Source organism: Xyrauchen texanus, chromosome 9 (genome assembly GCF_025860055.1).
Source record: "Xyrauchen texanus isolate HMW12.3.18 chromosome 9, RBS_HiC_50CHRs, whole genome shotgun sequence".
NCBI classification, from domain to species: domain Eukaryota; kingdom Metazoa; phylum Chordata; class Actinopteri; order Cypriniformes; family Catostomidae; genus Xyrauchen; species Xyrauchen texanus.
In genome coordinates, this window is record NC_068284.1 from 13,434,193 (window position 1) to 13,578,371 (window position 144,179).

Consider the following 144,179-nt stretch of genomic DNA (forward strand, 5'->3'; position numbering starts at 1 on the left):
AGCTAACTCGTCTTGAAGATACATGAAATCAAAGGTTTATTGATCATTCATAGGTCATTATTTTAGATGTCTGTTTTTGCCTTAAAGATTTGACAAAATGTAACAAAAATACTGTGTGCTCTTGTTCTCTCAGTTTTATGTTCTCAGCCAGTTGCTTGATGATCTGATGTAATATCTTATTTTAGCCTGAGATTTTCCTCTTCTGTACTGAAATCTTAGTTGTTTTTACTGCGATCTGATCGAGCCGATCTCCAGCTGGTATGTCCCAGTCCTGAGAGTTACTATTAGCAGCACAACTACCTTGACATGCTCTAACTTGCCACACTATTCTCATTCCTCCTTCAGCCACTGGCATTTCTCCAGGGTCTTCTGCTCCTTCTTCTGGACGTTACTGTTATTTGGCACAGACACTATTGCACCATTGCAGTTTCCTGAACCTAATCTATGATAAGTGTTGAGTTGGTTGGGGTTGAAACTTGCTTGTCTTGCATCCTGCTGTTGGGTGCTGGACTGTCTCATTGCTTATGAATCTAGAGAGCTATTTGTTCTTTTTCTCAGCATTGCCTTATGACCAGTTTTGGGGAAGCTACCTTGAAACTGTAGTTTGACAAGCTACTTGTAATTTTAAGTAGTTAAGCTCTTTTCAAAATGTAGTTAGCTACACTACAATTTACTATCAAAAAGTACCTAGCTACATTTAAGCTAATTAATGAGGCAATATTTTTTAATGTTGATATTTTGATCACATTTTTATGACAAACTCTCCTTGGGCTGGCATTTTTGTTCTTGTCACATGATATTTAGAGTGGATAACATGTGAATAAAGACTCAGGGCTTGTTTCTCCCCTCACCTGGGTGGACATGCAAGTGCCAGCTTTACAGGTCACATACAGATGTTGCTCTACAAATATTTGTTTGCTTTTTTCAGGTTCCAAAAAAGTGGACGGATGGTCATCCTATATCAGGGGAGGGAACCTATGGGTCACGAGCCACAAGTGGCTCTTTCTTAAAAATCAAGTGGCTCGCTGGGTGTCTCACCATTCACCAACACATGCTCATTTAGAGATAATTTTCCTGCAGAAAGTGTGGGTGCGATTGCAGAGCTTAAAATCAATTACACTGTTTTGTCGTACATTTGTCGTACAGCCCCTTCCTGGTGAACAAGGTTTGAAATGAACACCCGCCAAATGCAGATTTTTCATGCAGAGTATTTTGCTGATGTACCAGCCACTGTGGAAGGCGACCTGTAAGACTTCTCAGAGTGATATATTACAAGAGATGCAAAGACACGTGTTTGATGAAATATGATTATATTTTGAAGAGCAGATGAAAGAAAAGCCGCCGATGTGCATCTGATTTGATGTGTGCGCAGTGAGCTCTGAGTGCAATGATAGCGCTTCTCCAAGACACGCACATTCACAGACTTCTGGGCCTCATTTCACAATAAATATTGATCTTAGCTGTTAAGAGCATTTTTTATAAATGATTATATGAATGTTCGTTATTTTTTTATGTGCGCCCAGGGTGTGAAACTTGCACCCGCCACCCGCAAAATGTGACGAGGCTCAATCCAGTTTGCGAGCTCCTCGTTCAAATGAATTTCATGCTGAGTAATTTTGCTCATCTACCCGCAACAGGCGGGCGACCTGTAAGATGTCTCGGAGTGACACATGACAAGAAATGCTGTTAGTCAAAAATGTGCTCGAAAAAACACAATTTATTATATTACAATTTAAGAACAGACAGAAGAAAAGCCGTCTGTGCTCTTGTCTGATTTGCTGTTTGGTGTGCAACAGGACACTATCTTGTGGAACAAGAGCATGTAAAGAGTTATCACTCATGTTTGTAAGAATAATGTCATCTATGAGAATGCTGCAAATGATCTCATATCGTGAGGTACTGCGAGTTTAGTTCGCTCTTACACATTGTGAACGTAACTCTGCGGGTTCAGTAATATATACAGGTATCTTTGTATTAAAGAAACAAAGACAAAAGTGATTAAATCATAAAGTTCACATTGAATCATAATAAATCACACGTTCACATTGACCCTAAAATTGAGTTCTATTTTCTTTAGGCAGCTTTAACTGTATTACAAAAAAAACACAAACACATTCGATAAGAACAAATTTGGCAGCATTTTTTGGGAACACAAGGGAATTTATTAGGCTTATTTATTATGAAGATTATTATAATTATCTTTACATTTATAAATATTTTTAGTTCTTAATTTGCACCTGTTGCCACTTAATGATACTTGCATGATGGCAAATGGGGTCGTTGGAGATGGTAAATGTTTGGATTTAGGGATTTATGCTATATATTAATTTTTGCATATTTGTTTTTGAGTAGTCTATGGGCAATAGAAACATTTTATTTTATTGTAGATTCTTGTAGATTCTTGTATGTGTTTCTGCCTGAGCCTGTCGTGGATGTTTTCTCTTGTTTATATCTTTTGTTTCCCCTCGTGGATGTCTTGTTTGTCTTGTTATTTTCAATAAAGCTGCACATAGATCCTCACACCTCGTCTGCCCTCGTCTGAACCATAACACCTTTGTTGTTGTTGTTGTTATTGTAACTAATGTACATATGTCCTTTACTGCCTTTAATACTTGGTATATATACAGTACTGTGCAAAGGTCTTAGGCACATAAGATATTTCACAAAAGTATTTGTCTTAAGATGGTTATTTATATCTTCAGCTTTAGTGTGTCAATAGGAAATATAAATGTTAGACTCACAAACATTACTTTGCAAACAGAAAAGATTAGAATAGAAGAACAGGGAGCCCTGCAACAGATGTCATGTCCCCCACAGAGCCCCCCACTGAACATCGTGTCAGTCTGAGATTACATATAGAGACAGAAGCAGTTGAGACAGCCAAAATAGATTGAAGAACTGTGGTGAATTCTCCAAGAAGCTTGGAACATCCTATCTGCCAATAACCAAGAAAAACTGTGTCCAAGTGTACCTAGGAGAATTGGGGATGTTTTTAAGGCAAAGGTGATCACACCGAATACTGAATTTAGCTTTTTTTTTTTAATGTTTAGTGGACTTTGTATGACATTAAGTGATAAATAAAAACTATTTATGTCATTATTTTTGAAGACATCCTCCCAATGCAACATTTTTAACTAGTGCCTAAAACTTTTGCACAGTACTGTATATTTTAAGTACTTGTTTAATTTCCTGTGACATGCGTGGTAAAATATGCAATGAAAGAAACAAACACTTGTTGCAACAAAGTAGAGTTATGGACCAAACATAAGCTTATAATAAGAGCTAAAAAGTAAAGTGTAGAGTATAACTGAAGCCTGTTATGTGATACATAATGGTGGTACAGAACAAGACAGAACACTGTGAAAGAGTTTGAAACCGAGGCTCATTTGGAGGAGAGGGGCACTTAGCTATAATTGAAATCTCTTGATAATAGACTCAATCTACAGGCAACAAAGCAACTACAGCACACTTTATGCACTTATTTAAATGGTGTGCAATTTAGCTGTCGTCAGTGCTCAATCCTTGTGTACGGGGTTGATTTCCAAAAATCCTTTCTTCTTTGTGAGCTCTAATGTTTAAACATTGGATGTGGAATGAGCTGCATGAATATCTCTACAAAAAATGCTGACTGTATATTGAATTTTTCTACCCCTGTGCCTGATTCATTAAAAAGTTAATGAATTCATAACTTTAGTTTTATAGTTTTCCCTTTCCATCAACTAGCCTGAGGAAAGATACTTCTCAATAAGCAAATGCACTCCTTTTTCTGTTGTTTGTCTTTTCTTGAAAAGTTCTTTGTGTTACAGCCTATTTTGAGTAACATCGAGCATTTGCCTCAAAGATCCTCCAGGTAAAAATCTAAATACAATTCTTCAGAGTGCTGTGTGTTGTGGTGGCGTGCCAGCAGTCTCTTTAATATACTCCTCCAAGCAGGGTCATTGAACTCTGGTTGAGTGACTGGGAACTACATGTCCTACAATAGATATCGGTCGTGACCTCTTTATATTTGTGTGCCTCTAGTGTTCTGAGAGGAAAAAATGCAACACGATAGTGGCAAGACCACCGACTTTAATTAACTCACTTGGGAGGTGTTAAAGTATCCTCCTATGGTGATCACTGAAGTTGGGACAGTTTGTCACTTTCAAAAGTCATCGTGATCTCATGAGAACTCATATGTACTCTTAGGTAAAGTTTGGTTCTAGCAAACGTACATTCTCTTACATTTGCATAGACACCGAAACATAAAAATTCTAAAATTACCGCCACAAGAAGCATTATGACCAGCAGTTTTACCGCAGTGATGTCAAATGCTCATTGCTTGTCAATCGTCTCGTGACCATTTGCAACATGCCATATTCTGCGATGTATATGTTTGAATGAGATATGACAGTGTTGTTACGGTGTGCATCATGTGATTAACAATTCAAATTCCGCAATCTACATCACACAGAGCAAATGTATGCCATCAGGATGTGATATATGCTCAGTTGACTTTTGTTTGTGTACTTTTATTTTGAAATGTCTTGTTAAAGTTCCTGTTCCCCAGTCGTGTTCATATGTCCTGTTTTCCCTTCATGGTTATGTGTCTAGTTTTCATTGGTTTTCATTGTTTGATTACTTTGATTCAGTTCTAGTTTGTCATTTGTCTTATTTAATAGTCTTGTTATCTTGTTTTAGAGTTCTGTTTGTTCATTGGCCTTTGTTACCCACGTCTTGTGTATTTAAACCCTCATGTTTGCCTTTGTCGGTTATCAGGTATTGTACATGTCATGTCATGTCATGTCATGTCATGTCATGTCATGTCATGTCATGTCATGTTTAGTTAGGTCCTTGGTTTCTTGTTTTTGTTTCACACTCACATTTATAGTTAGGGATACTGGTTTCCACGCTCTAAGAATAAACTGCACTTGGGTTCATCTCAACTTCATCGTCTTCGTCTTCGTCTTCGTCTTCGTCTCTGCCTGTTTGTCAACATCGTTACACAGGGAGCACATCGGATTGCCCTTTGGACTACTTTTGTAATGAATTTTGCTATTTTTCTGAATAAATTGTGGAAAAAAAGTATCCGCATGTTATGTTTTATATGCTTAATAAATTGTTATGGTTTGGAGTACGGGTGGGATTAGCGGCTGTAGTGTGTATATATAAAACCGTAAAAATGTACTAATATATTAATAATCGTTTTGCGTATATCACGTATCAAATATGGATGTAATAGAAACGTCAAATATTGACAAATCCAACGCTGTAAATTCCTTAAATTACGTTTTAGATGCTTTCAAACAAATATTGTACGTTTTAGTGTGTAAAAACGTACTTTAATGGTAGGCTACAAAGATGAATGTACATATAGCTACGTATATTAATGAGATCAGGCTGCAAACGCAGTAGGGCGGTGAACAGTCAAGCACTTGGGTCTAGTTTTGAGCAATGTTAATTATAGTTGTTTTATATTAAGAACAGTATATTAAGTTGTTTTATCTGGGTTCAATACAAGTTAAGCTGAATCTAAAGCATTTGTGGCATAAATTTGATTACCATAGAAAATGTATTTTGACTTGCCCCTACTTTTCTTTAAAAACACAGCAAAAACGTGGGTTCCAGTGAGGCACTTACAATGGAAGTGAATGGGGCTAATCCATAAACGTTCAAATACTCACTGTTTTAAAAGTATAGCCACGACATAATATGTGTGCTAACATGATTTTAGCGTGATAAAATCACTTACTAACCGCATCTGTGTAAAGTTATATAATATTTTGCAACTTTGTTCCCATGACAATGTAATGACCATAAAATCTAAGATTTATACAACTTTCCAGCTCAAATAATACGCAAGTTTTAACAGAAGAATTAATGTAAGTGCTTTTATAAAATTATAAGCTTCACATTCCTGTCTTTAAATTCTGAGCAGAACCAGAAAATATGAACATATCACACCAGTCCTCAGGTCTTTACACTGGCTCCCAGTTACATTTAGGATTGATTTTAAAGTATTATTACTGGTATATAAATCACTCAATGGGCTAGGACCTCAATATATTGCAGATATGCTCACTGAATATAAACCCAACAGATCACTCAGATCATTAGGATCACATCAGCTAGACATACCAAGGGTTCACTCTAAGCAAGGAGAGTCTGCTTTTAGCTATTATGCCAGCCGCAGCTGGAACCAGCTTCCAGAAGAGATCAGATGTGCTCCTACACACATTCAAATACAGACTCAAAACACATCTGTTTAGCTGTGCATTTACTGAATGAGCACTGTGCCACTGTGTGTCCGACTGTTTGTACTGTATTTTATTTTATTTTATATTCTAAACTGTTTCAATTATTCTTATTTTTTTATATTCTTATTTTAATCTCTTCTATGTAAAGCACTTTGAATTACCATTGTGTATGAAATGTGCTATATAAATAAACTTGCCTATTAATCCTCTAAAAATTGGAAAAAGAGGTACGAGTCAAAATATATTTCTGTGGTAATCAACGTTATGCAACAAACGCTCGATTGAGCTTAACTTGTATTGAACCCAGAATATTCCTTTAAAACTTTTATTTTGTAATTCAACAGATGTTCTCACAAACCTCTATTATATGTCTTTCAAAGTTGACTTGAGGACACGTATTTTTAAACAACATAAATAACTTGAACGAGATTCAGGAAGATGCAAGCTGATGCAAGTCACCATGGCCCAACTTTGGCAATGTAGCGCCATCTAGTGCACATTGTACGTGCGTTTGATTGCGATACATTAACACAAGAGGGAGAAAGCAGAAAAACTTCGTTGCTGTAGTGCAGTAACTCATAAAAACTCTTTGCCCATCACACAAGACACACAAGAAAAACCCAAATCTTGCAAATAGGCTACTCACGTCCAAATGCCCAGCACTAGTTGAGTTTTAAAGATCAAGCAACCACTACTCTTTCTACACAAAACACTTTTTCAATGAATAGGCCTATAAGGAAACATAATGGCAGACAGAAACTTGAGCATGCTATCATGTTATCTAAAGCAAGCAAGGATGTAGCTAGTTGGGTGAAAGGTGCTAACGATTCTAGGGGCCCACAGGTCCAGGGGGGCTCCGCAACAAATTATAAACTGATTTTGTTTTTAATAGGAAAAAAGGAACGCAAGTCATGTTGCAGTGTCAACCCCATATTTGGGGCAAAAACTAAATATTTTTTAAAAAAATGTGGTCATGCCATTTTTAACAAAACTTAAACTTAGTTATGGTAATATGGTATTGATCCAGTCATACAAAACTATTTGCAAATTGGCTTTGGGACCATCTGCAAAACAATACTAATCCAAAAAGCAAAGATCATGTTATAATAGCCTAAGGTCATCAAATAAAACACAAGGGAGCTTCTGCACAGACAATGTCATCTGTGTATTAAGTTGAGCTCTGTGCATGTCTGCTTGTTACTTCAAATGTGTGGTTTGTCTCATCTGTTATCTAATTATCTTTGCAAGCAGGCAGTGAATGAAATTTGACTGCAGATGGTGTGGATCAGCTCCCTCTGGCTCTCGTAATGGACTCGGTAATGGGATGATATTCTTATCATTCTATTCTCTGCTCATCTGGAACATCAGGCTAATGATTTTGATTGGGTCAAGGCTGCACATATTCACCAAATGGCTGCAGTGCTCCATGGTGCTCAGAGATGTTTTCTTTTTATTTTGTTATGAAATGTTTATTGTAAAGATTAGGTAATATTACCTATATGGGGCAGTATATGTCAAGTCAGCACCACTGGCGGACTTTATATGTAATCTGTTTTGATAAATTGATATTCAGGCATCCATCCATCCATCCATCCATCCATCCATCCATCCATCCATCCAACAAATTAGAAAATCAGCTTGTCTGTTGATGTCAAAGGTAAGTCAAACAAAACAAAAAAATTCTGGTAAGTTGTTCCTATTTGTCTTTTTAGACAAAAAGCCATTAAAATGGCATGCCTTTTTTGTATTAATTTAATGTTCCTAGGGGTTCACTTAAAATATTAGTAAAGTTTTTTTGTCATATATTTGTAAAACATGATCATTTTCCACCCTCATTCAGAAACATTCGGTTTTTGTGCAGCCTCTCCTATAAGACTTAACAAGACACGCCCACTGTTCTGATTGGCTCTCAGCTCTTGAATGACCTGCTCTTTTCTTGCCATCTCACTGCTCACCGCTAGGCGGGCTACCGAAGTGATTAAAGGTAAAATAGGAGTCGATGTGTTGTTGTGGAGATGGAGTTAAGTCTCCAAATGCCGCTAGAGGTCATCAGAGTACTGAAATCTGCTTCAGAGCTCTTTATTTTATGACGAGGAGGATTCGTTGGTTTGTTTGTACATTGTCATTTCTCATTAGTCTCAAAAACACTTATTCCTAATATGTTTTTAAACTATTATTTATGTTAAAGATTCTGGTACATTTGATGCGAGATTAACTGGAGCCAAATGTAACCAAGGTTAATTTGGCACAGACTCCTTAAATAATAATGGGCTTATTGGTGTGATAATAAAATGTGTTTTGATAATGAGATTGACAAATTACAATGACGATTTATGTGGCATAAATAACAAGTGACACATTCGCATTTTCTCACATTAACTCAAAATAACTGTGTGGGCAAAAGTGAGAGAAGTGGCTTTTGCTTTTTTGCTTCATACTCAACATTTGCATTTTCAAGTGTAGGTGTAACTGCATGTTCAATGTTCCTGATACTTGTATAAGTCTAATATCGACATTGAACTAAATCGAGAGTCTTTAATGCATTAAATTACTTTGCTCTCGTTATATATTGGAAGATGGCCCTAAAATAAATATAAATTTCTCATAAGAGTTGTGCAGCTTTTATACAGTGTCCTGTTGGACAATAGTCTACCTCAGGTTTAGGAGCACAGAGGAGCGCTCTAGAGATTTGGGGAGGAGTTAAACCCCATTACCTAGTAACCAGTAACGTAAACTGACCAGAAGGGTCGTAAATGCGAAAACCAATCCGCGAAGTCGGATCTTTTGTGCAGCTCCGCCAATGCTCGCTGACTTGTCTCGAGATCTGAGAAGGAACGGTGTTTCGGCAACCCGAGCGAATTTTAAAGGAATAAAGAAAAAGGAGTTGCAATGTGCACACAACATATGGACTACGTGGGAATGCATCGATCTGCGAGGCTGATATTAAAGAGTTCATAAATAGACAACGAATGCTCTTCACGCGAGTGGAATAAATCCGTAGTTTTCACTCACTGCTTACTATTGGGTAGGTTTTGGAATTTGCATATCATAATTTCATGAAATCAAATTTATTTTACCGATGTTTTAGTTTTGGAATTATAATTTACACACATAACTTTTGCATCCAAGACGGCGAAAGTGTATTGAGTTGATTGCTGTTTTATAGTAAAACGAATGAATCGAGAAACTTTTCTATTTGAGTTGTTGATAATGGAGCATTAACAGCATATGGTGTCGGGCTGTTCGTTTAGATAGGCAAAGGTACTGATTATTAGCTTTATCATCTGAGGAGGATTAGAAGTAACATTTTGTTTAACTGGCCTCGTGATTGTGTATTTTAAATTGCATCACATTAAAACCCTCAAGTTTGTAATTTATGATAACGACTACGCTAACGAACAAAGTCAAACAAACTTCCCGACGGCATTGCTGAATCGCCTCGTTGCTTTGAGGAAAAGAGAAGCAGGATTCACTGTGCTGTGATCCTCGCGAACAAAGCGCGCGTGCCTGACTGACGTGGCGGGTTGACCATTGACTGCAACGGTCAGAGGTTGAGCCGTCAGTACAGCTTATGACATTTTGTTAAAGTTAACATTTGTTTATATTTTTGACGGTACCGTGAAGTCGTTTTTATGTAAGAAAACTTAAAATAGTGTATGTTCACACGTCTTCGGTCAGTTTCACAATGGTGTTTCCTAGATGAACACTTGTATTGAAAACCCTAATAAGTTGACTACTCAATTGATGGCGTAAACTCGCCATCAACTGAATTGAGTAACGGTGTCTCCAAAACTTGCGTAATTAAGTTCACTTAAGTTTGTGTAAATGTATAATTAATTTAGTCAAGGTAACGAAGCAAGTAGACTTAACTCAGATTGGCTATTTAAATGTTGTTGTTTCTACTTAATAATTTAAACTTAATGGACTTAAATGTCGGTCATTCAATAACACAACTTAAATAAAGGAGATTATAATTGATTGCCAATCATTAAATAAATGTATTTCTCTACAGAAATGCATAGACACCTGCTCTTCAGTTGCATACGCACAAGGAGAGATGGTGTTAACAGGGTCCCACTTGACCACCTCACCTTAAAAAACTATATGGAACAAAATATATAATACTAGAAAAGAGCTAAAACCTCTATAATTTCTCAATAACAAATATTTAAAGGCCCCCATATGTTCCCTTTGTCCAAGGAAACATAATTCAATAATTCAAGTGCAAGGCATTATGGATAGCATAACATAAATTTTGTACTCAATAGTTGGAGCTATTAACACTTAAAATCTTAAGTCTAATGGATTTATTTAATATAGAACATAGATATTTGAGTTGTAAGCCCAAATGTTTAAAAGAACTTGATTTTTCTGTAATGACAACATTAGGGTTTACAGTGTCATGCTATACTCGGCACAAAATAACATATTTCTATTGATTATTTTAAATGGAGACCTCAAACTTTGATTTGCTTTAAGCTAGGAATGGGCATAAGTACTTGGGTACTCAGACGTGGCAGCAATTTTCGATCATGAAAACGATGATCGATGGTGGTCATGCATGATGTGACTTCTCACTTAATTTTGAGATTTATTTATGTTGTGATTTTGAAGGGTACATTGATTGTCAGAGATGTCTCATTGCAGCCAAACTGATATACAATGCTGCAAAGCTATAGTTACAATAATCAAAAAGAGAGTATAATTAACCATGTTTTGAACACCTGTCTGCACAACATTTGCTAAACAAATTTTTTTTTATCATTGAATTAATTAGAACTTAGACTTATTTTGCGTGGTGTAAAACACACCTGCATCTCGACTAACTGGAGTTGAAGGTTTCTGCACGAGTTTCCAATTAAAAGTCTGCCAGAAAATGTCATGCCATTGCACTTTCCCTAGTTGAAAGTTGGAATTTCCAACTCTCTGAGTTGAATGGAACGCTTCATGAATCATCACAGCGACAACAATACTGAGCATCACAGCTTTCCCCACAGGAGCAAACAGTTGGGGAGACACTCACACCAGGTGTATGGCAGTGGACTCAATGTGCTAACACGACGCATATACGGCAAGCGAGTGTTTCAAACAGCTAGACAGAGCGGAGCTAAATGGAACAACATGCAGCATCTTCAAAACTGAACTTCAGCTTAACATGCATATAAAAAGCACAATGCTTTTGGCATCACCTGTTAAGCCAAACACGATTTGAAAATAGACTGTTCAGACAGTAACAAACTGTTGACGTGTGAAGGAAGAATAGATGCACATTGTGCACATTCTTTCTAGTTGGGCAGTGAATCTTCACATAAAATTATGCAATATATTTTTATTATGCCCATCCCTACTTTAAGCTATGTGTGGTCGAATATGCTTGTGGTCAAAGAATAGTATAAGTATATCACCTAAAACAGTATATCAGGCTAAAACACTACTCGCATAGATGACACCTTTTTGCTTCACACCATCTGTTTCTGGTTGTTCAGAGAGCCTAAAGAAATAGTTCACCCAAAAATGAAAATTTGCTAATAATTTACTCATTGTTTATAAAAGAAACTTGCACAGACTACAGGCCAAGTGCCATTCACAAACCAAAACAGTCCAAAACAATTTCAAAACAATATAAAATAATTTCCAAAAATAACCATTACTGCAGTAAATAACCATCCATTATTTCGGAGCAATGCCGTTGCTTTATTTACTTGTGCTTTTTCTTTAGCAGAAATATATAGGTTATATGACCGTCAGGAATTCAAGCCACACAAGTTGTTGTTAGTGAAACCAAGTGCGAGAGCATTTACTGAGATTCACAGGTTTTACACGGTGAGATCAATGGTACAGGTGATATCACTCAGAAGAGAAGCATCACAAACTGAAGAAGAGGTAACAGGCAAAACAGCAGAGTAAGCACTAAACCGATATCGACGAAGATCAAGAGCAAATACAGACAGGTAAATAAACACTGCGTGACAGCAGCATGGTCAAACTAGAGTCCTTTGTGTGAGAATTGACAGTGAAGTGGCAGGAAGGTGAGCTATTTATGCAGGCAGAGATGAGCGAGTGAGTTGAGTGCATGTGCAGTGAATTCGAAATCGGGTGATGAGGAGCGGAGCGCTGAGGGAGGTGCAGAGCCCGAGGGAGATGTGACAATGACAAAGTTTTCACATATACCTGAGTTCATTGGAAAAACAGCACGGGCACAGCCAATGAATTTAGATATCGACCCTTTGTTTCTTTCGATGGTCTGAAATCATCAGGGGAAAAATGTTCACTGCACACCCTCCAATGTTTGAGAGACTGTAGGGGTGTACTGATATCCAGATTCAGCGCGATAAGCCAGAGCTTCAATCGCTCATGATCATGTACAGGCAATCGATGAAATGTTGAAACATCCAGGATTCACACGCCAAATGACCATTTTGAACAATACACTTCTACAAATCTACAGCAAAGACAATTAAACTTTTGTACAGCACTCCTTCTCTTGTAAACAATGACGCGCTTCCTGCCTCCTCCTCCACGTGATGCGTGACCTTACCAACGAGCTTACGTCATCCCTCTCATGAGCATGCGTCACAGAGATGTATGGAAGCGAACATTTGTAGTTAAAAATTATAGAAGTATTGTTTTGTTTCTAAAAATAATCAATCGTTTGGGTTCAGAAGAACTTTATTTGTCGACTGGAGTCATGTGGATTATTTTGATGCACCCTAAATATGCATTTTGGACTGTCAAATAATGGAGTACATTCACTTGCATTGGTTAAAGGAGGCCTGAAATTAAATCCTAAATTTAGTTTTGATGAAGAAAGAAACTTATCAGCAAATTGTAACTTTTGTGTGAACTATTCCTTTAATGCTGTTTTTGCATGCTATGTATCTCTGGAACAGAGTAGTGTTGCGTGTAGCTGATATAGGTCACACTTGCCATCACACAGTACAAACGTCAATCATAAATGTGTAAGTGCAGGCTGACATTTCCTCCTCACACTTGTGGTTGCTGACTGTTCTGCATAGCTTCAGAGATGCCCAGCATAGATAATTTATAGCTCTTTAACTGGCTGGGTTGGTAACCATTTTGCTTGCAGCATAATGGCTCAGCCAAATGCTTTTGTGATCAAGTATTATTGACTTGAGCAGTCAATAACCGTGGCAACTGTGGTTTTTAATTTTCAGTACTACAGAGCAGTGCAACTTGTGACACATTGTATGGCCATTCACTCACCGTTTAAGCATTTATAGAGAAGAATCAGAGACATGACACGTATTCATTTCTGTTATTGCTTATTTTTTTAAGACATCCTCATCATTCAGATTAAACCTTTGTTTGGCTTCTTTAAAGGAGTACTCCAGGTTTAATACAAGTTAAGCTCAATCAACAGCATTTGTGACTTTTGTTTACCACCAAAAAATTATTTAAATTCATCCAGCATTTTCTTTTAAAAAACAAAAATCTGGGATAAAGTGAGGCACTTATGATAGAAGTCAAGGGGGGCAATTTTTGGAGGGTTTATAGACAGAAATGTGACGCTTATAATTTTATAAAAGCACTTGCATTAATTCTTCTGTTGAAACTTGTGTATTGTATGAGTGGTAAAGTAAAACACACTGAAATTTAAGTCGTAGCCTATATGTTATTGTGTACTTGAATATGGCAAGTCAAGGCGTGTTGCTGCAGGCTTGAGGTCAGTCATGCCATTAGACACTGGTTCTCGCTTGTCTCATAATAACTGAATGCAACATAACAGGCATGCGCAAATCCCAATACTCTTAAAGTACTCATGGTGGTGCAGTAACTCCACAATCCAGGGGGCGAGGACAAATCTCAGTTGCCTCCATTTCCGATATAGTCTTATCACGCGTGTTGACCTAGCGCGTGTGGAGGCTCACGCTTTTCACCGTGGCATCCACTCACAACTCGGCATGCATCCCACAGAGAGCCAGAACGATCATATAGTGACCATGGGGTAGGTAACCCATGTGACTACCCTCCCTAGGAACTGGGCCAATTGGTTGCTTGGGAACCTGGATGAAGTCATCTTTTATGGTGTTTCAACAACATCCATCCCCTTTCACTGTTGTTGTAAGGAAAAGAGCAGCATCAACATTCTACTAAAAGGCAGTTGCAAATTTATGGACATGACATTTGCAGTGAAAAATGTGTAAATTAACTTAATATAAATTTCTCATTGCAAGTATATCGAACTAGGGGTGGGCGATATAGAGTTAAACTTTATTTTAAATATTAAAGTTGTAATCAGCAGTCAATAGATAACACAACCATTAAATAACACAAGATTTTTCAAGTACTCAGAAATAAACATTCAGTTTCAACTTCAAGTTGTAATCAGCAGCTAATATAGAATATAAAATAACAGACTTCTAAAGCTATTGTGCGTTACTCACCTATGGCTAGATGCAGTCTGTGGCCAATGCACGGCAGGCGAGTTCAGTTGTTGAACTGCAAGGCCTTCACCATATTTGCTCTGCTGTCTGTTGTCATGCAAACCATTTGTTTTTCACTTAGACTCCAAGATTCTAGTGCTTCCTTCAGGTTGTGGGCAATTAGTTCCCCAGTGTGGTCTTCAGGGCAATAGTTTGTTTGAAGACATGCGCTCTAGCTTCTAGTCATCAATAAAACGGATGGTTAGACTCCGGTATGGCTCAGATGTATGACTGGACAGTGATAACTGTTTATGTTTCGGGACCTCTTGAGAAACAGACTAGTGGGGTTGTTGTACCGACCTGAGTGAAACACTCTCGGCATGCTCCTTCGGATGCTTCCTTTTAAGGTGTTTGAAAAGATTTGTCGTATTACCTCCAGAAGTGCCGACCGTTGCCTGACAAAATTTACAGATAACTTTGCTTTGAGAAATATCTGACTGTGCATAGCCAAACCACAGCCACACTACTAACGTTGAGTCCTTTTTTGGCACCAGATCCTCATCCACCATGCTGCTAGCACATTTTGAATTGTTTTTCAAATACGCCATGCATGAAAGACATGTAAGCCAATCAGCCCAGCCATCTAGTAGGCAATCATTCTGTTGTAGCTTTAACATTATTATGAGGACATAAAAGGTCACTATCTCTATGATTCTCTTGAAAAGTAGATTGTGGACATCTTCAAGATCGATCACGATACAAAATTGTCAGATTGTCCAACCCTGTATCGAACCATTTCAGAGACCCCTGTAAAATTGAAGTTTTTGGGAGACTGCACACTTTGTAAAAACTCTATGAATTGAAATGCACAATCCAAAAATAAAAATAGCCAAAGAATGTAGAAGGGTTGGCATTCCTAAGAAAAGTTTTATTCATTGTTGTTTTTACATAAATTGGTAAAAATACAGTATTACGGAAGTAACATCTCTTCATTACAGAGATGACAGTTGTGAAAGCAACACTAACATGACAAGGGGAAAACCATCCAAAATGCTTTGAATCCTGCAGACTTTGACCTCTGAGACATCAGCTGCATGATAGATTGAAATAATGCCCTAGGCATGCTTACAGTTTGATGCAAACCCTCAGAGTCTATGTACAGTTGAACGACAGTCTGTCAAAGTATACTTCATACAACTGTGCGTGCAGACAAAGGCGGTTGGCACATGTGCACTACGACTGCTATGAGACACTGGACATTATCTTCAGGAGTTTAGGCCCATAAAGATATCTTTATATTACTTCATACTCGAGATAAACAAATTCAGGTATCTCCAGACCTCTTAACAAGCGCTCATCCATCCATGACTTGCACATCCACTGTTGTGGTTTTCTTCATCTCCTGATGTTCAGCTGCAATTAAATCTTCTAGTGCTTCTTTGTCACAGCAAAAGCTCAAATTTAAGTGTTGCCACTTGTGGACCCAAGAAATTGCCTTGTACACCATCTTGTGGCTGTGTGCAGGACACAATGAGTATGATGTTTATCATATTCAATTTCAAATTGCAATTTTTTTTTTTTAATCAAAAATGATCCCTTCCCAAATGTTGGCTATAGATGCTGAAAGCTCGAAATATGTCACAGATAAAAGCAATAGACAGCAAGCAATCTATCAGAATCATCATGGTATAAGAACATATGATTTGAAATGAAGCCTCCATAACACATTAATATAGGTGTTTAAACAAAAAAATGGAGACCATTTGTTCATCATACTTGACATCAACATAAGTTTACTTTGTACATAAAGTATGAACTTATTTGAATGAATATTGTTTCAGTGATCTTATCTTAACCTCTAAAACCTTTCAGCAGTGACAGCACTGAAATGTGGCGACCTCATAATTGCGGCTCCTATCCTTTAAAAAAGAAGTGCTGTTATGAAAAAGTAACTGTATATATTTATCATATATTTCCTTTTCTTTCTGGGGAATGATAATTAAAATAAAGTGAAAATAAAGAGTCGTTTGATCCCTCTTTTGCAACCATAAAATATGGCTTTTTGAAAATGTTATTTTAGAAATGGTGCAACCATCAAAAGAGATTGATAAACCTAAAAAAAAAATATATATATATATATCACTATTATACAGTAAAATATAGGTTAGAGCTAAATTAATCATTTAAATTGTGTTTTGTTCCTTAAAACGTAAACTTTATTTTTCCATGGTATGTTTGACCTTTTTGTGGAATTTACGTTTGTGTTAGAAAATTGTGTCAATTTGTTTGTCAAATTGGTTTGGACATGAGGGTGAGTAAATTGTCTTCTTTTTTGGGTGAACTATTCTTATAACAATGTAGCTTGTGATACTAAAGTAATCCCTTTGACACATTTTGCTGAGGACTTGTTTTTTTTCTTGGCTTTTGTTTTCAGTTTTTGGAGTCACATAGAGAAGTTTATAATAAAGTTTCCATGCACTCCTTGGTATTCTTAGGCATCAATGTTTTAACTCATTCATGATACATTTACAGTAGACGTTTTGCACTAGAAACTGAATATTTGTTTTTGTTGTGTTGGCACCCAGGTTTTATGTGGTGTTTTGAAATTGGGTTTGATGAATCATTCTGAAAGTTGTCACATCTGCCAGTTGTTTTACAAGTCTGTTTACCCCTAACTGAGGGTGGCTTATCCCTTCAGTGGAAGTTTTGCGCTGTGTTCTCGTAGCACATTACACAAAGTCTTAAAAGTTGTGAGCAGTAAGAGCTGCGTGGAAAAGCTGTCCAGCGAGAGGGCTGTTGAGTTATCTAAGCTCTCTCTATCCTTGAGCGGTGATGAGGTGTGGTTTTTATTGGATCCAATCCCCTACTCGTAAAGTGCTTAAGGAAAGGCAGAAAATGATTACAGCATTACTCGCATGGGCCTCACAGATCCATAAGCATGAGGTTTCCAGGCTTATTGAACAAAGTTTGAATGTGCTTTTAATTACATTATTGTGACAACTTACTCAAATATTCTTATTTCTGCTGTTACACATTTTATTCTTGCTCATGCAGTTTAAAAAAAAACAAACAAAAAATTACCTCATGCAAAAATGGCCACTTTTCAACACAACAGTCTCAGGAAGTATACTCATGAACCAACCAGAGTCCGCTAACAAGGTCTGGCTAAAATCACCAGTTCAGTCTAATTCTGAGGCTGAATGCAACTTTTGGGAGTCGGAGAATGGACCAGACTAGAAACATTTACAAGCACTGTGCGCGAATCGTACCGGCATGTGGAAAACCTAAGTATACTTTGGCCTTAACTGTGCAAAACAGACTTTAACGTGTTTAAACATGCAAATAAAAGGCCTTATTTACTGAGAGCATGATCTACATGTCATAGGTTTTGCCCTGAGTGTTTATCACAAAAGCTAACTCTTCCCTCCCACATTTAGTCAAATACTTTATTCAAATTATGCCTGCTGAAGCCTTGTTTGAAACACTAAATTGTTGTTTGAAACATGACATTGATGTAATCACTTAGTCGCATCTCATTTGACTAGTTTGATCATGCCCTTATCATCTGCTCCACCTGCAAATTCACTTATCCCTGCAGTAAATTGATGGTACTATTCCATTTATTTCCCCTTTAGCACACACTAGGCCCTTTTCCACTGGCAGTACTAAAGCACATTTTAGGTTCTTTCCCCTGGGACTAATAATTTTCATCGCTTTCGCACCTAAGTAACTATAGTTCCTCTTAGCCGTTTTTGGGGGATTTTTAGCTCCTACACGGGAGTAGGTATTTTGGGGGCATATAGGGATTGTGGGAGGTGCTACAGCCTGTGATTGGTCATAAATCTATGATGTACAAAGCATTGTGAAACGATCGAGTCCACAGCCACCATTTTAAACAACTAGCTGCTAGCATGCAACTTAGAGGATTGTGCTAATTTTACAATTCCCTCAACGGAAATAAAATAAAACCAACAAAGTATACAAAGAGGATCACCCGTTTCACACACACACGCGTGTGTGTGTGTGTGTACATGACCTCATTGGGAGATACGCATGGACTTTATCATATCTGTACTATTTTTTTCTGTGTGAATATATAGAAAAAGTGATTTCTGGATTACTACTTTGAATTTTTCATGAGATGATGTATATAAATAATCAGATGTTTATCGAGAGTGGGTGATTGAATTCTGTTGTACACTAAACCGTCATGAATTCTAATTTACATGAGGGAAGTATTGCGTGCCTGTTAATGTGTGGTAACTTACATGTATTTTTATGTCAATGAGTGAGCATTTCAGTACAGTAATATATGTTGAGTCATAAAAGCTTTTATTGTATAAGATTGTGTTGATAAATGGGTTTATATATCGCATTTTCAACATGTTGTCCCCGGAGTTCAGCGTGTGCTACGTGGTAGTCTGATCGCTCGTCTCTTCTTTCACTCCAGCTGCAGCACGCACAGCTCTCACATTCAGATAAAACTGTAATTACAGACAAAGACTGGGGGAAAATGCTGCCTTCGGGAGGCTGAGGTAGGATGAAATAAGTTGCTTTTTAAACTGTTCAGAGACCAGTTTCCTTTTTTAAGTTTTATTCATCCAAAAATGCTGTCGTTGAACAGGGTTTTTCCTGGCTCAAAATGAGGCTGAGGTGGTACAATCCTGATCATGTGCAAACATACACTTGTACCATGCCTTCCACTGGCTAACGCAAACACTTACAAGCAACATATTTTAGGTGTTCTAATAATTTAGATGATTGAAGAAAATGACAATTATCAACTTGTAGCATATTTAATTAAAAAAGCCAACCTGTTCAACATTAATTAAATGCAACATAACAGCTAATTTGTTCATTTATTGTTTACAAACCGCAAACTTGATTATCTTCTTATCGGTTTAAGAGGTTAATCTCTGATCTCGTGTATGTGGGTGGGAAGGGACGATGTGTAGAGACCAATCGGCCACAGTTTTACAGATTGGGTTGGACTGATCGCTTAGATTGACAGCTCTTGATTTACCACAGCTGAAATAGTATTGGATCTTACTTGTTACTTATTCTGTGTAATCATGCTTCTTGTTTATTTTGGCATTTAAGTAAGTAGTTCTTAGGTTCAGTTCAGTAAAACTCTCAGATCACTTGTTTGGAGAGTTTATTTTGGACTTTTGTTAAAAAAAGACTACCTTGGTTCCAAATGCCATAACTTGCTTTGAGATAACAATACAACATTTTGCCCAGATACATTTCACATGATTGTAGTCATCATGTCAAGCATGAATAATCAACTAAATTAATAAATAAACCGCATCACTTTCTCAGCAGTGTTGTAACATAAGAGCCTCCAAACATGAGCAAAATCTATTTTCAAATTTTGAAAGGTATTCTGTCAAATAATACCATGCAATTGATCCTTCCTTGCTTTTTGTAGAGTTATAAGCCCTTAGTTTATGTATACCACTTAGACGCAAACTCACTTAAAGTAATCTCTGATTCTACGACAAGCCATATCTGCAAAGATAAAGCATTACAATAATGGGATGTAACATTCATTTAGGGAAACTTTTTAAGAAATTGAACGTACTTGAATACCCACCAGTTCATAAAGACACAATGATCTTTAGCATTCACTATTTCTACATATACTGTATCTGCTATCAGTAACTGTAATGTGATCACTGATTAAATTATACTATAAATATTAACTAAAACAGTTTAGGTGGTGGCAAGCCTTAATGAGTGAGTTATTAAATCATTCATTAAACCGATTTGTTCAAACCGGGTGATTCATTCATGAATTAAGCAAGTGACAGTCTTTATTAATGGGTCATCGAAGGATTGACGCACCCGATTCATTCAAAAATGCTGAATCATTCTGGAACGAAACACCACTGTTCTTCTTTGTTTGGAACTATTTGTGCTTCTACTCATTTCATATTAATGACTAAAGTCTGATTACACTATTCAGCACAAACTGTGCAACTACAATTTGTGAGCGAGATGTACATGTTTGCATTTTTGAGAAAATGAAGATTATGCGTGGTTAATAATTTTTAAGTCACTGAAATAAGGCAATGAAACGCATAATAGATTTTGCAGACTCCAGTTTTCGCTCACAAAATTAGCTTTTGTGAGACACTTTTTGTGTTAGAAAGGCCATATTGATCACACTCTTCTTCTGAGGTAAATTCACAGTGTGAACTTTTTCTTCCAAAAACGATAATGAGCTCAAACGGATGGTTTCATACGGATTACACAATCAGAGAATATTTGTTTTCAATTTAAATTGGTTCATTTAAAAGTAGACACTTCAAGCTTTCTATAGACATATTTTCTCATATTTCTAGGCAAGTATACGCTGAGTTTTGGTTTATTTTCATGACGCGCTCCAGACAGAAGTTCACAGAGAACAAGACGGCAGAAAGCGTATCTTTTATGATTTCTTTATTTTATAAAACCGCAAAGTTTTGCTGTTATTGTGAGTGTACACATATAAAAGTAAGCCCTTTATAGTTTTGATGTCTTAGCATTTTTTGTCATACAGATAATAGTGTTATCAGGGAAAAAGTCTATGTTATGTTATCAATATAAAAAACAACTCAAACAAGAGCAATTCAAATATTGAATTTTGGGGGCATTTCCGACACTGCACAACACTATTTTGAGCCAACGCCTGATTAGCTTGCTTGTTAAGCTTAATGGAGTGCTATTGCCTTAGTTCTGCTGGCTCTATGGAGATATTTTTTAATAGTGGTTTAATTAAATGATTTATATACATATATCCACACCCACACGTGTGTGTATTTTTGTGTTTATATGTATATATACATATATAATGTATGTGTGTATATATTATGGATGGGTACTGGACTTAGCAGCAATGATCGATCATGAAAACGATGATCGATAGTGATCACGCATGATGTGACTTTTCACATAATTCGAAATCCAGTGACAATTACCTGACATCTAAACACAAATGTGTCAAAGCTTATTTAACATTTTGACATTGATTACATTGTGACTTTGAGGGGTAGCCTACCGTAATTTCCGGACTATAAGCCGCAACTTTTTTCCCACTCTTTGAACCTCGCGGCTTATACAGTGACGCGGCTAATATATGGATTTTTCCCGCTTTCAAATTTTATAAAAAATAAAAACATTCTGTGACGTGCTCAGTTTTTTGGCGGCGTGAAGCTTTCATTAGACCAATGAAATTGCTGAACGGGTTAAGGTCAGACAACTTTTTTTGTTTACTGTTTAGGTTAAATCGAGCGCGCTCAAACTTCCCATTATTCTGATTACGGTAGTAATTTTGTCACCCTCAAGACACGGAGAAACGCATATGATGCAGCTTTCAAGTTGAAGGCGATTGATCTGGCTGTTGGAGAAGGAAATAGAGCTGCTGCACGGGAGCTTGGTCTTAATGAGTCTGATAAGACGTTGGAAACAGCAGCGTGAGGAATTGACTCAGTGCAAAAAGACAACTAAATCTGAGGCTATTCAACTCCGACACCGAAGGAGATGACTTCAGTGGTTTCAGTGCACAGGACGAGGAAGATAGTGACCAATGACTTTCTTGGTAGGCTACTGTTTACTGCAAATGTTTTATTACAAGCCGTGTGTGGCAGCGTGTTTCGTTAAAGCCTATTTATTGTTGTTACAAGCCGTGTTTCGTTAAAGCCTGTGTAAAGTTAATTTGTTTCAATGTACCGGTAGGCACCTGCGGCTTATAGACAGGTGCGGCTTATTTATGTTCAAAATCAAATTTTTTTTTTAAATCAGTGGGTGCGGCTTATATTCAGGTGAGCTCAATAGTCCGGAAATTACGGTACATTGATTATCAGAGACTTCTCATGGCAAACAAACTGATACGATGCTGCAATGCTATCGTCACAATAATCAAAACGAAGAGTTTAATTTACTGTGTTTCTGTAAAACATTTGCTAAACACGTTTTATTATAATTTAATGTAATTTGACTCGTTATTGGATATTATTTAATAAAAGTGAATGATTGTCACTGATTAAACCTCCCTGCCCTGCGAAATGTAACAAACACCTGCATTTCGACGAAATTAATGAAGTTCCCTATCGAGAGGTCTCTCCTATTGCGTAAGTAGCTTACGCTATGGGAAAACTCAGTTTCTCGAGAAATATTGAAGTCTTTATGTAAAACGCATTGCAGCTGCACAGCAATGAGCGAGGCAGCTCGGTCATTGGCTGTGCTGCGGCAACTTGCTCGAACCAATGACGGGGCGACTCTGAACGCGCGACCAATGAGCGCACGCCAGCGCCAGCGCCAGAGCCAGCCAAGATTAGCATGGCTAAGGCTATATATTAGGCGTCCCGTCATGAGAGTTCTTTAGATTTAATCTCCTTCAGCGAAGACCTTCTCTTCGCTGGATCCTCCGGATTGTTGGAGTCTTTCGCACACCGTCGAAAAGCCTGCAGCAGGACCGCTAAGAGGACGCCGGCGCCTTCAGCCGCCTTGAAGCCTTCTGCTAACCCATCCGGCGCAGATCGCTATATCCTTTACTGCAAGCGTCGCCTCTGCGACGCTTTTTGATTGAGTAAAAGAGTAATTTTTCAAGGCGTTGTTTCAAATGCCTTCAGCCTGCGCCTCGTGCAGAGGCCCTCTTCCTGACGGGGATCGTCACATCATTTGCACTCGCTGCCTGGGACCTGACCACGCAGAAGCTGCTCTCACTCGAGGCGGATGCCCCGAATGTGACTCCCTGGGCCTCACCGAGCTGCGCGCTCGCTTTGCCGCCTTCGCTGCGAACGAGCCTGCTACCACCGTGCTGCCGTCCCCTCTGTTCGAGCCGCGCAAGAAAAAGCGGCGCTCACGGAGGCCGCCAGAGCACGCGGACTTCAGTGACGTCACGCCGGGCCAGTCCCCCGCGTGCTTCACCACTACCCGAGAACTCCCCCGCCGCCAGTCCATTTCAACGCAGGCGGACCAGCACCCCTCCTACAGAGCGGTGGGTCTCGTCTCGTTCGGCGCCTCAGGGGACGACGGTGAAAAGGATGACAGCCTTTCCATTGACGCTGCATCCGACGACTGGCCGGGCTCGGCCTTCGACCCCGTGCCGTCGACATTAGCGGACACGAGCACGGGCACCAGCATGGACTCAGAGATCGGTAAGAGAGTTCACTGAACGCTTCACTGAAGCTCGGAAGGATTCGCAGGCTATGCGTCACTTCCTGCCCAAGCGCTCCAGCTCGTCACAGAGCCGCCAGAGACCACCTCAGCAGCAGCAGCGAGCCAGGGCGATGCCTCCCGTCTCCAAAACGTGTAAAACATTACCCAGTCCCATTACAGGCGGCTGGAAATGTCTGTACAGCAGTCAATGGGCCAGTCACAGAACTCGCTCACCTGGAATCAAACGGCGTTTTAACGGCAACACACAGAAATCACATTTTCTGCCTGTGTCACTAAGGGGTCACGTGTCTACACTAAAGTGCGCATTCCCACATATCAATACTGTCCAAACAGTGCCGAATACTTCCCCAGCTCAGCTGGACGCTCCATAAATGTAGATTGTGTGCCTATTGTCATGTATGCACCACTACACACAAGCACTGTTCCCACAGTTATAAACACTTCCCCAGTAAAAGCGGGAAATACTATAAAAGTAGCGCGCGTGCCTGCTGCCATGCATGCACCCCTACACACAAACACTGTATGCATAGCCAAAAACCCCGCCATGAGCTGAAGACTTTATGAAAGTGGCGCGTGCCTACTACAGTATATGCACCCCCACCCATAAGCTGCCCATACAGTTTCAAACAGTTCTCTGTCTCATGCCGCAAACATCACAGATGTGATGCGCTGAGCTAAGAGACTCCCGCTAAGAGCGGAAGCTTTATGAATGTGGCGCGCGTGCCTATTACGATGTATGCACCCCCACCCGAATACTCTGTCCATACAGTTTCAAGCATTTCTCCGACTCATGCTGCAAGCATTTCGGGGAGAGCGCGCGTGCCTGTATTCTCACACGCACCCCTGCACTCGGCACTCAACACGGCTGCTCAGCGCGCACCTGCGCCTCTGAGAGCTGTAATCTCAGTGTTAGCACAAGGCAATTTGCCGGTGGGGCCCATACGTCACTGCGACACGCCCCCAGCCAGCATTCAGCCCATATCTGTGCGAGCAAAAGCCTGGGAAAAAATCCCCGACATGCCGAAATGGGTTTTGAACATAATAAAACACGGTTACTCACTTCAATTCGCTCACGAGACCACCCCGCTTTTCAGCGGTGGTCGAGACGAAAGTGAGGAAAGATGTGTCACATGTTCTACGCACCGAGGTGCTCAAACTGATAGAGAAGGGCTTATAGAAACTGTTCCTCCCTCTATGAGCTAGGCGGGTTTTTACAGCCGCTATTTTCTCGTCCCAAAAAGGACGGTGGCCTCCGCCCCATCCTAGATCTCAGACATCTGAACAAAGCTTTAATGATTCGCTCGTTCAGAATGTTAACAACCAAACATATCCTCACGCAAGTTCGCCCGGGGATTGGTTTCTATCAGTGGATTTGAAAGACGCTTACTTTCACATTCGATAGCGCCTCATCACAGGCCTTTTCTGAGATTCAGCTCGAGGGACAGTCATACCAGTACACAGTACTACCATTCGGCCTATCATTGGCCCCCGTACATTCACGAAATGTATGGACGCGGCACTTTCCCCTGAGACAGCGGGAGTGCGAATACTAAATTACCTCGACGATTGGCTAATCATAGCACAATCAGAGGGTCAGTTAACGACGCACAGATCTTGGATTATCAGCCATCTAGAATGCCTGGGTCTGAGAATCAATTTTGCAAAGAGCGTGCTATCCCCCAGCCAGAATATCTCTTTTCTGGGAATAGTGCTAGACTCAGTGCAGATGACAGCGAGCCTCTCATCAGAGCGCGCGCTCTCTATTCGACGCCTTGCAACATCATTCAGAACGGGCACGCGCACCCCCGTCAAACGATTTCAAAGAATGCTCGGTCTCATGGCCTCGGCATCAGCTGTACTCCAGCTAGGATTGTTGCACATGCGTCCTCTCCAGCGCTGGCTCAAGAGCCGTGTCCCCACGCATGGCGCTCGGGCCACTTTTTTGATCAGAGCGAATCACGGCTGTATAAAAGCCCTGACGCCCTGGAAAGCCGTCAACTGGTATCAAACCGGCGTGAGTCTGGGCGTAATTACGCGGAGAAAAATGATCACAATAGATGCCTCCAAAATAGGATGGGGGGCCCTTTACGAGGGCAGGCCTGTCTCAGGCTTTTGGTCAAACCCGGAAAAGCGCCTACATATAAACTGTCTGGAAATGAAAGCGGTCGCCTTGGCTCTCAGAGCCCTGCTTCCGTACCTGAAAAACGAACACGTCCTGGTCTGAACAGACAACATGACGGTAGTTTCGTATATAAATCACCAGGGTGGACTCAGGTCGAGCTCCCTGCACTCTATGGCCAGGGAGCTCATCTTATGGTCACAGCACCACCTGCGCTCGCTGAGAGCAGCGCATGTGCCAGGCGCCCTGAACCAGGGAGCTGACATGTCCAAGGTTCTCCACCCCCTGATGGTTCAGTGGTTATGGCAAACCTTTGGCGAGGCAGAGGTCGACCTCTTCGCCTCCAGGGAAAATGCGCACTGCCCCCTTTTCTTCTCAAAGAGCATGGACGCGCTCGCCCAAGTCTGGCCGAGCCGCCCCTTGTATGCTTTTCCACCGATCGCGATGCTACCTCAGGTCATCAGTCGGATCAGGGAAGTGAAATGTGCAGTGCTCCTGGTAGCCCCACTCTGGAAAAACCAGACATGGTTTCCAGAACTGATGCAGATGATGCAATCTGCCCCATGGCCGATTCCGTTGAGGCTAGACCTCCTCAGGCAGGCCAACGGGATGATTCTTCATCCCCGCCCCGATCTGTGGGCCCTCCATGCATGGCCCCTCAATGGGTTCCCGAGAACCTCCCCAGTGGAGTTTTGAGAACCATCACTGAGGCGCGACGACTCTACGAGGCTTATATGCCCAAAAGTGGAAAGTGTTCAGTGACTGGTGTGATACCAAGAGCTTGAACCCCAAATCGTGCGAGATACCAAGTGTACTCGCCTTTTTTTGCAAGAGCTGCTGGAGGCGGGCTGCACACCCTCCACGCTCAAAGTCTATGTGGCTGCCATAGCGGCGTCACACAATCCTGATAAAGGAGGTTCATTAGGGAAAAACGACCTAATCATTCGTTTCCTAAGAGGCGCTAGGAGGATGAACCCTCCTCGCCCCCCCCCCTCGGTGCCGATCTGGGACCTAGCCACGGTCCTGGATGCACTCAAGAGTGCCCCGTTCGAACCTCTCCGAACCGTGCACCTTAAACAGTTCTCGCTCAAAACTGCGTGCTTGCTGGCGCTCGCCTCAGTCCAGAGAGTGGGCGACCTGCACGCGCTGTCATCAAGCGCTGCTTGCCTGGAATTTGGACCTAACGACTGCAGAGTTGTCCTTAGGCCAAAGCACGGGTATATTCCTAAAGTGCTCTCCACACCCTTCAGAGTACAGGTGATATCTCTGGCAGCGCTATCGCCCCCAGCAGACGAAAGCGACGCTAATTTACTCTGCCCGGTCAGGGCGCTCAGAGTATACTTGGAACGTTCTGCCCCGTTCAGACAGACGGAACAATTATTCTTATGCTTTGGCGGCCGCACTAAAGGTCTCACAGTTTCAAAGCAAAGAATATCGCGCTGGATAGTGGATGCTATAGCGCTGGCTTATGAAGCCAAGGGCCTTCAATGCCCCTTAGGCGTCAGAGCTCACTCTACGAGGAGCATGGCCTCCTCGTGGGCGTGGTTGAGTGGGATACCCATTGAAGATATTTGTGCGGCGGCAGGCTGGGCCTCACCTTCGACATTTATCAGGTTTTAAAACCTACAGGTCCCCTCATTGCATTCCAACATTCTATCAGCCTGACTATAGAATGGACTGGAGTATGTATATGCTGAGCATTATCTCCTCCCTTATAGGTCCGTCTCTGACTGACTTAAAGGATTTTTTATGCATATCAGTACATAGAAAACTCAGTACATAAGATATGTGCTTGTGTTTGTACTATGAGCCCCACCATGGACCACCTTGGAAGGCTCTATACTATCCCATTATGTAGCTCGCCGTTGGTCGGCTCGTGGAATAATCACTTTGCTTTAAGGCTCAGGCATCTGCCTCTGGCTTTATAGAGCGAAGTCAGCATGCACGGCGTTTTGCATGGTGTTCCCATAGCGTAAGCTACTTACGCAATAGGAGAGACCTCTCGATAGGTGAACGACTCGGTTACTAACGTAACCTCGGTTCCCTGAGAGGAGGGAACGAGTATTGCGTAAGCTGCCGTGCTTGTGCTTGGTCAGTTCGCTTCAGTCGATTGAACCTAAAGAACTCTCATGACGGGGCGCCTAATATATAGCCTTAGCCATGCTAATCTTGGCTGGCTCTGAGCGCGCGGGCGCGAAGCTCAAGTTTCCAAGTTAGATATCCGATATAGTGTCATTCTGTTGCACTTTCCTCAGTTGAAAGTTGGAAATTCAGACACTCAGAGTTGAATGGAATGCTTCATGAATCACAGCAACAACAATACAGAATATCGCAGCTTTCCTCAATAGAGTTAACATTTGAACACACACACACCTACCTACACATACACACCAGGCGCGTGTGGCAGTGTACATCAGGCGAGTGTTTCAAACAGCCAGAGAGAGCGCAGTTAAATGGAAAACAGTGCAGCATCTTCAAAACTGAACTTCAATTTAACATGCATATTAAAACGCAATGTTTATGGCATCTCCTGTTATTTGAAAATATACTGTTATTTGAGTATATACTAGGTGTTAAAACATTGATAATTATATTTAATCCTCGTTAATAAATGATACCCTCATGAAAACTACCCATGGATTTAATGTAGTAATATTGGATTAACCATGACCAGTAACCACGACTGTAGTGACCATGTTTTTGTTATTTATTTATTTAGGCAGTTACCAAGGTTTTGATACAATTAACCATGGTTTTACTACAGTATTACTGTAGTATCCATATTGTAACTTGGTTTTAGTAATAGTAGCCATATAATAATATCTATGGTTAATTTTGAGGTTTTCTATGTGGCTCATACAAACTAATTTTTAAAAGGAAAACAAAGCAGCCTAATAATTTTCTGCTTGAGCCTATAAATATATAAACAAATTTAAATAATAATTAAGTTACTAAATTATCCAAAGAATTTGTAAAAATACTGGCCTAAAAGTACTTCGTATCGGATCGAAAAGAAAATAGAGGTATCACCTATCCTTAAGTCGAATAAAAGACCAGTCATATATATAGTGTTAAAATATCATCTCGTTTTAGATAATTTTGTTTCTCATGGTCTTCAGGTGCTTTTTGGCAATCGCCAGGCGGCATGTCATGTACTTTTTACTGAGGAGTGGCTTCCGTCTGGCCACTCTACCATACAGGCCTGATTGGTGGAGTGCTGCAGAGATGGTTGTTCTTCTGGAAGGTTCTCCTCTCTCCACAGAGAAATGCTGGAGCTCTGTCAGAGTGACCATCGGGTTCTTGGTCACCTCACTGACTAAGGCCCTTCTCCCCCGATTACTCAGTTTGGCCAGCTCTAATAAGAGTCCTGGTGGTTCCAAACTTTCCAAAAAAAATTCTGTACTCTTCCCCAGAACTGTGGGACCTTATATAGACAGGTGTGTATCGGATCGAAAAGAAAATAGAGGTATCACCTATCCTTAAGTCGAATGAAAGACCAGTCATATATATAGTGTTAAAATATCATCTCGTTCTAGATAATTTTGTTTCTCATGGTCTTCAGGTGCTTTTTGGCAATCGCCAGGCGGCATGTCATGTACTTTTTACTGAGGAGTGGCTTCCGTCTGGCCACTCTACCATACAGGCCTGATTGGTGGAGTGCTGCAGAGATGGTTGTTCTTCTGGAAGGTTCTCCTCTCTCCACAGAGAAATGCTGGAGCTCTGTCTGAGTGACCATCGGGTTCTTGGTCACCTCACTGACTAAGGCCCTTCTCCCCCGATTACTCAGTTTGGCCAGCTCTAATAAGAGTCCTGGTGGTTCCAAACTTTCCAAAAAAAATTCTGTACTCTTCCCCAGAACTGTGGGACCTTATATAGACAGGTGTGTGCCTTTCCAAATCATGTCCAGTCAACTGAATTTACCACCGGTGGACTCCAATCAAGTTGTAGAAACATCTCAAGGATGATCAGTGGAAACAGGATGCACCTGAGCTCAATTTTGAGTGTCATGGCAAATGCTGTGAATACTAAAGTACATGTGATTTTTTTTATTTATTTATTTTTTTTTATTATTTTAAATTTTTTTTATTTATAAATTTGCAAAGATTTCAAACAAACTTCTTTCACGTTGATATTATGGGGTATTGTTTGTAGAATTTTTAGGAAAATAATTAATTTAATCCATTTTGGAATAAGGCTGTAACATAACAAAAAGTGGAAAAAGTGAAACGCTGTGAATACTTTCCGGATGCACTGTGTGTGTGTATATGTGTGTGTATATATATATATTCAAAGTGGCTTTATTGGCATGACCGTAAACAATACAATATTGCCTGTGTGTGTGTATTAGAGATGTAACGTTCTGAAAATTCAATATCACGATTATTGTGACCAAAACTATCACTGTTATCAGTATTATCACAGTATTGTTAAAATGTGCTGAAAATGTACAAAAAGTACTGATAAACACACTGAAATAATTTAAACAGGGTTTATATATTTTATTGGTGTGGTTACATTATTATTAACTTACACACACACACACATTTTAAATGATTAAAATTTGTTGGTTGGGTGACTAAACTACACAACTTGTTATTACATGGCTCTCTGACATTCTTGATTCAGTTTGCTCATCATGAAACTCTCACGACTGAAACTCAAACTGTCTCACGCTCTCTCCTTTCTTACAAACACAACTTGTGCTATTGTGTGTCTGTTATAGTTTGTATTGAAAATGAAATCGGAGGACTTCAGTATTTGTATTGGATGATTGAATTGTAGCCTGATCATAAAATAATTAAATAGCAGGTCAAATTTTAAAACATTCATCTCAAATCACTATTTTATGTCCCCTTAATTATTGTAAAAGCTGTGTATTACTGGTATGAATGTACATCTCTTAAATGTCACACTTATTTTTTACTGTATTGATTTCTTGTTTGTTTGTCTTTGCTCAAAGCGGTGCACTTGCTATGAACTTTTCCTTTTTTTACAAGTTAGATAAAATTAAATATTGTGTCCAACTATTTACTTTTCCCCAACTTAAGCACTGAGCAAAAATGTAACTTTCCTTGCATGCACTATAAATTGATGGATGGTTGTCATGAAGATAACTCTCCAGATTGGACGCATTGCACCTTTTCGCAGCGACTTTCCTCTGGCAAGCTCTGCAGACAGAGTTACCATCTACTAATTTTCCCTCAGCATCCCACACTTCTGATTTGGTCTTCTTGGAAGGTTGGAAATTGTCTGAGTGCTGTCATTGCCTTCCAGCAGTTTTTTCACGCTAAAAAAACAATAACAAGTTTCTTGCTGGGTGTGTGTTAACAGCATTTACCACAAGCTTTACAAATCACGATAATCTTTCACGGTTTTAATGATAATTAAATGTAACACGGTAATACTAAACATCTGGGAATTTTATCATGGTGTGTGTATGGATGTATATGTATGTGTGTGTGTATATATATATACACACATACATACTACACACACACACACACACACACACACACACACACATACATATATATATATATATGTGTGTGTGTGTGTGTGTTTGTATGTATGTATGTGTGTGTGTATGTGTGTACATATGTATATATATATATATATATATATGTGCGTGCATGCATGCATGCATGTGTTTTTATGCATTTTCTAAAGTTACACATTAAACAGTACTGTAGAGTACACTTTGACATTCATTTCATCACCCACTTCCTGTTGCCCTCTCCACAAGGCTGATAATGGTGGTTTGACTATTATATGTTAGCACATGTAAGCTGACATAACAAAATGTTAACATGAATATTGAGCACTTTTTTTTTTTTTTAAGCTTGAAACGATATGTTCTTCAGATAGCTCTGAAATGCCACTTTGTGTGAAATGTGTGAAAGCATGTAACTGCTTTGTTGACAGTGTTATCATTAACACTTCTCCACTGCATCTCTTGAAAAGTGCACAATGCTCAGGGGCTTTATTAACTTGATTTAATTGATCTGTTTCAGGTAAATGGTCTTTTCGATGTGACAACTTGATGTAGAATCAGAAACCCCTCGTGAAAACATGGTGAGAGAGGCTCTTGAAGCTGTTGGGGTTAACAAGCAACTCTACTGCCAGCATGGACCACCCCAGCTTATGTAAACGATGAAATCAAAGCAATGATGGAAAAGGCACATTGACGAAAGTTTACCACACCCACCCTCCTCAGGCTGCTGACGATCAGCATGCTGCGGATACTGTCACTCAAATTTGGCCGCGTCTACCGATGCGGCAAGTTCCTCTTCATCGTTGCGCTTTTTGTTATCCTGCTGATGAACACTCACAACCTTTTCGCCTCTTTCCAGAGGAACGAGCTCACTGACCGCCGCTTCATTGGCCTCAACAAGTGTCCGGCCTGCTTCGGTACTAGCTGGTGCCGCAAGTTCATGAACGGCCAGGTGACCTTTGAGATGTGGGGTCGTTTGCGCTTTCTAGACATTTTTAATGTAAAGAATGTTTATTTTGCTCAATATGGAGAACCCAGGGAAGGAACCCGCCGGGTGGTGCTCAAACGCTTGGGCTCTAACCAAGAACTGGCAGAGATTGATCAGAAGATATGCAAAAGAGCCACTGGAAGACCTCGCTGTGATCTTATTCAGGGTATGTACAAAACAGAGTTGGCCCGACTTAACGGGGACGTGAGGCTGCTAACTCCTGAGGTGGTGGAGGGCTGGTCGGATCTGGTGCACTGTCCTTCGCAGAGGCTTCTGGATCGAGTGGTCAGGAGGTATGCTGAGACCAAGGACTCTGGAAGCTTCCTATTGAAAAACCTGAAGGACACGGAGCGAATGCAGCTGCTGATGACTTTGGCCTTCAACCCAGAGCCTCTTGTGCTGCAGGTATTCACTCACTAGCCAATAAAAACTCTTTAAATGCTTATTCTGGAAGTAATCTTTATAAGTTGCTAAATCGTTTGATGCAGAACCCCTGTGTCTGGTGCCTGCTTGAAAGTTAAAGGGATCAGCGGTGCATCTTTGCATATTTTAAAGTTCTGCGCAAGGCTTTGTAAATAATAGATACTTTCCTTCTGTCAGCGGTCACTAAGAGATTTCTCTGCTTTGGGCAATAGCCTACTTGTCCTGAAGAATTTCTTAAGACATAAATCATGAGTATTTGTTATTCCAAAAACAAATTCTTCAAATTAAACGAAAACAAGTTGGATGTATTCTCCCAAAACTAGTAGTTTGTTTCTTCTGAATATTTTCCTCTGTTTTTATGTACACCAGTGACCGTTCTTGTCAGCTCTCTCTTTTGCTGCTCTCTATCCAGCATTGATTTTTAGACCTGGCCAGTCTATTCCAATTTATATTGCGATTTGACCCAGCTTGTCGAAGGGCTTTGGCAAACAAAAGGACATCTCTGTGTGAGCAGCCAATATCCATTCTCACCTCCCATCATTCAGTCCATCTGCCACACCTCAAGCATTCTTGGTGATAAAGGCAGTCTGATCTCTCTCTGGATAACGAGCCTCTAAATTTGATTAGCGACATACAGTTTAGCCCCTGTTTGCCATGTAGCCTCTGCACCAACTCTGTCAACATAATCAAATGTCATTAGTTTGCAGTGGGTGCCACTAATGAATTGCCTCCTAATCCATACATGTGATTACATGTGATCTTCACAAGTGTTTGCTGTTCCTTCAACTGTTGAAAACATGATGTTGAAGCTAACAGATGCTTGTCCCTCAGAATGCTTTAAACAATTCATCATAGTTCCTTGGGCTAAGAAAAGCCTAATTTTCTAGTTTTCCAGAAGTTGTTGTAACCATTTCAAATATGGTAGGGCAGGACTCAAAAGTCTGATTCCACTTGTGAATGGTTTAATTAAAAATGTATATGATTGTCAGAATGTCTTAATATTTGGTATGTACCCCTTTTGATTTAACAGCATGCATTTGAACTGGCATGAAGTTCACAAGTATCGATCATGTATACGATGATAGATGGTGATCACGCATGATGTGACTTTTAACTTAATTCGAAAATCAGATTGATTACGTTGTGGTTTTTAGGGGTGCATTTGATTGTCAGAGACGTCTCATTGCAACCAAACTGATTTACAATGCTGCAATGCTATTGTTACAATAATAAAGAGTGTAATTATCCATGTTTTGAACACCTGTCTGCACAACATTTGCTAAACACATTTTATTATAATTTAATGTAAGAACTTTGACTTGTTAATGGATATTATTTAAATAATAGTGAATGTTTGACACCGACTGTAAACCTCCCAGCCCTGGGTGCCGAATCTTTGCGTGACGTAAAACACACCTGTATCTCTACTAAATGGGAGTTGAAGATTTCGGCACGAGTTTCCTAGTTAAGTGTTTCCCAGTTGAAAAGTGGAAATTCTGTCTCTGAGTTGAATGGAACACTTCATGAATCATCTAGGCATGTCACGATAATTACGTTATCGACTTATTGTGCGAAATATGGGGTCCTCGATCATTTTTGCTGACCTCAATATTGCCCATTGTGTTTACATGCGTGTTTGTTTGCATAAGAATGAATGTCACCAACATTTTGGCTAGTGTCAGTGCTCTCCGTGTCAGAGGCGGGGCTCAGGCAGCTCCTCCACACACACAGAGTGGACAGCGACAGGTGAAGATTAAATGTTACTCGAGGCTAATAGGTATTTTAATAGGCGTTTTTCCTGACAACTGCATAATTCCAGCCAAAAAATTTGGAAGAGTAAGTCCAAATAGACTTGGTTTCAAAGCAGCATTCCACAGCTCCAGTGTGGGAACATTTTGGCTTTAAGCCGAATGAGAGAGGAGAGCCCATTAATATGAACGAGCCGATATGTCGACTATTTAAAAATGGTTGCAACGAAAATGGCAATACAAAGGGCTGGCCGATACATACATCGAATACCCACGATATCATCGCAATGATTTTGCTGACTTTTTTTTTTTTATATTCCGATTCCAATGCCTGAATTTCCTTAAGAATTAAAAGTTCATGGCTCTCTGAAAGGGTGTACTTGCATTATTATGCTATTATATTATCATTATATCAGTGGCATAAAGTGGTCTTAAAATTACAATAATATAGTTTACCGCAATTATTTCTGGGACAATATATCGTCCAACAATAGTAGATATTGTGACAGGCCTAGAATCATAACAGCAACAACAATACAGAGTATTGTGGCTTTCCCCACAGGAGCGAACACTAGGGGATACACACACACACACACACACACACACACACACACACACACACACAATTCTCTCACCTGGTTGCCCAGTAAAGCTAAGCAGGGTTGAGCCTGGCCAGTACCTGGATGGGAGACCTCCTGGGGAATACCATGGTTGCTGCTGGAAGTGGTATTAGGGAGGCCAGTAGGGGGTGCTCACCCTATGGTCTGTGTGGGTCCTAATGCCCCAGTATAGTGACGGGGACACTATACTGTAAAAAAGCACCGTCTTTCGGATAGGACATTAAACCGAGGTCCTGACTCTCTGTGGTCATTAAAAATCCCAGGACACTTCTCGTAAAGAGTAGGGGTTTAACCCTGGTGTCCTAGCCAAATTCCCCCCATTGGCCCCTATCTATCATGTCCTCCTAATAATCTCCATCCCTGAATTGGCTACATCACTCTACCATCCCCTCTCCACCAATAGCTGGTGTGTGGCGGGCGTTCTGGCGCACTATGGCTGCCGTCGCATCATCCAGGTGGATGCTGCACACTGGTGGTGGTTGAGGAGATTCCCCCTATACCATGTGGAGCGCTTTGAGTTAAAGCTGGACTTCTAGAAAAAGCGCTATATAAATGTAAGTTGTTGTATCTTGTGTGCTTTAATACAAGCAAAGAAATCTGACCTTTGTTAAAATGGTCAGTGTCACAGCTTATTTCATCAGTGACCGTGATAACGTTATAACATTTCTTTAAAACTTTTAAAAACCTAAAAGTTTTTGATTTCCAGCTTTAAATTAGATACTGAATCCCAGATCAATTTCAATGCTGACTCAGACTTACTATATATGTATGTGTTTGACTCAGTGAAGAGCATTTTGGCACAAAGTCAAATATTGTTGCATGGAAAGTCAAGTTTAGCTTGACTTGTTTACAGTTTTCCCTGTATCATGGATCTGGATTCACTCAAGTTCAGTTTTTGTGGCCTATGTATTTTTAGGTTTGAGTAAATAATAATTTGTGTTGGGAGTTGATGGGAGTGCGGGGGCAATGATTTGCTCGGGGGGAAATAAGAGGCTCTGGAGGCAAGCAAGAGACAAGCAAGACAGTGAGAGGATTACAAAATCAGCATGTGACAGGAATTTAAATGTCCCTTCTAGTTTTTTTTATTTAGCTTTGTCCGCTGGCATTTTTACTGCTATTTATACTTACCCCAAAAAGGTCAGAAAAACAGTTTGTTCCCCTTAGCCTGGTATTGTGTCAGATTGTTGTGAAATATGTGTCCTCTGGAAAAAAGCTGCTGTGCTTGACTTTGTGCGTGCATTACTCGTGCCTCCTTCCTCCATGGAGAACGTGGCCCATCTGCTCGGCAAGGCTTAGAATAGCACAGGCAGAGAGTCCTTAGGGTCACATCCATCAAGGCATTAATCTTGCACACAGCCCAGTGTGCGGTGTGCGCCTCCTTTCCCTTCACCTGACAATGAGGTTATTATGAGGTTGCCATGCCCGGAGCACCTTTCTAAACCGTCCCAGAGCTGGTAGGAGTCAACTTCTGTTTGTGTGCAGGGCTTTCACAAACAAGACCGAGCACAGCAAGGTTGTTATCAAGGACATGCCTATTATTTAGTACTTGTACACTGGTGAACTCGCCTCCCATTGAAGAAATTTGTCCTGATACTGTTCATACAGACAGATTCCATGACCATATTCACAGGCCCCCTGCCTCCCTAAAAAAGTTGTCTGAATGACTGTTCAGCAGTGCATTTTCACTGGAGTGAGAAACATCAGTTTTCGTTGAAATGTTAATTTCTTTAGTTTATTTTAATATTAGGCTACTTTAAATTATTTTAAGTCATCTTGTTAGGACTGGGTATTGATCCAGATTTCCCGATTCAATTCAGATTCACGAGCTTTCAATTGGATTCCAATTTCATTTCTATATCGATACATATGGGTATATTTAGGCTATAATGTCCTTTCTGCTTGCAAATGTAAGACATTCTCTATCAGCTAATGCTGTTAATTATAAAGGGACCTTCTAACCTTCTAATTAACCCTTCTATTTACAATTCGAAAAATATATATATTTTTTTATTCTGTTTATTAGAATTAAATGTTTCCTTTTTGTTGTTTGTAATCAACAACTGACTGTAAAGAACAGAAAGGGTATTAAGAGATATTATTCAATGAAAAATAAATTGTATGGATCTCATCTTTGACATTTTGGAAATTGACCAGCATGTCACTAATCCATTAAGCCTAGAACAAGTGTCGCTTTTAAATGAAAGGAACGTTCCAGGTTTACAACATGCTGTCAGTAACCATATAATTTATTTTGACTCAATTCAGACAAGCAAAGCAAAGATGATTTAAACTGATTTGGTACGTTTAAATGGCAAACGCACACAGAATGTATGACATGTATCTATGCATCACTACAGAGAGCACTTCAATAGGAACAGATAATGTGTTAATCATTGTGTAACATTTGTTAAGATCATTTATAGCTGTTAAAGCTACACTTTGTAACTTGTGGCCCTCTAGCAGTTAAAAATATAACTGCATGTGTCTTGCGGAATGACATTGCTTTGGTTGTGGTTCGGCTCTGCTCCTCAGTGCGGATGAATGTGGTTCGAGGCACCAGTGTACACATTGATACAGGACATGTTGTTTTGACTTATTTGAAACATTGATGTTTTGAAATAAATTACGTCACAAAAGTTAGGCAACGTTTGTTAACATTAGACATAACAAGTGCTAGTTTGATAAGGTCAAACTTTGTAAAGTTTTTATAACTGCAAGATATTCTGCCCTAACAGACCACAGTAGTAACTAATTTATCGACTGTCATTGTTACCAACCAGTGGTCAACAGCATTTCAAGACTCTCATGTCCTTGGCAAGCCTAGTGCTAAAAGATTTATTTATATAAATTATTGCCGTTATAAAGGAAATACACGTTTGCTAGCAAATGTTCTGCACCGATTACAGTATAATTAGGTGCGTGTGTGTGAGATTACACAACTACATAAACCATATCAATGAAATACCTAACCTGCTGAGTAAAAAAAGCCATCTCTGGATCGCTTTTAAATCCTTTCAGATCTCAAACTTGTCGCCACCTCTTAAAAGCCAAGCTGATGTTGATTCGGGTTTCTTTACGGACTCTGTTGCTCTAACCCTAAACCTTTTTGCTTGTAGAGTCTGCTCTGTTCAGGGTTTCTTAGTTGTTACAAAGTGATTCCCCAGAGATTTGTCATTTTGAATTATCAATGGTCAGGTTTTCCCATTCGTTGTGACGACAAACTTTCAGCTTCACGCTACTCCCACACAATACATGCGCTATAGAAGCTGGATCTTATGTTATCTGTGTTTGGAAATGACGTCAACAGGCACGTTCGAATGATGTAGGCAATTTCCTGCGAAATCCATCCCAACTGCTCTAAAATATTTAGAATATAATACCATTATCATAGGTTTATCAAAGTGTATTTGGGTAAAGAAAATACATGGTTTGGAAGAAGGATTTTTGTTGCACACACATTTTTGTTTTATTAGCAAAAAAAAAGTTGCAGAGTGTAGCTTTAAAAAGTGCAAATCCATATAGTAATGAAAGTTTAATAACACTTTATTAATTTTTTATCCCCTTTATTGCCTCGGATTCTGAGACGTCAATTCGCACATCCTATCACGTGGCTTGCTGTGCATGACACTGCGGAGATTCACAGCATGTAGAGGCTCATGCTATTCTAAGCAATCCACAAACAAATTACCACGTGCCCCAATGAGAGTGGGAACCACTTAATCGTGACCATGAGGTGGTTACCCCATGTGAGTCTACCCTAGCAACCGGGCCAATTTGGTTGCTTAGGAGACCTGGTTGGAGTCACTCAGCACACCCTGGAATCGAACTAGCAACTCCAGGGGTGGTAGTCAGCATCAATACTCGCTGAGCTACCCAGGCCCCCAGTTTAATAACATTTGTAAGAATTTTTATTTACATTACATAAAGCATTAGTTAATGTTAGTTAAATACATTACTAAACATGAACAAGCACATCTCATATTTCTATCTAACTATCTGAATATACATGAACTATTGATCTGTTAAACATTATTTAATGTTTATAAAAGGTTTATTAATGAAAGCTATTATAAAGTGTTGCTTTTGTTTCTTATTCTTTTTATATATTATCATGTTGGATAGTGAGTTTGAGACTTTTTTGCATTCCTTATTTTAGTCTTTTGACAAGTTTGAATTAAGTGAAAGGGAATGTATTTATTAAAGTAGCTCAAAATGTTAACTTCATAAATGCATCAATCTGGTGCACTTTGAGAGCAAAATTAAGAGGCTAGATCAGGAGACAATTGTTTAATTTTTGGTTGATGCATTTTTTTAAAAGATCCTTAGCACAAATGAATAATTTACTATTTTCAAAAACAAAGTTTTTCAATAAAATAAAATGTTTATATTGCCCATATACTAATCAAATTGCACTTTAAACAAAACAAAACAATTAAAATAACAAATGATCAAAAATCTTTATATCACCACCTCCTCAAATCCAAACATTTAATGTCTCCATTTGCTATCAAGCAAGCATCTGTCAACAACAAATTGGAAAATTACTAATAGCCTAAAAATTAAGAACTAAAGACAATTAGCAAAAAATACTGCCAAATGTGTGTTCCTATCAAATGTGTTTGTGTTGTTTTTGTAATACAGTTAAAGCTGCCTAAAGAAAATAGAACTCAATTTAAGGTTCAAGGTGAACGTGTCTTGTATTACTTCATGAATGAATAACTTTTGTCTTTTGTTTCTTTAATACAAAGATACCTGTACAGTGAGGAAAATAAGTATTTGAACACCCTGCTATTTTGCAAGTTCTCCCACTTAGAAATCATGGAGGGGTCTGAAATTGCCATCGTAGGTGCATGTCCACTGTGAGAGACATAATCTAAAAAAAATCCAGAAATCACAATGTATGATTTTTTAACTATTTATTTGTATGATACAGCTGCAAATAAGTATTTGAACACCTGTATATCAGCTAGAATTCTGACCCTCAAAGACCTGTTAGTCTGCCTTTAAAATGTCCACCTCCACTCCATTTATTATCCTAAATTAGATGCACCTGTTTGAGGTCGATTAGCTGCATAAAGACACCTGTCCACCCCATACAATCAGTAAGAATCCAACTACTAACATGGCCAAGACCAAAGAGCTGTCCAAAGACACTAGAGACAAAATTGTACACCTCCACAAGGCTGGAAAGGGCTACGGGAAATTGCCAAGCAGCTTGGTGAAAAAGGTCCACTGTTGGAGCAATCATTAGAAAATGGAAGAAGCTAAACATGACTGTCAATCTCCCTCGGACTGGGGCTCCATGCAAGATCTCACCTCGTGGGGTCTCAATGATCCTAAGAAAGGTGAGAAATCAGCCCAGAACTACACAGGAGGAGCTGGTCAATGACCTGAAAAGAGCTGGGACCACCGTTTCCAAGGTTACTGTTGGTAATACACTAAGGCGTCATGGTTTGAAATCATGCATGGCACGGAAGGTTCCTCTGCTTAAACCAGCACATGTCAAGGCCCGTCTTAAGTTTGCCAATGACCATTTGGATGATCCAGAGGAGTCATGGGAGAAAGTCATGTGGTCAGATGAGACCAAAATAGAACCTTTTGGTCATAATTCCACTAACCGTGTTTGGAGGAAGAAGAATGATGAGTACCATCCCAAGAACACCATCCCTACTGTGAAGCATGGGGGTGGTAGCATCATGCTTTGGGGGTGTTTTTCTGCACATGGGACAGGGCGACTGCACTGTATTAAGGAGAGGATGACTGGGGCCATGTATTCGCGAGATTTTGGGGAACAACCTCCTTCCCTCAGTTAGAGCATTGAAGATGGGTCGAGGCTGGGTCTTCCAACATGACAATGACCCGAAGCACACAGCCAGGATAACCAAGGAGTGGCTCTGTAAGAAGCATATCAAGGTTCTGGCGTGGCCTAGCCAGTCTCCAGACCTAAACCCAATAGAGAATCTTTGGAGGGAGCTCAAACTCCGTGTTTCTCAGCGACAGCCCAGAAACCTGACTGATCTATAGAAGATCTGTGTGGAGGAGTGGGCCAAAATCCCTCCTGCAGTGTGTGCAAACCTGGTGAAAAACTACAGGAAACATTTGACCTCTGTAATTGCAAACAAAGGCTACTGTACCAAATATTAACATTGATTTTCTCAGGTGTTCAAATACTTATTTGCAGCTGTATCATACAAATAAATAGTTAAAAAATCATACATTGTGATTTCTGGATTTTTTTTTTTTAGATTATGTCTCTCACAGTGGACATGCACCTACGATGACAGTTTCAGACCCCTCCATGATTTCTAAGTGGGAGAACTTGCAAAATAGCAGGGTGTTCAAATACTTATTTTCCTCACTGTATATATTACTGAACATGGAGAGTTGTGTTCACAATGCGTAAGCGTGAACTGCTCCATGGAAATAAAGTAAACTAAACTAACAGCACCTTCTGAGATGATCGGAGATAATTTACAGCATTCTCATAATGACATTATTCTTGCAAACAGTTTTCAGTCCAATGTAACTGAGAAAAAGGAGTGATAACTTTACATTCACTTGTTCCATGAGAAAGGGTCCTGTTGCACGCCAAACAGCGACTCGTACACGAGCATTGACAGCTTTTCTTTTGTCTTAAAAATATAATAAAGTGTGTTTCTTCAAGCATGTGTCTTTCTGACTAACAGCATGTCTTGTCATGTGTCACTCCAAGACGTTTTACAGGTCACCCACCTTTTGCAGGTAGATGAGCAAAATTACTTGCGTATGAAATACCTGCATTTGAACGAGGAGCTCGTGAGCTGGATTGAACTTCGTCAATTTGGAGTGTGGTGTTTGCTATTTTACACCCTGGGCGTACATAAAAAAATAACGAACGTTCATAAAATTGCTCGTAGAAAATGCTCTGAACAGCTAAGATCAATAGTTATTGGGAAACGAGACCCAGAAGTCTATGCATGTGAGTGTGTTGGAGAATCGCTTTCATTGCACTCGTGAACAGCAGAGCTCACTGTGCAAACATATCAAATCAGATGCGCATCGGCAGCTTTTCTTTTGTCTGTTCGTCAAAAATCACACGTTTCGTGAAACATGCATCTTTGTGTCTAATTTCTTGTTATATATCACTCCAAGAAGTCTTACAGGTCACCTTCCACAGTGGCTGGAACATCAGCAAAATACTCTGAATTTCAAACCTTGTTCACCAGGAGGGGGCTGTACGAGGAATTAAATCAAAACAGTGTCATTGACTTTAAGCTCTGAAATTGCACCCACACTTTCTGCAGGAAAATTATCTCTAGAAAGTTCTAAACGATCATGTGTTGGTGAATGGTGAGACACCCAGCGAGCCACTTGATTTTTAGCAAAGAGCCATTTGTGGCTCGTGAGCCTTAGGTTCCCGACCCCTGGGCTAGATCTGTGAAAAACATTGTGCTCTTGTAATCAATTTCATGCTTTAGTAGTAATTTAATCAAAAACACATTGGTTGTATAGATATGAATGATGATGGCATGGCAAAAAATTCACACCCACAAAGCATGAACGAGTTTAACGCAGTTCACAAATGGTCAAAACTATTATTTGCGGTTCATTACGAAACTGGCTGGACAAATTAAACTGTGGTGGGCCTAGGTAATTAATGGGTAACACTGAACAGTCAGAAGTCATTTAAATATATAATGAATAAAATTAATGCCAAAAGAACATGATATTTCACACATGATATTTGGGAAGTAAAATCATTTTAATATAGATGGGTTAATAAAGTGGCTGGAGTGACCTTTGTCGTTGCGACGCAATGGATGCATCTATATAGACGGCATCATCATTATAATGGGAGCGATTTGCTTCTGATGCGCCTCTCGCAACCAGAGTAGACAGGGTGTAATCATTAAGGTACATTTTTCATTTGACCATATGTTCTTTTTTTTTTTGTTGTTAAGCAGATATAGTAGAATGGGAGTGGGATTGGGAAATGTTGGTGGCTGGCTTTACCTTCAAACCAGCTTTAAATTCATGAGCGTCAGTGTGCTGTGCTATGGCTCCAACATGCCCATATTTTTAAAACATCATTGCTGTATATTTTTGTGACTGTCACTTAGAGTATAGCCATCTGTGCAGAGTTAATATTCCCTCCTCACACTTCAGCACCAGTTTGACAGGCTCTATAATTGCAGAGAGTGTAAGCAAACAGTACTCTTGGGAGTTTCGACACCTAAATGGAAGTTGTATTTATATATTAGTTGTCAAACAGATGCATTCTTTAGCACATATATTACATGGGCAGTCTTTCTGAAGTGTCCTGGTGATGGGCAGTCCCATTAAAGGCCCCCGATATACTTCCGGAGAAGTTCTTCATTCAGTGGTAAAAAAGTTTGAAACGGCTGAGCAAGGGCATACTCTTTGCGAACATTCAGACACCCGCTACACTGCTGTGGGAGGAGATTAGATTACATTTAAAGTAGGGCTGTCGATTTAACTGGCATTGTGATTAATTGCGTTAATTTTTTTAATGCATTATTTTTAGTCAAATTAATCGCACTGAATTAAAAGTTAAAACAGCGAGAAACATAACATCTTCCAGGCACTGAAGGAGGGTGTTGAAAGAGTGAGTGTCTCCTGGTTAAAGATGAATGTACAACTGTGTGTTATCTGCATAGAGATGGTATGAAATATTGTGGTTGCAGAAAATGGAACCTATTGGACACATTTATTGTGAAAAAAAGATAGGCCCAAGGATGGAGCCCTGAGGAACACCACAACTAAGGGGTGCTGATGTAGAACATAAAATTCCAATTATAATGCAAAAGGTTCTGTCAGTTAAATAATACCTGAACCAATTTAAGGCATTACCACAGATACCAACCTCACCCTCCAAACGCCATAACAAAATTTAATGATTGACTGGGTTGAAAGCTGCACTTAGGTCAAGCAGAATCAAAACCACTGCATGACCAGAATCAACAGCCAGCATTATATAAAATGTATGTAAAACATCATCATCTAATAAAAAAGGACCAAGCTGAGACAAAACAACCTTTTCAAGGACTTGAAAGTTTGATATAGGTCAGAAATTACTTAAAACTCTGGATAAAAGAAATATGGGACTTGGTATTTATATTTTATTCAAGAAAAAAATTTAAAAGTCGTTTTGAAATTTACTTCAGAGTTGGGACTACAGGGTTTAGCATGTTGTTTATAGTTTTAAATATAACATTAGGCTTATGAGAATTATTGTGAATAATATCTGAAAAATAGCTTGCTCTTGCTGCCTGCTGAAAATTCTCCAGTGAATCTCTAAAAATCTCTAAAGAAATTTGGAGCTCATCTTTTTTACACTTCCTCTCTGCCTTCCGACATTCTTGACTAAGGACTCCGATTTCACTTTTAAACCACGGCTGAGGGCAATTTTTTTTTGGATGTCTAAGCTTGGATGGAGCAACCACATCAAAAATGTCTGTGCATGTCAAACTAAACAAAGTGGTAAGTTCTTCTGTATTTAGGCCAATGGAAAGGGTATTCAATGATAAGGGAGAATGGAGAAGCAAGAAAAGCCTCAGAAAAGTTCACTTCTGTAGACTCTTTAATACCAGATTAAAATGGCCCATATATTTAGTTATGGGAATTGACAGAGGAAGTGTAGCATTAAAAAGGATAGGAGTATGATCTGATAAATGGATGACATCAGTGACTATTAGTAATAGGAAATCCTAAAGACAGAACAAGATCCAGAGTATGACCGAGCCTATCCCAGAGAAGAGTCAGTGAGTTCTAAGAATTCTCTAACCAGAGGTTTGGATGGCCAACACACATGAATATTAAAATCTCCAAGAATAAGAAAATTATCGACAGTAGGAACAAAGATAGATAAAAAATCTGAAAATTCTAGAATAAATACTTTGTTGTATTTAGGAGGTCCATAAATAAGTGCACAAAGCACAGGCGATGCAAGCTCCACCTTAAACCATTGTAACTCAAAGCTGGTATATTATTCAGTTGAGAGTGGACAACATTTAAAATACTTCCTAAAAACAGTTCCTATACCCCGCCGTCTAGAGGATCTAGGGGAATTTAAAAACTTGCAGTAATTTGGAGAGATTTCAGCAAGAGGGCATAAGTCCACAGTATCCAGCCAAGACTCTGTCACAAATAAAAAGTCCAAATTACGAGATAAAAAGTAATCATTAAGTATAAAAGTTTTATTCACCAGAGATCTTGCGTTCACTAGAGCCATCTTAAATTTGGAAGCAACAATACAAGCGACCCCCAAGAGAGTCCCAGTGGTATAAACGAAAGGATTCCAGGATAGGCAAAGTTCCAACTACCAGGATCCCGGCGGCATCTGGTGAGCTTAGAAGTCTGTATGTTAATGAAAGTTTATAGTACGGTTCGCTTACAGCCTGCAGTTCGGTTCACTAATAACGTGCATTGTGAACACAGCACATTCACTGGCAAGGCTCTGGGGCCAGATGGCCTTGCCACTGTTTTTTTTTTTTAGATATTATGCTAGATCTTATGATGATCATGTTACGCTTAAGAGCGTGACGCGATCATCTGTGTTCCACAACTGCTTTCGGGTCCTTGAATAAAGTATAATATGCGAGTGAGGGCAGCCGGTGGAATTTCTGGTGCCCTCCTAGGGTAAGATGGTGCCCTTCTAGAGAGTAGGTGCCCTACGCAGACTGCGTAATCTGCTTATAGGGAGTGGCGGTACTGTACATGATTGTAATGTCTTGAAATTTGCCTTTACAGTACTATTGATTAAATACAGTATTATTGATAAAAAAAAATACAATACATTCAGTTAAATGCATTGTTTTCCCCTCAATGTATAAGAACAAGTTATAATATATTTACACTATGTAATAGTTCTTTTTTTGATGCAAAAGTTCAATAAAATGTGTTCTTGAACAAAGACAGCTGTACTCATGCTTATTAATTATTTTAAGGGTAATAAACATGTTTAATAATCTCAAGTTAATATGTTGAGCTAATTGTACTCTTAACATTTAATACTGCTATAATAATAATAACAGTTTTCATAATCTTTTAAAAAGGGTCTGGGTTTCACAAAAACAACACTGTGTTGTATGCAAAATGGACTAAGAACCCGTAACTGGTCAAGTACACCAAAAAGAGATCTGGGTCCACTTAAAGAGGTCTGAATTCATGACGCTAACGCACTATATGCGTCCATAATATGTGCAGATTACAAAAATATTGCATCACATGTTCTTGGGCAATGTCTCTGCACGAACGATAGTACAGATTTTGGTCAATTTGCACCAGCTTGCTAATAACTGCACGCTGGTGTGTTTGTGTTGATTGATGTTAACTGAATGAACGGGAATTAGCTGCTGGCCTCAAGTTAGGTGGAGCTCCAGTTTACACCTACCAATGACATTGACCAATGGCAGTAAGATGGTGTTTAGCAGCCGGTAAGGAGAGTTTTCAAGGCAAGCTGTTATTAACCACCAAAACGAACTCAAAAACACCTTTTTGGCTAGATTTTGTTCTAAATGACGTCACACCCTTTTGTTTGCGATTTTCAAATTAAGTATTTTGGGGCCTTAACTCTCCAGGTCTGAATGCCCCCATCAAGGTTTAAAAACAACCTTCAGGTTACTAGCCCTTAGAGCTACCACCATCCTAACAGTAGGTTAGATTAGAAGGGTGTCTCTTGCATATATATGTCCAGCACCTGCCCGCCTGTCATGACATTGTTAACAGTGCTTTAATCTAAACCACTTTTCACCGGCCTTGAACCCACCTACACTGTGAGTCACGCAGCCATTGTTGGGAGTTTATTTAGGGATAGAGTGCAAACACACACAAATACGCTCTTCTATTGTTGATGAGGTAGGATCACTGGGTTGGAAAAACAAACAAGTTACATTTCCAACAATTCTCTCTGCACATTTTGTGCATTGCTTGTGTTTGTGACTTATTCAGAATCAGCGCTATACTCCTCTTACAACAGTCTTTGATTTAATTAGTCTTATTATATCACTCTGGATAGCACGTGTAGCTGTGACTCCCTGAGTCTTGAGGTGACAGTATTTGTCATCTAAACAGTCACCTCTACTGTAATTGGATTTGGCCTTGGATATAGTTGCAGCTTTTCAACATGCCATTAATTTACCTTAAGAAGTTTACACTTGTGTTTGATGATTCACATGCTATAATGTGTTTTTTTTTTATTATTATTTTTTATCGAACATCTTGGATCTGACCTCTTTTTGGTAAAGCGTTGCTCTTCAATGTCTCTTTAGAAATGGTTTAATATGATTTTCAAGGTTATTTATATTGTTAGCTTTTTGAGTCCTTGAGCAATGTCACAGCTTTATGGATAAGGAAACAGTCTTAAGTGTTAGTTGCCAGAGCCTCAATTACAGCAAGAGATGCATTTCACGTTGGAAAAAGGGAGAGGTTGAAGAAAAAGCTTGTTGTTTCTGGACACTGTAAAACAGCCAACCAGAGCTCAACATGTTTGTGGTGTGGGGGCCTGTTTTATTTCACAGAAATTCTACAAGCTGTTTTCAATGTCAAGGCCTGGTTTCAATTAAAGTGAAAAGTATGGAAATGTTGTATTCCTTTACATGTGGTAATGCTTCTTGTGAATGTCTTTAATTTGCTAACAGTAAGTGGTAATGTAAATGGTTGGTTTAGAACACAAGTTAGTGATTTGTTGCATTCGATGCATTATGATTTTCTCAATGCAAACCAGTGGAAATTTTATAGCAGAATGTAACAGAGCAGAGCCCATTTAATTCCATTGTGCTATTTGATAACATCAGTGCAACATGCAAGCAGAGGACATTTAATACAAGTAATAGGGAGTTGGCATGCAACTTCATGAAAGAGGTTTCCAAGGCATTGTCATAAGCCATCTGTATGATCCTATTACAAAACAAGCTTAGAATGTTTTTTTTTTTTTTTTATGTTATGAAGTAGCCTGTAAATGTACTTGATTTGTGGTGGTACTGTAAGCTGGTAATTTGTTTAAATCCTTAAACCTAAGTATTAAATTTGACATAGCTTATCTTGCACCATTTTTACTATGAACATAAATGATACCTCAAATCATGCAGCTTTTTGAGGCAAGGTGTGCACTTTTCTAAACATTCTGACTCAGGATTTCCCCCGGCGGACAATTAACAGGCGAAAAAGTAGGGGCTGAGCCACATCTATGGTCTAGAATGTTCTATATATTTTCAATTTTTAACTTTCACATTGAATATATTAGAGGTCGACCGATTAATCGGCCGGCCGATTAATCGGCCGATTTTTTTGCATTTTTTACATAATCGGCATCGGCCAATATCCACGCATATCAAGCCGATTATTAGGCAGGCGCATCTGTGGGCAGCCTAGTGTTGTTGTGGAACACGTGTTCGACGCACGCTGCCCCTAGAGTCATTTTCCAGCAGAGTGAGCAGACCTCATCCAGTGCCTAAGGAAGGAGCTAAGTTCCTTGGAGAAAACAGTAAGGGTTAAATTTGTATAACTTCTTTATATTTAATTAAAAACTTTTGACATGTTACTGCCAACTTCAAGAAAAAACGTGACAAACGCGATAGTTGACATGACGTTCGGCTACTTTGGATATTGATAGCGTAGTTGAAGTTGCATTATCACAGCAGAAGGGTTGCTATCATGTCACAATAAGGAAGCAAGAATTTTGCAATTACAGACAGTGAATCTGAGATTTTTATTTGTTCTGTTTGTGTTTGTTATATTTGAGAGGGTTGTCACTCAATGCAGAGAAATAAGTAATAAAAATATACCAACGCACTATAGGCTATTGAAGGACTGGCTTTGGTAAGCTCGGACATTATCGGTTCTGCTGTCGGTACTGCAGAAATTAAGAAAATACATTTATTATTGCTATAAAGAGAAAGTTATTTTATCTCGCCAGCCATTTCTATGTATAATAATATGAAACCCTTTGTCTGTGATGCAATTTAGCTATTCGCAGTCGGAGAGAGAGAGAGAGAGAGAGAACTCGCTCACGCGGTGCCACAGCGAGCAAAACACAAGCCCTGCATAATGAGTGACAGAACGAAACATTCAAATGTAGCCTGGTTTAGATCTGTGATTATTAGTCTGATTTTATTTTAGATTTCGCCTTCCAAAGATTATAAAAAGAATATTTATACATCTGTCTAGCACAACTTCCTTCCCTTCACAGCGGTGCACTGACATTTCTCCCTAAAACTCAAACTTAACGTCAGAATCAGCACGATCGGTGATTGTTGTAAAATGCTACTGTTGCTAAATTGCGGGACGCATTTAATAATAAAAAGAGCGCAAGAGATAGCCTACCGTTCCCAAGGCGGCGCGCGCTCCGAAACAGACCGCAAAGAGACAAACAAGCAAAGTATAGGCTACTTTGGGTTTCATGCGTCTAAACGATCAACTATACACAAAAATATGTCAAAACGACCGGCTTGGAGATTCACTTAAACACAGTTTATGTCTTAAATGGACGTAGTTATGGAAATAGTTGGGAGAAAATATGGTGCATCAGGAGTCTATTAGATCTGAACTCGGTCTTAAAGGGGAAGCGGTCTAATAAACATGCTGACGATTGAGCCATTACTGCGAATCAAACAACTAAAGGCAAAGAGAAAATCACTTACAGCTCTTGAATGAATACCTTCTGCATTAATAAGCATTAATCTATCTATGATAAACTATGCAGTGTTATTTTACAATTGATTACTTTATTAGATTTCTTTTTAGACCACACCTGAACAGTAATGTTAGTAGACCTTCCTGAAATTAAATCACTGTGCCTATATAACGTTTATATTTGTGTATATATATATATATATATATATATATATATATAACAAAAGAACGTTAAGAATACAGTTGAAGTACTGGATCGATAAGCAGTATTGGTAAGAGTAGTAATACCATTAAAACCTTAATGATACCATCCCTAGTTATGCCTGTGCTTCTCTTGGATGCTCTGAATATTGGATTACGTGTCTGGATTGCCCCTTAATTAAAGCTGCATTTGGATCTCAACCTTCGTGTCGCGGAGCAGTTCAGTAACACCTGCTTTGTTTATTTAATATATTTGTTATACATTATTTATACAATATGTTTTTACATTATACATTTTTAATTTAAGTGTACAAGTGCAGATTGGTCAAGTGTTCAATAAATGTATTTGTTGAGAAATTTTGCCTATCTTAAGTAATTATTTGTGTTACATTTTATCTTTCAAATAAAAGGTTCAAATAAGAGGTTAAAAACAAGCACATATCGGCCAAATATCGGCCAAAATAAATCGGCAGCATTAATCTGCCATCGACCGACCCGGATTTCAAAAGATCGGCATCGGCCTGAAAAAAACAATATCGGTCGACCTCTAGAATATATACTGTATTGGTGTATATACTGTATAAAATGGCATATTTGCAGTTTACAACATGTTAGGAATAATTCTAGAATTTGACTATTATAAATGTATATTAATAATATTTTAAGGCCATTTTTATTTTTTTATACACCTACTATTGAAGGATGAAAGGAACAATGTTTTACTCATTTTATATATGCCAGTATCTAACTGACAAGAGGTACACATTTGGAAAATTCAATATGCAGATTCAATAAAAAGTTCCCTGAGGCATTCACTGAGTTTCTGCAATACACAATGAGGTTTTTTTTTTTCCCTGGAGTTGGAACAAATTCAACCTCACTCTTACCTAGGACATGGCCTTTTACAGACATTTAACACTCTCTGAGAAAGAAACTTGATGGCAACGTGTTCCCAAAGGAAGTCTAGTATCACCCTGTTCTGTAGTCTTGTGTTGACTGGTTGTCACAGTCCGGGTGATATAACAGTCAGACCTGGAAAACAACTTAATTTGCACTTAATATTCTAAAACTAAAATATTTAGTAGTACTAAAACTTAAATTCTAAATTCAATAACATAACTAATCATTGAAAAGTGCAGTGTGATTTAAAAATATTTTCCAGTCATTCTTAATGGCAAGCCTATTTATAGACATTTTATATATATATATATATATATATATATATATATATATATATATATATATATATATATATATATATATATATATATATTATTATTATTTGTATTATTATTATTTTGTTTTTTTGCTTTTGGAGACATTGATAGCAGAATTGCACGTTTGTTTAAAGCAATTAAAGTATACCTATTTCTGTTTTAAAAAAATGGTAAAGAAAATAATAAAAAATAAAACAAATACACATAACCGTAGCTGATAGTCTGTTCTGTATCTCAACAACTGCTTTGGAGGCAGAAAATAATATTGAATATCAATGTAAATTGGTCATTCACTTGTCCGGACAGAAAAAAGGACATTTAATTTACATGCTCAAGTAACATGTCAAAGTTTATGTTGAATATTTTTTCTAAAATTATGATCGATGCCCAATCTAATAGTGTACTATTAATTAGGATAATTATTTTATGTCATGTATTATAGTCAAATAAAGAAAAGCCTCCATCGCCATCATTTACAGCAGGTGTGCTTCACCATTGTTGTTGCAGTAAGATCATGTACAATAAAGGCTATACTTGATTACAATACCAACATTTCAGTAGTCATTAGTGAAATTTGACTATTCTCAATACCAGTACAAAACCAACAAATAATAACACTAACTTATTTAATTAAGGAAGAATGGTTTCAAGTTCTTAAGCAGGCTTCCCGTGGAGCCTTAACAAGTCTTAATGTCTAAAATTCAGTTTTCCAAAATGTAAGGTCATAAAAAGTCTTAAATATCTCAAATGATTCAACAAAAGTCTTATAATTTAGAGGCCTTAAATTTGGGGACAGAAAGATGGGAATCGTGAAATGACCTAATGTGATTATCAAACTTCAAAAGAATAGGATTTAATTGAATAATTGCATGTGCTGCTTCTCTCAGAGTGAAAACTCGTCACTGTTGTATTTTCTCCAAGCATGCGGGGGCTTGTGAGGTTTTCCAGCTGTTGCTGAGCAGTTCGCAGTCATAAAGACATTGGAGCGATTATTTAAGATCAGCTGATGATGATGACAATGTTTACTTTTAATTGTTTATATTGTAATACCTTGTAGTTTATTGTAGGAGTGCACATTTTATATCCCTTATTTGTTTGAATGAGCAGCTTGAAGAAGTGATGCGCTTCAATAAGAGTTTTTTTTGTTTTTTTTTTGGTTGCACCATAAACCGCATCTAAATTTTACTCAATTTGGACTCTTGTAGCCTCTGTCTGGCTCTCCCCATCACAGGTCAAACAGACTAAGAACATTTAATATAAACTACCAATTTTAAAAACTATTGGCTGATTAATTGACTTTCAACACATAATACAATATTGGTTGACCTCCTAATTTGTGTGTATTTATATAATGGCACATAGACAAATTTAAATGTGAATATCAATGTGGGAAAACATGTGAGTATTTTAAACTTTTTTTAGATTGTGATTTTAGTGGGTTTGTTTTGGTATGGGGATACAGTATTCATTCTATCTGTTCAGGTCTTGAAAAAGGTCTTTTTAAAAGACTTTTGATTTTAAAAACTCTGCAGCAACCCTGTTAAGTAATTATTCAAGACTAGTAAACACAATAAAATAACAATAATAATATAAAAAATATAATAATAATAATAATAATACAAAAAATACAAATTAAGAAAATTCTGTGCTTTTTAACAGCTTTAAAATAAATGAACAGCAGTAGGCTATTAAGTATTCAAGTAAACATTCAGAATGAAATGCAACATAAAACTACTACTGGTCTTCACTGTATGATTATAATACATTAATTCTTTTTAAAGCTATTAAAGTTATTCAGTCAAGAGCAGTGAGTGCTTTTTGATTTTCTTGTTAGGTTTGTTTGATTATTATAATGACACACTACACTAGACAGCAGCAGGTCTAATAGGGTGTGTTCACACTTGGCAGGTTTGGTTGGATAAAAACGAACTCTGATGCGATTGCTCTGTTAGTGCGGTTCATTTGAACAAGGTTTGCCATCCAAACCTTGGTGCACACCAAACAAGCAGACCGAGACCCCCTGAATAGAGGGTCTCTTCCCACATCCAAACAAATTCTGGTGAGGTTCGATTTATATATGAATGCAGTATGGACCAAAGATGTCTAAACGGACCAATAGCAGGAAGTAATTTGCCTTTAATACTGACCTGAAGCATACATGGTTCTTCTCATCATAGGATCTACACTCACCTAAAGGATTATTAGGTACACCTGTTCAATTTCTCATTAATGCAATTATCTAATCAACCAATCACATGGCAGTTGCTTCAATGAATTTAGGGGTGTGGTCCTGGTCAAGACAATCTCCTGAACTCCAAACTGAATGTCAGAATGGGAAAGAAAGGTGATTTAAGCAATTCTGAGCGTGGCATGGTTGTTGGTACCAGACGGGCCGGTCTGAGTATTTCACAATCTGCTCAGTTACTGGGATTTCCACACAACCATTTCTAGGGTTTACAAAGAATGATGTGAAAAGGGAAAAACATCCAGTATGCGGCAGTCCTGTGGGTGAAAATGCCTTGTTGATGCTAGAGGTCAGAGGAGAATGGGCCGACTGATTCAAGCTGATAGAAGAGCAACTTTGCCTGAAATAAACACTCGTTACAACCGAGGTATGCAGCAAAGCATTTGTGAAGCCACAACACGCACAACCTTGAGGCGGATGGGCTACAACAGCAGAAGACCCCACCGGGTACCACTCATCTCCACTACAAATAGGAAAAAGAGGCTACAGTTTGCAAGAGCTCACCAAAATTGGACAGTTGAAGACTGGAAAAATGTTGCCTGGTCTGATGAGTCTCGATTTCTGTTGAGACATTCAGATGGTAGAGTCAGAATTTGGCATAAACCGAATGAGAACATGGATCCATCATGCCTTGTTACCACTGTGCAGGCTGGTGGTGGTGGTGTAATGGTGTGGGGGATGTTTTCTTGGCACACTTTAGGCCCCTTAGTGCCAATTGGGCATTGTTTAAATGCCACGGCCTACCTGAGCATTGTTTCTGACCATGTCCATCCCTTTATGGCCACCATGTACCCATCCTCTGACTTCCAGCAGGATAATGCACCATGTCACAAAGCTCAAATCATTTCAAATTGGTTTCTTGAACATGACAATGAGTTCACTGTACTAAAATGGCCCCCACAGTCACCAGATCTCAACCCAATAGAGCATCTTTGGGATGTGGTGGAACGGGAGCTTCGTGCCCTGGATGTGCATCCCACAAATCTCCATCAACTGCAAGATGCTATCCTATCAATATGGGCCAACATTTCTAAAGAATGCTTTCAGCACCTTGTTGAATCAATGCCATGTAGAATTAAGGCAGTTCTGAAGGCGAAAGGGGGTCAAACACAGAATTAGTATGGTGTTCCTAATAATCCTTTAGGTGAGTGTATGTTGACCATTACTGTTCTGTATAGATGTTGGAACTGGCGTCAGCAGTCCATGCAGCATATATTCATTTGTGTGTGCAACAGAGGAATTTCTGGCGCTGTTTTGACTCGTTTACAAATTTTATTAGCTCTTCGTTTGGTCTCAGCTGGTAAAAATACCACCATATATATACATCCAGCGAGTGCTTTTAGCCCAGCAGCCAGCATTGTTTTGGATGTTTGTCAATTTCCGTTGCAACATATACGTCATAAAAGCTGTCCAATCAGGTTGTGACTTTTTCCTTATGCTTTTTGTTTTGTAGCTTAAAAATGCCAGTGTGAACGCTACAATCTGCATTACCAGAGCTCGAACCAGTCTGGCCATTCTCTATTGACCTCTAATCAACAATATTAGTGTTTCCATCCACATAACTTCCACTCACTGGATCCAATGGCACATATCTGAGTAAACTCTAGAGACTGTTGTGTGAAATCACAGGAGATCAGGAGTTACAGATTGACCATATTTTTCCCCATACTGTTGGTTGATGTGATCATTAACTGAAGCTCCTGATCTGTGTGATTTTAATGTATTACAATGCTGTCACACGATTGGCTAATTCGATAATCATTTGAATAAGTAGGTGTACAGGTGTTCCTAATAAAGTGCTCAGTGAGTGTATTTAGCTCCTTCCAAGCCTAATGGTCCATTTGATTCATTGTTGCCATTGCTAGATGGAGATGCTACAGGATATGTTTAGCTATTCACTGTTGTACTGAAGAGTAGTTAAGATAAGTGGTCGACCGATATATCACTGAGGCTGATAAGGGCTCTGAGAATCACCTGCTTGCATGTGAAGCGACTGAGACATTTAAAAGACCAGTCATGGTTTGTTTTGTTGTCTTGTTGTCTTGCTTAATGATATAAAGGAAAATATCTATACAAATTATTTATTATACTGTCTGCAAATATGCACATATCTCCTTTAAGCAGATGTAATAAACCAACCTCACACAACTTCAGCAGATTCAGCATCCTGTAGAATGCTCATAAATCTTCCTCTAAAGCATGCATTCTGTCATCCTCTCCTCAGCAGTTCTCTGTAACTTTTCTAATGATAAAAGGCAAATATCAGTAAAACTTATATTATATATAGGGCTGTCGATTTAACGTGTTAATTCAGTGTGATTAATTTGACAAAAAATAACGCGTTAAAAAAATGAACGCATTTAATCAGCAATACCTTAGAACAATTTCCAATTTGAGTAACAAGAAAGTGGTAAAGTGTATTGAAATATGTAAACAATTTGATATTTTATCAAACTGTTTATTTATTTATTTTCCTTTTTGTTGTTGTTTGTTTTAATATACCTCTTGGCTCTAGATGTAAAAGTTTTCTGTAAATTAATTTAAAAAAATGTCTGACGCAGGTGTACATTGACGGATCCTTAAACAAATCCTCATAATAAATCTCGAACTGATTGATAAATTCACTTGCGAAATGGATTGCTGTGAACTCTATGCCAATGATTGAGTTATGATAAATAATATGGTAGTAAACAATACATTGTATTCTAAATCCGCTTTTTGTATTGTCTTATCAATGATTAATTCTTCTGCCACAAGAATGTAATGCATTTTAATTATCTGATTTTTATTTTATAAATATATATATATATATATATATATATATATATATATATATATATATATATATATATATATATATATATATATATATATATATATATATTAAATATTTAAAGATAATTATATATTGATATAAATATTATGTATAATCATTATATATTGAATTATTGTTATATGAGGGGCTTTCTCAGCAAATATTATGCGATTAATTAATCGGAATACCATGTAATTAATTCGATTAAAAATTTTAATCGATTGACAGCCCTAATTATATACTATCTGCAAATATGCAGATATCTTGTTTAAACAGATGTAATTCACAAACCTCATGAAAATCCAGCATTTTCTTCCTGTCGAGCACTCATCTACAGCAATATCTTCCTCTGAAGCAATTATTCTATCAGCCAGAATCAAAACTTCAGTATCAGAATCAAAAGTTCCTCTGATTCACAAGTCATAATGGTCAGTCCGTGACAATCCAAGCAGGCAATCCAGGCCATTTAAACTGTCAGGAGATTGCTGCTCGCACTGGATCCGCACAAGCGCAACTTCAAAGTAAAAGTGCTTCACCTGTGCTATAAGTAAATGTCACATTCACTATATATATATACAATTGGTTTGATTCTGTATTTTTGGAGAAAATGCGATCGCTAACGTGGACATGCCATCCATGGTTGCTGGACTGCTGCATGTACTGTTATTTATTTCTTCGTAATATATTAACAATTCGATTATCAAAATAATCGTTAGTTGCAGCCCTAGTCATCAATGGGTTTGTATGCAACTGCAAACTGTAGAGTCCTGGCAGACCCGGATACACTAGAACAGTAGTAACAGAATCTTTTCCTCATTGCAGTTCAATACTTGATAATATTAAGCCTCATAATGAAGTTAACAGACTTTGAACCATTATCAGTAATTGACGCATTACTAAGCCCTGTCTGAATAGTGTTTCTGACCAATCTTAGCAACTGTTGCTTTGCACCATTTCTCTTACAAGCGCTTTGTTTTTTCAAATGAGAGTCTACGTGAGTAATGTGTGTTTGAGCAGTTAACATGTGTAACACTAGCAAGGACACCTACATTTGCTCCAAGCTAAATTAAAGATAATAACTTAACGTTAATTCATTTATGTATTGATTCAGCTGTTACAAATGGCGATAGTAATTAAGAGCTCACAGCATCATAGTGAGTGTGTTATGAGATGTTATGAGCAGTTCTGATAACTTACACTAATGATTTCACTTTGCTCTTTTCAAGTGACATATAATAATTTGCCTTGATTCTGATTCCGTCTCCACAGTTTTCAATCAAATGACTGAAATGACCTTTACTACAAATATCAAATATACAGTATATGCTTTAACATGTCACTTCATTCCAGCCCATGTAAAAGTACTATCATTTCCATTTATGACAATATTTTGCCAAAAACTTGCCGTTCAAGGCAACCACCCATTCATTACTATGTCCTGCATAGCTTGTCAGAGCAAGCAATGTTAACCAATGGGGCGGAGCTTAGTGAAGGAGCAATTAAGTGAAGATCAAGGTAAAATGAAAATATTAATCTTGTTTTTCTGTCTTCATTTAATTTACTTGAGTATGAAAATTTATCTCAAGGACAGAATTAATGTAACGTATTGGACACATCGCTGAAATGCCTTGTGCAGTTATCAGATGTAAGATTTTAACAGTGTGTGAGATGGTGAAAGGTTATATTTGACAGATTAGCTCTGCCAGAGGTCCATCGCATTGCATATATGCTGTGAACAGCAGTCTCCAGTCAACAGCTCCGCTCTACAGGATGATTCAGCCTCTCCATTTCTGACCAAAATGGCCAGATGTTGAAATGCTCTTGCTGGTTACCAAAAGCTGTGTTTTGTCCTTTAAATTATTTGAATCTTTGGGATTAAAGTTTAATGCCCACTTATCCATTTTTTATGACTCAATTTGAAATGGGGCTATCGAATATCCACAGCACTTAAGAAAAGTTTGATAGGGCTACTTTGTTTTAAGCAAACAATACGTTGTGATATTGGGCTTACATTGGGAACAAGGTGTTAAAAACGTAATTATTTGTTTGCATGTGGAAACTCTCACCTGGTATATGTCTCGTCACTGTCATGACTGCTATGTTGCTCGGAACTGCACACAAGAATTTCACCTACTGTTGCACTTGTGTACATGGTAGTGTGACAATAAAGTGATTTGATTTGATTTGACCTTGACTCTGTCTTTTTGTGTGTCGTCTCTACAGAGTTTCCCTTCTGATGAGGGATGGCCTTTCGCCAAATACCTGGGCGCTTGCGGCCGGATGGTGGCAGTGAATTACGTGGGCGAGGAGCTCTGGAGCTTCTACAATGCACCATGGGAGAAGAGAGTAGATCTTGCCAAGCAGCTGATGGACATCGCCGAGCAGCTGACCAACAACGACTTTGACTTTGCCCTGTATCTCCTGGATGTCAGCTTCGACAACTTTGCGGTCGGGCCCCGTGACGGCAAAGTCATCGTAGTTGATGCAGAAAATGTCATAGTGGCGGACAAGAGACTGATAAAACAGAGTGAGTATGACTTCATTCCAGCCTATTTGTGCTCTGGCTTGCTTTCTGGCATTAATAAATTGTGCAGGAAACTGCAATCCAGGTTAGGTGTTTTTTTTTCCCCACTTTTATGTGACCCACTTTCAGTTTTTCCTCAGTTGGTCTGTAGCAACTTTAGTCCTGTTTTTCTGGCCTGGCTGGTCATGTGTTTTGTCTTTTCCATCAACATAAATGTGTCTCGGACCTTTCAGGCAGCATTATCACAGTCTCACAGTCCAGGTGGAAATCTGCATGGGCCTCCCATGGTCCACAACTTCTAATTAAAGTCGTCTTTCAGTTTCTATTCCGGTACTTTTAAGCTCTTGTAACACTACATTGAGAAAGTATTGCTGTCATAGAATTTGCGTTGCAACATATGAATGTTGCCCAAAGCTGCACTTTTGATTCTGGGTGGCAGCAAGTTGGCATAGATCGGTGCAGTGCTGAACCATTGGTTTATGCCAGAGTATTTGCCATCCAGAGTGGCCAAACTGGGCAGGCAGATGAACTTTTGTTGTATAAAACAGTTGTTATTGGCTACTCCCTGAAAGTGTTTATCTGAATCAACTGTATATGTGTGTGTTTGTTTGCAGATAGATCTTTCTAGAAGGTTAGGTAAAACAAGCTTTGTTTTTGTTTTTTTCTATTCTGAATTGATGTGCAGTTGTGATTTAAAAGCACTGGACTGGACCTGCGTGGGAATCAAGGTTGCATGTCATTTTGTGGAGGGCAGTGGGTGGATAGACACTCTATTCATCTTTTGAATTTAATGTATTTCGTTTATAATTCCTCAATGCACTAATTAAGCAAGATCCAAGGATCTTGCTGTTCATGGCTCTTTAAAATCATTCACTGGAGGTGATTTTCATCTTTGTAAATAATCTCACTGAATTGCTTAATACTGAGAATATCTTGAAGTCTAGAGGTGCCGTTTTACTGTTACTAAAGTTTTTGATTCTAGTTGGCAGCCCAGTGTGGCTTTTGACTTTCAGACTATTCTGGACCAGAGTTTTTTTGTTTTTGTTTTACCTCCTCCATAAACTACCATACATCTAGTAATATTTCTGTAGTAATTAGCTGCAGTGTGAAGTATGTATACTGTTTTTACCCATATGATGTGCTACTTTTGCCAAAATGTGTAGCGTACAACACCGTAATAAGTGATTAATGGTTAGTGTCTCTTTCTTAACTAATTATTTTACTGGACTGACAGAAGACATTTTACATTGCATTACATTTTAGATGCCAAATAGCTGTATTTCCAAGATTATAAATGGATGTCTCTTGCTAAATTAACACTTCTGTTTTTTTTTTTACTTAAGACGAAACATTTTCGGGCCAAGAAAGACCCGGTAGAGTACAGTTGATATACAACACCTTCCTTTTGATTCCAAACATGAACATCGATATAGGCTTGGTTTTTACACTATACGAAACAGCATCACCTACACTCACTGAGCACTTTATCAGGAACACCTGTACACCTACTTATTCATTGATGTGACAGCAGTACAATGCATAAAATCAGTCAGATATGGGTCAGGAGCTTAAGTTAATGTTCACATCAACCATCAGAATGGGGAACATTTTGATCTTAGCGATTTCGACCGTGGCATGATTGTCGGTCCCAGATGGGCTGGTTTGAGTATTTCTGTAACTGCTGATCTCCTGACATTTGTATGTACAACAGTCTCTAGAGTTTTCTCCGTATGGTGGCAAATATAAAAAAAACATCCAGTGAGTGGCAGTTCTGCAAATGCCTTGTTGATGAGAGAGTTCAACAGAGAATGGCCAGTCTGGTTCGAGTTGACAAAGGCTACGGTAACTCAGATAACCACTCTGTACAGTTGTATTGAACAGGATGCATCTCCGAATTCACAACATGTCGAACTTTGAGGCAGATGGGCTACAACAGAAGACTATGTCGGGCACTTTATTAGGACCATAGTGCTCCTAATAAAGTGCTCAGTGAGTGTAGATTTCAGTAGTGGTGCTATGTATACCGTGAACGCTTATTTTGTAAAAAACACATTTATTTCAGAATACAAAGGTGGAAAATTATTGAAAAAAATTACATATACTTTTGATTGTAAGTGTCCCCACACATGATTAGGATTTGGAATTGGTCTCTTTTGACCTGGGCAAGTAAGCAATCACACATACAGCCATTTAGTAATATTCTAGAAACACCTCAACAATATCCTAGTGACAACCTATGTCCTAATACCCTGATATTGCATAAAAATAAGTATTATAAAAATGTAAAAAATATATATTATTTTTAAAGATTTATTTATTGTTATGGAGAATCCAAAGAACTACTGTCAAATGCAAGATTTAGATTCATTTAAAAAAAATTCTGCCAGAGTTCTTGCTCTCTTCAGTCGGAGATATGACACACTTGCTGATTCAAAATGGTGGAGGGGTGATACCAACTCACCCCAACTCTCTCTCTATTCCATCACGTTGTGCTTGCTGAAATAAGATCAGGAGTACCGCGTGAGTATAAACTATTGTAAAATAATTATTTAGAAAGCGATTCATGGAGAAACCTTACCTTGTGAAAGTGTGATTGTGTATTTATCTCCTCTAAGCTTGTTGTAGAATGCCTATGTCCATATGCAGCTTTCAGTGAGTAAAGAAATAACATTCAATACAAACAGACTGTTGTGCATCCGCTTTCTGATTTCATTTTCTAACATGTTGGATCCTTTTTTCCTTTGCTGGAACATTAACTCTTCAATTCCCGATAGTCAAGTGATAAACAACCTCCCACTGGTAGACGTTAATGCGCACATCGTCTCCCTCTGCCTGGCTGGTGATTATGTAAATTAGGCTAACACCTGAAAACCACTCGAAAAATCGGCTAGTGTGACATTGGCTTAACTCACCTCAATCCAGGTGGTTGAGGACGAAACTCATTTGCATCCACTTCCGAGACTGTCAGCCTGTGCATCTTATCACGTGGCTTCTTGAGCACGTTACAGCGGAGACTTGGCGTGTGTGGAGGCTTGCGCTATTTAACGCGGCATGCACGCATTACACCCCACTGAGAGCTAGAACAGCCACATAGCGAATGTGAGGATGGTAACCCACGGGACTTTACCCTCCCTGGCTAGCAGGCCAATTGGTTTCTTAAGAACCCTGGCTGGAGTCTCTCAACACACCCTGGGTTTGAACTCGCAACTCTAAGGTGGTAGTCAGCGCTGAGTAGGGTTGTGCCGATGGACGATATCATCGTCCATCGTGATGGCTGACCAACATCACGATGTAGAGCCACCATCGTGATGCCACGCCCCCTTTTGAGAGTCTTGCTAGTGTGACTCACTAATCCTAGTCTCTTCTATAGTTAACCTAAAAACTTTGCAGGGATTGCTCTGTAAATTAAATTGAGAATATAACTAATGCATATATGTTATTTTAAATACTGTAGTATATGCCAGAGACGTGACGTGTTAGTCTGTGAAAATACCGTGTCAGGCAGGCTACACAAATATTGATCTTGACATTGTTAGCTTCTTGACTTTTTTTTACATGCCTTACACTGTACATTTAGATTAAAATATTTTATGTTGTAGGCTACAAGAAAATAGCCTTTATTAATTAATTATTAGTAGTTGTAGTGTCTCAGAAAATCTTGCTCATTGTCACAAAGCTCTTGTATACACTAAAGCGGCAGTTTAAGATAAACCCAGACCAGCGAACGTCAAATAACTTTTGTCTGGTTAATACTTTTAAAGAAAAATTTCCTTGGCCATAAATCCATAATGTCAAATCAAATGAAAGAAACAAGGTGAATATGAATAACACACATTTATTAAAACATAGAAGAACAACAAATAAAGAACAAGAAAACGGGAACAACACTCAGACCGAAACTCAGCATTAACATTTCACTTATAATTAGCAGCACAATTAACTTCAGCACAGGCTACAAAATAAATTAAGTTATTGAAATATTGTAAAGTGGTCATATGAACTACACAAATGAACGTTTAAAAAATAATATGCAAAATCGAATAGCTCCGCAATGGATGGCGAAAAATGCGTAAAGAAGTCTAATATCTTTCACCATAGACCATGTTTAAATTTCGATGTTTCTGGCCAGAAATACCAACATATTCACTTTATCTGGTTTTAATAAGCTGCGGATTGGTGTAACTACACTACCCGCTGTGCTGAAGACCCGCTCTGATGGAGTACTGGTAGCACACAGATATTTCCGTGCTAATCTTGCCATGAACCGAAACCTTGTCGTTCGTTTTCCACCAAGTCAGCGGGTCCTCTTCCCCATCAATGGCCATTTCCTGCAGGTACATGGTCATTTCTGCCTCGACCTTTTGCTCATCAGTGAGTAAAATAACGAAATTACAGTTTTTAAGTGGAAAGTATTTATGTAAAGAGATATATTAAAATAAAAAGTGCACAACTCTTCTTAAGTGAAAGCTAAAAAAAAAAAATGCTTCACGTGTCGTGCAACCTACTGATAAAGCGCCGACGAGTCATTAGTTGGGTTAGTAAAATAACGAAATTATAATTTTTCATATAATTTTTGAAAATTATATGAAATTATATAATCCCCGCCCGCCGACGATATCATCGTCCATCGCGATGTTTTACTGTCAACATCGTCAACTGCCAATTTAGGGGACATCGCCCAACCCTAGCGCTGAGCTACCCAGGCCTTTTTAAGTTTTCTGTTTTTAACTCTTAAATCTAAAAACATAACTGGATGGTTAAACATATATACTACTATTTAAAACATTTATTGATGCATAAGGTATAGGTAGTAAATACTGTGCAGTAAACAGTACTCCAGAGAAGCAATCAAGTAAGCATGCACTCTGATTGGCTGTGGCACTTTGCCTTCTCAGGATCTCATAACTAGCTACCCCGAGAGTGATTGGCAGCACGGTGACTTCATTTTCTCTAATTAGTTATTGGCAAGATATTGAGCGGTGTCAAATGAACAAGACAGCAGTTCTCCCTCTCTTTAAGGAGCTTATGACTCTATATAGTTTTGCTGATCAGTAGTTGTCTCAGCCCAGTCTATTCGTGCACCCCCACCATGCACCAAGAGCTCTGTAAGGATTCTTCACTATTATTGATTTGTTCAGTATTAAAATGGGTGGCAAGAGAAAATATGAACCTGTTGTCAGAATTTATTTTTAATCTTATCCTAGTTTGTCTTTGTTCTACAGAACATTATTTAATTTTAATGCATATTGTGCTCTTTGAAGTTACAGAAGGATGCTGTTTAAGAAATAAAGCACTATGTAATGATAAAGAACTTCTTTATGTTGAATGCTATACAGAAAGGGAGAATAGAGAAAATAAGGATAATGCCATGCTAAAGAAAAGGCAGCTGAGACTAGGCATGCTGTGAAATAAAGTGAAACCATTGTTCAATGCTGAAAAGAACTGGGAAAGAAGTTTCAATCATTGCTTTTGCAATGGATGGGGAACTTGTATTTAAAGTCAGCATGAACTAACTATTTGCATTCTTTATACACGTTCCCAGTCATTGTGCACAATTCATCAGTGAATGTTGTTCCATACAAAAAAGTTCGTCATAATCTTTCATCAGAATATAATAACTGGCTTTGCCTCTGAAACAACGTTCCTTTTCGATTGAAATCACAAAGGCTGTGATTTCTAATGGTTAATTTTAAAACCAATAAAACAAATAGCAAAGTAGCCATTTCAGCATTGTTTTAGCCTGCTGTTGTAGATGATGCAGCCTTTCCAATTGCTGATGCAGATATTTAATGGTGGTCAATTTTTATTTATGTAAATAATGATTTCAAATAACGGTGGATTGAGAAGAAAAAAGCATTACCATTGGGATACGTCAAGACATGTTTAAAAGTGGAGTTTCTGGAGAAGAGCTACATGATCCTGAAAGGAAACAATCCATATAGTATTGTGATAATCGAATCTCACAGATCAGAGAGATCAGCCAATCGTGGCGGACAAAGTGCATCAAAGGAGCTTTGTAGCAACTGCCCCCTTCCATGAATCCTTCATCTGATTTTCAATTGTATTTCATTTTTTGCTTAAAGTTTGCAATGATGCAATTCACCTCTGAGCTCGTTGGTTTGGTTCAATACTACCGGAAGAAAAATTTCTAAAAAGTGGGCGGTCACTGTTGCATTCTATTGACTGCGAACACATTCTGGTCTAGCTCCGTTTTACTATGCAATGCCCACTGTGCACAATCTAATCAACTGGTTCAACTTGAGTCTCCCCCCACTTTTAATTTTACCGCATTTCCATCTGGTATTATGATGCGTCTTGGCTTATCCGATCACATGTGGTCAGGTGAGACACCGCTGTTTACAGCTGGTCACTAAATGCATCTTCTGTGACCACTTGTGTTCGGATTTGGAGGGACTCTGTTTCATGATGACATTCATAAATCACTATGTCAGTGTGTTACTGCATGATATTAAAGTGCAACAAAATCAAAAAGATGAAGGTGTGCAGTTTCTCCCAGATGTGGTTGAAACCATAAATGCAACATGTCAAGCAGAATTATCCATTATTTTAATGTATTACCTGTATTTAAAGGAGCTTCAGGTGTTCGTGCTTATCATCTGTGTTGATATCAGACACACTATAGAAGATCCGTGAAGCTTTCGTGATTCTGTATGCATCCACTTTTTCAAATTGTCCAATCAGATGGTTATTTCCTTTTAAAGCTCGTAACCGGCAACGTTTTAACACTTGTTTTAGCACAGTGGTTTATTGACCGGTGAGGGGTGGCTCTTCACTGCTGCCAGGATGCATACAGGACGGATTGGCATTTACACCTCAAATGTGATGTGGTCACATGCATTTTTGACCCCGTTTAGACCTGTATTTAGGGCTGACCACAATAATCGGATCACCTGAAACGCATCTTAATATCAGGTGGAAACGGGGTCTTTGTCATATTGCAGAAGTCAAAATGGGTTGAGAATGCAGTTTAATGTTGATTTCATTCTTATGTAATAATTTGGCATTATATTATGCAATTTTTGACTGAAAATCTTCTATTCACTCAGATAAACCTGAGAACTATGATGTCTGGTACGAGAGCCACTATGAGGAATGCGACAAAGAAGCCTGTCTCTCCTTCTCCAAGGACGTCCTCTGCTCGCGAGTCACGGTGGATCACAACTACTACGCTGTCTGTCAGAACCTGCTCTCTAGATTTGCCACCTGGCGTGGCACCACTGGTGGTCTCCTCCACGACCCCCCTGCTGACATAGTGGAAGACGGGCACCTCGTGGCCCTTCTTGATGAGTGCACAAAGCCTCGGAACCGTTACGGTCGCTTTCAGGCAGCTAAAGAACTGCGGGAGTTCCTGACACAACTCACACAGCTGAGCAATACAAACAGGTAGTGTCGAGAGCAGGGGACAGTTTTACCCCTTAAAAAACATCAAAAGAACTTTAACAATGTACTACCACATTCAGGAACACAATCATACACCTTTAAGGGAGTCGTTATCAAATGACAGTATCAGTCTCGCCAACTTTGGCTCTGGTCCTGTCTGGGGTTAATTAAAGTTTGCACATGAACATGGATAAAAGGGTCGTGTGAAAATCAGCAGAATAGAGGCTGAGGTTGACTAGTGTGTTGTGTGTGTTTGTATGTGCGGATGCTTCAGTAAACCCTCTGCCGTTGTGGGACCTGATCAGGATCCTCTAATGTGGTTTATATTTAATTTATAAATTCTGTGCTGAGAGCACAGTGTGCAAGGGGGTTATTACCGAACTTACACAGGAAGTTTAGTTTCGGTTTTGTTTGTAAGCTCTATATTCAAATAACCACCTGGCTCCTTTGCTGCAGGAATCTTAGTCAAGTCTTAACTGAATTTGAAAGTGCAGTTGATCAAATTTCCCTCTGATAAGCGGAATAATTTGACCATAATCTTTCCTGAACCTACATGGTGAGACTGATGCTTTATGTGAAAAGTGGCAATGAGTGACGGTAGTGGGACGACATGATTTAAAAAAATAAATAAATAAATAAAAACATTGAAAATATAGAGGATTCAAAATTATTTGAAACACTTACGTATGCAAGAAATAAAATACCAAAGAATATTGTCATCAGTGTTGGGATTATTTTGTTCTTTTAGCAATGCTTTGACCAAGATTATTTAGTAGCACTTTATAAATAGGTTGTATATGTTAACACTAGTTATTGAAATAATTGACATGAACTAACAAATAACAATACTTTTACAGCATTTATTAATTGTGGTTAATGTTAATTTTAACATACCATTAAAATGTGTATATATAATACAAACATTGCTGTGAACTACCAATGATATTAAATAAATACTATTAAAGGAATATTCTGGGCTCAATACAAGTTAATCTTGATTGACAGCATTTGTGTCATAATGTTGATTAATTTCCACTTGTTGCTCCTTTTCTTTAAAAAAAAAAAAATCTGTGTTATAGTGAGGCACTTACAATGGAAGTGAATGGGGACCAAAAAACTATTATGCAACTTTACAGCTCAAATAATACAAAAGGTTTAATGGAAGAATTAATGTAAGTGCTTGTATATAATTATAAGCTTCACATTTTTTAAACCATCCAAAAATTGGCCCCATTCACTTCCATTGTAAGTGCCTCACTGTAACTTCGGGTTTTGCTTTTTGAAGAAGAAGAAGAAGAAGAAGAAGAAAGGGAGGGGCAAGTCAAACTATTTTTTTGTGTTAATCAACATTGTCACAAATGCTGGCGATTGAGCTTAACTTGTATTGAACCCGGAATAATGCTGTAAATAATATTATTCATTAATGTTATAGTATACAACCTTTTTGTAAACTTATACCAAATATTTAAAAGAGAAACCACAATCAAGCTCTTATGTTTCATGTTTCTGGCTTCATAATAAACTAGCGTCTGTGTTGTTATTTTTACCTTCATCTTTTGGACCAATGTAGTTTATCTCTTCATATGCCGGTACCATTACATACCATCACTTGCACTGTAATTACATGTTGAGTTTACAGAGACAAGTTGCACTACATTGTCAAAGATCATTTTTACCCATAAACTTCACAATTATGTGCCCTTTAAATATATTTTTGTGTCCATATTTTAATGTCTGTTTGTTTTGCCCAACAAACCTGATGTGCAGCTTTACATTGTTATAATAAGCAATATTGGAGTTGATGGAGCTTATGGAATTATTGCTTTAAAAGTTCATTTTACTCATTTTATTTTGTATCCTCAAATAGTTTGACGATATTCCTATATTTCACCTTCAGTACAACTTTAAAATCCCCAATTTATGTTAAAAGGGTTTATTTGTGTATTTTCTGTAAGAAAAGAAAATGTCTGCTTTCTGTATGTGTTTTTGTTTTGAGACTGCAGAGAAGTCTGGTCTTACTGTGCCTTTCATTCAAAAGTTGTATTTTCAACTGGATAAAAGTCTATTAAAATATATGTATACTTAACCTGTTATTTGTTTGCATTATTGAATCAGCAATATCGAATTCATCAAGATTTGACAAAGTATATTCAATTTAGGCAACGTCGTTATTCAAGGTAATAAAATATCTGCGTGTGTGTGCATGTTTATACTACATTGTGGGGACCAAATGTCCCCTCAAGGATCGTAAAAACCTGAGAACACCTTCTTTGTGGGGCCCAGCGGTCGCTATGAGGGAAATGGATTATTAAACATACTAAACAATGTTTTTTTTTTTATGCAAAAAGGTTTCTGTGAGGGTTAGGGGGTAGAAATTATCATTAGGTCTGTATAAAATCCATAAAATGCATGTAAGTCTATGGAGAGTCCCTTCAATTTAGTAAGCGAGCGAGCTGGAAAGAAGCCAACACATATATCCTGCAGCAGAATCTACGATAGTGCAAGAAGATGGCTATGACGAACAGAACCCTACTGCAAATTATTTCTTTTACTTGTTTTACAGCATTGATGGTACCTTTTTGATGGATGTTCAACAAAATGTGAATACTAAAAGGGTAGTTCACTCAAAAAATGTAAATTGTCATTATTTACTCACCCTTGTGTTGTTAAAATGACTTTCTACTATGGGAATCTAAAAGGATGTGTTAGTCAGAATAGCATCCTCAGTCACCATTAACTTTTATTGAGCACCTTTACATGCACACCAATATACCCAAAAATCAGCTTATTTTATAAAAAAAATTTTTTTTTAGAAGGATTTTGAAATAATTGTTATTCTTCACTTTTAGCATCAAAATGTGTACACTTGTGTTGATTGGATAAGCTGGAAAGAACACTGGTTAAGGTTTCACATGCAATGTGAAAATGCCATAATAGGCAAAAATCTACACGTGTTGATTGGTTTATTCTTACACCGTTTATATTGCCTTACACTGGAACAGTGTAAAAAGGATAAAAAGGATGTATAAAGGAACAGTTTAATACATTTACATGACCACACACGTTGACTTACTAAGCATTATCAGTGTATCTGTGCATTTAAACATTGTATAAAAAAGACGCAATGAAAGTGGCATTTTTGGGTGAACTATCCCTTTTAGAACTGAGTTTAAGAATTAGACCAGTGTCAACATTACTCTAGTTGGCCAATACGTGAACTTAAAAATAAAGTGTTTGCCATTTTTTTGACCACAGCTGTCATTAATCTCAGGGCCTCCAGCAACATTCAGGTTTTGCTCCTGTTTTGAGAGTGTTCTAGTAATGAATGGAGCGACTCTGGGCTGAAGTTAAACACATTCACCCCTGTCCCCCATCTAAATATAGATTTCTTCCACTGGTTGCAAAATCCACAGCAAGGATTAGAGAATACAGAGTCAGCACTGCTCTTCGACAAAATCTAGTTCATATTATTCACTTGTTTCATATAATGCAGATTAAATCAAGCCAAACACCAATCAAGCTAAAAGTTTCAGGGTTTTAAATGGCTGCAGAATGTAAAAATATATTTATCAGCCCTACAGTATTTACCATCTTACCACATCTCTTAAAATGAGAGCCTGCTTCTGATCCAGGTCTTTTAAGGACATTTGAGGAGTTCTGCCATGTCCTTAGTTACTGAAAAAGGAAAACGTTTGTTCCGTACACTTCAGTCCTGTTCTGAATGAGACCTAGTTTAGGTCAGTCAAGCATGGGCATCACACTGGAACAAGAAGTCCCCAGATGTCTCTATTCCATTGCCTAAAAGCATGAAGTCGAATATTTTATGATCACATGACCAGCTGAATAATCACAGTAACTGCCCTGTTATTGAACACTTTCACTCATGGATTAAATTCATCATGGCAGACTGTGAACAGTGATTTTCTACAATCGCATCATTAACTAAAAACTATTGTGTTTGAATTATGCTGCATCCACACCCCTAGGTGTCAGTGTAAGTCCAAGACGACATGAACAAAAACAACATTCTTCAGAAGTGTGACAGTAGCTCAGCTATTTTCATAGTAGTGTAGCTTTTCCAGTAATGAGCTACATTTTCAAACAAGTAGCGTTACAGCGTCTCAAAAAGTTACATTTGTCACAATGTATGAATGCAGCAAAACAGCCAAAAGAGTAATCAAACACTAGCACCTTACCATCTACTCTCTCTCTCTCTCTCTCTCTCTCTCTCTCTCTCTCTCTCTCTCTCTCTCTCTCTCTCTCTCTCTCTCTCTCTTATATGTAGCACTGGTAAAACAAAATAATTTAAGTGAAACGGTTCTTTCAGACAATTCATGTAAATGAACCAGTTAAAATAAACAATTGACATTTACTTAGCTTTGGAAAGTCCAATTAATTTTAGTGAGTCAGTTCATTTGAACGATTCATGTAAATGAACTATGGCCCCAATACCCATACTTTTGGTTTTGGACCTAATTACCCACTTGTCTTACATATTTCCGGTGTTTGGCCACAGTATCCAATTATTCGTGAAGACTGGAAGTGTGTGTATGACTTTTGATTGCACGTTGGGACACTCGTGGACTTAACAATGTTGATCTCGGCCGTTCTGGTGCCAATGTCACACACCTCGTCCATTTCACAAGCAAAAGGGAAGCTCAAGCGGAGGTGTCAGACTCTGGAGACTAGCTAGCCCTTGAAATAAACATGGTGGAGACTGAAACTGCAGTTTGTTTGCTTATTTTGGTCTTTGCTTGGTGGAAAGCGAGACCTGACTCAGCAAAACTTTCAGAAACTCAAAAACTTAGCCCAAGGATAATCGGTGGTCCAAAGATGCTTGGCCATTGGCCCTGAGGAAGCCCCAAGTATGCATTTTGAAGCCCCGTAAGTCACACTGGGAATGTAGCTGGCCCTGTCATGCAATAGCATGCCCTCATTTGGCCCAACAGTGGAAATGCGCCATGATACTTTGATTCTTTTGGGCTCGTGTGGATTTAGTGTGTGTTAACTGCACTGAGCTTTGGCATATTTCAGACACGGGACAGTCTTGAACACTTCCTTGGTGCTGCTAGCACACGCACCTAAGTAGGCAAGACCGCAAGTGTGGGTAATGGGACAGGGCATATTCTTATAATTGATTCACTAATTCACATGATCCCCTGCACATATTTAGGCTTGGTGGTTTGTTCAAATCCCCAACAGTGTTTACACTCTCCGGGTAAATCATCATATGAATTGCTTTCATGTCTCTACACATTATACTGTGATAGGAAAAATTATTTTAAGATTAAAAAAGTACACTCATCAGCTTTAAGTGATGAAAAAGCCATTTTTCAGATCCTAATGCTGAACACATGTTTGACATGTGCATCACACACGGTTACAAGAATGTCAAGCTGAGGACCAGGGTTATATCAACTGGTTCATTATCTGCATGTTTAGTCAGCTTCAAAAAGTAAACTTCACGACTCAATTAGTTCATGACAACTTTACAGCTGTGACTAACTTTACTCAGTCTCTGCGGGATACTTTTGCTCATCATGATCACTTTGTTGCTGATTATGCAGACAAAACTTCACATAATAGGTGTCATCATGTGTGCAGAGCAGCCACGTGCTTGTGGTTTTAAGAAACTTGAGCTGTAAGCACAGATGTTACAGCTATATTTCACTGCAAGCAGCAGGAAAGACATTAAAGGGAACTTCTACAGTGTTGCTGTACTGATTATTTTTCTCAGTTGCTGGGTTTAGGAACAGGGTGATCTAATAGGAGGCAATATCCACATCCAACAAAGAGAGCACACACACAGAGTCTGTCAGCCTGGTCCAGTGAGATGGCCACAGGCATGGAGGTTAGAGAAACAGAGAGTGCTTGGAAAACCAACAGAGCAGTGTGTCTGAACAGCTGTGCCCCCATTACTCTCTGTGCCCACATAACTGTCCAACAGAATACGCATAGGATGTGATTCAGGGATATGCCGTCCATATAAGCAATATCTAACAGAAGGGTGAAAAGAAAAATGACAATATGAAATGTTTAAATATAATTCTTAACATAACTATTTTTTTTATTACTATTTTCGTTCAAATTCGTCATCTTTTCTCTCCCTTAAGCAGCACAGACAGTTATTCATTTATTCGCTTTGGCGCCACACTCATGTATAAGCACTTTATGTTATGCTTTCTCTGATTCCATTGTTTACTGCCCTATCATTCAATACTGTATGTTCATTCAAATTGAATGACACCCGCTACTACAAATGGCCAAGGTAAGCATGCTTACCAAAATGACTAAGCCAGTCAGAAGCTCCTTCCTTCAGTTATGCTAAACACGGAGCAACAAATCCCGGACTCACTTATTATTATTCTCTGTTATTTTAACAAAGCCAACCTCACCCGCGAACTTCCAAAATACAGACAGGGACAGAAATATATTGGACCACTGCTAAACAGCTTTAAAAAATGCATATCACTCTGTCCCTAGAGCAGCTTTGGGACTCTCTGATAACTGTCTGGTTCATCTTCTTCCAACCTACAGGCAGAACTAAAATACCTTTACAACAGCTCAACCTGTTGTAAAGACTGTAAAGAAATGGACCAGTGAAGCAGAGCTGGAACTACAAGCCTGCTTTGACTGCACTGACTGGAGTGTTTTTGAAGCTGCAGACACCAATCTGGATGAGCTCACATATACTGTGACATCATATATGAGTTTCTGTGAGGATTTGTGCATTCCTACTAGGACTTATTTAACGTTCAACAATGACAAAACATGGTTTACAGGAAAACTCAGACAGCTTTGTCATGCCAAAGAGCATACTCACAGAAGCGGGATAAAATCTTGCATAATACAGCCAAAAACACACTGACTAATGAAATTAAAGTGTCTAAAAGAAGCTTCTCTGAGAAGTTATAAAACAAGTTTTCAGCTAACGACCTTGCATCAGTGTGGAGAGGCCCAGAAGACATTAATAATTTCAAGAGACCAACCAACCACTGTCTGTTATTTGAAAAGCCCAGTCTCACACCTGCTCTGGCATTCACTTCACACAACCACCAAAACCTTTTGCTACCATCAACGCCTTCACTTAAGATCTGTAAAGAGGTGAATTTCCCTGCAGCTTCAAATGCTCTACTGTCATCCCTGTCCCAAAGAAACCCAAGATCAAAGGACTTAATGACTACAGACCTGTCACTCTGATGTCTGTGGTCATGAAGTAATTTGAGAGACTGGTGTTGGTCCACCTGAAGGACATCACTGGACCCTTTTTAGATCCCCTTCAATTTGCTTATAGAGCAAACAGGTCTGTGGATGATGCAGCCAACATGGGATTGCATCATATTTTGGAAAATCTGGACAGACCAGGGACATATGCAAAGATTCTTTTTGTGGAATTCAGTTTGGCTTTCAACACCATCATCCCAGCTCTCCAATGGAATAAATAAACTCAGATCTCTGTTCCCACATCTATCTGACAGTGGATCACCAGCTTCTGTTTCTGATGGACAGGCAGCAGCTAGTGAGATGATTTGTACTTTCCTCACTACTCTTCTCCCTGTTTACCAACGACTGCAACGCCATGGATGTGGATGGCTCACTGGTGCAGTCATAACAACCTAGAGTTCAACACGCTCAAAAAAGTAGAGATGATTGTGAACTTTAGAAGGAACACCCCAACTCTGACCCCCCTCATCATTCTAAACTGCACTGTGGCAGCAGTGGAGTCATTCAGGTTCCTGGGCAATAACATCTCACAGGACCTGAAGTGGGAGACCCACATTGACTCCATTGTGAAAAAGGCCAAGCAGAGGTTGTACTTCCTTCGCCAATTGAGGAAGTTCAACCTGCCACTGGCACTGCTGATACAGTTCTACTCAGCAGTCATTGAGTCTGTCCTCTGCACTTCAATAACTGTCTGGTTTGGTTCAGCTACACAATCAGACATCAGAAGACTACAAAGGACATTTCGGACTGCTGAGCAGATTATTGGTTGCCCCCTGCCATCCCTTCAAGAACTATACACTTCCAGAGTGAGAAAAAAATCACTCTGGACCCCACTCACCCTACAAACTACCTTTTTGAAATGTTACTTTCTGGCTGACGCTACAGAGAGCACTGAGCAGCAGAACTGTTTTTTATCTCAGGCTATCCATCTCATGAACAGTTAAAATTATATTATAATTACATGCAATACACAGCATAGTCAATTATATTATTTAACACATCTTACATCTTCTGCATTATATTCATTTGCACTGTATATGACAGATTTATATTAGTACATACTATATATATATATATATATATATATATATATATATTTTTTTTTTTTTTCATATTGTGTATTTCTATATATCATGTATATTTCTATTCGCTTTTTATTTTTATAACTTTTTTTATTATCTCTGTCTTGTTTTTGTATTGTCTGTGCACTGGAAGCTTCTAACACCAAGACTTGTATGTGGAAGCATACTTGCCAATAAAGCTCATTCTGATTCTGATTGTGACAGGCTAGATTTAAGATTTGTGTCAACACATTCAAGTTCACGTAACTAATGCATTATAAAGCGCTTAAATGGATATCTGCAGTGAAAGCATCGACGACCTACGCGGATTTGGCAAAGTTAATTTCAATTAAAATACATTTATCGAGAAATAGAGGCAATCGAAACTTTTACAACAAAGTGACAGAGACGTTCATTCGCAAGAAGAGATGCATGTATTTTGTGTTCAGGTAAAGGTAAGATAATGTAGGCTATTTATTAAAAATCTGTGTTATTGACACTAGGTCATAGATACTAGGTCATTGTTTCTGGTTAGTCTGAGGCTATGAATTGGTGATATGGCAATCATGTCCTCCTTGTGTTATGTTTGTTGTATAGTTCTAACGTTAGGGAGCAGTGTCTGTTCTTTTTGTTTTTTTTTTCAGTTGCATTCAGGTTAAGATTGTTGAATTTTGTGGTCAGATTAGTTTATTGCTGCTGTCCATTCCAGTGGTTCTAAACTGTGGGAAGTGTGACATGTGAGGCCTGTGATGTTGAAACTACGTATTATCTGGCAATTGTTCTTTTTCTTTTTGTTGTAAGTCAAAACAAGCTCTTCTGAAAATATGGTCACTGTTGGGAGGGTTACTTTTGAAATGTATTCCACTACAGATTACAGAATCCATGATGTAAAATGTAATTTGTAACGTATTCCGTTAGATTACTCAAGGTCAGTAATGTACTCTAAACACTTTGGATTTCTTCTTCAGCACTGGCAGATCTTTTCACTTATTTTGACAAAAATTCTGCCAGTACAGTAAGACAAAATACACATGTTAAAAATAAATTCTCTGAAAAATCTAAACATCTTATGCTGTGTTGTTTCTAAAACGAGAGAAATCAAGGATTTATTTTATATGTTTTTACAGAAAAACAATAAAAAAAATTACTATCAAGAATACGATTTTTGTCCTAATATTAAAGGTCTTACTAGAAAAATTTGTGATTATGATTATTGATAAAAAAATATGATTATCATTTTAGAAATAGCATTTTAGCTTAGCGTAAAGACCATTTTCACAAGGTTTATTTCTATTTCTTATTTCAATAGTAACTGTAGTGGAATACAGTTACTTATATTTGTATTTTAAATATGTAATTTGTTACATGTATTCTGTTACTCCCCAACCCTGACGATGGTTCATTGTATGACTTAATGGCCATATACATGCTCAGCTCAATATATGACAATCTATATATAGTTTGTGTGATATGAACAATATTACCATCCTGAATTTAAAACAATTAGGTCACGAAGTTCTCCACTGTGACAATAGTTTCCACTGACCGGTGGGTTCTAAGGCAACAATTTATGTCAATAACATTTCTGCAACATTACGCTCACTCGTATAACGCATTTTGGGCACAGCGTTTAATAATGCGTATTAAAAATCTTTGATGCCTGCCCAGTCTCAATGCCCACGGCATGTGATTACTATTGACCTGAGCAGATAAAAAAGAGAGAGCACCATCCATAGCCCCCAAGGGACTTTTAGAGCTGTGTTGGCCTCATGATTACACCTCTCTCTCTCTCTCTCTCTCTCTCTCTCTCTCTCTCTCTGTATGTGTGTACTGTGAGGAGCTACATACTGACCCCTCTACCATCCATCTCAATTACTACCACAAATAACACAGCACTGCTGGACACAATGTTGTTCAGTTCTCTCTCATTGCTCTTGTCCTTAACTGCCAACTTCTAGTTTATTTAATAAAAACATGCTGCTTGAGATCTATACATTTATATATTATTTTTATAGAAATGTATAAAGCTTTAAAAAATAGGTCACCCCAAAAATGCAAATTATGTCATCACTTACTCACTCTCATTTTGTTCCAATCCCATGACATTCTTTCTTGCATGGAACACAAAAGGAGATGTAAGGCCAATGCCTCAGTCACCAGTCACTTTCATTGCATATTTTTACCATATAATTAAATTAAATAGTGACTGAGGCTAACAAAGAAAGAAAAGAAAACAAAACACATAACAATAATGCTTTATTAACATTTTCTAAACAAAGCCTTTCACAGTATAAAGATAGAAATGCCCTAAAATTGCACCAATTCAATTAACATTACACATTTTCCATTGAAATAACTAGTCCTAATATGTTGCGTAATCACTGCAATTTGCATTAAATATCTGATACTCTCATCCTCCAAAATATTAAATGCTTTGCAGACAGTAGTTGGATTTCAATGCAACTATTTTAATGCATATTTTGAAATTGTGCATTAGAAAACTTGAATGTAAATGCTGGAGTAAATGCTCAACATGCCACTTGATAAGATGCACGGATTGACGGTCTCAGACGTGGAGGCAACTGAGATTCGTCCTCCACCACCCGGACTGAGATCAAGTCACTACCCCACCATGAGGTCAGAAGAGCGAAAACAGTCTGGTTCTGGCATTACAAATCCCATAAAATATTTATATTGGGGAGTTTATCTTTAACAATAACTTATAAACCTTTAAAGACAGACATACTGTGAGCTCTGAGGATGTTAATCAGTGGTAGGCTGCTGTTGAAACCAGTCCACATTATAATTATTTTTTTTTAAAATCACGTTCAATAGCGGAATTTGTGTTGAAAACCTGCATATCTGGGTTTGGAATGTGGAAGTAAACAATAGCAGGGTGAACTTTAATTGCAGTGAATGGGAGTATTGAAATGTAATTTTTCTGTCAGTCCCTCAGCTCAGCAGCTGTATTAGAAACCTCACTGCAGCTGTGATAACATCTTCCAGGGTAATATGACACAAAGTATAATGTTAAATTTACAGTAAATAAAGTTTGCTAGATTTATACGGATAAATAATGCAGGTATCGTTTTTCCCCCCCACTTCCTGTGGCTAAAATTGACATATAAATTGGAGGTTATTGTTGCTCTCAAACTCACATTGTCTCATTTGTATTACTTCAGGTGTGTGGAGCCAATAAAATAATAAAATAAATAAATAAAACCTGCTCTCCGTGAAATAAGAAGCAAAAACACATACATTAAGTTTTCCATTTTCATGGTGAGAAAGTACCTCTGTCTTTTTGTGTGATTTTCAAAAACGTTTTTGCTTCAAATCAAAGTTTGTAATATTGTGATTATCCTCAGAGGGGCTTGGTTTGGTTCATGACTTAAAACCGTCTTAGAAAGGATTTTATAAAATCCCTGTAGAAAAACATTAATGAGAAAAATACTTCAAGAACCAAAGCAGCTGAAAAAGTGGACAGGCACTGTTGCGCTTTAGAGAAAGAAAGGGTCCTGCCTCTTGTTACATATTGACCTTCTGGCCAGGGTTTCCTATATGGGTATCCACAGTTAAATGTGTATTCTGCCTAAAAGGAAAAATGTTCACTTATCCTGACAGTTTTTCACTGGCAAACTTAGAAGTTGGAGGGCTGAGGTGCACTAATATTTAGCTTGCACCAAGGGGCCCAGGCTTTCGACTCATTGTGAATACTGGTGTTTAGTTTCCTTTGGCTTGGCCAACGTGACATTGAGGCTTTGGGAGTCCCTGGCATCTGAGGCGCTGTCCTGGTCCATTATCTAGTCCTGATCAGAACCACTAAAATATTTCACTTTTCCCCTTTTTGTTTTCAGTTTTTTAGCAATAAAGCTCCACTAAAGGGTTTGGACTTGAAATTATCCATTGTGCCTTTTTGTGCTGAATAAGCATTTCCCACCTTTGAGAGCTGACCAGGTTTTCCGTGTCTATTAAATGAGTGGAGAGTAAAGACCTGAGGAGCTTTCACAGATCAAATGCACCAACATGCTGACTCAGGCGCAATACGTTAGAAGACGCGTGCAACTCTTTAGCATTATAGTGTGGATCAATAGAGCAAAGCTTGTGATTCAAGACAGTACTATGCAACGGCAACAAAAATTTCACTCTGATCACGGTTAGTGCCAGTTCAGTTCAGAGCAAAATGTCGTTGACAACATACGAGTCCTCGGGTGAGTTAATTTCTGAAGATGATTAGAAAAGGTCACTGGTTTCAGTATGAATTGCAGGCCTAAAAAGCTCAGCCTCATGGAATGTCTGAATGTCTGATGCATATTACACACAAAACACACAGGAGCTGGCTGAAATAACCAGTTCCATTTATTGGCTTGCTACTATGGAATTTCTAAGTAAAAAGTCTCTCACCCACACTTATCATATTGCTTCTGAAGACATGGATTTAAATCTTGAGGTGCGTGAATTACTTTTATGCTGCCTTTATCTGCTTTTTGGACCTTAAAAAGGTCTGACCACCATTCACTTGCAATGTATGGACATGCAGAGCTGAGATATTCTTCTAAAGAATTTTTGTTTGTGTTCAGCAGAAGAAAGAAAGACATACACATCTGGGATAGCATAAGGGTGAGTAAATGATGACAGAATTTTCATTTTTGGGTGAAATATTCTTTTAAATGTCAGCGAGATGGTCTTTTCCTGTCTAAAGCGGGTTGCACAATGGATGAGAAACGTAATGCATGTCACAGTTAGGACAAAGCACATGTATCACATGGAACACATATGTACAGTGCATAGAGGTGGCAGTCCAAAGCAGCCAGTCTAATCAGTGTACAGACAAAAGTTATGTATTAAGGTTTTTGCACTTCAAGAATGAACGACCAGAAGTGGTGCTGTGCTTAAATTTCTCGAAAATTATGGGTTTGAATTTTAAACTTAAAACTTAAAAAAAAGTTAAATCTTGAACGTTGTATCGTCCGCCTGATTCGCCTTAGCCCCTTAAACACTATTAGACCTGCCAACAGGTGCTTTATTGTGAAAAAAGTTTATGCTTAAAATGTTAAAGTCTCTGAATACACAAGTCAGGTATATCATTTGAAATATTAGAATCTGAACTTTTCAGAGATAACCACCACTTCTGCATTTATGTTATGTAAAATAACAAAATAAGGCCTAAAAACATTAGCATTAAAAATGAGCACCCCATAGAGGTAATGGGGTAGGAATATTTATATGAAAATAAAAGTCTGTATCAAATGAAAGCTCTCATTCGCAGAAATGCGACTAGGTTATTTTGTTGTGCTAATACCACATTTCAAAATATTTTTAAAAGAATTACAAAGTGAAATATGATTTCTGTAAGTCCTCAAATACAAACGTCTCTTTTATGTGCCAATTACTGCTGCTGTAAGCCCCAAATAGTTAAAATCTTATATCTACTTTTACCATTTTTTACTTGTCTGTGAGCTTGCTTGGCTGACTAATCTAATGTTATATCTTAAATGTCCAGAATAAAATATACCATCCAGCAGGAAAAGCATGCTGAACAAATCATCAGAAAAGTATGTTTTTGACTATTGATATGAAATGGTTATAAATAATCACAAAGGGGAGGATCTCAGATTAGACTTAGCTACTAGTCCACTCGGAGGCCGAGATATTCTATGAAATAACAAGGGTGGTGAATGAACTGAAAATTAGAATTAATGTCTATGGACGAGCATATCTTTGAGGACTAAAATGCGTTAAAGCGCCACCTACATTTTAGATCTGTATATTGTGATGAATTGTGATAGAGAAATTTATTTTTATTTTCTAGTGCTTGTTGCCATCTAGTGGAATGAAATAAGACTTTTCAAAGTGAGGTAGAGTGAATGAACAGCACCAGAAATGCATGTTTACAAATTTAGGACAAAAAATAAGTTTACAAAAATCTTTTTATCATAAGATTATAAATATACAATATTATTTATGAATAATTGGAGTATTTTTTATTTTGGGGGATTTCTGAAAAAAAAAAAAAAAAAGAGACATTTTTGCAGTAAATTTTTGCAATTAGTCCACAGTATGTGTGAATGGTGAGCTTTTCAATTTTAGTGTGAAAAAGTTCATGCGGCAGCCCAAAAATGCACCAGAATATAAGGGTGGGCAGCTTTTAGCTCTTTAGTAGACTAGACTGAATAATACAGAGTTTTCGTCAAAAATCTGGCTTTGCAAGATTAATATAACAATTACTGTTGATGATAGGCTTTTTGTAACCATAACTATTATAATAAATATTATTATATAGTATAAATGAAAATCCACAGATAGCTTACTTGATGTAGTACAGCCCAAGGAACCGTGCATTTATACTGTGAATTTAGCTCTTCTGAGCAGGGGAAATTGACACAGCTCATTGGTCTTAGTGTGTCAAGTCTAAGTGGGATTCTCACAAAAGACAAAGCAGTAAGCTGGAGAAACAGCACTGCCTATAATTTCACACAGTTTTCCATTGAGTGCCATACTAAATAAACCCAAAGGAGTGGAAAGCCCAGTGTAAAACAAGGCATTAGGCCAACACGAATGCTAGCCTCTCTAGAGCAACTTGATATGGGTGTTAAATCAGCTTTATATCACTGGATAACAGACTCGGTTTAATTGTGACAGATCACCCATGGTGGCCATATGTAACATCATATCACAACAGCTTAATTCGCTATATTCTTGCGAACAATGTGTGTGCTGTAAGTGGATAATGTTGATGCTAATGTGTGCTAATTATAAAACCAGAACCATGCTGAAAAATAGATGAGTGTGGTTTCCTTAAGGGAAGCTTTCTATAAATGTTGAACACTCATTACCAGCATGTAATGGCATTTTAGATAAGGGGAGACAGGAGGCTATGCTATATTTGGCCTCTTCAAAGTGCCATGCCACCATAAATGCCAAGCCAGCCACATCTGAATTTAAATAAATTCACAAGCACTGTGGTAAAGCAGATGATATATAATGCTTGCCTGCCTTTCCATTACACACACACATACAAAAATATGAGGTTGTGTTTGCTGGGAAGGGGATGCTAACTGTGCTAATGTGTTGTGCAAGGCTTTATTAAATATTTGATAATCACAGTATATTTGAGATTATATTGCTGGCGATACCAAATTAATCAACAAAATGAATCAACTTTATTATTGCATTTTTAAAAGAATAATGGATATGAGAAACTAACTAATTTAGACATTAGCATTGTATAGAAAGCTACAAATAGCCTAATATATATGTTCTGCCTCATTCTATAAACAGAATCCACATTCGATTAAAAAAAAGATGTAGATGTGTAATCTCTGTGGGGTTTTGAAGTAAATTTGGAGCCGCAGAAATAGTTAACCTTGTGTAAATTGTCACGTAAACATTTAGCTTTATGCTAAAATGCTATTTCTAACCATTTTACATGCACCTACTAGGTAAAATTATATTTTTCTCTACAAAAAAAAAAATCATATATATTTTTTTTCTCTAGCCAGACGTTTGATATTAGGATAAAGATACTGCAATTTTTTTTTTTTTTTTACATTTTTGTATTATTTGCATGTAAAAAATATCTAAAAATCACTGAATAATAAATTGAGGGTTTTTTTTTTTTTTGAGAATGTATTTTTAAAATAAGTGTATTTTGTCATACTGTACTAGCAGATTAAAAAAAATTCCATAGTGTTTATAGTGAAAACAAGTTAAACAATCTGCCAGTGCTGATGAAGTTATCCACAGTATTAAGATTACATTACTGACCTTGAATATTCTTACGGAATACATTACAATTTACATTTTATAACATTTATTCTGTAATCTGTAGTGGAATACATTTTACAACTAACCCTCTCAACCCTGTATGTACTGTAGATAATATTGTTGTTTATAACTATGTATTGTTATATATAGGTATTTTGGTGCATATTCAATATAATTATTTTGTGTTCATTTAAAAACAGTGTAAGAAGCATACTTGATTTTTTTTATCTTTTGCATTTTAATCTACAGTAATTGTTGTTGGTTGAAATGGTGATCACGTTGATAGCACATGTACATCACCCAGATGTCTATTTGATGTGTGTGTTTACATGAGGAATTTCTTTTAAAAATTTTTATTTTGCTCATCTGCAATACGTCTTTATGAAATATGTCAATAAGTATGTCTCTAATGTCAAATATCAGTGTAAATATCAAAATATACAATGACTATTGTCAAAAGGCTAAACAATATTGAGATGTATATATATATTTTAGCTTTATTGCCCAGTCTTTGTGTTATGTTTCCCCATTTGAACTGATGATTTAGCAATGGCTACCGTCTTGGTCGGAGATTCTAAGAATCACTTTGAGAATTAGAAAGCTAGCATTAAAACTAATGCGGCACTTTTATAGTTGTGCTGTTTATTTGTTGAATGACCAGCCATCTGGTCGATCGCTTATCTATTGAAGTCATATATGGCGCACACTTTTGAGTCCACAGTGTACAAGTGTAAAAGGCAGCATCTAAAAGCTTCTTTTTTTTCTTTCTTTAGGAAAATTTGACTTTTTTCAACATCTAGAGTGGGTGGGTGGGTGGGCCTGATCATGGTAATAGGGGTACACAGGTGATGTCTTTGATAAGTAATAAATGGGTGAGTTGTCAAACGGCACTGCTGAAATATTTGACCAATCTCTCATTCTCAGTCATGCAAAAACTCAATGGCAGATTGGGCAGCAGATGATCAATAAAACTCCAAAAGCAGCATTTTCCCCCAGGGTACATGCTGATGTGCCTTCAAAGTGAATATAGCCAGCTGTGTGCTGTTTCCAGGGATGACATTATCACTGGCAATAATTGCCACAAATCTTAGTGACTTATTCATAGTGGCATATTCACACTAGGCCCGGTTGCCTAGTTGTACACCCTTGTACCGTGCACAAGCACGATTGTTCTCCCTCCCCACTCTCGCGCTGGCTTGCACTCACATTGCACTTAACGTTCCGGGCCTGAGCACGCTTACATCATTATGATGCAACCTATTGTTTTTGAAGAAAAAATGAAGAAAAGAGCTCTTTTGCAGAGCACAATGGAGTCCATCATTGTAACATTACTTACTTTGAGGCTTATTTTGCATTGTTTTGGGCACAGTGACACACGGGCCTCTCACATGCCTAATTGTCGACAGCATTGTACCACTGGAATTTATCCTTTTCATCCGACAAGTTGCCAGATTTTAGGAGTGCATTCCATACAATTTGCTGGTATGGTAATGCCTCTGAAGCTCAGAAGAGATCATTGGGGAAGGTGGTAGTAACAGCAAGTAAATTACTAGGAACAAAGTTAGAGAGTATAGAGAGTATATACAAAGGAAGAGTGTTAAACAAGGCTAACATCATTGTGAATGATAAAAGGCACCCTTTATCCTATACTTTTGAACTACTACCATCAGGTCGACGATACTGCTTACCTAGATGTTTAAAAAATAGGTTTAAATTTTCTTTTATTCCTCAAGCAATTAAGTTTTTAAATCATCCTCCCCTAGTGGTAGTAGATGAAATAGATGCTAGACTGGATATTTTAATTATGTTTACTATTATATTTTATTTTATGTATTCAAATTGTAAATAATATGTCAAATGTGAATTTGCCAAATGTTGGGTGAGTTGCTGTACGCTGCAAACACAATTTCCCTACGGGGATAAATAAAAATAAATACAAATACAAAATACAAATACAAATACCTTCAGATACTTTACCCACAGTTTTTTCAGCTCGTCATTGCTCAATGGTTCTTTGGTATCCATGAGCACGAAGATTGTTGGAAATTTTACCAACTATCTCGGAGTCCTAGTGTGTTCTTGTGTGTTGTATCCAGTTGTTCCTATCTACTCTCATCTGCCCAAATTTACAGTAAATACTGCACCTATGCCATAGACCAAAGTGATCCCTTTGCCCAGTCGCATCATTGATGTCATGTTTCAAGTTCTGTGCCTGAGCCAACTGAACCGTGCCCGAGCCCACCTCTTCAAGCAGGCAATGCATGGTTCAGCGATCTTAACAGTCAAATGAACTGGACTTTGGGGGTGAAGACACACTTAGAATGTAGTGACAAATGCAAACTAACAACTTAGGCGGTGGATGTTGGGTAAAAGTTTGTCACGTAGAACAAGGCGGTCAAATGATGCCAGGTGGTGCTGAGAGCAAATTAGTAGAGAGGGGGATTTAGGTTACAAATGGGGGGTGTTAATCAGTCATAATAACCAAATCTATTGTCAAATTCCTCTTATCATTAAAACGTTTATCTAGACTTGGAGTATATCAGTTTGTTGTCAATTATATGGGTTGGTACGTACGCAGTTGTACCACGGATCATCTGATTTTGAAGTCTAGCGACGCATCTTAAGTATCTGATTTAACAGCGTCAAATACACCAACGGAGGCATAACATTGGCTAATGCACCTGGGGTAAATGGAATGAAGTAGGGGGGCATTCATCAAATACATTTTGAGATCTACTGACGTAGAAAAGAATTATACACTAGAAATGTGAAGGAAAAAAACACTCGGTAAAAGAGGTCATTCAATACACTATTATCCCTTTAACGTGCACTTACCATGATTTAATCAATACTTTTGCCTTACACAGGCATGTAATTGCTTCAATAAACAACTCATTTGACTTAATTGACAAGCGGCATCAGACATTTTTGCATCAATTCAACTATGCTACCTTTCCCTCGAGCGCTACTGATTGTCTAAACCCTCTGAGACTCATGGAAACCCATGGAAACCAGAAATTAATGACATTCAATAAACAATGAGCACAATTCGGATGTTTAGGAGCCAAATATGAAAAGGATCTACCTCCTTTTGTGGATTTTGATATTCTTAGAATTATTAACAAGCCAGAATTTTGTGATCGTAATGTGATGGAATATAGTGTGTCTGACGGTCAAAATAAAATTGGAACTATGCAACCACCTGTCACAGCACCTCAGAAAACAGTGTCTCATAATTTTGCTCACGAGCAACTTCAATCCTTTGCTGTCATAGGTCATGATGATCTAACAAAACTTAACAAAAAATCAAAAGCCACAACATGTATTTTAGATCCATTACCAACTAAGCTCTTAAAAGAGATATTCACAGTAATCTCAGAACCGCTTCTTAATATTATTAACTCCTCGCTATCCTTAGGACATATCCCAAGAAACATTAAAATGGCAGTTATCAAACCACTTATTAAGAACCCACAGCTTAATACTGTGTAGCTTGACATTCTAAGATTTGTATGTAGTTAACAGAATTTAAAAAATAATTCAAAGTTTAACAAGTAGCCACTAGACGACACTAGAATGGGGCTAATATTCCTTGGTTCTAGTCAGCACTCTTGCAGCTGCATTTTGAACCAATTGAAGTTTATTTATTGAAGTTGCGGGACATCCTACAAGTAATGCATTACAATAATCTAGTCTTGGTTAATTAATTAATTCGTTTTTTGGCATCGACAACTGAGAGCATGTGTCATAGTTTAGCAATATTTCTCAGGTGGAAGAATGCTGTTCTGCAAACATTGGAAATTTGATTTTTAAAGGACAGATTCGTATCAAATATAGCACCTAATATCTTTGCTGTAGACGATGACATAACAGTACATCCATAGAGAGTCAAATAATATTTTAGCTGCTTAATTTTTTTGTCCAATCATTAGTACCTCTGTTTTGTCGGAATTGAGTTGAAGGAAATTTCTGGCTATCCAATATTTGGTTTCATTGATACACTCTGCTAATTTGTGGAATTATGTATTTTCATTGGGTTTAGAAGAAATATAAAGTAGGGTATTATCAGCATTACAGTGGAAACTTATTCCATGATTCCTGATAATATCTCACAGGGGAAGCATGCATAAAGAGAAAAGCAGAGGTCCTAAAACTGATCCTTGTGGCACTCCATACTTAACTTTTGTTTGATTTGACATTTCCTTGTTTACACATACAAAGTGTTAGCTGTCTGATAAATAGGACCTAAACCATGCTAATGCAAGTCCACAAATGCCAGACTAATTATCCAGCCTATTCAAGAGAATGTTGTGATCTATCATGTCAAAGGCAGCTCTTAGATCTAAAAGCACTAGAAGAGAAATGCAGCCGTGATCAGTGGATAAGAGCAAGTCATTTGTAACTCTGATAAGTGCAGTCTCTGTGCTGTATTGAGGCCAAAATCCTGACTGAAATTCTTAATTTCTCTATAGAAATTAACATAGTAGGGAGAATACTACCTTTTCTAGTATTTTCGTACATAAATGTTAGATTTGAAATCAGTCTATAATTAGCCAATTCTCTAGCATCAAGCTGTGGGTTCTTAATAAGTGGTTTGATAACTGCCATTTTAATGTTTCTTGGGATATGTCCTAAGGATAGCGAGGAGTTAATAATATTAAGAAGCGGTTCTGAGATTACTGTGAATATCTCTTTTAAGAGCTTAGTTGGTAATGGATCTAAAATACATGTTGTGGCTTTTGATTTTTTGTTAAGTTTTGTTAGATCATCATGACCTATGACAGCAAAGGATTGAAGTTGCTCATGAGCAAAATTATGAGACACTGTTTTCTGAGGTGCTGTGACAGGTGGTTGCATAGTTCCAATTTTATTTTTGATTATTTCAATTTTATCAGTAAAGAAATGCATGAAGTCATTACTATTGTGCTGCGATGGAATATCTGGTTTTGTCAATGCTTTATTCCTAAAACATTTAGCCACAGCACTGAATACACACCAAGGATTGTTGTATTTATTTTCTATGAGTTTGACAAAATATGTTGACCTGGCAGCTTTTAGTGCTTGTCTGTAGCTACAGACACTATCCTTCCATGCACCGTGAAATATCTCAAATTTTGTATTCTTCACTTGCGCTCCTTTTTCCGAGCTGCTCTCTTGATAGCATGAGTGTGATAATTATACCATGGTGCGAGGATTTTTTTTGTTCTGTAATTTTCTTTAAACAAAGTGGCTACACAATCAAGAGTACTAGAGAAGGCACTTACTTAGTGTGTGAGACAATTCTGGAAGATTATTAGTGAAGCAATCTTTAGTGGTCGAAGAAAAGTTCTAACTGAACGATAGCATGGTATAGATTAAGTGACTTTAGCTGATCGCAACAAACAAGAGACAAGGTAATGATCTGAGATTTCATCACTCTGTGGTAGAATTTCTATAGTATCAACATCAATTCCATATGACAGAATTAAATCTAGCATATGATTAAGGCGACAAGTTGTTCCTGTCATATTTTGTCTGACTCCAAGAGAGTTGAGAATATCGATAAATGATCATTCCAATGTGTCATTTTCATTATATATGTGAAAGTTGAAGTCACCAAAAATTAAAGGTCTACCTACATTAACTACTAGATCTAAATTTGCAAATTCACCAAGGATCTCTTAGCAACACCAAAAATTTCACTGTAAATTGTAGCAACATCTTCTCCTTGACCCTTCAGACAAGGCTGATGTTTTTAACAATAACTGGGGGAGTAGATTCATTTATACTAATATATTAATTTGGTTTAAGCCAGGTTTTTTTCAAGTTTGACCATAATCAAATATTGTCTAAATGATTTATTGAGAGTTTTGTGTTTGGTAGTTCGGGGAACAGACACAGTCACTATGTGATATCTTGGTGATACAGTCACTATGTGTTGTAGTTTATGAGACCTGTGTGTCCTCTCAAGGCAGCTAGCAGACTTTCACATAAACCAGTTTGTCTGCTTCCTGAACTGGGCCCCAGTTAGTCAAATACTGTCACTATTAAGACTATGTGCCAAATTACTAAAGAGGAGAGAGGCACCTTCCCTGGAAGGAGGTCATGTCTACCCCAAAAACTCTTCCAATTGTCTATAAATCCTATGCTAGTGATTTGTAGGTCAGTTATTTGAATTACAATAAGCATAGAGTGATTTCAGCAGAAACAGCATCGACGCACACTCGCTAAATTCACTGTAGTGTAATGTAACAAATAATGAATGGACAGCAGGTCATTATCACAAAATTAATTAATTAATAAGACCGGCCTAGACATTATCCCACTAATTACTCGGCTACTTATTTAAATTGTTATTTGAAAATTATTTTATATTCAAGAAGAAAGAGACCACAGAGTGATACAAGAGACATGGAACTAGCACAGATACTGTATGCTGTATACTGTACATATATTTTAAGCATATTTACCAACAAAATAAACACAATAGTGTCTGGATCAATAAAGGAATACATCAGCAACAGCAGACTGGGGGAATGGATGTGGAGAAAGTGGATCGGGAGACACCATTCCACTTCAAGAACCTCCATGGGATGCATCACTGCCAGATAGCAGAGGTGGCTGACATATGGAAATCCTGTGAACGACTGAAAAAGGCAGGACTGAAGGGAGTGCTAATCATGGCAACAAAAGAACAAGAACTCTGCACCAGATCAATACAGAGAGGTCTACAACACAAAAAACCCAAGATGCATTGCAGACTGTGTGAGGAACCCCCTGAGACAATCCAGCTGCAGGATACAAGACACAAGCAAGAATAGCAAACAAAGACCAACACAATGAAATCAGCTGGGCTATCTAAAGGAACATCTGGGTACTGTATGTCCAAATGGGAGACACCACAGAAAGGATCCTATGGGACTTCAACATCCAGACAGACAATTGAGAATTGGCCATCCAACCAAACACTGGGATCATTGACAAAAAAACGAACATTGCATTGGTAATCGATATGGAAGAGACAAGCGAAAGGACATTTCATTGGTTGATTGGTTTCTATTTCTGTTGTGTCAAACTGGGTAACCAAGCTGAATCAACATGATCACTGAGTAAATCGCCATGTTGCTCCCGAATGTTTATGTACCCTGAAATCAACCCCATTCAACCGAATTATTTATAAGCACCATCACTATCAGACATTTTTGCTTCAATTCAAGCATGAACACGTTTCCTTCTAACACTAATAATAGTGCATTACATGAGCAAACAATGATGAGTGTGATTCGGAGGTAGCATTTTGTCTCTTAAATTCAAGAAACCTCGATTTAAGTTTGAGGTTTGGGTTAGGGGCAATTTTATTTCCAACCAGTGTCAGAAATTAATGGGGGCTTGAGTCACAAATGGAACTGAAACTGTCAATAATGATCTTGAAATTCAAATTGTGAATTAAAAAAACCAACTAAAGTTGCTGCTGGAAGAGGTATTAGGGAAGCCAGCAGGGGGTGCTAACCTTGCAGTCTTTGTGGGTCCTAATGCCCCAGTATAGTGATGGGGACACTATACTGTAAAAAGCACCATCCTTCGGATGAGATGTTAAACCGGAGTCCTGAGCCATTAAAAATCACAGGGCACTTCTTGTAAAGATTAGGGTTATAACCCGATGTCATGGCCAAATTACCTCTATTGGCCCTTATCAATCATGGCCTCCTAATAATCCACATCTATGACTTGGCAATATCACTCTACTCTCTCCTCTCCACCAAAACCTGGTTTGCTGTGAGCGTACTGGCGCAATATGGCTGCCGTCGCATCATCCAGGTGGATGCTGCACACTGGTGGTGGTTGAGGAGATTCCCCTGTTCATGAAAAGCGTTCTGAGTGTACTCTGTAGTGTCAGAAAAGACACTATATAAATGTAACGTTCATATTCTGTAAGTACAGATTGACTTCATCAGTAGAAATATCAAGCTACTGTTGCCATATTCACAGTGAGATCAGTTGGGTTGTATCATACAAATTTGGTTTCAGGGAGGAGAGACCAATTATTTTATAATGGAAACTTCAAATCAATCAAATCAAATCCTTTTATTGTCACTCAACAATATACACAAGTGCAAAAGTGGGTGAAAGTCTTGGGTGCGGTTCCAAGCAACATAGCAATATGGCAATTACAATAAACATCCAATTTACACATAACACAGTTTACCCATCTGATACACAACACAAGATACACCTAATAATATACAGTATATACAAAATAAGAAGACTGTATACAATAAAAATACACAACCCCCCCCAAATCAGTGGAAATAATATGAAGTGTTGTATTGACATTCAGCTGTCGGTTGATAGTCAGTTGCCAGTGTGCTATTAGAGAAGTATAAAATGTTAGTCCAGTTTGAGGCTAATAAAGTGTGGTGCTGATATATGTATCGTGATCGATCAAGAGTTCAAAAGTCAGATTTTTTGGGGGAAGAAGCTGTCATGTAGTCGGCTGGTGCGGCTCCTTATGCTGCGATATCGCCTGCCTGATGGTAGCAGTGAGAGCAGCCCATGACTTGGGTGGCTGGAGTCTCTGATGATCCTCCGAGCTTCAGTGTGGATGGACCATGTGAGTTCCTCAGTGATGTTGACACCGAGGAACTTGAAGCTTCTGACTCTCTCCACCGGTGCTCCATTGATGGTGATGGGTCTGTGTCTTTTCTCCTGAAATCCACCACAAGCTCCTTGGTCTTGCTGACGTTGAGGGAGAGGTTGTGCTCCTGACACCAGCATGTGTGTAATCTAGAGCATCTAGTGCCACCAAACGGAATAGAAAAAATAGACATTGTTTGAAAGATCTTTCTGAATAACTCTTTATCTGCAATGCATAAAATTACTAGATAGTCCTGCCCCAAATTCACACCATTGCTTAAGCCAATGTTGTTGTGATGATTTTAGGAACAGCATAAATACTGTGTTGAATACCACCACCAAAAAAAGGTCATTTTCGGGGTTACGGTAGTCATTATTTAGCAGTAGGCCCATATATAGTGATATATCAATATACATACATTATATTCATTCCTTTACTTTACAACATGAAAGTCAAGAGACTGAGGATTTAAGCAACAGATTGTAGGTTGTATAATTAACCAGGTCACCGATTAGCTTTCTGACTTGCACACTCAATTCCCCCTTTGGCAAATTTGCTTCTGTGGGAGTGGAGAAAAAAATAGCTATTAGTGATTTTATTCCACAATACACTGTGTGTGTGTGTGTGTGTGTGTGTGTGTGTGTGTGTGTGTGTGAGCGTGTATTTATCACTTTGTGGGGACCAAATGTCCCCATAAGGATAGTAAAATCCGAAATTTTTGACCTTGTGGGGACATTTTGTCGGTCCCCATGAGGAAAACAGCTTATAAATCATACTAAATTATGTTTTTTGAAAATGTAAAAATGCAGAAAGTTTTCTGTGAGGGTTAGGTTTAGGGGTAGGGTTAGGTTTAGGGGTAGGGTTAGGTTTAGGGGATAGAATATAAAGTTTGTACAGTATAAAAACCATTATGTCTATGGAAAGTCCTCATAAAACATGGAAACACAACATGTGTGTGTGTGTGTGTGTGTGTGTGTGTGTGTGTGTGTGTGTGTGTGTGTGTGTGTGTGGCCAAGCAATATGTGGGGCATCGTTGCTTAATGCCCTCTGAGTATTTGCATGTGTTCGGGAGGAGGGCAATTCCCCCACGACAGGGTATCATGTGGTGGCTGCAGTCTCAAGCTCTAACAGATGGAGCTCTATCCAACAGTTTATAAACTTCCGCTCTCCTTCACTTCCTCCCTGGCTGTTAATCATGCAGGCTGAGGGGTAAGGCCAGGGCAGTCGGGATAAGAAGCTTAGTGCCAGCACTTTGGCTCACTTATATAGAGGAAATAAGACTACTTTAAGGGCCTCCAGTGCCCTAGAAAGAGTAAGTCTAGATACTGGGAATATGAGAGTGTTACTATGTGAACGCTATTAATGGCATTATGACTTGTATCTTTAATTGGCTACAGTACATTAAGCAAAGCAGTAGCATTATGGGAGAAGTTTACTGTTACAATAAAAGTAAATTTATTTCAAAATAGTTTGAGAATATAGAGAAACAGACTTGATTACACTATTCGCAATACTTGCCGTGATTTATGTTTCCACGGTAACAGAGATTTCTCTAAATGGGGGATCGCTCTTTGGAATGTGACAACACTGCATTAATTTGGAGTGGGGTTCTCTGCGCATGCTCCCCCCAAATTGTTTCTCATTGTGTACACCTGTAATGGGAAGCTTTATCTCTTTAAAAGAGTCATGGGACTGGTCCAATGTGGCTGGGTGTTTCTTTTGGATTGTTTTTATTTGTGCACTCAACACAGCCCCTCAGCACATTACACTTTCATCCATGCATTTTTCATTACACTACTGATTGTCCAGGCAAATACCTTTTTTAACCTCTTTTAAAATCTTTTGTTAATAAATCCTTACGTTAACTTGCAAAAATCAAGTGTCCTTATTTTTTGTTGTGGCCCATAAGCCAGGGGTCATATCAGGTACTTTGGGTAGTGTAGTTCTTTACCGGAAATTCCGTAATTAAAATGGTTAGTTCTCCCAATAATGGAAATTCTTTCATTTATCCCCTTGTTCCAAACATTCTTTTCTCCATGGAAAACAAAATAGATCTCAGAATCTCAGAATGCACAACATGTCTTTCTGTCAGCTCGAATCTGGTCATTTTCCATTGACCTCTCTCATCAACAAGGCATTTCCGTCTGCAGAACTGCCATTCACTGGATGTTTTTTGCTTTTGGCATCATTCTGAGTAAACTCTAGAGGCTATTGTGCATGAAAATCCCAGGAGATCAGCAGTTACAGAAATACTCAAACCAGCCCATCTGAAACAAACAATCATGCCATGGTCAAAATCACTAAGATCCAATTTTTTCCCCATTCTGATGGTTGTCAGAATGGGGAAACTCCTGACCCGTATTTGCATGATTTTATGCATTGCATTGCACAGCTGCCAAATGATTGGCTGATTATATAATCACACAAATAAGTAGGTGTACAGGTGTACCTAATAAAGTGGTGGTGAGTGAAATTATCATGATTATATGTATATCGAATGTTTTTGAAATTATGAAAGACACATCTCAAGAGCCCTGCATTTTGTCGTGTTCTGTCCAACTGTATTCATGCGCAAAGATGTCTGTGGAAAGCTGTGCTGTCTGCTTGTTAAGCCCAACATCCACGGTAAATATCTGCGTACAGGAAATGTGACTCAAATTTAAGGCCCAGGTATACTTCGTTTCTATGCGTTCTAGATTAGATTGTCCGGTCGACCACGTTGCCTTTCAAAGTATACTCTTCTGACCGCGAGCGAATATGCACAGGTGAATATACATATATATATATTAGGGCTGTCGATTTAACGTGTTAATTTAGTGCGATTCATTTTATAAAAAATAACGCATTCAAAAAATAACGCAATTAATTGCAATGTCCCCGGACTGTAATAAGGAAGATTCTTGAGAAATGCATGCTTGTAGTACCACCTGTTTAATCCAGAGGGCAGTAATTGAAATTTCAGCTGTGTGAGCAATGCACAGTTTATACAGTGAAAAAAACATGTTACGTTCTTGCGTTCAAAACACTTGATGGAGTGCAAATTCGAATTAAGGGATCTCAAGATGTGTTCTAAGTATTAAACTATATTTAACTTGACATAGTGACCTAAAAATGTTGTGTTTATGATGCAACGCACCTAAGACACTACACAAGCATGTCTGACGCAGGTGTACATTGACGGATCCTTAAACAAATCCTCATAATAAATCTCCAACTGATTGATAAATTCACTTGTGAAATGGATTGCTGTGAACTGTATGACAATGATTGGCTTATGTTCAATAATATGGTAGTAAACAATACATTGTATTCTAAAGCCGCTTTTTGTGTTGTCTTATCAATGATTAACTCTTCTGCCACAAGAATGTAATGCATTATAATAATCTGAATATTTGTTATTTATTTATATATATATATATATATATACGCAATGTAAAATATTAATATTTTATTGTTAATAATCGATTTCTCTATCCAGTCCCCTTGAAAAGAGTGAGTTTATAGCTAATGGGAAAAACAGAGCGTCTGTGACTTAATGAACACTATTAATGCATAATGACTTGCATTTTCTCTTGGTTACAGTACATTTAGTAAAACAGTATTTCCGTGGCAGAAGCTTTCTGTTACAAGAAAAGTGATGTGTGTTATACAAGTGACAAAAGTCACTTGTTCTTGAGGTGTTTGTGGAATTATGGAGAGATTAGACCAGAGGCTCAGAGAAAAAGACTGGTAGAGATGGAATGACACCAGAATGTGTTATATATAGACTGAAGTTTTCTGCTCTGCCAATCTGCCTGTCATAATGAGTGATGCTTCCTGTCAGTGGACAGCGGTTACATGTCTGTCTATGGTCATTTCCCTGCCAGTGCCTGACAGCAGGGGAGCTAGTTGGCATTTGCTAAACCCTTGTTCACTTATTTATATTGGCTGTTTCTTTGTCTCATGACATTACTCATAGTCACAAGTTGATTCTCGCAGTTGATTCTTGTGTTTTTTCGGAACCGATTTAAGTATATTTAGAAGAGCAAATGAGATTTGAGAGCTATGGTTCAGGGAGATTTTCTGGGAATAAAATCTTAAATGTCAATCTGTTCCTTAAACAAAGCTATCAAATGTCTTTGGAAGACTTGGAATTTAGCATGAGTCATGTGGACTACTTTTATGATTTTTCTTTTGTCATTTTTGGATCTCAATGTGGAGGCCCACACCATCCACCACGGCATCTACGTACAACTCACCATGCACCCAACCAAGAGCGAACCACATTATAGGGATCACGAGGAGGTTGCCTTGTGTGACTCTAGCAACCCTTAGCAACTGGGCCAATTTGGTTGCTTAGGAGACCTGGCTGGAGTCACTCAGCACACCCTGGGATTCAAACTCACAATCTCCAGGGATGGTAGCCAGCGTCTTTACCACTGAGCTTTTGTCACAAGTCCTGACAAAGACACATTTACTGCACTATACTCAGAGTGTGATTTACAGCCAAAACCATTACAGGAAGCACCTTTTTCTACCTTGTCCTCCATAGAGTTTAAAAAAATAAAGAGGATTTTTATGACTCTTAGCTGATAATTAAAAGTGTGATAAAGTGTAAAATATCTTAATCTGTGGGTGAAAACAATGAGACCCGTGCAGGTGTCCCATTTTTCATGGCACTCTGATCTTAGCGCAGTCACAGACCTTGACATTGATCTACGCCTCCATCTGTCTGCCATATGTGGAAGCGTGAAACATTGCAAGTCTTTTAAATTATGCATATGGGTGACATCAATTATGGCAATGGTATTTTGCAGCTCTAGCCCTGTGAGCGAGGGCTTTGAGAGACAAAATATTGTGGCTTGTAAATGAAAGGCAACACTTTTAATGTCATTGTCTAAAGCAGTGGTTCTCAAATGGTTTTGCTTCAGAACTCAGATTTAACATGACCCAATTGGTACAATTTTTTTTTATTTTATTTTTTTTACAAAAATGTATTAATACTAGGGCTGTGTCGATAAAATCAAATATCGATATATTGTGATCATTTTTCTCAAGATATTGTATTGATACTTAGATCCACTGTATCGTGGTATACCGTGATATTTTCAGTGCAGTTAGAGACGCTTCTATGAGGCACAAAAGAGACTGAAACTGATCCTGCTGGATTCACGGTTTCTCTCACAGACATGCTGGACATCTCATCAAGTGTTTGGATCAAGGGCCGGACAAAAATATTGATTTTCTACTTAATCTTCATATGTACAATCCCAATGTCATTCTTAAAATGTCAAGATCGCTCTTTCTTTCTTTCTTTATCGGTGTCACGAACCCCGCTCCTCTGCTTCTCCCCGCATCGTCTAGCACACACACGCACACTCCCTCGCTCTGCCGACTCGAGCTTTTCACGCTCTTTTTGCTCGCTCAAGCCCTCACGCCCACTTTGCTCCTACTCGCTCACATGCTCGTAGGCAATCTCCCTTCCTCGAGTTTCTCATGCACTTCCAATCCTCAGAACATCATGGTTTACACCTGCACTCGCCCCTATATATATATCACCACCCTTTCGCTGCACGGGTGTTGGTTATTGTATTTAGTTTCCCGTGTCTTTGCCCCCCTGCTAGTCTCGTCTAGTTTTGCTCTCCTCTTGTTTACCTCTTAGCTTGCCAGCTCCCCTTGTTCCCCTGTCTTTTGCTCCCACTAGTTATTCTATATCTTGATTCCCCAGCTCTCGACCTCACGCTCCCCTTGACTACTCTTCACTGGATTTGCCCTTGTTTTGTACTGTTGCTTTGCTCTTCACAATGGCCCGCGCTAAGGATTCGCGCAGCTCACTAGAGCGGAGAAGCACGTCACATTCGGCACGAGGAGCTACAGTGTGGAGAGATGACCACGCGCTCACGGCCCAGGGGCAGCAGGTATGCGCTATTTCTGATTTGTTTCACCCTATTTCACCTGTGTCTGCCCCTGAGTCCGTTTATGCCTCCAGTGCATTTCTGGCGCCGTGCACTCTCCACCCCGGAGAGGTTTTATGGCTCTTGGACGCTGACCAAGGGGTTTTCATGCGAGGCAGCGGTTGTGTAACTCATAACCCCGCCCTCGACATTAAGGAGCCAGCGGCCTGACTCTTGGGGTTGCGTCAGGGGAGTCAACCCTTGGAGGTTTATGTTATTGATTTTTGTGCCCTGGCCAACCGGGTGAATTTTGATGAGGTGGTTCTGAAAGACATTTTTCAATATGGACTGAATGAGCCAGCCTCATCATACATGCCTGGTGGTCTCTGCTCTCTCACCTGGCTCAGTTTATTGACCTCGCCCTGCTGTGCGTTGGTTCCTCGTTTACTGTGGGGGAGGCAGATACTGAACCAGCGCTCCACACCACGGCCCCCGTCTCGAGGCCTACCATGACCCCCGTCTTGAAGCCTGTCACGGCCCTAGTCCCGAAGACTGACACGGCCCTAGTCCCGAAGCCTGACACGGCCCCAGTCCCGAAGCCTGTCACGGCCCCAGTCCCGAGGCCTGTCACGGCCCCAGTCCCGAAGCCGGACACGGCCCTAGTTCCGAAGCCTGTCACGGCCAGCGAGTCAATGCCCATGCCTGCCACGGCCAACGAGCCAGCGCCCACGGCCCACGAGCCAGCGCCCATGCCCGCCACGGCCAACAAGCCAGCGCCCATGCCCGCCACAGCCAGCGAGCCAGCGCCCATGCCCACCACGACCAGCGAGCCAGCGCCCATGCCGCCACGGCCAACAAGCCAGCGCCCATGCCCGCCACGGCCAGCGAGCCAGCGCCCATGTCGACCCACGGTCAGCCAGCCAGCGCCTGTAGCCTCGACCGCCCCCATGGCCACATCCCTGTTGGCCGAAGGCGTCAGAGAAGGAAGAGGGCCCCTTCTCCCCAGTCTTGTCTTGTGCTCAAGACCGCAGAGGTTCCCTCAGAGTCTTCCACGGCTCTGCCGGGTTCTGCTCCGCCCCAGAGTCTTCCACGGCTCTGCGGGTTCTGCTCCGCCCCAGAGTCTTCCACGGCTCTGCGGGTTCTGCTCCGCCCCAGAGTCTTCCAAGGCTCTGCCGGGTTCTGCTCCGCCCCAGAGTCTTCCACGGACCTGCCAGCCTCTGCTCGCCCCTCAGAGCCCTCGTGGGCTCCTCCTCTCAAGCCTCCCAGAGCTCTACCCCTCGAGCCCCCCCGGGCTCCGCCTCTCAAGCCTCTCAGGGCTTCCCCTCTCGAGTCTCTCAGGGCTCCTCCCCCTCTCGAGCCTCTCAGGGCTTCCCCTCTCGAGTCTTTCAGGGCTCCTCCCCCTCTCAAGCCTCCTAGGGCTTCTCCTTACGAGTCTTTCATGGCTCCACCCCTCAAGCCTCTCACGGCTTCGCCTCTCGAGTCTCTCAGGGCTCCTCCCCCTCTCAAGCCTCTCAGGGCTTCCCCTCTCGAGTCTTTCAGGGCTCCTCCTCCCCTCAAGCCTCCCAGGGCTTCTCCTCACGAGTCTTTCATGGCTCCATCCCTCAAGCCTCTCACGGCTTCGCCTCTCGAGTCTTTCAGGGCTCCTCCTCCCCTCGAGCCTCTCAGGGCTCCACCCCTCAGAGTCTTTCATGGCTCCACCCCTCAAGCCTCTCACGGCTTCACCTCTCGAGTCTCTCAGGGCTCCTCCCCTCTCAAGCCTCCTAGGGCTTCTCCTCCACGAGTCTTTCATGGCTCCACCCCTCAAGCCTCTCACGGCTTCACCTCTCGAGACTCTCAGGGCTCCTCCCCTCTCAAGCCTCTCAGGGCTTCCCCTCTCGAGTCTTTCAGGGCTCCTCCTCCCCTCAAGCCTCCCAGGGCTTCTCCTCCCACGAGTCTTTCATGGCTCCACCCCTCAAGCCTCTCACGGCTTTGCCTCTCCCGAGTCTCTCAGGGCTCCTCCCCTCTCAAGCCTCTCAGGGCTCCTCCTCCCCTCGAGTCTTTCAGGGCTCCTCCTCCCCTCGAGCCTCTCAGGGCTCCTCCTCCCCTCGAGCCTCTCAGGGCTCCGTCCCTTGAGTCTTTCATGGCTCCACCCCTCAAGCCTCTCACGGCTTCGCCTCTCCGAGTCTCTCAGGGCTCCTCCCCTCTCAAGCCTCTCAGGGCTTCCCCTCTCGAGTCTCTCAGGGCTTCTCCTCTCAAGTCTTTCAGGGCTCCACCCCCTTCCAAGCCTCTCAGGGCTTCGTCTCTCGAGTCTTTCATGGCTCCCCCCCTCGAGCCTCTCGAGCCTTCCAGGGCCCCACCTCTAGAGCCTCTCGAGTCTTCCGCGCCCACGGCGCCACCATCATTGGCTCCACCTCCTGAGCCTTCCAGGCCTTCGCCCCTAAAGCCTCCTTCGGCTCCACCTCCGGAGCCTTCCAGGCCTCCGCCTCTAGAGCCTCCTGCGGCACCACCTCCCTCTGCCCTGTCTCTTGGGCTCCCCATGGCGCCGCCTCCTCAGCCTCTCAGTACCCCGCCTGCTGAGTCTCTCACGGCTCCGTCTTCCAAGGCTCCGCCTCCCAAGTCCTCCACGACTCCACCTTTCACAGCTCTTCCCTGGCCCCCTGACCCTGTCCGGTGGCCCCCTGACACTCCCTGTCCTGTGGCCTTTTCCCTGGCCTCCTGACCCTGTTCCTGTCTGGTGGTCACCTTCCAGACCCCCGGACCCAGTCCCTGTCCTCCAGTCACCTTCCAGACCCCCTGACCCAGTCTCTGCCCTATGGCTGCCCCCTAGATCTCCCGACCACCCGCCTGTCCACTATGTTCCCCCTGACCTTACCTTGAACTGCCCATGGACTGTCTCACTTCCCTTTGTCTGTCCCCGATCATCCTGCACCGCCTCCGCGGCCGTCAGGAGCCGTCCTATTCAGAGGGGAGTACTGTCACGAACCCGCTCCTCTGCTTCTCCCGCATCGTCTAGCACACACACGCACACTCCCTCACTCCGCCCCCTCGAGCTTTTCACGCTCTTTTTACTCGCTCGAGCCCTCACGCCCATTTTGCTCCTACTCGCTCACATGCTCGTAGGCAATCTCCCTTCCTCGAGTTTCTCACGCGCTTCCAATCCCCAGAACATCATGGTTTACACCTGCACTCGCCCCTATATATATATCACCACCCTTTCGCTGCACGGGTGTTGGTTATTGTATTTAGTTTCCCGTGTCTTTGCCCCCCGCTAGTCTCGTCTAGTTTTGCTCTCCTCTTGTTTACCTCTTAGCATGCCAGCTCCCCTTGTTCCCCTGTCTTTTGCTCCCACTAGTTATTCTATATCTTGATTCCCCAGCTCTCGACCTCACGCTCCCCTTGACTACTCTTCACTGGATTTGCCCTTGTTTTGTACTGTTGCTTTGCTTTGTGAATAAAGCAGTTTTTCCCCGACATTGTGACTGTCTCAACTTGTGTGCGCTACAAACGGCAATCCCCAACAATCAGATGTGTGTAAATACTTCCCATGTGCTACAAAAATGTCTGTGATTTTCCATTGGCTGGTAAATGCTTTAGATTTCACGGTGTAGTGGCGAAGAAGTTCAGCTCCCAGATCTTTTCACTGCATGCTGAGAGTACGTTTTGACTCTTTCTGTGTAATGTGAGTCCAAAGACTAGATCCAAACATACCGTTTGTTGTTTAATAATGTCTTTTTCAATATCCTTTTTGTTCTCTACAGTCAGTTATTTATCAAAAGCAACAAAAGAAACATGAAATTTTAATAAAACATGGCATGGTTGTTGTAAAGAAGCTATTCAACCAAACAAACTCTACTGTCAAAGTCACAGTCCTTAAAGACACAGATATGTAGACCATGTGTTAAAATGGTACTAAGTAAATTCTTGTAAATAGTGCAAGGCATGCAAACAACAAACATGAAACAATATACTGTATATATGCAATATAATATATGCAATTTCAGGACATAATTTGTTTTATAAAATACATGGACTATATTTGAAAAAAAGCTAAAATGTCACCAAAATAATGAAAAACTAATGATTAAATTAAATGTGTAATCTGTAATTGATATGTCCGTAATTATACAAGTTAGAGGGTCCCCTGTATAATGAATAACACCATTAGCTAAAAGAGTTTTCCTTTCACACTGTATGTAAGCAAAATAGACATTGTAACTGAAATATACCAAAATTAATTGATATTAAAAGCAAAATCGAAATCTAATCATGATATCGTGCTGTATCGCAATATATACCGAATATGACATGTGACATGTGTATCACAATATGTATTGTGAGGTGGCTGGCGATACCCAGCCCTAATTAATTCTACCATGAACCGTATAGTCTCAACATGCAAAATTGTTCCCATGACTGACATGTTGTATTATGACATAGGGTGAATGGGAAAATGTTACATTTTGATATGCATAAACAACAACAGCCGATTCTCATAGAATCTCCTTACTATACATACAGTAGGGGAGAACGGTGTCACACGGGGAACTTGTCACACTCTTCATTCCTCCACCACAAGCTGCTATCAAAAAAATCAAATAGCTACTTAGTATGACAACATGTACTATGGTTTACTTCCTGTTCACATGTGGCCAAAGTCACTCTATTCTGAGGTGAGCACGATTTTCTTATTTTTCACCTTAAAAAGATTTATAAAAAAATTTAATTTTACATTTTATGTAATAAAACTTTGTTAAGTATGGATGTTCAAAATTAGATTTTTGTACTGAAAAGAGGAAATATGAAAGCTGCAGTCCTATGTTGAGCTAACTTTGAGATTTAGCTAACATTAGCACACATTTTAGTTTGGGGCAAGTTGTCTCAATGACTTTGGTCAGTACATATAGGCACATAGAACATGCACAAAAACACTGTAATATTGTGATATTTTGAAATAAGGAAGGAAGGAAAGGTGTTAAAGGAAGGAAGGAAAGGTGTTAAAGGAAGGAAAGAAAGAAAGGTGTTAAGAAGGAAAGAAAGAAAGAAAGAAAGAGGAGGAAGGAAGACTGATGATACAGAGAAGGCAGTGAGGCAGGTGAAGTTGCAAAAGAAATCAATCAGGACTACATAGGGGGATTTTGGCATCTTATTCGGTATTGTCAAAAGATTCCCACAGAAGAAGTAGAAAGTCAGGCAGCTGTGCCAACAACAGTTTGCACCATCCTATGTTATGGATCGCCCAATTCAGAATCCAGCCATACCAAGCCCCAGCCATACCAGGCTCCAGCACCAACCCAGCCATGCCAGGACCCTGCACCAATCCAACCCTTCTTGCCTCAACTCAGATCCAGACCTGCCCAAATCATATGCTAGCATCAGCTCACCCTTTTCCAGCAATGTCAGTTCTGACACAAGTGTACCAACTCCAGAGGATATCTGGACCTATCTAAAAGCTGGTCCTCGAAAAAAAAAACAGCAATTCTAACTCACACACCAGTGAAGCAGGCACTAGAAATGGAAAGAATAAGGCAAAATTTAGCAAAAGTCTGTTTCAGAAGAAAGGGAAGCAAATGTGGAGTCAAAATCTGGATCTGTAAAGAACAAGAAGGCAGTTAAAAACAGAAAATCCCCTACAGAGCACAATTATTTTATGTGGCTCGTTGTACGTATCGCAGCAGTTTCCTTGTGAAATAAACACCAGAGGTGCTACAATAACAATTTTTTTTTTCACTTTCAAACAATTCGGCAGATTATCAATTCATAAACACATACTTTTTACCCATTTCCTCACACAATACAAAATATAAACAACTTAACATTTACAAGTTTGTTTAAACCCAATCAAACTGTGCGCTAGTTAAACTGATTAAGCATTGCACTTGTACTTGCAATGCAAAGGACCGCTGAGCACACAAGTTGACGTGTGCCAATGCCAAAGTGTCATAGAAGAACCACAAAATGATGTGGTTGCTTCAGCAATTGTGTTTATCATCTCACATTTGCTTTTATGACACTATTGGTTAGCTTTAGATTTAACCTCATGCAACCCTGCATTCAAATGCTTGGATGTTGTATTTTGGCTTTGCTATACGCAATGCATAATTTTAATTCATTTAAACTGACTGATCTTAGTTCAGGAGACTCTGTGCTGTCAATAAAGGGTCCAACTTTAACCCTTAGTTAACAAAACAACATGGCACCAACCACAGCAGAGTTTGTTTTTGGAGAAACGGCAACAAAACTACATCTGGTAAGAAACCTAATTACGTTTCTTTTTTTTTACATTGAGACCAGTTTGAGTCAAAAGATTAAAGTCTCTAGTTTCATCTGATATGCCATTTTTTTTAAATTTGAGTGCTTTATCGCAAAACGTTTTACACTAATGTGTACTTTAGTGCATTTCTTCCTGAGAAGTTCTCTATTTACTGTGCATTACCACAATCAATATGTTAATCCAAAAGCTGAATTTTTTTTCTTTCAGAGGCTTTATGTGGTTAGGATGAAAAATAAGGTGCATTTCTAACTTTTCCTAGACCAGTATAGACAAACAGTACACTGGAGGTTAAGTCATTCACTAAATAGGAGCAAGGGAGCATCCAATAGCTTTTTTTATGTTTTGAAGTGTTGAAACTTATTAGGTTCGACTAGTTACAAATCAAAAAGAGAAATTGTAAATGCACACAGCAGTCATGCTCTGGTCTCAGGAGGTTAAGGTTTAGGGAAAGAACTTGAAAGAACATTAACCTTAAAACCCTCATCTGTTGAGACATTGTGGTAACATTAAACTCACTTTTAGCACAAACAGTGCACATTTCACCTCGAAAGTGCCGCGATATGTGTCTTGAACATTGTAAAAGAATTTAGCAACAAGTTAGCCACAGTCATGTAATTTTCATGAGATTTTCTAATTTGCATGTTGCATTGTTTTGTGTCAGAAGACACCTGCGACCCAACCCAGTTGAGTTGAGGAGCACTGGTCTAAAGGGCATGTGGGTTGGGCCCTCTCTTGATTTGATAGACAGTTTGATGACCCTGTTGACAGTTAAAAAAACAAACATATTTGAACTACAATGGCTTTGAATTGAGATGAGAAATGTGCTTTGGGTCATTCCCAGTCAGATGATTCAACCTGTGTCGAAGTGACCTGGGTCACTTCAAGTCTGCTGTTTCCTGCACACTTTAGCCCCAAGGACCACCACCTGCATGCTAACAGCTATCCGCAGCTCAAAAGCCCAAAGTAGCTGACTGCTTCAATGACAATGTTGTCTCCATTCGTAAGATTGACAGTTAGCAAAGGGAACCATACCGTCCTTGATAAACACCATCACGCTTTATTGAGAATGACAGAGACTCTACACTGCTTGCTTCTGCCATTCTCTTTGTAGCAGCGTGTCTCCATGAACAGAAGATAAAACCCGCGACTGCTCTGTCTGAAATGGTAATGTGGCCTCATTATAAGCGACATCCATGTGTGGATTTGACTAAATTTATGGTAATATATTCATCAAAGAAAGAGAAAAAAAAAACAGACCCAAAGAATGGATTTGAGAGTGATATGGTAAGAAAAAGAGAAGCAAAACGATCAATTCTAACTCATGTGTTAATAAAACAGAGTGGGGAATCAGCTTTGTCTGAGGCAGCTTGAAGAAACTTGTCTTTTAAAAGGCTTCCTTTTGAAACTGACAAAACAGTTGGAAGATAATTGTATCCTAAAAACACACTCCTTTTGGAGCTGCAGAATGGATGCATTTTCAGTATCTTTAGATGTATTGTAACTGTGTGTTATTTTTAAATGAAATTGTTTAATTTTAAATAATTTTCATGACTCCAAAACTAACTAAAATAAAATTGAAATAACTATGAAATAATTTTAGCTTTAGTTTTTGAAACACAAGTATAATGACTAATTTGAATGCCACTAGACAGTGATAACACTAGACAGCCATGAGGCAATTAATGGCATTAATTATATAGAGTAAGCTTTACTCATGCCTCTCAATTGTGACCAAAATCATGAATATGAATTGTGTGAATTCGGTATCATGAATCGAATGGAATTGTGAGATAAGTGTATCGTTACACCCCTAATAAAGTAAAAACTAACAAAAATGAAACTAAATTAAAAGGACATATAAATAAATTAAATAAAAAAAATCTAACTAAAATAATCCTGATCTGTACATCTCAAAATTTCATACAGTATATAAAGCATCCAGGATATATACAACTTCATCTCATTAGTATTCATTGGTATTTGCAGTGCTGGGTAGTTAAGGATTATATGTAATGTAATAATTGTTATTGGAGTTAATACAATTGTATAATACTCGTAATCGGACTATAGTAACTTTGTTATGCATTCCATGATTACATGTTAATTAGGCAACGGCAGTTCCTTGTTCATATTTATTATCACCGTAATTTTTCTTTAATATAAATCTTTTATATTTTTAACTTTAAATCAGCCCACCTGCGATATACCTTCGGTAACTCTTCGAGTGTTGTCAGAAGAGAGGGAGAGGGGGAGGGAATTGCACACAGACAGAAGGGTATGCCTCCTACAAGTTACGCCCCTTCAAATAACAGGCAAAATGCTTTAGTCTTGTAACAGTTGGACGTCACATTCATGCATTGTGTTTGTTGTGTTTTTTAAGAACCCTACAATTACAACTATCCCTACCCCTAAACCTAACCCTAACCCTAACCACAAAATAAATAAAATTCAAATGTAGTAAAATTATTCAATATACCACATCTTAAAATTTGTATTGAATGCAATCATATTGCCGTATCATTAGGTGGCAACAGTGAAGAGAAAAGTGATGAAAATGAAGAGGAGAAGATGTTAGCGGTATGCTAAGCCAATAGGCTAACTGTTTAGCTTGTGTGTGAATTGGAGAAAACAGAACGTCTTAGGTACTGATATAACCTCTGTTCCCTGATGGAGGGAAGGAGATGTTGTATCGATGTAGTGACACTAGGGGTTCGCTCGAGAGCCCCAATCAACTTTGCTTTATTCAGATAAGTCAAATGATAATTTGCGAGTTGAATTGGCATTCCGCTCTCCACCTCAGACATACAGGTATAAAAGGAGATGGCATGCACCACTCATTCAGATTTGTGATGAGGAGCCGAGAGAGAATCTTGGCCATGTCAGCGGTCGGTTCAGCACTCAGTCAGGGAACAGAGGTTACATCAGTAACCAAGACATGTCTGTCACTCACTCGACTTTGCATCAACGTAGTGACACTAGGGGTTCCTATAAGAAACTCGACAGTCGCTGAGCCATGTCACGAGGTACAGAGGAGCGGACATGGGCAAGCTGCTGCGTGCCTCGCGTCGAGTTCTATACCATGTCGTGACCTTCCAGCGAGTTAGGTAAGGTGTCTCCCTGATCCCGTTAAGGGTGGGAGGAGGCACTCACCTCATTTTTGTATTAAGTATTTTCAGCCGAGCACCTGCTAGAATAGTGCTGGGGAAGTGCTCTTCCCTCTCCAGGAGGGAGAGCACCACGGAGACCACATCATACTGGAGCGAGTTTAACATATGGAGAAAACCTATTAGGGACTTACCAATGGGAAAGTTCACATACGGAATTAAACCACTGGGAGGACCCTATCTACAGAGAGGGTGCACAGCAACAGTGGCCGAGGCAGAGCAAAGCTCTGTCGAGGGGAAACGAACAGCAGAAACGCATCATATGGGATTACTGAGGGGGAATTATCATGTATGGAGCACTGAGCACAAGTAGACGGGCTCACCTGAAAAGTGGCATACCACAATTACTGGGCCTGCCAGTGCTTAAAGAGGTGTCCAGTGTTCACCAGTGGAACTGTTGTGGACAAGATAGCACACATTATCACCTTGAAAGGGGAAAGGCGCAAATGCAAGCAATACACCCGAACGGCTGCCTGGCCTACCTGTTTTTAGCCCGTAACACTCGGGTTGAAACCAGTTCTATGCGCAGGTTGTAGAATCTCACAAAAGTATAGGGTGTAGCCCAACCCGCTGCTCTGAATATGTCTGTTAGAGAGGCACCCCTCGCCAGTGCCCAGGAGGATGCAACATTGCTAGTGGAGTGCACCCGAGGTCCTCCCAAGGGGCACGGCAGGTGTTGTGATTGGTAAGCCAAAGAAATGGCATCCACAATCCAATGGGCCAACCTCTGTTTGGAAACAGCTTTCCCCTTCTGCTGCCTTCCAAAACAGACAAAGATCTGCCCTGATTATGTAAATCTCTGTGTGCGGTCCAGATAGATGTGCAGGGCACAAACTGGAAACAGAAACGACAAGGCGGGGTCTTCCTCCTCTGAACGGAGCTCTTGCAGGTTCACCACCTGATCCTGAAAGGGAGTGGTGGGAACTTTGGGCATGGAACCTGGTGACAGAAAGGGCCTGCAGGTCCCCAACCCTCTTGATAGAAGTGAGCACCAACAGGAGGGCCGACTTCAGTAACAAAGTGCTGAGATCGGCCTGCTCCAGGGGCTCAAACAGGGCTCTCTGTAGGGCATGTAGGACCACAGAGAGATCCCAAGAGGGAATCAGGTGCGATCTTGGAGGATTCAATCTCCTCGCTCCCTTGAGGAACCTAGTGATCAGGTCACGCAGCCATGAGGCGGCGGCCGAGTTGTGAAATTTATGTACACCACGGTCACTGTGTTGACAGTGATACTGCCAACAACTGTAATGTCTGTTGGCAGTTGAGTTGCATCATTGCAGAATGTGTTTGATGGCCTATGTTTGCATCTCCACCTTCACTTTTTCATCGAGAACTGATGGGCGAAGTCCTCGACAGTGTCGCCAAAGATCCCCCCTTGGGAGATGGGCACATTGAGAAAGCAAACCTTCTCGGCATCACGCATATCCGCAAGGTTGAGCCACAGATGCCGCTCTTGGGCCACCAAGGTGGACATTGTCCGACTCAGGGTGCGCCATGTCTTTCGTCGCCTGTAGAGTGAGGTGCAGTTCCTGCTGAAGCCCTGGGTCGGTCCTACCCTTGTGCAGATCTTTAAGCGCCTTGGCCTGGTGGACATGCAGGATAGCCATGGCGTGCAAGGCGGAGGCGGCCTGACCTGTGGCATTATAAGCCTGTGCCACTAATGACAAAAACTTACATGCCTTGGAAGGGAGCCTTGGTTGGTTCCTCCAGGTGGCTGCACCCTGTGGGCATAAATGCAACACCACAGCATGCTCTACCTTAGGAAGTTCAACATATCCCTTAGCCCCTCCGCCGTCGAGGGTAGTTAGGATGGACGAGCCTGTGAAGCGTGTACATGGTTATATTAAACACAGAGAGATATTTCAATTCATAATGAAAATGTGTTCATCAGGATTTAAGTTAGGAAAACATATATTTTTTAAGTTGAATCCTTTGCAGTTTACAGGATATTAACCTTTGGAAGGCAGCGTTTACATTGCACAGTGATGTTTTTGCCCTGTGTCAACTTAAAAGTGAAATTATCTCTGTACATCCAGTGGTCAAATGCAGATTTAGACCGCTCCATCTTCACCTGCTAACGATGAGTATCATGTCTGTGTAAGGGTGCTTCTCAAATGGAGGGCTGCAGCCTAGTAAGGCTGTGTCCTTCCTAGACCAGTCCTTCGGAGGCTGTAAACTAGCCTTCAGTGCTAGAATGAGAAATCTATTAAGTGTGCATGGTGAACCAAATATATAACATGATATTTTACTTTGTTTAGAAAACCCTTATGCATCAGAAAACATAAAACATGTCCTTAATCCATTTAATGATTTTAGCTAAATGTTTTATTGACATAGCTAGAGTCACTCAAAAAAGCATTTATATAATACATTTTGCAACACTGATCAAATAATTTATACATAAACCCTTTCAAATATGAAAAAAAAAACCTGAACCCTAGACTAGAAGCTTTTCAAATAAATTTTCAAATTTTTGTGATTTGTATCTTCTAAATTGTTGTATAGTCTAAACTACTTGCATTTTTTAATTTTCGACATATTGTCAAAATAATTTGAAGAGAGAGAAAGAAAGTACACTGCGTCATGAAGGTCCACGGTCACACGACTCGTTTTCCTCCCTTTTTTTAAATAATTTGGGACATGTGCAAAGGATTGTGGGTGATTGAAGGTCTCGAAGGATACACCCAATGTATCCGCCAAAATCTGTCAAACAAAGGCTTCAAAATGAGGCTGCCTCCCAAGTGTCCTCACAATTGAGACGGCCTTTGACGGTGCTTGATATCATGACACCAAGATATCCAGCATAACGAGGCTGCAGCCTTCCAATTGAAAAACACCCTAAGTGTATTTGTCTGTGTCCCACAAGACGACAAGGAACACCCACTATACGACACGCCCACTGCAAGTAACACTACCCTTAGATCCAGATGAAGATTGTGATGCATTGATAAATTGCTATTTTTACACAACCCTACTATTCAAATGTTCAAAAATTGTGTTACGTACAAATATCTACCAATACTAATGAGATCACCCTGGCATATCCCAGTATGCTCACTGACATCAAGAGAGCCTGTGAAGTGTGGATGAGTAATTAGTGTGTTCTCAGTATAATTGTGTGGCTGAGTATGCTAGATGAGAACATACAGACCTCCCTACTAATTTAGTGGTGCTAATGCATGATTGCTGCTAAGTAATCAAGTCGCTCCCACATGGGTATGCAAAATCTAGCCCTTAATCATTGCCCTTAATAAGGGATGGGTATTCAATTAAATACCTCAATGATTGCAATATCGTTGAATTAAATAAAAAATGAAAGATAACTAGCTGCAAAAGTTCACATAAGATGCAAACACCAATGCTGTTCCCTTAGGGCAGAAAAATAGCAAATGAGACAAATATCTCAGTTGTTTCTCTAGGGAAGCAATGAGATTAAGTAGAAAACAAATGTATACTTTCCATAGGAGAAGAAGTGCTTAATAGATTTTTTTCTCTCGTATACCAGTCTAATATGCAGAGTCATCTATAAGTAAGCCATTTGTAGTTTGATTTCACCTAAAAGTGTAACACTGTGTCACTTTTGTCACTATCTCACATTCCTCTCTTTGTTGGAGTGGCCTCCCAGCCTGACAAAGCAATATTGGCTCCACCAATGGTGTGAGTTTGGGGACGGACTATCTGTTTGTACAACCAATGGAAAATGGGAAGGTTTTCTGGAGTTTGTTTGAAAACAGTGATTATTTTTGTGATTCTAGTGGTGCAGAAATTACAAATTTCAGCTTTAAATATATGGGATTTGAACACTGTCTTTATGCCCACATTGGATTACATGTTTCTCTTAACCACATTTTACATGAACAGAGGGGGTCAGAGCAGAGCCTCTGTAATGTAAAAAAGGCTATTTCAGACATATTTCCAGTCTGATTAATTATATAATTAATAAACCATAAAAAAATTATGCCATTAATCATGCTCTAATAAAGAATATTCCTACCATCAGAGCAATTCAAGCTTGATCTACCACCTTCATGTTTTTGCAAGTCCCAGTCAGCAGTGGACAGTAAGCACAACTCTACCTGTACATGCAGCAGACCTATTATAGAGTTCAACATACACTTGACAGAAGAAAACACGAGATCAGGAGGACGCATTCTTGTGTTCAAACACAGCTAGACAGAGTAAAATTTAGAATGCAGGGATCTCGAGGCATGTTTTTCTAAGTTTTGAAAAATGTTAAACTTGACACTGCATCCTAAAAATGTTGTGTTTATGATGTGACACAACCAAAGATGCTCCAAAAACATCCATCTGAGGCATGTGTACTGTACATAGACACGTCCTTAGAAAAGGCCTTATTATAAATCTATCTCGAACAGATTGACAACTTCAATTGCAAAATGGATTGCTATGGACTGCAGGCCAGTGATAGTCTTATCACAGATACCAGAGTACACCTACACCTATCTGTGCCAGATACCATAGCACAGTGAACAATAACAGAGTAGGCAATACTTTGTTTTTAGGCCATCTTTTTTACTCCTAGTCCATCCCCGATGATGATGAAGATGATGGTAATAACCCAAGAGGAAGAGCCACAGAGGACAACTGGCAACAGCTCCATATGATTGGGCCTAGCCGGAGATGACCCCTGAGGTGTGACAGTCGTGCGGTGATGAAAGCAGGAAGGCTGGGATTGATAGATGTTTGCTGAACATGAAAGCCAGGCGTTCTGCCCCAAACCCAACCCATTTCTCCACGCTGAGCTTTCACCACATGTTCTAATGGAGATGAGAAACTGTCTGCTCAGCATGCCAATCTCACAGTGCAACAGCTGGGCCACCGTTCTCAACTGCTTCATGCTGAGATTAATATACTATCTTACCATGCAGTCAACACCTTTAAATTATGCTACACTGCGCCAAAATGTTTGGAAATGCAGTAAGATTTTTGAAGTCTTAATAAAACACACCAGATTTTGTTGGTTGATATACAGTGGCCCTAAAAGAAATGTGGACACATGAACTACATTTAAAAAAATATCATGATGTTATTGCATAAGAAACATAAAATCAAATCAAGTAGCATCTGCAAAAAAAGGATTCTAATCTAGACCTTTTCACATTTGATGTCAAAAGCAGAGAATAAAACAAGGTTTTCTTGCATTGTCAGATTTTTGGAATAAGATGATTTTAAAAGTTATCAGTGTATTAGTGTGCATGTAAACACACTCAATGATTTGATTCATAGTATGCAAATATGATTGATTTATGCAATCTCTACTTACAGTCAAATCCCACTGCAGACCATTAATGATGCCCAGTATTACAGATTCTGCCACAATTTGGGTAAAGCAGTCAATACAGACAAGAAAAGCACCATTGATTCATAAAATATTCATTGTAAGTGCTCAGTGCAAGTTGCATAATGTCATCCATTTGTCCCTTAAAAGAGGAACTTGCACAGAAATAGTGCTATATCATCACTGAAAAGCAGACACTAACCTCTTAGACATAAAAATGTCCCATTTTTGTTGCCTGACAACAAATCAGTTTACAGTACTTTAACCAAATCCTTGGCCTTCAGCTCTTCAACTGCTTATTGCTGGCAGGAACTCTGAAGTCATAATGAAGTTCCAGGCAAGACAGGGAGGCATTTTTGCCTAAGCCACCAAACAAGAATGCTAATTTAAGTAACTGTCAGTTTCTGCTAGCCCTTTCTAGTCTGGAACTAGAGAGATTTCTCAATGAAAACACAGCCTAGACTAATTTTTACATATCCTGACAGCTAATTATAAATAAAATATAATGTTCAATGAGTACTATGATAAGATGTGAATATGATTGAAAGCCAAATTAGTACACACCAGCGGCGGGGTATTCCCATGAACTGTTGTTTTTATTTATATTTATAATTCTAATTACTTAACTTCATCTTGATTAGTCTGGCATTGTCCTTTAGTTGTCAATCCTTCCGATTTTGCCTCTCAGAGGCACCTTTAGCAAAAGAGATGGAACTTGGTGACGAGCTGACTAGCAAGAGCTCATCTGCATCTACATGCCCCCCTTCTAAAACCGCCCCTGGCCCGCCCCCATCTGACAATATAACACTCGCAAAAACCACAACCACAACCGTGGATGCTATAATTTTAACTCACAATTGTGTTTTCAAATTGGTTTAATTTGCCATAAAAATCTGGCAACTTTGCACTTGAGCTCTGCGACTCTGCTCTGGGGACGAGAGGACAAGTGTTCAGAAAAACGTAAAAAAAAAAATAACATTAGATTCTCTCTTGATTGACAATATTTTTTTTCTTTCTGCATTATTTTGTGATCATTATGAACAAAGAATGCTAAAAGTATTCTAACAAAATTGTATAAAGTAACTGTATTTTGTTTACATGTGCTTGAAAACGTAACAGAGGCTGAATTTTTGTATTCTGACTAAGCAATGCTGTTACATCTATTCTGTTACAGCCCAATCCTGATCAGGACACAACACATGACCGCATTTGAGATATGAGAGCTAACTTAAATATCAGGCTGTTTTTAACCAAAAGCTGTCAGAAGACTTTGAGTCTGGTTCACAAGTGCACAAGCTTGTATAAATCACCATACACTTTTATAGTTTGGAAAAGAGATGCTTTTGTGTGTGTTTTACACTGAAAAGAAAATAATACAAGTATTAGGGTATACGTAATCACACGGGTAACCAGCATTTTTCTTCTGAATGTTTATGTACCCTGAAATCTACCACTTTGTGGCAATGTTGTGTTTGTGTACGGTTACTGTACATGTCCACTGGCAAGGAAAAAATCTGCTCAGTGAGCAGTGAGTGCCCAGTGTCTCAGGCAGATGCTACCACGTTACCTATCACTCTTCCTGGCCTGCAGCTCATTAACGAGGTTTTGCTGTCATAGGAGTGCGACACAGCACTGACCAAATGTTAACTGTGCGTGTGAGTAGGGCATGTGCTACTGACGGAGAAGATTGCATCACGACAAGCTTGACTGTCTTGTGGGTGGACCAGAGCGGGGTGAATCTGTGGGGTCTGATTGCTGGTACAGCAAGTAATCACATTGAAGTGGAACTGCTTGAGTCTCTGGGGCATTTCTGTTCTTCGTTTGATATTTTAATGGTATGTAAGGCTCATTGCTCATTTGAATGCACCACAGACATCATGCATTTCCATAATCCTTGCTCGGTTATTTGTTGAGTAACCTGTGGCAAGTTGGGTAAAAGTAATTTAGATGACAACAAAGGCAGCAGATTTAGCTAGTTATGATCAAAGCAATTAGTTTGTTAGTGTTCTTTTTATTCTTCTTCTTTATATGTATGCATCCAATGGCAATGTATTTGAATGGGCTTTTGTACACAAACCATGTAGATTCCCTTACCTACGGCAGCCCATAGAACCGTTCACGGGAAAGTTAAGATAACACAGTTAGAGGACAGTCCGAAGTGGAGTCTTTATCTCAAAACCTCTAGTGCCAACAATAGTTCAAAGTTCACTCATGTTTATGCTAATAACTGTTAAACCATAAGTCCTAGAGACAAAATTATTTCCCCCCTGATTCCTGAGCTCATGCCGAATCGAATGCATATCATGGTTTAAATTTCTGTTTGACTAGATTTTCTGCCATTTAGAATTTTCTGAAAAAAAAAAAAAAAAACTTTTCCGAACTCGTCCTAGGCCTAGTGTAGTGACTCGCCTCAATCTGGATGGCGGAAGATGAATCTCAGTTGCCTCCATGTCTGAGACCATCAATCCGTGCATCTTACCACGTGGCTTGTTGAGCGTGTTACCCCGGAGACGTATCACGTTTGGAGGCCCATGCTATTCTCCACAGCATCCACTCACAATTCACCACATGCCCCACCGAGAGTTAGAATTACACATTGTAGTGACCATGAGGAGGTTACCCCATGTGACTCTACTCTCCCTAGCAACTAGGCCAATTTGGTTGCTTAGGACACCTGGCTGGAGTCACTCAGCATGCCCTGTCAATACAAGCTGAACTACCCAGGCCCCCACTGGGTATGTGTCATAGCCATCATAACCTGAGGTGACCAAAATCACACGTGTAAGCACATGCCATTTCTATGAACACATGCGTATACTGACCACTGCTCTTATATAACACTTGCCATGCTCAGATTTTCTTTGTTGGTTATTTCATTTGCTACTTCCTTTAGTAGTAAATTTCCCTCTCTAACTGTGCTGTGATTCCTGTTGCTAACCAGACCCAATAATATGAGCCCAAGAGCCTCTAAGTCTGTATGATATTTTGGTCTCGGTTTGGTTCGGGTCCCTCCTTCAATGCAAGACTATGAGATTGTTTGGCTAGTTTAGCCTGTCCTCAACAACGCACATGATTTTATCATTCATGTTTGTAGCACAAGTGGTGTAGGATGAGTTAGGCACAGAAATGCATTAATTGTGGTTTGAGGTTTCTTCAAATCCCTAAACCCTAAGTATGAGCAGTAGTCATAGTGACATTTGCCTCAGCAAGCACCACTAATTAACAACAAGATTTTGGACAAGCCTGGGATAGTTTTCTGACATTGAATAACCTCATACTTTTAACATCTCAGGTTGTGTCTAGGGGATGTGTGATGTGATGAAAGAGGTGTAAACTGAACAATATATAACTTTATATTGTATAATACTGTATAATTAAATAAATAATATAATATATATGACATAATAACTTAAAAGGTCTTATTAGCTATAGATGAAGCAAAATAAATAATTAAATAAAAGGCATGCCAGATAAGCTAACCCAGTTACTGTTTGTTTCTGTCACTTTGACGAGTTCTTGCATGGATCATGTGTAAGCTAATTAAAAGTTCATTGGACTGTGTTGGACTGGACTGCTGCACACATTTAGAGCTGTCTATGTAAAACAAATAAAAAGCAACTTTGCATGCTAATTAGCAAGCGACTTTCTCCAACGTAATGTATTGTGCTTTTTAAATCTTGTCAAATCTGTTAACAGTGTTAGTAACTATCCTTGATAGCACATATACATCACCCAGACTTCTATTTAATGTGTGTGTTTACATCTGGAAGACATACACTGCAAAAAAAATTAAATATTCAAAACATGTATTTTTGTCTTGTTTTCCAGTAATAATATCTAAACATTCTTAAAACAAATTTAGTGAGATTTATGCTAAGATAATGATCGGTAATCCTCATTAATAAATGATACCCTTATGAAAACTTACCATGGATTTACTGTAGTAATATTGTAGTAACCATGACTGTAATAATCACGACTGTTTTTGATACACTTAACCATGGTTTTTTACAGCACTACCGTAGTATCCATATGGTAACTTGGTTTAAGTAATAGTAGCCATATAATAATATCTATGGTTAATTTTGAGGTTTGATATGCGGCTTATACTTACAAATTTTTAAAGGGTAAACAAAGCAGCCTAATAATTTTTTGTTTAGGCCTATAAATATATGAAAGAATTTACGAAATTAAGTTACTAATTTTATCCAACAAATTCGTAAAAATTCATTTTAATTGAGGTATCAGTATTGGTATCGATATCGGCGATATTTGAAGAAAATAAGTGGTATCGCCCATCCCTACATTGAGGTAAGAAAAATAAACTTAACTTAAATGGAAAACAAGTTATCCCATCGGCAGATTTTTTTTCTGGTTTTAAGTCTCAAGATCACTAAATATAGTCAGATTTATATTAAAACAAGACTTATTGTTGCTTGACAAGTAAATAAAACATGTTTTAAGAATATTTAGATAATTCTACAGTAAAACGTGACAGAATTACTTGTCTTGAAAATATTTTTTTGCAGAGTATTCTTTACGTTGTTTGCTCATCTGTATCAGAATGTCAATTATAGGGTGACAGCAATGAACTTGTAGTTAAATTTGCACTAAATACTACAAAACAGGAATCATTTGTAGAACACTTTACTTATTTTAATACCTAACAATTGTTCTGTTCAGGTCAAAAAAGACCCGGTAGAGTCCAGTAGATATATAGCAAAACTCCCTTTTGATTATTAACATGAACATTGACATAGGCCTGTTTTTCACACTGAACACAACTTTTAAAGTAGCATTTCATTTGGAAAGAGCACATCCTATAAGTCAGTGGTGGTACTTGTCTTTTACAGTAGATACGTTCCACTATGAATTTAGCTTTGTGCCACACAAGCAATCTGGTTGAGACAAAGGGCTATCAATTCTGACTGATGGATTGGTGTAATCCTTCTATAGAGTCATCCATCCTCTGGGTGAGTAGTGGGTGAACTGTACTTGTTTGAAGGCTGTGAAGGTCACGACCATGGACAATGAGTCTCACAGCAGGGACGTCAGAACAATCTGTAGCTGATGTCTGAAAAGTGACTCTGTTGGTCACAGTGGAGTCAATGAAGACACCAGCGGGCAATTTGAAATAAGAGTAACTTTCATAGATAAATAAAAAATGAGACTGACAAAACAAAGGATAAACAAAATGGCAGTTAGTGTATTTCCCTTTGTTATTTAAGTCTTTTTGGCTTCCTAATGGGTTAGGCAGAATGTTTTAGTAAAACAAAAGGGACTGGTAGCTTTAGTCACCATTAACTTTCATTGCAACTTTTCCATACAATGAAAGTGAATGGTGACTGAGGCTAAAAAAGTAAAGTGGGTGAACTATCTCCTTAAGGTGTAATATGAATTTTGCTAGTAGTTCATTGTTACATTTTGTTAGATAGGTGATTAACTAACCAAGCGTTCAAAAATGAAAATTCTGTCATCATTTACTCACCCTCAATTTTTAAATGAATAGTTATTGTACACCGTAGAGCTCCAAAAATGACAAAAAAAGGAACATAAAAGTAGTCCATATGACTTGTGTGCTATATTTCAAGTCTTCTGAAGCCAGACAATAGCTTTGCATGAAAAAACAGGCTGAAATGTAAGCTGTTATTCATTGAAAATCTCTCCTCAGTCAATTTAATCTCTCTTTTTTAAGTGAGCTTCCGCTTTAACATACTATTAGCACAAACTATACACTTGTACAACAAACTATACAGGGATGTGACTCTGCAAAGCAAGTATTATATGCAAACAAGCAATTCTAATAATGCACTTTATGTTCAGTGCCTATGAATGAAAGTTTCATACAATATAACAACAGTGAGCTATAGACACACTGTGGGTTGTGGCTTACAAAACCTTATTAGTCAACATAAATTAAAGTCACAAAAAAAAAAAAAAAAGAAGCTACACATAAGAAAGGCATAAAATCAATTAATTAAAATGCATTGGACCTGCCAGGTGCACCCTAACCCTTTAAAAATGCTGGAGAAGTTGCCTGTTTACTTTTACAGTGCTACAAAAACCTATGTGACTCAATATTTGCTAGATTGAGATTTTATATGAAAGTGCAGAGAAACGCTCCCGGGGGAAGGAGCAGAAATAATGAAGGTTTTAATGTCCCTCCTTTGATCAGCTTGATCAATGGCTGCCCTCCAGCAACCTCACAGCATTACCCCTGCATTAAGGGCAATTGTCTAATTTTAAGAAATCCAGCCCATTTCCATGGAGCCAAAAGCTTTCAGCAGGTTGTCTTTTTCCCAACTGGCCCTCACTCAGAGGAAAATAACCTTTTTAGACTGGTTTTTGCTTCAAATGCAAAAATTACAATAATCAGCCTCTAATTTATACAAGTAATTAAGTCAAATTTATATGCAAACCTTCATGTATCTTATATGAGATGCTAATAGAGTAGATGCTTAGCAGATTAAATGCCCAGCAAGACATCATGGTCCCATGGCACTTGTAATAATGGATTTAGATACACCACACAGATAAGCTCTTGTGTTCTCCTCCCCCACTCAGCGCTTTCTCATACTGTATCCACTAAGAGTCACACTGCATGTTTAAGTATCTATTATTTCTAAAAAAGTGTTACTACAGTATATGGCAATATATATTGACCAAGTTTTAAGGGGTGTCTACTTTTGTCATGACTAGATAATTACTTCAGAAGCAAGACTCCAACAAATTTGCCAATGTGATCGTTATTCAGGTGAGCGTTTCTTCCAAATTGATTGTGCCACTTCCTTGTTGCCTTAGATTTTAAAAAGACTCCATACACACCTGAGACTTGTTTCATTAGATTTCCTATTTGGAGAAACTCATTACTCACTCTTGAAGACTCCATGAAATGGCTTGACAAGTGTGAATTTCTTTCCTTTATTTATGTATTTTAAATTGAAACAGGAAGTTGGGGTGGAACATATAAAAGGGCTCATCATTTTTTTGATTACCAAAAAAAGAGGATTCTGTTTACGTCATTGTCATGAACCATGATTTGCTATATGATGTTGCTAGTTGGCAACAGATGGTATTAGGGTGAGGGAGGAGTCATCAATATTTTTGTTTGGTTTTCCCAGAAAATAAAGACTGTAAATTCTAAATGTGTGTATACTGTATGTTTAAAGTTAATTGTGTTGACTTTTAAGAGTAAACTAGCATATAGATGACCTCAAAGCTAAGGTTTAAAAGCATTTGAAAAGCATTTTAGGTCCTTGACATACTAATACCAAAGTCCCTTTTGAGGCAAGTCAATCCACTGCTCCTATCTACTTTAATTAAGAAAGACTGAAATCTCCAAAACGGTTTGTCAAGATTACAATCAATTAATATATTTCAAATCAGCAGTAAAAATCCAAATAGTATCATAAATTGTGCTTTTTTTTAGCTCAGATCATGCTGGGAAAAAACAGGTCTAGCTAATGCACTTTCTCAAGTTAGCCCTAACCTTGACAGGCAATGTCTGTAACTAAAAGGTGATTGGCTCTACCTGTAAGGAGGGACTTCCTTTTCATCACCTGTGTGTGCCAATTTCTCCCATTTATTTGAATACAAGTGCTCTGTCACTGGCTAAATATTCTATGCTAATACTCAGTTACATAGTTGCACTGTGTACTTAGAGACAATTATATAGAGGAAAATACAGTGAGGAAGGACATATCAGTTAAACTCACTGTGGATTTTGTATATATATATTTTTAATGTACAGTATTTATTTTCCCAAAAATGAAAATTCTCATATAATTTACTCACCCTCATGCTATCCCAGATATGTATGACTGAAGAATATTTCAGCTCTGTAGGTCCATACAATGCAAGTGAATGGTGACCAGAACTCAGAAGGTCCAAAAAGGACATAAATGCAGCATAAAAGTAATCCATAAGATTCCATTGGTTACCAGTGACAAGTAGGTGGCTGCATGTAAAAGTGCAAGTGTAGATTTTTCATTGTAGCACCATCATAATTACCCCAGGTAATGCTCATTTTAACCAGAATTTATTTCCTAGTCACAGTATTCCCACAATATAGAGACCCATTCTGGATCAATTGGACTCAGTTAGACCAGAACCAATCAGAAGAAAACTTTAAACAAAGATTTTTCTCTTGCCTACTCTGTCTAGTACATAAATTGTGGAAACAAGAATTGTTTCTCCTCTTCCATTAGTGATGTTGTGCACATCAATGCAAAGTTTATTGAAAAAAAAACTGCTGAGACAAGGTCTTAAGCATCTCAGTTATATCAATAACATGTTATATGATGCTCTCAACAGCACCGCTTCTCTGTGAAAATTGCATAAAATTCAAATCATAAAGCTTTGTAATGGGAGACTATCAGATGCTCTAACCAATAAACAAATGAGCCAATCCAAACACCAGAAAATATTCATGCATTTTAAGCAAAAGAACCCCAAATATCTATCATTCTCTTTAGTAAACTTGACAATACAGTAAGGTGGTACTTTTAGTTATAAACCACTTGTGTCGGTTTTCAATTACACATTCAGAGAAAAACAGCACAGTCAAAGCAGTTGTTTGAGTTAATGCTGTTTGAGCTGATCATAACCAACTTCTCCAGTCTTAATAATGGATAATGCATAAAAAATGCAATGGGAAACCAAAATAATTCTAAACCTAGACAAACCTAAACACTATATAAATAAGCCTATAGAAACTATTATAGTGTAGTAAGCAATAATGCCAACTATCTATCCTCTTATTTCGGTGCAGGTGGATTAGTCTGTCTGTCTGTCTATCCATCTATCTATCTGTCTGTCTGTCTGTCATCCCTCTCTATTTTCAAAATGGTAAAATGTTTTCCTCTTTTAGGTATTTAACACTCTTTTCAATGGTTCACCATTCTGATGGTTTTTGTTTCAGGGATGTGAATAGCTTATTGAGTGTGTTTAATTTTGGCATATGCCCTAGTAACAAATCAACAGCCTCTGCCACCCACCTGACCTGGCACGATCTTCTCTCCACAGCCAGCAGGTTTTAAGCACAACCTTTAAAAAAAACAACTATATGTGTGCCACACCACAGTGATAATAAAACTTTCAGAATACTGCATTTTAAATTGCTTGGGGATTATCTAAGCTGCTTCTTATGTATTCAACCATTTCAGCCAGAGAACACATTTAAATTATGCATGACTACTTATTTCATGTAGATATGCACAGAATAAAATTATACATTACAATCCTAGCACATAATCATGTTGTTTTTTTTGTTTGTTTGTTTTTTTTACCTCTTAAGGAAATTAAACTCAAAACATAGAATTGTATCTATTTTAAAAGAGAAAGTATATATGGATAGCAATGGCAACAGTACATATTAATCTGTCTATTGCTCTGCTTCTAATTAGTGAATTTGGCTATTTCATTCATTACTGAAAGTTGTGTAAATGCAGGCACAAATCAATCTTGGAGACAGAGTAGAAAGGATGCAGAATAGCCCAAACTAAAAACCTTTTTATGACTGTCCACATGGGACTGAGCATCAAATTTCTGCCCTTCTAGAGATGCCTTGGTCAGCTATAAGTAATGCTGTTGTGAAATAGAGACACACATAATCAACAACAGCATTGGCAAGTACTAAAGTGTAAATATGATATGTCCTCATTTGCAACACATACTATTTAGTTCAAAACTGCCTGTGAAAAACTGCTCAAAAACTGTTTACTTTCAATTTCATGAAATGGGTTTCCACGTCTGTCGCTCACTTTGACGTTGTGTTGAAGAAGCGACACTAGGGGTCTCTCTTGAGTGCCTTTTTCATCTTTGATCTATGAGAAAAGGCCAATGAGAAATTGGCAGACAGAATTTGCAGGTCCCGCCCCCGGACAAATTGGTATAAAGGAGGGGAAATCAGAAATTTTCCTCGGAGCCAATGGTTGTGTATGCAGCGAGCTGCGAGTCACACACTGTTCCTCTCATCTCTGATGCGATTGCTGTTGGATCTATGGATATCAGCGGGTTTCTCCCTTCTCTGCACAGCAGTGCAGTTTGCCCCTGGGCGCTTTGGCAGCGCAACTAAAAGAGTTGATTTTCTCTATGTTACGAGCCTGGCTCAACGCAAGCAACAGAGTAGGGAAAGGCCACACACGGAATAGGAATAAACTAGATTTATTAAATTAATAGAATTTTAAACAGAATAAACTTTGTACAGCCAGTAATGAAATTGGCTTTGACAGAAATAAAAAAATGTAAACAATCAGTGCAATGAATAAGCAAAACAAAATCCTACACGGTGCGGGAGAGATACAACGGCGGCTGGTGTTGTCTTTTCTTTTTTCCTCCCGGTCTCATCTAAAGCGTCTTTAAAGACCCAGACCAGGAACTAATTAGCACAACTCCAAACACCTGCGCCCAGCTCACCTGTAGGAGACAGACACAGCACACAGCCAGGAAGAGGAGCCAGGCAAGGCTGTGACATCTAAAAGAGTTATTTCGCTAAAAGAGCAATAACACAGCTGGCTCCCGCCACTGCATCGGAGAGCAGTCCGGCGTCTGACGCGGATGACTCTACAGGGCTGCCGTCTTCGGGCCAGCATGCCCAGTTTGAGGCTGACGCCCAGATATCCAACATGCTTGCCTGGGCCACCGTGAGGCTGGACTGGAACCCTCCGTCCTCCCCACAGCCTTCGCGGCTTGACAATTGGTTCCTCAGGTCTGCGTGCCACTCACAGCCGGTTCCTTTCTTCCCGGAAGTGCATGATGAGCTGACGAGTTCATGGAGGACACCCTTCTCCAGCCTCTCGCTCATCCACGGGTACATGGGTCCCCCATGGGACTGAGCGGTTGCGATCCACCTGTGCCCCGAGAACGCCGTCACCTGGCGAGGTCGCCCTGTGCTTCCCTCCAAGGCCTGTAGGATGATGTCTTCACTGACCTCTAGAGCCTATAGTGCTACTGGACAGGCCACTTCCACCCAGCATGCCATGGCCCTCCTGCAAGTCCACCAGGCTAAGACACTTAAAGATCTGCACTTGGTTAGTCCTGATCCCGACGTGCTGCAGGAACTGCGCTCAGCGACTGACCTCGCCCTCAGGGCCACAATGCAGTGGTCACAGCAGAGGGTTACAGCACGGTCACTCGAGCAGGCGATGGCCACTCTTGTGGTTTAGGAGCGACATCTGTGGCTGAACCTGGTCGAGATGCGCAAAGTGGACAAGACACACTTCCTCGACAGCGCAGGTCTCCCAGTTCGGCCTTTTCGGCGACACTGTCGAGAACTTCGCCCAGCAGTTCTCCATGGTGAAAAAGCAGACGGAGGCCATCTCACACATCCTGCCCTGCCACAGGCCACGCCCCGTCTGCTCACAGAGGGCGTCCTCCTGCGGCTAAGAAATATGCAGCTCCGCCTCAACCCTGGCCCAGCTCTCAGCCCCTGCATCGAGCACCCCGCAGGATGCACACGCCCCGTCTGGGTCCGCCTTTCTAGGACCCAGAAGGCTCCCAAGCGGTCCTGAGGAGCCCAACCCAGAGACCAAGAAGTTCGCTCCGGAGGCCCAGCACGCTGGACACGGACCTTTTGCCATCAGCCCCACGACTGTACCCCGGCTGGCCGGTTCTGACGAGTCCAGGGGATGCCTCTTGGGACCTCCTCCTCAGTCACTAACCCGCCCCCTACCGGGTGTGCAGAGCAAGGTAAGTGCTTCGAGTCTTCTCTCAGCACCAGAGCCTCAGGACGAGTTTTTGCCTCCTGACACCGCATTACCTACTCCGCCCCGCTGCAAAGCCCCGCTTCCTACGGTTCGCGTTCGACAGCCAGGCATATCAGTACAAGGTCCTCTCCTTCGGCATGTCCCTGTCCCCTCGTGTCTTTACGAAGATTGTAGAGGTAGCCCTTTCCCCGCTTCGGGAAGCCGGCCTCCGCATACTCAACTACCTCGACGACTGGCTCATCCTGGCCCACTCCCGAGAGTTACTATGTGCCCACAGGGTCCAGGTGCTCAGGCACCTCAGCCGTTTAGGGCTTCAGGTCAACTGGGAAACGAGAAAGCTCGCCCCGGTTCAGAGCATCTCTTTTCTCGGCATGGAGTTAGACTCAGACTCAATGTCAGGGCGCCTCACCAACGAGTGCACACAGTCAGAGTTGAAATGCCTCGCCGCCTTCAGGCCGGGCACAGCTGTCCCTTTAAAACTTTTCCAAAAGCTTCTGGGGCATATGGCGTCCTCCGCGGTGGTCGCACTGCTGGGGTTGATGCATATGAGACCGCTTCAGCACTGGCTCCAGACTCGAGTCCCGAGACGAGCATGGCGCCGCGGCACACACAGTGTGATCATCACCCCTGCCTGCCGCCAAACGTTCAAATTCTGGACAGACCTCTGCTTTCTGCGGATGTTGGGACACCTGCTGCAAGGGGACTCCCGTGTCCTGGTAACTACCGATGCCTCCAAATTGGGTTGGGGCGCCGTGTGCAATGGGCACGTGGCTGCGGGCCGTTGGAAAGGGGCCCCCGCTGCGCTGGCAAATCAACTACCTAAAGTTGTTGGCTGTGCTTTTTGACCTGTGGAGGCTTCTCCCGTTAGTTCAGGACAAACATGTCTTGATTCGATCACACAGCACCACCACGGTAGCGTACATAAATTGCCTAGGCGTCGTACGCTCCCGCCACATGTCACAACTCGCCCGTCGTCGTCTCCTTTGGAGCCAGCAGGCTCAAGTCGCTGCGTGCCACTCACATCCCAGGCAACCTCAACGTGGTGGCGGATGCGCTATCACGATAACGCTTGCCCAGTGGAGACTTCACCCTCAGTCGGTCCAGCTGATTTGGGAACGGTTCGGAAAGGCTCAGGTAGACCTGTTCACCTCTCGAGAGATCTCCCACTGCCCGCTCTGGTACACTTGAACGGAGGCTCCCCTCGGGGCAGACGCGCTGGCACACAGCTGGCCCACGGGGCTGTGCAAGTACGCATTTCCCCCAGTGAGCCTTCTTGCACAGGTGCTGTGCAAGGTCAGGGAGGATGAGGAACAAGTCACTCTAGCGGCTCCTTATTGGCCAACTCAGACTTGGTTCTCGGATCTCGTACCCCTCGCTACAGCCCCTCCCTGCTGAATTCCCCTGAGGAAGGACCTTCTTTCTCAGGGAAGGGGCATGCTCTGGCATCCGCACCCAGACCACTGGAACATCCACGTCTGGCCCCTGGACGGGATACGGAAGATCTAGCTGGTCTACCACCTGCTGTTGTAGACACGATCAACCAAGCCAGAGCCCCCTCTACCAGGCAACTTTACCCTGAATGGTGCTTGTTCGCAAATTGGTGGTCTTCCAGGGCTGAAGACCCACAGAGGTGCGCAGTTAGGTCAGTGCATTCATTCCTGCAGGAGAGGTTGGAGGGGAGGCTGTCCCCCTCCACCTTGAAGGTATATGTAGCCGTTATCGTGGCCCACCACGACTCAGTAGACGGCAAGTCTTTGGGTAAGCATGACTTAATTATCAGGTTCCTAAGAGGTGCCCGGATGTTAAATCCCTCCCGGCTGAGCCTGTTCCCCTCCTGGGATCTCTCAGTGGTCCTCTCGGGCTTTCAGAGACCCCCCTTCGAGCCGCTAGAATCAGTCGGACTCAGGGCCCTCGCCTTGAAGACGGCAATTTATTTGATGTCTATACATTCCATTTTAAGAGTGTGTAGTCCATCCTATGACCAAGATGATGCAGGCAGAGGCCAATGAGGGGCAATCCATCTGGTAACTTGTGGCAGTTAATTTCCAGTGAAGTCCATCCTAAGTCCAAGATTCAGGCAGTGACCAGTAAAGTATCACATGTCTTAGGGTTGGAGATGGAAGCAATTCATCCACTGTAAAGTCCACCGTAGTAGACTGAAGTTATGTCTGGTTGGCATTGGCTGCTGTTAGTAGTCATTATTCAGCAACACATAGCGATGGGATTTGGACATCAGGCAGGACTGGAGTTGGATCTAGGAGGCTCTGGTAACCTTAGGATATGTATCTCAAGGTTGAGAGAGAAAAAATTGAATAATATTAACTTTAATGCAGAGTTACTGAATATGAGAAGTGTTTCTGGTTCCAGAAAACTTTACTAATGCTATGAGTTGAGGGAAAAATTAGGTGTATGCCTGGCTGAAGAGTCTTTAGTCTAGACTTAATGCAGCAAACTGGGCTGGTAGAGATGTAATCACAACAACCTTCCACAGTCAAAATGGCCAAAAATTAATTGAGAAAAATAAAATGGCCAACTTATACCAGACCAGCTTCCAAGAATGTCAAAATCATGGTTACTGAGAGACTGGCTACCCAGCAAACACTCTTACATGTTCTATTTTTATCATTGCAACATTGTTCGAGACGTGTTTTCCATGTTGTTTCCACATAGAAATAACAGCTTGTATTCGGGAGCAGAGACGTCACTCTCCACGCGTGTGGTCCAAATCGCTCCAAACCGGTGTCGTTCGTTTGTGCTGATTTGTGTTGTAACGGTGGCAGCCCATCAACTTTCAGAAATAAAACTATTTCCTTGGTTTATTTTAATTATTCGTTTGGGTGCCAGACAGGCCTTTATTCCTGTCAATAAATAAACTCCAGATAGCTTATTAAAAACCACCAGTTACATATGAAGTACTTGAATGGAGGGAGAATCAAATTAAACACAGGAAAACTCCAATTCATTTACAAAAACAAAATTATATTTTATTTTAGTGTCAATTCCACTTAAATCACCCCTCTATGGGGATCAAGACAAAGAGAAAAACAAAAACAATTTGAATATGGAAGCTGCAGTGGTGTTTCCTCCAAGATTTTGCTTACTTTCATATACATTGTCTCCGTCCCAAATGTTCATAAACTTCCAAAAAACAAAAGAAGAAAGTTATGAGTAAAGATTAATTCGTCAGAGCAAACCAATCAACTAATTTTCACTTTTATAAATTTTACACGCTAAAGATAAACAAGAAGAAATAAAGATTGCGTGTTTAGTATGGGTGTTTGTATTAGATGCAAGGCGTGTGCATGTAATGTGGGGGGGCGTCAAGCTCGTACCCGGTACCGCTGATCTTCAGTTGGAGTCTCAGGTAAGTACAGGTAAGTCACAGGAGCTTTGTTTGCAGAACGGACCAGGGGAACAGTCAGGGAGGCTTAATCAAAGGCACACACCTCTACCGGCAAACGAGTTTGCGTTTTTGCTTCACAGCTGCACTCTCGATCAGGGCCGTATCAAGACAGTGTGGTGCCCCTGGGCAATATACCTCAAAAGGCCCCCCCCCCCAATCAGACAAGACATAATCAAGGTGATTTCTCAAATGTAATTTCCTAACTTGTCCAACTACATACATGTAGGCATATGAGCAGTGAGCACTATATTGAAATGTCTCAATTTATTAACCATTAAAACACATTTGATTTTTAATCAATGTAGAATGTGTAACTTAAAAATAAACAGATTTGTGTGTGTGTGTGTTTTGTTGGGTGACAGTTGTAGGTTACAGTTTGACAAGAGTTTAGAGTGTGACAAAAGCACTTTGTTGTGTTTTATTGCGAGTGTACACGAATATAAGTAAACACTTTGCAGTTTGAATGATGTCCTGTATGAACAAAATGACGGAGTATGTTTTTATGTTTGATCGCGACCACAGCTCTCTCTCTCTCACACACACGCACACACACAGTTCGATCGCGCCCGCGCCTCTCTCTCTCGCTCTCTCTCTCCACTGATCTATATATAATGACATTCTATAATAGATCAGTGTCTCTCTCACACACACACACAGATCGATCGCGCGCACACACAAACACACAAACACACAAACACACACACACACACACACACACACACACACACACACACACACACACACACACTCCAGCATTGCAATCTTGATCAGACTGTTCATTATGCGAAATAGAGCGATATGTATCGCTATTTAGTTTTATTTATTTTTATACCGTGTATTCTCCGTGTAAATTCGTGCACCGAGACGTGACGCCCGTACCGTTTCGGTTCAATACGTATAACTTACATGTACCGTCCCACCCCTAATATTTACCTTCATTAATGTCCTCTTCCTCACCCGAGTCTTCCTCGCTCCTGTCTCCCCCAAGGACAAGGAGAATATCCTCATTCGCCTGGCGGTCATCGCCGACGCCCTGACTAACATTAGCAGCTGCTGCATCTCCCCCGCTAGCAGAGCCGGCGGTGTCAGACTTAGCGCTGCTGGTGTCTGCAATTCCAGTGTTCTCCCAAAAAACTAGTGATCTAACAAAAATTTTTTCGATCCCTGGAACATTTTTTATTGTAGCTAAACGTCTAGCGTCCTTCTCTTTCTTTAATCTTCTTTTTGCGAAACCACTCAATTGCCGTCTGTCCATTTTGGATTTTGATTCATTTTCTGTAGCCGTTAAATAAATGACACATTTGCGTGTACTTGTTGTGGACCAACTCAACTGTGACAGATTGGGGAGGGGGGGAGTGATAGTGGTCATGTAATCTTCATTTATTTATAATTTATTATTATTATTATTATTATTATTATTATTATTATTATTATTGTTAAATTAGTGTTCATAAACAAGTTATGTATGGTCTTTCAAGAATTTCAAGTTAATAATATAACAATTTACGAAAAATATTTTTAAAGCTTGTGTCATGTGGTGCCCCCCTAGTGGTTGTGAATGGTTGGTACCCCTGGGCACTGGCCCAAGTGCCCTTATGGATAATCCGGCTCTGCTCTCGATCACACCGACACGGCGTCCAAACCCAGGAAAGCATAAGCCAAACAATCTGATCACTGCGCGCTTCCATTCACACTTCTCTTCCAAGCAGTCTCATTTTTCGCACCGCAGCGCGCAACTTCTCCCACCTTTCACTCACAGACAGCGCACATCTCCGTAGCAACGTCTTTTCTTACGTCACAAGTTCACTTCCGATTCCTTCGACTTGACGATATCCCGCCTTAAATAGTTAGTAAAAAATTATCCCTAATTGGTCAACAGCGAAACAAAATAGAGTGGCTACCGGATTCCGTTCTGCCACAGTGTCATTAAAAGAAACACTGAAACTATTTATCTTCCTTAGATATAGCATGAAACTTTTTGGTAGCAGTGACGTCACTCCAAATCGCTCTGAACCAGTGTTGTTCATTTGGCTCGATTTGTGCTGTTAAAAAAACATCATAATATATTCCTTTGTTTGTATTTAACAAGATAGCTTTTGGGAGCTGTTAAATTTTTTGCAATTGCATAGTCCTATGTTATATTGTTAATATTCAAAATATTTGTTTAAAATTTCAACGCAAATGTTTGAAAATATGTTAGGTGCTGTTCATATGTTGGAATGCATTGTTGTTACACTAAAATTACATGCAGCACCACAAAAGAGCAAAACGTAGGTGTCTCAAATCGAGAAGTTTAACAGTTTAGGCTGTTTTTAACTTGACATGGCGTCTAAAAACTCGGCATCTAGCACACGTTTACATTTAAATCAATTATAAAACAGTGCGGACGGACACAAAAACGTGTAAGACTAGAATACTTTAGAAAAGTTTGATCACACTTGCCTATTGTATATTATTTGTTAAAGCACATTTTAAATTTTAGAGTATAACATCATCAAAACTAAGAAGTAACAAAAGTATGGAAATGATGCAGTGACCAAAACAAATTAAATCAAATACACTCTCTATTTGAACTTCTTCAGGGTAACCTTTTGTCTATTCCAGCTTTGCACATTTCTTGATATTAATTTTATTTACTAACTTCTACTATTTTTTATTTGATTTTTATTGTATCTTGCTATGTTTTGCTATTGCTGTAGATAAATCGAGGATAACGGAGTTTCAAGTTTTTAGTTTAAGTTTTAAGCTTAAAATAACCATTTCAAGTGAACATCGACATTCAAAAGAGGAACAATGATGGCTTGAATCCGAGCACTGACATCCCCTGCCAGCCCTAGGCACAGGTGCATGCTGAACAAAACCAAAATACTATTCTTTAAAGAATAACTAATTTTATTGATGCAGTAATATTAATTGATAATCAAAACAATGCAGTCTATAAACTTCCGAATTCCAACTACAAACTAAACAGTAACATGATTAGAATCTATGGTAACAGATAAGCCTATAATACATGAGAGGAGGGTAGAGGTGTGTGTGTGTGTGTGTGTGTGTGTGTGTGTGTGTGTGTGTGTGAGCGTGTATTTATCACTTTGTGGGGACCAAATGTCCCCATAAGGATAGTAAAACCCGAAATTGTTGACCTTGTGGGTCCCCATGAGGAAAACAGCTTATAAATCATACTAAATGATGTTTTTTGAAAATGTAAAAATGCAGAAAGTTTTCTGTGAGGGTTAGGTTTAGGGGTAGGGTTAGGTTTAGGGGATAGAATATAAAGTTTGTACAGTATAAAAACCATTATGTCTATGGAAAGTCCCCATAAAACATGGAAACACAACATGTGTGTGTGTGTGTGTGTGTGTGTGTGTGTGTGTGTGTGTGTGTGTGTGTGTGCGCAAATGGGTGTATGTGTGTGTAAGGAGAGAAGGAGTGCACAAAATGGTTGCCGTGGCTCTCGTGGAGAGTGCGTCACGTGAGGTTTCTGGCCAGAGAATGTGGTCACGAATGTGGGTGGTGAGACTGGTTAATGGGTTCTGCCCATTTAACATGTGTCTCCTCTGGTAAGATGACTTAGGAACAAAGCCAGGCTCTACATTTACAGTTATGCATTTGGCAGACGCTTTTATAAAAAGCAACTTTTGGCAGTTAAGTGCCAAAAGTGCCTTGCTCAAGGACACAATGGTGGTGGCCGTGGGGTTAGAACCTGTGACCTTCTGATTAACAGCCCTGTGCTTCAGCCACTACACCACAGCGTGTTTGTGTGTGTTTTCGATTAAACCGTATTTCACTCATTGCTGCTGGCATCAAAAATGGTGTCATCAGCCATGTCTTTAACAGATACACGTTGTCCCCTACTAGCCACCCATCCAACGGGGGATTCCCTTCGAAGATGGCAGGAATGGCAGAGTTTGCTAGTATAATTGAGTCATGGCTTGAGCCTGGATAATTCGCAAAGACATGGGTGATTTTACTATTAGCATCGCAAATGACTTGTATGTTGATTGAATAGGTTCCCTTGCGGTTGACGTATACAAGTGCGTTTTCTGATGGGGCACGTAGCTGCACATGGGTGCAGTCTATAACACCAAGGACACCAGGGAACCCATACTTTGCAGAAAACGCATGCTTCGCTCTTTCCTGGCTGTCAGGTGTGACGGGGAATCGGATGTATTCCCCAGCATGTTGGACTAGACCTGATGTAACTGCATGTATAGCCGAACTTATGGCAGATTGTGAAATGCCTCCAATGGAGCTAAGGGGGTGCTGGAACGACCCAGACGCATAGAAATAGTAATAGATGCTTTAACTCTCACTGCAACGGGGCAGGCATAGGGACAGGGTGCATCAGTCCCCAGCTCATCTGCCAGGAGATGGCAGATGTCTGTCACAGCCTGGCGGGTCAGGCGTAACTTACGCATACATTCCTCCTTACTGAGGGAGAGATAGGTCTGTCTGGGCCGGTAGACCCTCTACCTCCGGCGTCTAATTCTCTGTCCCAAGACATACTCCATCTCACTGTGCAATAGAAAAAAATATGAGAAAGCTCAACTTAACTGGTAAGTTAAAGAGTAAGGTTTTTAATGTACTTACATTATGGTAAAGGTGACTTCGCAGTCTTCAGATTTTTTTTTTTCCTGGTTCTTGACGGACAAACTAATTTGTCAGATGTCCTTATATAAATATATGTCTTGCCACTATTGGGCAAACAGGTCTGATCCGTCATTACTACAGTTAGCCTGAACATTTTGGGTAAATGTGTAAGCTAGATTTAGGCCTACATTTTTTTACATCTTCATGGAGACCACAATGATTTCCCTCATGTGTTAATATTTTTCCTTGTTATAATGTATGATTTGCAAAAATAAAAACTGCTGCATCTGTGTTGATGAGAGAATCAAAGTGTATGCGCGTTGTGAACCCGCTACATTATGGCCAAGCATGCACGCTTAAAATAGCATTATGAACAACGCGCAATGCGCCACTGACTTTAGACTAGGTTTTTTCTGGTCAGTGGCGGAATTGTTTTCTGGAACTGCAAAATAGCACTAGGGAATGTTTGCGCCGAAACACGCCTCCTTTTTGCGCCGACCCGCCCAGGGAGCGCAAGTTCATTTGCAAAATAGGAATGATACATGCGTCAGTGTACAAAGTCATTTGCGCCGGGTGCAAGATAGGGCCCATGGTCTTCACTGTAGAAGATGACATAACAGTACATCCATCAAGAAACAAATTATATTGTAGCAGCTTATTTTTAGAGGTTTTATGATTTATTTGTCAAATAAATAGTACCTCTGTTTTGCCAGAATTGAGTAGAAGGAAATTTCTAGCCATCCAATCTTTGATATCATTCATACACTCTTCTAACAAATGCCAACATAATTATCGGGCCTATCCATGAGGTTGTTGTGATCTATGGTTGTTGCTTTTTATCCTTTAATACTTTTTGTTAGCTCTTCCTGACCTATAACAGTGAAGAAAGGAAGTTACTCTTAGTGAATAATATGAGACACTGTCTTCTGCAGTGCTATGGTAGATGGTAGCATAATTCCAATTCCAGCATTACTATTGTGCTGTTATGGAATATCTGGTTGAGTCAAAGCTTTTTTCTTGTCAATTTATTGATTGTTGTGGCTGTTTTCTAAGAGTTTGTTCAAATATGCAGACCTGGCAGCTTTTAGAGCCTGTTGGTATCTATAGACTATTCTTCCATGCACCACAAAACACTTACACTTGCCCTCCATTTTCTGAGCTGCTCTCTTAAGAATATGAGTGTGATCATTGTACCAGGGTGCGGGGCTAAGGCAAGCATCACTATACTATTTCTTATACGGGAGGTTAGGGATTTTTAACAAACCTCTAACCCTTAATGTTAAACTTTGTTATGTAACTCATCATGTTTGTGCTACAGACATGAATATTGATCTGTTTCTCACCCACACCTGTCAAATCAATTCTGAAGTCATGGAATAAACCACTGGAGGTGTATGTATTTCTTTTATGCTGCTTTTATGTGCTTTTTGAGCATCACAATTTTATCACCCCTTCACTTACATTGAATGGACCTACCGAGCAGAAATATTCTTCTAAAAATCTTAATTTGTGTTCTGAAGAAATAAAGTCATAGACAGATGGCATGAAGGTGAATAGGATAAGATAATTTTCATTTTTGTGTGAATTATTTCTTTAAGTAGCACATGGGGGCCACATTGTCCTCCTTTTGAGATACAATGTTCAACATTGATTTAGTTCTTGTATATTTTAAGCCAAAAAATAGTTTTGTTCTCATTCTAATGCATGATGCACAATTTTCTGACGTTTGTGACTGGTGGAATTTTCTGTCTTAAGTATTGTTCTGCAAATGTTGATACTTTTCTATATTTATAAAGGCTAAGAATAATTATATTATAATAATTAATTATAATAACATTATTATATCTTCTCTACTTTCCTGGTAATTTATTATACCAGTTAACACACTCATCAGGGGTCAGTAATATAAAAAAAATTAACAATATTAAAAAATATATTATTATTAAAAATGTTACTGTTTTATTCTATTACATGAATACTTTTAAAGCTATTCTGCCAAAAGTATTGAGTGGTTTTCTCGTTTCCTTGTTATTGTTGTTTGATTAATAGACTATATATGACATAGCGTACTAGACAGTCCTCTATTCGGTTACGTGTACACTTCAAGTCAAGCCCTTTGATGCAAATACACTTCACCCGCATTAGCGCACAAACATTAGCCGCCAGTCAATCAAACAGAGCGCAGTGACATATGTCAGGAAATAAAAAGTAAATCTTTTATATTTTATTTAAATATCTCTTGCTATCATGATCGATGTAATGAATACCCCTGTTCTAGATGTATAACATAGGCTAAATATAGAAAACTACTCAAAGTTTGATCGAGGACATCTCTCTTTTTTTCAGATAAACATCTAGATAATTTTATTGCCCAGCCCTATTGATAACATTGCATTAATCTCCCACAGCAGCCCAATAATCTCAGTGATACATAGTTAAATTACAGGCTACGTTATAGACACACAAAATCTAGTAAGCAGGAATATGAAATTTACCTCGATATGTTTCTTCAAATTAGAGGCAGGATTAATGCTGATATCTGTCTTGAGCAAGTTAAACTCACATGACACAATCATGTAATTGGCCTTTTTCACTGCAAAAATACCTTTCAGGTGCAGCCAGTTATGTTCAGCCGTAAACTGTGCTTGAGGTATTCTCCACATCTATAATGGTTGAAGTAGCGGACACAGACGGTGGGAAAATAGCGAAGTAAAAGTACAGTTACAGCACTTAAAATATACTCAAGTAAAAGTAAAATCATGCAATTCTTGGGGGAAAGTAGTTAATTACAGTAACATGAGTATTTGTAATTTGTTACTTTACACCCTTGTTTTTGTCAAACTAGGAGAAAGTGGGTTAACAAAATCCATGATTATTACTGTGCTATCCAGTTCTGCAACAAGAGAGGTACTTTCTCCTGTGTTAATTAAGGGATTCTAGTGGGCTCTGTGACACCCACATAACTTTTGGCCAAGTGTCACCCTTTAGTCCAGATCCTTACTTGTTAGTGAGCCAGACTTTTATTTCAGAGAACCTTTCACCAGACATCTCATGGAGCATGGTCAAATGTGTATTCTTCAGAGCATATCAAGAAAGAAAAAAAGATGTAAAAGGCGACGATATGTTCATTTAAATGTGCTATGGCTCACCTAGATTTTAACAGTTCCTCTTATTGGAGGCCTTAGATATATATAATGCCTTTAGAAAGTATTCAGAGCCCTTCATGTTTTTCAGAAGTTTCATGTAACAGACTTGTTTAAGATTGATTGAATAGGACCCCCCCCTACACACACACACACAATACACAGTACCCCATAAAGTCTAAGGAAAAATTTAGACAAGCTTTGTAATTTACTTATTATCAATACATTTAAAGATGGTGTGTAATTTCAAACTACAGTTTGTCAATATTGTCAGAAAAACACTGTTCACATTTTGTGGCTCAATTAACCTATCAGTGGCAAACTTTAGGTTGCGTCTACATATTAAGTTTGAATAGACAGAGTATTTTTGAAATTTTTTTTTTTGCCAATGTGCGAACGGCTTGTAATGCAACTTAAAAAATGCTCAGATGAATCCCATTTGGCTAAGCGGGAACGTGTTCGTGGTCGAGGAAAACTAAAGTGAACATCGGCAGGGCATTTGATTCCTGGAGGGACCTTTGTTCGGTTTTGGGGATCAAAACCGACCCTGAATTGGCATTCTTTTTATTGGACAGGTAAGCTTACATAACTGCAAAGCATGTGAAATATAGAGCCATAAGGATTGATCTGTGTAATTATAGATAACTTGATCTTGCCTGCTAACGCTGACAAATTGCAAACTACCTTGCTTCGTAAATTTCAAATAATTTAAACGATCTTCTCTTTATGCTAAAAGTCAGGTTAATGTCAGTGTTAATCTGTAAACAGGTAAACTACAATAATACATTAAATGAATGCTTGACAATGTTCAAGATAATGCAAAAAGCTCCATTCATTAGTGTAACATAACTTGGTTATACAAAAAATGTATACATTCTATTATTATAAAACAATAGTGCATCGATATATCAAAATGACAGTTGTGATGGAATCACATTAATACTAAACTGTGTCAACATATTTATTAAGTACAGTCTATTATATAAACAGTTACTGTCATCATCCACCAAATTGAGCTAACAGCTATTGATAAATCTGGCTAGCTAGTTAACGCCGACATAGGCTATCATATAAATGCTGTCAATGTATCATGCAAAGAAAAGTGATTACTTCAAACTACAGTCTCTCATTGTCAGACATGTATCCACGCTATGTTTTAGCCCTGTTCCAGCACTGGAGAGTCAAATATAATATGCAGTCTAAAAGTTTCTAGTAAAAAAAAAAAAAGTTTCTGCCGGTGAATCACGGTCAGTCTCTTTGTTTTGGTCGATGCTCGAGTCCCTATGGAGTGTGTGTGCATGATCATGAGCAAAACAGGCAGCTGGCTGCAGTTCACTTACTGGCCACAGGTGTCATTAATAACAAGGGTTTCTGAATCTAACATACTGCACCTAACAAACTAAAATGGCAGGACGTAAACCAAGTCCAAGTGCAGTAAGTCACAGATCTCTGATAGGATTGTATCAAAGTATAGACCTATGGGTTCATTTTCAAGAGGATGTTTGGAACCATTTTCACTCTTTCTTGAGCTAGCTTTATTGGCAAACTGAATATTCATGCTAGAGAAGTCCTGGTCAGGGATATAATAAAGAATCAAATGGGCATTCTAATTAGAGCTTCAGACAGCCATTTCTCTGTCACCCTTCATTGTTGAGAAGTTAGACAGAAGCCACTCCTGAGAAAAAGATACATAACAGCACGTATAGAGTTTGCAAGATTCCCTAAAAAGATTCTGAGGTCATGAGGAAAATGATTGTCTGGTTTAGTAAGACAGAAATCTAATCTTTTGGCCAGAATGTTTAGTCTCACATAGTGTTATTTTTGACAGTTTTGTTAGTCATACTCTTTGTCTTTTGACCAATATGTCCTTTACATTTAGTCAATATTTCATTGTAAAAAACATTTACTTTTATATATTTTAGTCTATTTTTATTATTTATGAATTTAAATTTCATAACTAAATTCCATCAAATTTAATAGTGTAATGTTTAACTAAATTTAATTAACTTAACTTAAAATATTCAGTATTTAAATTTTATTTTAGTAAAGATTTTATTTAGAATTGTATTTTATAAAATGTTATTATGAAATTGAAATGCATAAATCTTAAAATATACAGTGCCTTGCGAAAGTATTCGGCCCCCTTGAACTTTTCGACCTTTTGCCACATTTCAGGCTTCAAACATAAAGATATAAAACTGTAATTTTTTGTGAAGAATCAACAACAAGTGGGACACAATCATGAAGTGGAACGAAATTTATTGGATATTTCAAACTTTTTTAACAAATAAAAAACTGAAAAATTGGGCGTGCAAAATTATTCAGCCCCTTTACTTTCAGTGCAGCAAACTCTCTCCAGAAGTTCAGTGAGGATCTCTGAATGATCCAATGTTGACCTAAATGACTAATGATGATACATAGAATCCACCTGTGTGTAATCAAGTCTCCGTATAAATGCACCTGCTCTGTGATAGTCTCAGAGGTCCGTTTAAAGCACAGAGGGCATCATGAAGAACAAGGAACACACCAGGCAGTTCCGAGATTCTGCTGTGGAGAAGTTTAAAGCCGGATTTGGATACAGAAAGATTTCCCAAGCTTTAAACATCCCAAGGAGCACTGTGCAAGCAATAATATTGAAATGGAAGGAGTATCAGACCACTGCAAATCTACCAAGACCCGGCCGTCCCTCTAAACTTTCAGCTCATACAAGGAGAGGACTGATCAGAGATGCAGCCAAGAGGCCCATGATCACTCTAGATGAACTGCAGAGATCTACAGCTGAGGTGGGAGACTCTGTCCATAGGACAACAATCAGCTGTATACTGCACAAATCTGGCCTTTATGGAAGAGTGGCAAGAAGAAAGCCATTTCTTAAAGATATCCATAAAAAGAGTCGTTTAAAGTTTGCCACAAGCCACCTGGGAGACACACCAAACATGTGGAAGAAGGTGCTCTGGTCAGATGAAACCAAAATCGAACTTTTTGGCAACAATGCAAAACGTTATGTTTGGCGTAAAAGCAACACAGCTCATCACCCTGAACACACCATCCCCACTGTAAAACATGGTGGTGGCAGCATCATGGTTTGGGCCTGCTTTTCTTCAGCAGGGACATGGAAGATGGTTAAAATTGATGGGAAGATGGATGGAGCCAAATAAAGGACCATTCTGGAAGAAAACCTGATGGAGTCTGCAAAAGACCTGAGACTGGGATGGAGATTTGTCTTCCAACAAGACAATGATCCAAAACATAAAGCAAAATCTACAATGGAATGGTTCACAAATAAACATATCCAGGTGTTAGAATGGCCAAGTCAAAGTCCAGACCTGAATCCAATCGAGAATCTGTGGAAAGAACTGAAAACTGCTGTTCACAAATGCTCTCCATCCAACCTCACTGAGCTCGAGCTGTTTTGCAAGGAGGAGTGGGCAAAAATTTCAGTCTCTTTATGTGCAAAACTGATAGAGACATACCCCAAGCGACTTACAGCTGTAATCGCAGCAAAAGGTGGCGCTACAAAGTATTAACTTAAGGGGGCTGAATAATTTTGCACGCCCAATTTTTCAGTTTTTTATTTGTTTAAAAAGTTTGCAATATCCAATAAATTTCGTTCCACTTCATGATTGTGTCCCACTTGTTGTTGATTCTTCACAAAAAATTACAGTTTTATATCTTTATGTTTGAAGCCTGAAATGTGGCAAAAGGTCGAAAAGTTCAAGGGGGCCGAATACTTTCGCAAGGCACTGTATATATTTTTGTTTATATGTCACAGTCTGGCCATGACAGTTCCCCCTCGTTTATGTGTCATGTCTGCATGTGTCTTTGTGTTTCTCTCTCATTTCTCATAGGTGCTCGGCAGTAATCAACGCTGGTTGCAGCATCTGTGTCCGTTTATTTTCTCCTCTATTTAAAGTCTCCTCTGTCTCGTGTCCCTGGCTCATTTGTTTTGTTTGTTGGTGAGTTTGAGTGTCATGAACCAAATCTGTTAGTTTGACCATAGAAGTCTTCGGTCGGTTCAGAGATGGATTTTTTTTTAGAAACTTGGTTCTCCTGCTCGCTAGCATGCAGAGCACGCAAAGAAGCTGTGTGGTGTACAGCAGGAGGACAAGTCTGTGTGGGGGTATGCCTTAGAGTTTTTGGCACTATCCTTTGGTCTAGGATACAATCAGGCCTGCCTAATTGACCTTTTTAGTACAGGTCTGACTGAGCCCACCCAAGAGTGGGGTGGAGGTGGGAGTCTTCTTGAGATGATCAGGCTGGTCAGCCTGTGCCTCAGAAGACTTCCAATCTTCATCCCAACCCGAGGATGGGGAATTCCCCCACACGGAAGTGGACACCTTGGCCACTTCCTCTTCACCTCAGAAGAGGTGGCAGAGAAGGAAGAATCCAAGACCATCGGCCAAACCCACTGCGGCTGACCGCCAGGAGGCGGTGGCCATTCCTGCTGCTGACCACCAGGAGACGGAGGCTGTTCCTGCTGCCAAACGTCAGGAGACGTGGGAGCCCATTGCTGACCGCCAGGAGGTGGAGGAGCTCGTTGGTGATCATTCCCCAGACGCTGCAAGCATTCATGACCACTGCAGTCGCCGCACGGCCTGTCCAGTTCCCTGTGTTCATCGAGTCTGTACAGTTCCCTGAGGTCGATGATGAGCCTGTCCTGTTCCCTGTGGTCATCAAGTCTGTCCAGTCCCCTGTGATCATCTACGATCCTGTCCAGTCCCCAGCAGCCATTGACCAGTGTTTTGCTTAGTCAAGTGGCCAGCACCTGTCAGACACAAACTACCAGTCTGTTGCTCACCTCAATAACCAGCACCCGTCAGATATCAGCAACCAGTCTGTTGCTCATCCCAGTAATCAGCACCTGCCAGACTCCAGCTACCAATCTGTTGCTCAGCACAGTGGCCAGCACCCGTCAGACACCAGATACCAGTCTGTTGCTCAGTATGTTCAGTGCCCAGCGGCCACCAACTTCAAGTATGACACCTGTCCACTAGACGCTGCCCAGTCTATCCAGTTCCCAGCAGTCGCGTCCAGTCTGACCAGTGCCAAGTGGCAGCCGCGTTGCCGGATCTCCTACAATTCCCAGTATCTGGCGCTCAGTCTGCCTAGCCTGCCATGGCTTCCCACCAGTCTTTGCATCCCACTTCAGCGGCCGGCCATTAGTTTGACCAGGGTTTACTCAAACCACTCCGTAGTCAATGTTGGTTCCCTAGGCCCGCTCCCTCGTCTGCCTGGTCTGTCTCTAGCCCCTCACCAGATCTATCCTGTCTCCCCAGTCATCTGCCCTGTCGGGCTTGGTTCTCTGGCCACCCACCGGATCTGTCCTGGCCCCCTGGTCTTCTGCCCTGTTGGTCTGGGTTCTCTGGCCTCCAACCGGATCTGACCTAGCTCCCTATTCCTTTCCTTAGGTCTCCTCCAAGGCCCCCAGGCCTCAACCTTTACCTAGAGCCACCCTTAAGTCCTTGTGAGTTGTTATGTTTATGTATGCAATTCTCTAGTTCATGTTCTGGTTTAGTTCTTGTTTATGTTTTGATCTTACTTCCTAGTTCCCAGTTTTACCCCGTTTTATATTTTGATTTATTCTTTTATCATTAAAAACTTGCTGCACTTAGATCCAGCTCTCCTTACCTCCTTTCATATTGTTCATTGTTAGTTTATGACACCTAATGCATTAACTACTTTTAACAAATGCAACCTTAATTTAAAAAGTTTACAAAAAAACTATTTAGGGCTATATATGATAGTGATATTGTGATCATGTGATAGTGATCATGATATGATAATATTTTTATAAAATTAAGATTCCAATGGTTTCCATCTAAAAAAAACTTTGTTGAAAAATATTAAAGACAGATAAGTAGCACAAAGAAAGGACATTACAAAAGTCTTTAACATCTCTCTTTTCATTAGAGATAAAAACGCCTCCAAATGTCTCAAAGCTAACAAATGAACAGACCTCTAAATATGCTGCCAAGATGGAAGTATGAGGTATTGGCTGAGCATGAAACATAGGGTCCTGATCTCTCAGACGGTCCCAAGGGCCCTCAGGAGATATCACACAGTGACTACCAATAGTACAAACTGTCTTTTTCCATTGTCCCTAAACAAACAGCACCTCTCTGACAGGACAACCACAGTGGTCAGGGAAGAGTTTAGTCTGCTAATGTACTTGGAAACAGACGAATCGGGTGCAGACAGTGCTGCCATTGTCTGATTGGTTACTGTGGGAACAAATCCCACTCACTAACCTGGAATGAGTGATTCAGGGCAGACGAAAGTCTAAAAAAGTAAGAACAAGGAAAACCTTACATACAGAACTTCTTTTGCTGCATATCATTTTCTAGGGAGCTCTGTTGAAAGAAAAGATGAAAGGGCTGACCACAAACAACAAGCAGCTTTGCCTTTAGCAATGCCAACGGCATCTACCAAGATGAAAAAAAAGCTTTTGATTCTCTTTCCTCTAAGAGAAGTATGTTGTTGATTCACGAACAATTTACCAGACTGAACAAGTATGCAAAATATTTTGGAACTTAAAATGTACACGTAATTTATAAAGTTATATAAATTTAGAAGAAAGGAGTTTGTCCCTCTGAGAAATATACAAAATGACAAACATCACAAGTCAGTCAAAACGGGGAGAATAATTCCAGTCTGTCATTTTATGGCAAGAAAGCTATTTTGTTACAATTTTCAGTGCATTTGAAACATAATGGCACAATGAAACCTTATTTCCCCAGAGACTGCCTTTCCAGTACATTTTATTTATTTATTTAAAAAAGAAATTGGTATCAAAAATGTTCTTTGCAATTGGTGGGAATGAAAGTTGTTTTTACGGTCGTCAGAGAGACCCAGCAAAAAAAAAATAATTTAACGTTTTTGAGTAGTGGACAATTACAAATATCACAAGGTAAACACTACTTTTACCACATACATTGTAAAATAATGAGATGTCAGTCTAATGGGACTATCATATTATCCATATTAGTACAGTAGCTAGTTATTTTAAATGTTTTATGTTTACCTGCTCTTCAACTCCAGATGATGAGATGATTCCAATCAAACACAAACATCAATAAGGTAAAACATTTGGATACTTGTTTTGAGATACCATCCCTAAGTACATAGTTCTTAAAAGCATTCTGTACTTGTCTATGCTGTTTGACTGCATCAAACAATATCTGAAATTGCATAATGCAGCTCTGTCAAGGAACCAGTATATGTTCTAAGTCCTATCCAAACACATAAGAAATTGTGTGACCCAAATCAATACATTATTTAGTGTTCTTTTCAAAATAAAAGTACCAGAAAGAAAAATATTTGGACATGTATCATGTAATACTGTGGTATTTTTTGCAGTACCTTGGAGTACCATGTAAATACCATGGTGCATGAATATGATAATAATTCACCATGGTACAGTATATATTAGAGTATTATGTTTATTAGCATTTGACACATCAAAGTATCATTATACCACCACATTACCTTTATGGGTAAAAATGTATATGAAAGTTGCCTTTGTTAAGGGTTTTATTGGGGGGTTAATTAATGACTTATAAGTAATTTACAAATGCTTTATACATCTTTGATAGGCAGTTATAACAGCATAATTAAAAAGGCAGACATTCTTGCAGTATTGTCAGCTTTTTAACTTACATGTAATAAATGCTTAATACATACACTACATATATTAATAAAACAAAAAATGCCCTACTTCATTATTTATAGTTGCCTTTGTTAAGGGGTTATACAGGGGTTAATTAATGAGCTATTAGTCTTTTAAAAATGCATTATTAATCTTTAATAGGCGGTTATAGCAGCATGATTAAAAAGGTCTGCTTTCAAGCAAAACTTGTCAAATAGTGAGCATTTTAACTTACATGTCATAAATGCTTAATTAAATACACAAATTTGTACCTATATCAATCAAAAATAAATAAAAACTAATCCTAATTCATGATTTATAGTTGCCTGTGTTAAGGGTTTATAAAGGGGTTAATTAATGACTTATGAGTCATTTACAAATACATAGTAAATCTTTGATAGGCAGTTATAACAAGATGATTAAAAAGGATGACATTCATGAAGTAGTTGTCATATAGTAAAAATTTTAATTTACATCTCTACATAGTGAGATTAAAATGAGGGATTATATAATTTTATTACAGTCCGGTTTGTGTTTATATTAGGTACTGTAATGTCTTGATGCCCTTGCAACAAAAAACATGCACGGTAAAATGGCATGCATGACCTTTTATTCATGTTGTTATAACCAAATATCAATTATTGATAATGTATTTGTAAATTAATTATTAGTCTTTAATGAACCCCTTCATAATCCCATAAAATGTGGGAACATTCATATAAAGTGATGCAATGTTTTGTAAGGGATTTACATGACTTCATCATTTTCAAAGTCCCTCAATGTCTAGTTCTAATAAAGCAACACATGTCAGCATACATTTTAATTAGCAGGCTAGTGCTTTCTGTAAACAGATGACGTGTATTAGCTAATCAGTAGAATCAGGTGTTTCAGATAAAGATATTCAAAATGTGAAATGTTAGTGGTATACCAAGAAAGGATTGAGAAACACTGATTTAAAGCATTTCTCAGCCAGCCTGAGCATGTCACATTGAGGTATATCCAGTGATCTGATAAGAACATAGCAGCATGTTTCCTTTCGATGTTGATGTGACTTGATATTCTCTCTGCCATCTTGACACTGATGCCATTGAGTAGGACCTCTCCACCCAGCCATATGAATCCAGTCATGTTCTTCAGCCAGAAGCCTCTTGACACTCATGAGTACATTAAATACAATCAACATCACAGAGCAGGAACAGCCATATGTATGGAAATTAAAAAGCAGTGTTTGAATAGTCTTGAAATACAAAAAGAAATTTACACACAGCAGCTAAATATGGTTTTCGCTCCTACTCTTGGTGCTTAATCCTGTTCTGTACACACAGAGTTCAGTTATTAAAAAAAGAGAAACAACCACACTGTACAACTGACTTACTAAGTGTTAAGTTTTAGATCTAAAACTACTAAGTGTAAATGACATCTAAAAATGCTGGTAGTGACAACCAAATTGTCATTAAATCTATGTAGTGTGTACAAAACCGAACTCAACAACTACTGTATATGTTAATATAGTGACAGAATTAGCACATAAATAAGCATGATTTTATGCTAATTAAAATAGTTAAGGGAGTGGGGTATTTTTGTCATTATTAAAATACCATTAAAAGGACAACACTGAAAGCTGGGAATATAGTGCACAAGTCATATGAACTACTGGTTTAATGTTGTGGAAGATATCTTGCTCGGTTGGAAAGGAGGAAGCGGGGGCCAGGTGAACAATCCACGTAATTCTTTATTAACAACACTTTTCAGTGTACACACAGTTTGCTTTCCAGCCAAACACACACAGCTTCAAGCTCAGCTCTCTCTCTCCCCTCTGGCGGTCTGAACTGTCCTTATATCCCTCTCCAGCTCTCAATATAACACAAAGCAGCTGTTACAGATCATTTCAAACAGGTGAAAATCCTTATTGCTCTTCCTCTCCCGGCATCACTCTCCACAGACGTTGCTCAGCCACGCCCCAATCTCCATATACCCCCTCCATATATGTGCGGTCTTGCACAAACTTACAAATCATGTTCTTTAGAGTTTGATTAAATTCTTCAACCAAGCCATCTGTTTGGGTGTGGTAGATGCTGGTATGAATCTATTTAATCCCCAATAATTTGTACAGTTCGCATAAGGTGCGTTACATAAACGTAGTGCCCTGATCAGTGAGGATTTCTTTCTACACTCAGGAGATAACTCTGAAGATTGCCTCCGCAACACTTTGTGCTGAGATGTTGCGCAGAGGCACTGC

General features: G+C 39.4%; 1 protein-coding gene across 1 annotated transcript; it reads left to right on the top strand.

The window, feature by feature from the left end:
- Window positions 1-9,013: 9,013 nt before the first annotated feature.
- Window positions 9,014-68,282, top strand: LOC127649802 (divergent protein kinase domain 2A-like). The gene is made up of 4 exons (XM_052135047.1): window positions 9,014-9,258; window positions 31,913-32,785; window positions 58,504-58,807; window positions 65,872-68,282. Exons 2-4 carry the CDS (start codon window positions 32,132-32,134, stop codon window positions 66,210-66,212), a joined length of 1,299 nt encoding a protein of 432 aa, XP_051991007.1. The 5' UTR covers window positions 9,014-9,258; window positions 31,913-32,131; the 3' UTR covers window positions 66,213-68,282.
- Window positions 68,283-144,179: the final 75,897 nt, after the last annotated feature.

Coding starts and splice junctions, on each gene's coding strand:
- LOC127649802 (XM_052135047.1), top strand. CDS start 32,132: ATGCTGCGGATACTGTCACTCAAATTTGGCCGCGTCTACCGATGCGGC. Junction 32,786..58,503: donor CAGAGCCTCTTGTGCTGCAG/GTATTCACTCAC, acceptor TCGTCTCTACAG/AGTTTCCCTTCTGATGAGGG. Junction 58,808..65,871: donor CAAGAGACTGATAAAACAGA/GTGAGTATGACT, acceptor CTATTCACTCAG/ATAAACCTGAGAACTATGAT.